The 111,334-nt window shown below is 43.4% G+C and overlaps 7 protein-coding genes and 3 non-coding genes across 11 annotated transcripts; 6 read left to right on the top strand and 4 right to left on the bottom strand.

Moving 5' to 3' along the window:
* Positions 1-6,540: 6,540 nt before the first annotated feature.
* On the bottom strand, positions 6,541-15,744 carry fbxl19 (F-box and leucine rich repeat protein 19). Its single transcript, XM_030793801.1, has 10 exons — positions 15,574-15,744; positions 13,455-13,598; positions 12,867-12,953; positions 12,365-12,547; positions 11,846-11,878; positions 10,565-11,739; positions 9,967-10,130; positions 7,822-7,986; positions 7,191-7,412; positions 6,541-6,698 (listed from the first exon to the last, which is right to left on the bottom strand). Exons 1-10 carry the CDS (start codon positions 15,742-15,744, stop codon positions 6,541-6,543), a joined length of 2,502 nt encoding a protein of 833 aa, XP_030649661.1.
* A 6,093-nt stretch (positions 15,745-21,837) lies between these two features.
* On the top strand, positions 21,838-28,929 carry ube2m (ubiquitin conjugating enzyme E2 M). The gene is made up of 6 exons (XM_030793737.1): positions 21,838-22,088; positions 24,093-24,187; positions 24,885-24,923; positions 25,888-25,991; positions 28,007-28,070; positions 28,612-28,929. Exons 1-6 carry the CDS (start codon positions 21,974-21,976, stop codon positions 28,750-28,752), a joined length of 558 nt encoding a protein of 185 aa, XP_030649597.1. The 5' UTR covers positions 21,838-21,973; the 3' UTR covers positions 28,753-28,929.
* Positions 28,930-31,297: 2,368 nt separating this feature from the next.
* Positions 31,298-51,382, top strand: kpnb1 (karyopherin (importin) beta 1). Of its 2 annotated transcripts, XM_030793550.1 has the most exons (23): positions 31,298-31,372; positions 31,462-31,596; positions 32,753-32,811; positions 34,596-34,778; positions 35,161-35,361; positions 36,926-37,078; positions 37,755-37,814; positions 38,134-38,223; positions 38,421-38,531; positions 38,787-38,888; positions 40,781-41,005; positions 41,811-42,002; positions 42,442-42,572; positions 43,810-43,957; positions 44,830-44,901; positions 46,441-46,585; positions 47,501-47,583; positions 48,300-48,407; positions 49,096-49,239; positions 49,660-49,765; positions 50,247-50,361; positions 50,496-50,657; positions 50,900-51,382. In XM_030793550.1, coding segments are annotated over exons 2-23 (2,631 nt in total). In that variant the 5' UTR covers positions 31,298-31,372; positions 31,462-31,556; the 3' UTR covers positions 50,901-51,382. The 2 variants fall into 2 exon arrangements, with proteins under 2 accessions (XP_030649410.1, XP_030649409.1); XM_030793549.1 differs by having other exon boundaries at positions 31,298-31,596.
* Positions 47,702-47,847, top strand: LOC115829944 (small nucleolar RNA SNORA79). The gene has a single exon (XR_004026017.1). It is a non-coding gene; the product is annotated as a small nucleolar RNA SNORA79 (small nucleolar RNA).
* On the top strand, positions 49,416-49,562 carry LOC115829945 (small nucleolar RNA SNORA79). Its single transcript, XR_004026018.1, has one exon. It is a non-coding gene; the product is annotated as a small nucleolar RNA SNORA79 (small nucleolar RNA).
* Positions 51,383-57,560: 6,178 nt separating the features above from the next.
* Positions 57,561-70,646, top strand: LOC115829677 (suppressor of cytokine signaling 7-like). Its single transcript, XM_030793843.1, has 8 exons — positions 57,561-58,762; positions 60,043-60,107; positions 64,748-64,893; positions 65,561-65,729; positions 67,371-67,499; positions 68,504-68,639; positions 69,185-69,324; positions 70,534-70,646. Exons 1-7 carry the CDS (start codon positions 57,561-57,563, stop codon positions 69,303-69,305), a joined length of 1,968 nt encoding a protein of 655 aa, XP_030649703.1. The 3' UTR covers positions 69,306-69,324; positions 70,534-70,646.
* Positions 70,647-73,113: 2,467 nt separating this feature from the next.
* trnal-cag (transfer RNA leucine (anticodon CAG)) lies at positions 73,114-73,196 on the bottom strand. The gene has a single exon. It is a non-coding gene; the product is annotated as a tRNA-Leu (tRNA).
* A 7,391-nt stretch (positions 73,197-80,587) lies between these two features.
* LOC115829843 (sterile alpha motif domain-containing protein 14-like) lies at positions 80,588-93,920 on the top strand. Its single transcript, XM_030794010.1, has 9 exons — positions 80,588-80,627; positions 85,468-85,625; positions 85,901-86,225; positions 86,593-86,692; positions 87,109-87,177; positions 87,486-87,642; positions 92,251-92,364; positions 93,202-93,357; positions 93,765-93,920. The coding sequence occupies exons 1-9, from the start codon at positions 80,588-80,590 to the stop codon at positions 93,918-93,920; spliced, it is 1,275 nt and encodes a 424-aa protein (XP_030649870.1).
* Positions 93,921-97,976: 4,056 nt separating this feature from the next.
* Positions 97,977-100,714, bottom strand: csf3b (colony stimulating factor 3 (granulocyte) b). Its single transcript, XM_030793253.1, has 5 exons — positions 100,700-100,714; positions 100,305-100,475; positions 99,759-99,869; positions 98,682-98,822; positions 97,977-98,168 (listed from the first exon to the last, which is right to left on the bottom strand). The coding sequence occupies exons 1-5, from the start codon at positions 100,712-100,714 to the stop codon at positions 97,977-97,979; spliced, it is 630 nt and encodes a 209-aa protein (XP_030649113.1).
* A 2,646-nt stretch (positions 100,715-103,360) lies between these two features.
* Positions 103,361-110,692, bottom strand: psmd3 (proteasome 26S subunit, non-ATPase 3). Its single transcript, XM_030793483.1, has 13 exons — positions 110,659-110,692; positions 110,379-110,545; positions 109,368-109,558; positions 108,980-109,117; positions 108,620-108,756; positions 107,591-107,781; positions 107,295-107,398; positions 106,884-106,998; positions 106,528-106,647; positions 106,235-106,338; positions 105,768-105,923; positions 105,240-105,290; positions 103,361-104,113 (listed from the first exon to the last, which is right to left on the bottom strand). The coding sequence occupies exons 2-13, from the start codon at positions 110,536-110,538 to the stop codon at positions 104,036-104,038; spliced, it is 1,545 nt and encodes a 514-aa protein (XP_030649343.1). The 5' UTR covers positions 110,539-110,545; positions 110,659-110,692; the 3' UTR covers positions 103,361-104,035.
* Between the last annotated feature and the right edge of the window lie 642 nt (positions 110,693-111,334).

Below are 111,334 nucleotides of genomic sequence, written 5' to 3'. Positions count from 1 at the left end.
TCAGAGACTATGGAACATACACAAGTCATTCGGGACGGAGCCTGTGGTTGCACTGTGGTTATTGGAAATCGGTGAAAACTGATATCACTGAAAATATCTCCTATCTTGCAACTCACACTTAATGGTGAATGTTAAGGAGATGGAGAATGTAGAAGTTAGAGGGAAAAAAAAGTGTTTTGGAATGATCAACCACTGTTTTTTTTTGTTGTTTGTTTTGTTTTTTTATTATTATTGACACACATCTCACTCAAACTCTTCAGGTGTCTCTTCTGGAACAAAAATCAAGTTACCATTGGATGACACGACTCATCTGATTTTGGTTAAATCTTCTATTTATCGTTTTGCTCCTTGTGCAGAAACTTTAAAACCCGAATGATCTATTTATGCTGTCAAAATGTGTCAGAACCAAACAAAATACTTTTTATTTACATGTTTTTGAATGCTGACTGACTTACTGAGAGGTATTACGTCATTTAGCATTACAACTGCAATGTTTTGTCATTGTTTTTTTTAAAATATAAAATTGTTATTAAACTTATGAATTTTAAAAATAAAAGTGATTCAATGTCATTTGATGGTTGTTATACTGTTTTCTTAAGCTCAGACTCCCGAATGTGTTCACTTGGTGGCAGTAATAATTCTGATAGTACATTTTACAAATATAACTATATGGGAAAAAAATTGATTATTTTGCAGTACATAGTGTATATGTAATGTAAAATGTGTACTGCAAATATGCCATATAAGACATAGAAGTGTTGCATGATGGATGTTTACAGATCAGAGAGTACTTCAGTATGGATTTATTTAAATATTCATCAGTGTTTGTGCTTCAGTGTATAGTCCTTTTTAGATATTTACACTGAGTTTTATCTTTTAAATAAGAATGTATAAAAAAAAAAAAGTGAAGATTAACTCTGAAGATTGATGCATAGCATGACAATTCCATCCACTAGGGGGCACTATAGGAAATAAACTCCGATTCTGTCAGCCACTTGCTAACATGCAGATGTAATTCAGAGTCAGCTATGTCTGACATACTCCAAGTCCTTGCTGTCATCAGCAAAAACCAAAAGGTTTAATGTCTGTCAGCGAACCTTAAAATGTCAGTGGTCCTCCTACCCTCTAGATGGCTCTCTTTTGACCACTCATCCTATTAACCTGCTGAACTGCTATTTCCATAGTCAGTCTCATAAATTTCCAGCTGTTTTCTGGTGACATTGCCTTGAATTTTACACAATTATCATAGAGTAAAAGAAACATTAATATACTCATCAGAATGTTGCTTTTTGTGTAAGCATTCTTTTGCTGAGCTGAGCATAACCCAGGAGATCTGTGTATGTTTTTTTTTTAATTGGTGTGCTAAAAAACAATCAGGTTTTTAATTTACTTGGCCTGGCTTGGGATTTGAACGGTCTTGACTGTCGTCCTGTAAAAGAAATCCTTTGAAATGACTGATCTGTTAGACCCGGTGTACACTTCAAATCTCAAACATGACTATTTAATACACCTAACACCTGCTCTGACCTCAGATCAGCACTTAAGAGACTCAGAGTAAATGATTACTCTGCAAATCAGTTGTTACTTTGCAGCAGTGGAAAAAAACTGTGGGTTCATGATCCGTTTTCCCTTCCTAAATTACTAAATCATTTTTAAAATAACACGACACCATCACACCTCAGACGGCTAAACATGTGGCGTTACATAGATGTGGTTTTTGTAACACTGACTGAAACACATTTCAGAGGCCACCGATTGGGCAAAAAACTGATCCTAAATCAGCTGGCACACCTACCGCATTTCACACATATTTGGCACGTTTTTCATCCTTGTCATAGCATTGAGATACGCGGCTGTATGAGTGAGCACACATATATGTGTGTATATATATATATATATATATATATATATATATATATATATATATATATGACACTCACGCTTTGCTAGAATTGTTAAGTTTGCAAAGATCAATTCTATTTTATTTCTTATTCTGAACAACAAGCAAACTGGTTCTAAGGTCACATAACACTGATGTTTGATAGAGTATCATTACTCTAGAAAAACAAGAACATGGACCGAGTCTTCATGTTTTATGGCTCTGTGTATGTTTTGTGTGTGTGTGTGTGTGTGTGTGTGTGTGTGTGAGTGAGAAAGAAGAATCAGGAAATCATGAAAACAGAAGCCAGAGCAAATAAAAACGAACCCCATTGACTTTATTTAGTTAGTCATTTTACAGTAGTCACTCTTAAAGTAGCTGCCTTGAGTTTTTTTTTCTCTTTTTTTTTTCTCTCTCTCTTTTTCTCACTGTTTTGCTTTTCCTCATTGTTTTGATCAACACAATGGAAGAAACCATGACAACAGAATGAGAAAATTATTTAAAAAAAAAAAAAAGACAAAAAAAAAAGAAAGAAAAGAAAATGCCCCTGAACAAAGATTAAAAAAAAAAAACAAAAAACCAAAACAAAACAAAGGAATTTTGGCAAGAGATGATTATGACGTCTGTGATTCCAGCCCAGCGAATTTCTCTGGGTAAAATACAGTTTGGTTTAGACAACGCTATACACTTTTAACAATGAAGGGGGTTACTACACCAAAGCAGGGACAAGGGGTTCGGGCCCAAGTATCGGATGCCATTTTTGACAACGATGTCAGGAATACCTTTTCATTCCGCTAAATTCTGACATGTCATCACCCATAATCTCTCCAAACTATAGTGGTTGACGGTCTTATATCTGATATGTCGAATAATGCTAGATCGTAGATGACTGGACATTGACAAGAAAAAAAAACAAAAAAACCCGACGCTCCTCCAGATACTAGCAGGGGAGGTTGAGAACATGAATGTAGCCGGTTATTTATTTATTTATTTTTTGTGAACTAACCAAACCGCGCAAAAGGTCCTTTACTACTGTTTAATTCCGAAGTTGCTAATCAATTCTAATTCAATGATTATCAATTAAAAAAAACAAAAGAAAAAAAACAAAACAAAACAAAACCCTAATACTCCTTTTGGCCGATCAAGTCAATTGGTGTTTCTCCGAGATATAGAATAAACAGAGAATGAATCATTTACCCAAACCCAATCTGAAACAGAGTCTCTGTCTTGATTCTTCTGTGGTCAGTCAACCCAGACAGTAAGACAATCCCTACTGCGTCTGTTTTTTTTAAGTGTTGCATCCATATATATATATGAGACAATGCTTTATGGGTATTGTAGTCAGTGCACGCTGTGGGCATACAAATAACACGTTTAAGAAAAAAAGTCTGCCGTTTTTTGTTGTTGTTGTTGTTTTTTTGGCATCAAAAGATTAAAGAGCTTTCACATCAACGTCTGGACACTGGTCGGTACGTTTTCACGCTCGCGTTGAGCTTGAACAGAGGAAAATTAAAATTAAAAAGAAAAAAAAAAAAGTTTTGAAAGGTAATCGGATGAAACGGGACATGAAATCAGAAAAGGCGACAAAGACTGCCGAACCCAACCTGGATAAGTGTAAACTCAAACAAAAGAAAGACGACATAAACTCTGGCCCTGATAACAACTGTCAAAATACTAATGGTCTTAAACTTTGCATGATTGAGAGCAAGCTCATACACTCTATATAAATACGTCAAACTAGCAACCAGTCTGTGAGGGGACGGGAGTTACTAGAACAAGAATCTATTATTAAAGTAATAAATTTCACTCTGGGTAGCAAAGACAACTCTGACAACACAGGAGCTCTGACCAATACCTTGCGACCTGGATTTCAACCTTATGCTTATAGACCCAACCCAATCGCGCTCCCCCCACTGAAGTGTTGCTCATTTCGTGAGCCTTAGCGATAAAAGCATAAGTGTGAGGTTGGGTCGACTTAGGTCGGGGGGGGTGTACAACCACCACGACCTGCGGGAAACCCCAGCCTCTGAATGAGGCTTGAATGAAACACTGTTCTGAGTAATCCCCTCACGTCGATCTATCTTCTCTCCCCCGCCCCCCCCCCCCCCCCCACCCTCGCTTTTAAATTCCGTCAAACACACCGTCTCTAGAGCCATTCCAGTTCCACGATGTTTACTACCGTGAATTGTCCCAATACTGTCTATGAGGACAGAATCGAAGTCGTTTCCAGCTGGGCGCTGATTCAAATGAACAAGGGTTGGGATAAATCAGGAAAAAAACAAAAAAAACAAACAAACAAACAGGGAAACAAGCAGCAAGAAGAGGGACGTACATCCCAAATGCAACGTTTTTTTTTTTTTTCTCTCTGTGTCTCGGCGAACCGTCGGAGTACGATAATTGCTAATTCGTCTGAGCTGTTGATATAATACTGAACCGGAACTGGACACGATCCCACAGAATATCCTAATCCACACGAGACGGGCGCGTGCGGAAACCATAATCTGAGGGTTAAGCTGTAATCTGAATGCTATTTTTCACTGCATTTGGGAGACTCTTGTGAAACGACAGGAGCTCCCCCTGGTGGTGTGGTCCAATCCAAAAAAAAAAAAACAGGCCAAGAAGGCACCTTTTCAAGAGTGCTACCGTTTGACAGAGGCTAAGGGCCATACTAATCGCCTGTTAGCAGCTAGGACCGTCCTGATTCCATTTTGTGAGCAGCTCGATTCGGACTCTTGAATTCGCCTGAATCAACGTATTTAGCGAGTTTTAACCACGGGGCTTTCGAAAAGATTCGAAACCCACAGAAACCCTGGTTACTGTGGACGGATGTATCTGGAAAAGGAGGCGTGGTGACGAACCGTCCCCTGCGCTCAGTGCAGTGCTGTCAAGAAGCTCGACTGACCAGACTTTAAGAGGGAGTCCACAGTAAGGGCTAAGAGCCCTGTATAGCCATGCACAACAGAGTGGAGCGTAGCTAGGCATAGCTTGCCACCTATACACTTAGGTGCAACAAGGCCCAAAGTCTTCAAGCTGAACAATACAAGTTACGTACGCCGGTATAAGTAACCACAATGTGTTGTTCTGGGGGAAAACAAAAACAAAAACAAAAAAAGCGATCTAGTATGGTGAAGAACAACAGGGCATAGCATCGTTTAGCCTGACGACTATGCGGGCTACTGGTCTTTGGGGGGGTGGGGGTGGGAGTGGGGGTCACATTTTGGTCAATACAACACGGCTCAGGACATAGTCGTCTGGACTTATATGATACAAGAGCGTTTGGTAAAGCTGTCTGGTCTGGTACGGGAAGGGGGTTTGGTGTAACGGAGCAACGTTTTTGGCGCAGTGGCTCCAGACCAGGTTTCGTATTCGCTCTCGATGATGGTCTGTACGTACCGAGAGACGAGACAGTCGCGAAGGGCGAGGCAGCAGTGCGTTGGAGGACAGATGGAGGTGAGAAAGGAGAAGCGGCAGGAAGGTAAAGAATGGGCAGAATGGTTGGTGGTCGGGGGGGTGGGTGGGTGGGCTTTGTGTTGAATGGCACATTGGGAAGGCCAATGGGAGATACAAGGATGGCACATTATTGGCTGGACGATACAAAGGGGAGAAGGAGCACGCGAATCTCTTAAAAAAAACGCAGAGGTCGTCAGGCTTATAGTTCAATCCTCTGTTTTTTCCCCCCCTGGGGGAGTCCACAAAACAAGGAACGGGGTCAACGATGGCGACAGACGACAAGCGCCCCTCTCAGCCTCTTCCTCTTGCTCTCTCTCTCTGTTACCAGCTCTTACATTAACACTGTTTACATCTTTCACGCACACAAACTCTCACACACACACACTTACACAGAGGTCCAATAAACACACATACAACACACGCGCACGCACACACACACACACACACACACACTCCATATCCCAAGCCCAAATGCCTTTAAATGAAAAAACTGGCTCGGTTTGAAACAGCCTCCAGCGATGGGTACATTCGATATAGTCTTGCGGGCGAGAGGTTGGGAGAGATGGGGGGGGAGAGAGAGAGAGAGAGAGAGGGATAAAGAGAGGGGGATAGAGAGAGAGAGAGAGAGAGAGAGAGAGAGAGGGATAGAGAGAGAGAGGGGGAGGTCTGTCAGGAGCGTTTTCACTTTATGGAGTGCAAATATGCGAAGTCAAGACAGCATCGCGGTGGGTGCCCGTACGATGGAGCCATTGTTGTCTTTTGCAAAAGGAGGGCTTGAATGTTCAGTGGCGGCAGGAACCAGGAAGGGCTATCAGGGCAGACAAAGTGGGTCATTTACAGTAAACTACATTTATATACACACACCCACTGTACAGGTACTAAATATGTACATGCTTTTTTTTTCTCTTTTTTTTTACTCATCAGTCCATTCACAAATAGTTGATCCAGAAAGAAAATAATAATAATGCAGCAAAAAAAAAAACCAACAACAAAAAAAAGATTTGATGGTTTCTTTTTCACGCTTCCCCTCTCTCTCTCTCTCTCTCTCTCTCTCTCTCTCTCTCGCGTGTCTTCTCGTCTCTTTTTCTCTCCCCCTTTCCTTTAGCTTTCTTCATCTCTTCCTCCGTTGCAGTACATTTCTTTATTCTATCTTTCGTTCGTTCTCTTTTGTAGTGTGATTTTGGCAGGCGGGGGTGAGGAGGGGGGGGTCCTTAGCTGTTTTTGAGGAGCAGTCTGTCTTCGGAGCAGGGGAAGGAGTGAAGCTGGCAAACGTCGGGGGCGAGCAGACCGCAGGAGCGCAGGTCTACGCTCTGCAGCGAGGCACAGCGGCGCAACAGGGGCAGGCATTGCTCTGTTACTTTCACACAACCTGCAACACACACACACGCACACGCACACGCACGCGCGCACACACACACACACGCGCACGCACACACACACGCACGCACGCACACGCGCACGCACACACGCACGCGCGCACGCACACACGCACGCGCACGCGCGCACACACACACGCACGCGCGCACACACACACGCACGCGCGCACACATATGCATGCATGCATGCGCGCATACATACACACATATGCATGCATGCATGCGCACACACACACACACACACACACACAGACACACAGACACACCGACAGAAAAATATTTGTTCCACAATGAGAACAGTTTGAGTTAGCAACAAAAAAACAACTAAAACTGATTAAATGTTCAATATTATGAAAAAATGAATGATAATGTATCCGAGGCCATAAATGTGCCCTAAAATTAGAAGAGGGAGGATATGCGTGTGTGTGTCTGCGTGTGTGTGTGCGTGTGTGTGTGTGCGTGCGTGTGCGTGTGCGTGTCCGTACCTGCCAAGTTGACGTGGATGAGGCTGTCTCTGAGCGGGGAGATGGGAGACGTCAGTGTGTGTATAGTCTGATCTGTGATATTGCCGCACTGACTGAGGTCCAGCTTGGTCAGATGGGGCAGGTAGCGAACCAGCAGTCGCGACGCCGCGTCAGTCACGTCCAGGCCGGCCAATCGCAGCTCCGTCACGTTCTGGAAACGCCCCACTCTGCTCTCTCCGTGAGCTGAGACCGTGAGAGGTCAGTGAACAGACACATCAGCGTAAGCGGTTCACCGAACACTACACACCTCAAGCTCATTAAATATTACATAACTAACGCATATGTAATTATCTAATAAATATTACATATCAAATACTCCAAGAGTACATTGTGCAGACATGTGATAGTAACCACACGCACAGATGAGGACAACAAGTATTAGAAACAGAATTAGCTGCATTTCTGGTGTATGGGGTGTGTCGACAAAAGTGCAAAAACACACACGACAGCTCTAAGTCACGCAGAATAAGTCACTTGTATATCCAAATGAAATACCATACCACATCAACACAGTTATTAACTGCATCTGTTAGTATGACTTGCGACGTAATGTATGAGAAGAGGGAAGAGGTCATGTGACCCTGACAGAGACCTGAGCGGGTGTCGGCAGGGGGCGGGGCCAGCAGCTCTCTCAGGTTGGAGTCTTTGAGGTCCTCCACTCTGCTGAGATCCAGCAGACGTAGGCACGGGCACGTGGTCTGGCACAGCGCCGAAACCGACGACCATGGACAACCCGACACATTCAACTCCAACAGACCTGTGAGACCCACAGCGTGAGAGAGTAAGACAGAGAGACAGAGAGGCAGAGAGAGAGAGAGAGAGAGAGAGAGAGAGAGAGAGAGAGAGAGAGAGAGAGAGAGACAGAGAAGATGAATAAGAAACGTCATTATACTGACAACTTTACACCTGACATAAAACACTTCTAAACCTAACTGAAAGACTGCAAATAATTCATACTGAAAACTGAGATGTTTTTGAAGCTCTTTTGTACAGACTAGGGGTGTAACGGTACACGCGTTTGTACCGTACCATTCGGTACGGGACGTTCGGTTCGGTGCGCGTTGTGATCCGAGCGAATATAGCCTAGCTTCAACCACGTGCGTTATGTGCATAACCCCTTGATGCCCTGATGGTCAGTCAACCAAAACGTCAGCGAATAAAGTGATACTTGACAAGATACAGTGCGGACTCTCCTCTACATTTCTGTGTGCGGAACTAAAATTAAAAACTCAGTTTCCCCTCCGATTCCACAGCGGAGCCGTAACCTAGCAACTGAATTAGCACACGTTCAGTGAAGAACCCTCGTAACCATGGCGACCTCAAAGCCAGAGCTTTATTGTTATTTATTTGATAAACTTTAAGTTCTGTTAGTGGGTTGCAGCACTACTAACTGACATTTTTTTTTAAATAATGCCCAGATGTAGATATGTTTATTAAGAAAAAAGGTATATGCTAAAGGCATGCCTTATGTCTTCAGGAAATTATAGTCATTATAGTCACAGTTATATGTTTATATGTTTACAAGTTAAATTCATAAGAAATGAAAAGAAATGTCATGTTTTGCGTGTCTTTTTTTTCTTCTTCCTCCACTGCACTGAAAACGTACCGAATCGTAACTTCAAAACCGAGGTACGTACCGAACCGTGACTTTTGCGTACCGTTTACACCCTTGGTTTCACCCCATCAGCCGCGCTGAGCTCCATAACCTCCTAAGCACAATACATACGTACGTCTGGAACGTGACCTCAACACAGACTATGTTTTCTCTGTTTAAAGAAACACTTGCCGAGTCATGACCCTCGTGACCTCTGTCCAAAACACTCATCACCGCTAAAAGCCCGTAAAACGTTGTCCCTCCACCAACAGCAAAACCCCATTACAGAGGTACCCAAGCCTGATGAGTCAGGAAAAACACCATCTGCTTTTGTCACATCCTTCAGATGATGTAACAATATGTGTCGGAGAAGCCTAATCACGTTATTGTTACTTAAATAGACTTAGAAAAACCGACCCCGTCTTTGAAGGTCTTAAAAAAAAGGAGCCAAGTTTAATGAACTGTTGCTCCGTAAAATAAAACATTTGTCTGTAAAGATTTTCAAAATCTTTCTTTCAGACATTCCAGTCATGGAACAGAAATCAAAGACGCGATTTATTTCGACGACAGATATGGAAACCGAGCGGGCGAGCGGTTCTTTCTAGAGAAACTCTGGAAGACAGCCATCTTTTCTGAGAGATTTATTGGACTGTCAAGAACTAAAGCATTCTCCAATTCCCCTGCTGAAAGTAGGAGAACAGCAGGGAGCTTCCATCCTCTTGCTGCATTGTTGGCAGCTCAACGCTTAAAGAGAAATCTATTACTTCTTGGGTCAGCAGGGAAATCTGACACAAATAAGAACAACATTGTCTGGAGATTTCTCCATTCCGACGAGGGTAAGCATTTTCTCAGTCTTTAAAAAAAAAAAAAAAAAAGAGGCCTAGACAGAATTACTCACCTCTAAACAAATCAGCTACTGCAGTTGTGTGGGGTTGAAAAGAAATACCAGAGGATAACAACAATTTAATCTTCATAAAACACACTCGTAAATTACACATGGAAAAACGAACGAGGTACTTCTGAGAGGGTCTGTGTATGGTGCTACGGGGTTTGTCGACGTGTGTACGTTACGTTACTCCTTTGAAGTTTGGCTCTGGGGGGGGGGGGGGGGGAGTGGAGCGGCGGAGATGGAGAGTGACCTACCTTGCAAACGATTGATGAGCCACATAAGTTGCTTTTTGGAGATGTTGGTATAGCCCAGGTTAAGGGAGACCGGTTGCCTTCGGATTATACCACTGAGCATTGGAGGGGTGATGGAACGTTGTCTGCTGAGGTCAATCTGAGTCCATAGTCTTTTATCGCAACACCTGAAGAAACGAAATTTGAACGATGATGAGAATTATAAAGAGACTCATTACCGTAAAGCGACAACACTCAACTGACTAACGCGACGTGAAATTATTAAAAAAAAAAAAATTGCAGTCTCTTTATGAGCAGCAGGGAGAGTATTGGCATGACACCAGGTGGGGGCTCAGTGACAGACATTTGTCTTAGCCTATCATCACTTCTCAGACAGACGATGCCAAAAACATTACTGAGCAGTTGTAAGGGAAGCTCTTGGGTGATTTATGAATTTAGCAATAAAAGTAATTCCGTGTCTTATTCCTGCTGCAACATCATGATTTACGACCTTGTTTTGTTAGACATTATAACACGCTCCACGTGGAAAATTACTCGTCCTAATTCATGTGCCTGAAAAACGACTCGGTATCCTTCCCTCTGTGAAACGTAGGAGGCTTACCATCGACTCCAGGTACGGCAGACACGCATGCACACGCACAGCTGTCGATGGCTGAGGTGTTGGAAGACGCGAAGCCAGACATCTCGCGGTAGCACGTGCGAGGCTCCGCCGTCCAAAGGCAGGCAGTGGGGTTCAGGACAGGCGGGCGGCGGCCGGACGAGGTGTCGTTCCATCTGGACTGGCCGCGGCGGCGAGGGGACGGCCGCAGGGCTTCGTTTCATCAGCTGCGACCGCGTCGGCGCTATGCGGGAAGCCTGAGAGCGAGGGGAAGCCGCCAGGCCGGCCGCCGGACTGGCCAGGAGAGCTCCGCCTCCGTTGGCGGTGCCGGGGGTTACGGCCGCGCCCCCTCCGCTTTTGGCCGACAGCCCCGTCTGACCCTGTTTCCCGCCCCCGCGGATCTTGCTCCCGCGGTTGGCTTTTCCGCCGCCGCCGCTATGTCGGTGGTTGGCCACCGAGCTGCTGTTGGCGTTTTCCTTCTCCTGCGTCTCCCGCCCGCCGGCACGCGTACGCCCGTTGCGCGCCTCCTGTCCATTGCTGCGTTTGGAGGAGGAGAGTCCCTCTGAACCCAGGGTGTGTCCGTGGCTGGAAGGCAGGGGCTGCGTGGAGGACAGAGGCGAGGGTGGGGGTAGCGTTGAGGGCTTGCGTCCCCTGTCTCCTGACCCCTCGTCATCATCCGCCTCCGCCGCCATGGCCGCCTTGCGGCTTCGCTGCGGGGCGTCTCCTCTCCGACGCTGCTGCGTCTCCTCGGGGGCGTCCCGCTCCTGTTCGGCCGGCCCCTCCCCGTCTGAGTCGTCACTGGCGCTGAAGCCCAGCTCGGCCAGCCTCCGGTTCCGCTCGCGCTCCCGCTCCCTGTCCCGTGCGCTGTTGTTGCCGTAGGCAACCGGTGGAGAAGAGGGCTCGGACCCGGCTGCCGGAGAGGGCGAGTCGGAGTCGGATTCGGAGTCCGACTCAGAGCTGGAGGAGGAAGAAGAGGTGGAGTCCCGCGCTCGCTCCAGGAGCTGACACATGCGCTTGAAACGTTCTAGCTTCTCGCGGTGGTGCGAACGCTGGTCCTGGCTGCTGGCCGAGGTGGGGGTCTGGGTCGCGTTGGAACCGCCGCCAGATCCCTGGCCTCCTCCGGACGAGGAGTTGGGTCCGTTGGTTTCCACAGAATCCGAGGAGTTGGGTTTCTGTTTCTGGGGAAAAAGGACAGGCGGCGTTAATACGAGGCTTAATTCCCACCTGACCCAGAAAAATGCTCTGCGTTACATTCACATCTGTCAAACCTGTCAGCCGTCATACCTTTTTCAGGTGTTTTTCTCTGGCACCTTTCAACTGAAGGAGGAAGAAAAATAGAGAGAAAACCGATTCAGTATTTACTCGGATGTGCTGCAACTTGCATGAAGAACACTTACTTATATGAAATACACACTGGAAGACCTTACTGTCCAAAATGCCCGTGCACTTAACCTTTAAAATACATCATAATGGGTGTTGTCAATTCCGGTCCCGGAGGTACCGAGTCCTGTTGGCCTTCACATTAACAAACTCTAATGTCTAATGATGAGGTGAGGGCAAAAATCAGCGGGATTTCGGACCTCTGCGACCGGATTAGGACAAGCCCAGATTAAACGGTTACGGCTTAGGCCGCAGTGCAGCGATTCCGGAGGGACTGGGGTACAGTCAGAGAGGGCCAAGGCCTTTCGAATGTTTTCATCGGCGTACCTCTGGTTTGTGGCTAAAATCACTTGGGGTTGAGCTAATCTGACGAACACAGACGAGTGCAGATTTGAGTGTGTTAATCCTTTCTTTCTCATTCACCTTTTTCTTTGGACCGCTGTCTTGGGGGATGTCCTTTTCTTTTTTCCTCTTGTGCCCGTCTTGTCGCCCTCCGTCCTCCAGCGAGGGAGGTTTCTTTTTGCTCGGGGGCGGGTCGTCTGTTAGCTTCCATCGGCCGACCTCGCCATTGTCCATACGTCTCTTCCCCAAACCGTCTCCTTGGTCCTGTAGCGTTCGCAAAATACCCGATTATCACATTCATTTGGGTAAACAACAACAAAAGTAACAGTAAATTTTGCTTAAGTACTGTCTTTCACTTGGAGTGTTTTGGTCTGAAGCGCATATAATGATTAAAAAAGCAGAAAAAAGATATCCAACATGAAACTAGTACAGTGTGTACATTATATGGTAACAGGGATTTCTTACATCATGCAATGCAATGCAACCAATGCAAGCCTGATCTCCTAAGTCATACAACGCAATGCAGAACCACTCACAGAACATGTGTCTTTTTCCCAAAACGGCAACATTTCCCCAGTCCTACCTTGCTGGTCTTGCCTTCCTTGTGGCACTTTGGACATTCCCAGCAGTTTGGGATCTCGTCGTTTATAATACCTTCTGCTTTACCCATCTACAGAGAGAGGACAGACACACACTGTGTCACAATGTACCTGACCAGGGGCCAGGAGACCAGGGTCACCAGCTGAACTGGACAATGGAGTTTTTTATTAAGGAAGAGAAAGGTGTGAGGATTGTCAGAACTGAGGTGAACGCCAAGTAGAATTCTGGGTAATCTTAGTCCTAAAAGGTTATCACAGTTTGCCTGAAAAAAAAACAAAACATTGGCGTTTCCCAAAACTATGACTCAAAACAGAACAGCCCAGGTTATAAGATTATATGATACAACTGGAACTCCATCTGTGTTGAGACAACACCGCCTGAACTGGTCACTAGCAAAAGATGCGAATAAACTTGAGGATTTTTGAAGTCTTCCTCACTCAGACACGCCACCTCATTTCCCCCAGTACCACCTTTCATGAACCCGCATAAGCACATATTGAGGAACACTCCCGTCGACTTCCACCGAACACCACCTCCACCCGCCCTCTCCTCACCTCCACCTCAGACCCACCTTGAGGCAGCTGGGGTGAATGATTTCGTTACAGATGGTGCACTCCATCAGTGAGAGGCTAAACTTCTCCTCCTCTGTATCCACTGTGTCTTCTTTCCCTGCTTCTCCGCACGCAAAACACACTGCTGTGTGAGGCAGCACAGGCTGCAGAGAGAGAGAGAGAGAGAGAGAGAGAGAGAGAGAGAGAGAGAGACAGAGAGAGAGAGAGCGAGAGACAGAGAGAGAGAGAGCGAGAGAGAGAGACAGAGAGAGAGAGACAGAGAAATTAAAACACATGCAAACAAGTGACTAATAGATTCCATCTAAAGAAACATAAAAATCTTGCTGGCTCCTAACACATTGGCATCTTTTTTTGTGGTTTTTTTTTTTTGTTGTTGTTGTTTAACCGAAATGAAGCGGTGTATCTGCGCGAATCCGTCCGCACCGTACTGAACGCGCCGGGCCACGGGCCACGGGCCACGGCCGAGAACGCTGTACCTCTCTTACGTGAAAACCGTCTCTGGAACAGATACATATTAATCATAATAATCCTTAGCCGGCCATGGGGAGAGCGTCGTCGGGAAGGTCTTTTGCAGCAGACGTCGGGGTGAGGTGCTTGCTGAGGAACAGTGTGAGTTTCTCAGTGACGCCCCCCCCCCCCCACTTCCTTCCCCAGCGCTTCGCCATTTCACACACTGCCTCTGGCCAAAATGGTGTATTATTACCCAAGTCAGAGAGAGAGACAACACTCTGAGTACAAAAAAAAAAAGATAGGAACTAATGGTCATGTGGCCTACAATATGAACAAAAAAAAAACAACAACTCCATCTTAGAAGCTGCTGGAATATACTGCATCATCAAAAAAAAAAAAAAAGGGGGGGGGGGTGTCATCAAAATTGCCACATTCCCTCACTAAATACTGACAAAGACAAGGCCATGGTGAAGAGATTAATGAGCTTTTGTTTAACGTTGAAATATGTATAATTTGTGCACTGCTTCCTAGCAACACATGCATCCTGTAAACACATAAGCAAACAAACAAAAAGGGCGATATTTTTTATGCAGCTTCAAGGAGATGCGAACTTTAGTCCGTCGTTTCGCTTCACATCAACCGCTTTTCAAAACCGGACTCCGCGATATCGATGAATCGCCAATACAATGAAGTTAATCTGGAATTTTGTGACAATTTTTGAGCGATTTCATGGGAACAGCCTGACACGTGTGAAATGTATGGCGTTCTTTCAAATCCACTGTGTTGCGCTGGGTAGTTCACGCAGGTCGAGACATGTCATCAGTAATTTTTTTGGGGGGGGGAAACGCCCATTTCTCCCCTCTCGTCTCCGTATCGTTTTACAAAACAACGTTGGCACAACAGGTCAGACAAGCTGCCATCTATCATGCCGTTGTGCTCAGCCACAACATGAGTTGGCAAAAAAAAACAAAAAAAACCCCTGCATCTCCTGGACTTCAGATCAAAACTCTCTCTCTATGCTAATGACTACACTGACTTTATTTTAGATTCCGGTTCTGTGAGCAATCAGCTTTGAAAGCATCCGGTGAGATGGGAACAGTTCAGTACAGAGCCTTGTTTTATGAATGCATTTTCAAATCGAAAAGCACTTAGCTAAAAGTTTCAGGTGTGGGGCAGTTTACGTTCAGTAAATTCTCTTCCAGTTCCACCAGTTCAAAACGAAAGGCCTTTTTTTTTTGCGCAGTAAATAATCAAACAGAAGACAGGCTATGCACAGCTAAGCTTTAACAAATTTAAAAAAAAAGAAAATTCTATCGCAGCTACTGGACTGAATAACTTTTTGGATAAAACAAACAATACACGAGGAAGAAGTAGCCACTCAGACCTAAATCTGTTAAACAATAACAAAAAGGTAAGAAAAGCAACTGGTGAGTTTTCTCTGAATTAAAAAAAAAAGGGCTCCATCGGTCCTTGAACACACCGTAGCTTAAACCCATTTTGTTGTCAGTGGAGGAGGGAAAAATAATAAAAAAAACCCCTTCGAGAGATGGCCAAGGATACGCGCTACACACGCATGACTCATTTTAAACTCCGATGTGTTTAAACGCAAGACGTGATGGGAGTTGTTGTGTGTCGGTTCGTTGGTGTCAAGAGTGGGAGCCCTCTCACCGCCGTGCACTGTCGAAGCAAGCAGGACTGCTTCATCCGCCCCGGCCCGCCGAACTTCTTCATGTCCTTACAGAAGTGGCACTCCCCGCACTCGGTCCGCATGCAGGCCTGACAGCGCCGGCAACGCGTCCGCCGCCGTCGAGCCCCTCCCAGAGCCTTACTGCCTGACATCCCCTCTGCAGTCAACTAGAGATGAGGGGAGGAGGACACACACACACACACACACACAATAAAACAGATCCACAGTTATTATCATTCACATATAGCACAGTATGTTGCAGCAGACACCACAGTTTTTTTGTAATCATTCTTGAACTTTGTTAGCCCTCATGGAGCTTTGTTTGGAGTAACACCATCAGATATTGCGTCTCTGAGTGAGGAAGGGGGGGGGGGGGGGTTTAATCTGAAACAAGGAGACAATGACAGGGGGACACCTGCAGGTTAGGAAGATGCAAATGTACAGGTGAACACACAGCTAACAGCTAAAGGGTAAGCATATACATGGGAAAACAGCTGACAGCCCAGACTAGACTGAATTGGGCTGAGTGCCAATCAGCATATAGTCACCGCCAACACGCCCAATCACTGAGCTGCTTGTCAAACCATCAAACCTCACAGATAATCTTATTGGTCGACTGGAATTCCATTTAAAAAAAGGAAAAAAACAGTTGCTCTTTGCCTTAGGCCAATGTGACAAGTATAAAGCCTTACTGACTAACAGATACACAGATTTTTCCTACCTTCAGTTTACATAGCAGACAACTCTTACATTTGAGTGAGATCCATGTGCAAAAGCTCCAAGCAAACAAGACTGATCTCCAGTGAAGTAGTACAATTTGTTTCACATGTAAATGGTTTACCTTTCACCTTCTCATGAGTGTTGCTTAATTACCCTGCTAATGTAATGCAGTTTTGCTACACCCTGTTTGTAAAAGGCCAAAGAACTATGCAGTAATAAACCCATATTACCATGGGGGGTGTGTGAGCGTTCAAATGAAAGAGTTAAATTTTTACCTGACGTGAACGTTGTTAAGTGCTACAGTGACTTCATTGGCCAACGTGATGAAACGCCTTTTTTTTTTTTTCCGGGATTTTCCATTGCCGTGGCCTTTACCAAGAACCTCAGCGTTCCTGAGACGTTCTCATGGTGTACAAATACCCGAGAGAGGAGTGGCACCAAATGAGATCTGACAGGGTGAAACTATGAATATTCATGCTGTCCTTCCAAACAACAGTGTTCTTTTTCCCTTACAGTCACACAAATAAGCCTCCCGTTCAAAGCGGCCGTGATCAGGGTCTGTCAGACGGATACCTGAACGGTCGGCGAGAGCAGGCAAAAGCAACACCGCCGTGCGTTTTGTGCGGCGAGGTTTTCTCCGACTCGAAATGGCACGAGTTACATTTGCGCGTGACCAGAACAGAAAAACCCGCTGTGGTTTATCGAGACCTTTAATTACTTTGCAGGTAACCACTTGAGCGGCATCGAGAAACAGACCGGGTGGCGGGTTCTTTAAATTCAGAGTGATGTAGTGGTTTGGCCCACTGACACACAATACCTGTGAAGCACTTTAGTATCTCCAACCAATTTCACTGACGTTGGGATTTCAGTAAATGCAGTTCATTTAACACGAAGAGAAGAAGCATATGCAAAAAAAAAAAAAAAAACCCAAAAAAACAACAACAAAAAATGAAAACAAAAACTAGACCTCAAGTGTCAAGCTATTTAGCCTGATTACCCACAGCAATCAAATCTTAAAGTAAGACAATTAAGATACGGGCTCTAGACACCGATTGAAAAGCAAAGGAGATAGGATTTGATATTTTAGATTAGATTAGTAGTGATATGTGCCACATAAATGCCTTCTTCATCGCAAAGCGGACCAATGGGATTTACCCTGTGCCCACACGCTTTTTAAAAGTGGCCAAAACACAGGAAACCCCAGCGTAAAGTGTCTCAACACTTCAGGAGGGTGTTTGGGGGCGGGCGGGAGGGCTACGAACCCGAACGAATGGCTTCGAACAAGCCTTAGCCTCCTCAAGTGTCTAGGACTCTCTTGGAAAGATGTCACAACGTTCTTTCACGAGAAATTCCCTCGTTTTGGGGTTTTGTCAGCGGTGATGGGTGACTGTAAATGAGAGTGCAGCTACAGAACGTCCCGTAAAAGGTTCAGCTGGGTTAACATCTGGTGACTGAGCCAGCCGTGGCATATGGTTCGTGTTGATTTCGTGCTCATCAAAAGCACTGGGCGACCCAACGTTTTCCTTGTGGATTGTCGTCCTGGAAGGGACCACTCCCATTTTGGATGCAGATGCGTCACCTCGGGATGAAACCAAAAATGGCTTTTGTATTTTATTAGGCATTTAACTAGCTCTCTTATAATGGGTTTGACTGGACCTAAACCATGCCAGGAAAATGCCTACCACGCCAGTACAGAGTCACACTAGAACCCTTCATTTTGGGGCGGTGGGGGGAGGACAAGCATTTGGGCCTGTTGAATGCTATCAGCTCGTATCGTAAATTTGTTCACAAAACACAATGCAGGAGGACTCATTTGATTCCTGTGATTTCCTCCTATTGCCCAGCGGGCCCTTCTGTCTGTGTTCTTTACACCCCTTCTCTCTCTCTCTCTCTCAAAAAAAAAAAAGCCCAACATGCATCTGAGATGTAATAAGGGGTTTATGCATGGCAGCTCAACCGTGGGATCTTCCTTTGTGAGGACACTTGATGATCTATTCTTGATGAAACTGCCTGTTCACGCCCTAGAGTGATATTTGGAGTCAGCTGATTTCAGAGTTGCTCATATCTCAAAACAGTGCACGAACGTCGCGCTTCGAGGAGTAGGCATACACATTTTTTCATGACAGCTGGCCCTGGTCCACGCTGCCTTTCCTTCAGACATCCTGACCGTCACCTTAGCTTCTATTTTTTTTTTTTTTTTTTTTTCAAATTATATCATCAGCTGCAAGAATCACTAATGCTCCTGTCAAACTGGCTCATCCTACCTCACGTTCACTCCTCCTATGGCCATGATAAACAAAGTGCTGGGGAAACAGGCCTGCCCAGTATCTTCATACATTGCCTAAAAGCCTAATGGGATGTTAATTGCCTAATTGAACCAGATCTGTGTTGGAGGCACCTGTTTCAGATTTACTCTGTGTCCCTTATTTATTCAAGAGCTTCTATTATTTAGTCTTTTACCTGTGCATGGAATGTATAAGACAAACAGTGTGATGTATGTCCTGCATATTTTAAGCAGGAGATGAGAAGATAATGGAATCAATGTTTGCTTTGAGAAAGCATTCTGGAAATGATGAGGAGGGCGGAAAAATACGAGACTGAAAGGACTATTTTAGAAGATGGAATCCAATCACTCAAGGCCGTGCAAAAACATCATATAAAAAAAAAATCAGGACTCGTTTCAATTCACTGAGAGCACCTTTGATCTATTTGAGCACCATACCAAACTGGGTGCGTTTAAGTGCTGCAACCTTGTTTCCTATATTCAGCACCATGTTTCCTAAAATAATAATATAATTAAATGTTCTGCAGTGATTCGTGAGATAATAGCAGCTATCCATATAATTTGGAGGTACGCCGTGCAACCTCGTTTGCTAGCTAGCCTGCTACTACTTCATCTAGCTCTCCTGGTTACCCTCTACACAAGGTAGTCAATGTTAGGTCATACTGGTGAACATGTGTACAGCTCACTGACCTACAAATAGTGAACGCTGTTCACGGAGAGCGACTGTTATCTAATCCACTTAATTGTGATTATTAGCTGCATATTATGAATAATGAATTATTTCAGGCCTGTAGCGCTAAAACAATTCTAAGCGAGCTGGCTAACAAGCTAACTTAACACTGGCTACAATGATGATGCGCAGCAAGTAGCTAGTTAGCCAACAGAGAGTAGGAACTACTTTAAGCTTAACGATGGACAGCGCTGGTTATGTATAGTACAGTATAAGTAGTCGCCATTGGGAAGAAAACGCTAATCACAGTGACAGTATAAGTGTCGTGAATGTGATAATTATTTTCCATTTTAGTCTACACGTAACGCATGAGTCAACTGTCCTTCCCTTCCTGCAATATACTTTTCCTCTTTCATTAGCGTGCTACTAGCTAGCTAGCAACTGTTCAGCATCTTCCAAAAACAATATAACGTTAACACGACCGCTAGCTGGTTAGCTTGCTGATGACTAGATTCGGTTAGACACAAGAAACAATCAGAGAGCAAATTAAACGATATGTTTACTCACCTCTTTGTGCCGAGTCGCATACTCCTTGGTCGCGCATTAGAAATAATATTCGCTAACACTTAGCTTTGATAGAGCCAGCTATATTGTGGAATCGCTTCCTTGTTTCTTTCTCCAGAAGCTAGCCCTTTCTTGTCGTTTCTGGGTCCTGTTTGGCACGTTTAGATGCGTCCCATGCTGATACAAGTCTAGCGTGCAAGCTAGCAATATCTTCTGGCGACGTTATTACGCTATACAAATATATCGATTACCGAAATGCCTAGATAACAATTATCCACCAAGTCGCACAGAGTGTGATTTTGTGCCATTCATTGGATTCTATGCTCCTCTCCCTCTACTCTAACCCAGTCTCCCACGTCTTTCAACGTGCTCTTAAGAGATATTTAAATCATGAAAAATGCATCAGATTTTAAAAGAGCATGTCGAGGTAAAATATCTTTTTCTATCAATTAAATGTCTATTACAGGTTCGTTACAGTTTTGAGAGAAACGTCCAAAATGAACCAAAAACTTAACAGACGAATAAACGTGGCTATTGTTCTCGCATTCTATTGTGTGATTCTTGTTTTAGTGTTTTCTTTTCAATTGCCCTGTAAGTTCCCCTGACACTTCCGTTGGAAAGCCTGCATAATCATCCGTGTGCTCTTCCTAACACACAAGAAGCCATCGCTCTCCATTTTAGTCTTGAAAAAAAATGAAATAAATAAATAAATATAGTAAATAAAATATGGAGAGAAAAATACGGATGCTCCGCCCCTTCAAGTCGTAGAGAGGATATGAGCACTATGGGAAATGTAGTATGCGACGCAATCATTGACATAATCTTTGAACTTCAAGAAAAGGATGATGTCACTTCTCGTTGTCGAATCTTGGCAGACTTATTTCTTAACGCATGTTTAAAAACTAAAACAAAAGCTCAGAAGATGCTAATTTTAAACGTAATACGCATAAATAAGAAAAATCCGGAGACGGATAAAAGGCTGAACACTTTTTTTTTGTTTGTTTTAATTTTGAGCTGGTTTTAAAAGTTTTGAGGTCTATAGATTGGCACAGAACAGTACAAGACAAAATTAAAGTTCGCTGAGGAATGCCTTGAGGAATGAAAAACTGGAAAGATGGAGAATAACTCTGCTTATCGATAGAGAATGGTATTAATGTATGCTGTTTAGGGATGGTGTCAAACAGACTGATCGAATTTCAGTTGTGGAAAATTAAACGCTTTTCAAATGATACAAGGAAAAAAGCTTGCAGAATGACGGGTGTTTGTACTTATTTTCGGCCATTATTCGATAGTTTTCCTTATATAGGGATGAAATGTACAGCTGGACCTTTGGCTTTTGCGTTAACCCGTCCAGTCTGTCAGGATTTTCAATGGCATGAAAAATACATTAATTTAACCTGACTGCAACAAGCAAGTATTAAGGAACTAAAAACGAGAAGTGGTACTATCAGCATAAATTTGAGTAGTTATGTTTTCAGTGAGTCCTTTTTGCATATAAGTTATATAAACTTATATGTTTATCTGGTGTGTAAAACTGACTGAGCGGATCTGTGACACATGCGGAACAGAAACATCGTGTTCAACATGTCAACATACAGACACAGAAATAAAAAGAATTTGTATCCTGAAATATTGGAGTGGTTATTTGAATTCTTTAAATAACTGTTATAAGTATATGCCAATATTAATCCATTCAGTTCTTTTGACAAAAGTGTACTAATGTTCCTCTGTTTTGGTTGCTTGGATGTTTTCAGCCATTCTCACGTCTTTGTAAAGTTATTCAGCGTAAATGTCTTACCAAGAATTAATGGTTTTGGTTTTGGTCGCTACAAGCACACACAAGAGAAAAAAGCAATGGGCCAACCGAACCTTGTAGTTATGTGGAGAACTCAGTATTTAGGGCTTGTAATTCCCTTCGTCAGACTACTCTCCTCTTTGCGTCGCCTTCACGCTATCTCAAGCAGTGCTAGGAACCTAGCTAGGCTACATATTTAGTTAGACTTTCAATATCGTAGTTGAAGAGGCACCGGCTCCCCTACATTACGGTGCCAAACTGAGTGTTTACGTTACTCCTAAACTGAAGACGAGAGATATATTTTATCAAAGGAACTAAGATTTGCCTAGAAGTACAAAATCATTGAAGATGATTAAGCTTTTTTCTTTAAAACAGCAAAAGAAAGACGAGGAATCTGCAGGAGGAAACAGAACAGGAGCCGGGGGTAAAAAAGCAAGCGCGGCCCAGCTTCGAATACAGAAAGGTAGGCTAGTAAGGTTGCTAGCTGTATGTATCTGGCTTTTATAATCCTTAGCTACCCAACTTAAATATTACAAAACTATTACAGTGGAATGGGTAGAGCCAATTATGTTATCTTCTACCACTGCAAACTACTGTACACTAAGAATTATTTTCTTTTCTTCAAACATTTGTACTCGTTACTCTTGAAAACAAAACATAGCTAGCTAGCTAGAAGAAGATGGTAAAACCTCGGGCTCAATTCAACCTGTCTCGTCTGGTTGTTGCTAAATATTAATGTCAGTCTTGTCAAACTAATTACTTATATTTCATATTTGATTCTGAGGCTTCTTACTAAATAGCCCATTTGAGTTACATCAGTATGATAAAAGTGCGTTGAGCAATAAAGGCACCACCACCATTGCCTACGTCGTTAATGCTAGCTAGCTTTTCATTACCTAGCTTCCTAGCTGGCCAAAGTAAGTTCGCCAGATTGAAGTCTGTGATAAATGTTTGTCTGCTTCATAACTCGAAATACCCGCACTTGTGATTGCTTTTAATATAGTTGTCTAAGTTCCTCTTAAACATGTCAACCACGGTAGCTGTCTAGTTCAACTAGTTAACTAGCTGCTGACTAGTCCTTGGTTTTGGGCAAGCTGATCTTAACTGCCCGTAGTTGGCTAAATCTGATACGGGCTGGCATGTAACGAGAGAGTGTGCAGCACAAGTTGCCATCAAGGGTGTGAAGCTTAACCTATATTGTAAACTGAATTATCTTATGGAGAAGGATGTGTACACGTTCCTGAACTCACATCAAGCTGTACAAGAAACATAATATACATATTTTAGTCCTTACGTAGCATCCTGTAAGGAGACATAACGGAATGGCTTCTCGAACAAATACTGTAATCAAGACGTATATTGATATTAGAAATATCTTAGATCTGAAACTCAAAGGTCTGGTATATCTGAAATCAAATCTTTAAGATTATCCGTTCCAGGCCAAGGCGTATGTCTGACTTTGCCACAGCAGTTTACATAGTTTTTCCCGTTTGACTACACTGTAGTCATTACAGGAAGATTTTCGTCCTTTACGTTTCTTATGATGATGGTGGTGTCGGTGGTTCAGGATTTTCTTTGGTTGAAACCATGTGTTATCAAAATGTAGGCCAGTCGAGTAAATGACACACTTAAGAATTATCACTGACTAATTGTTTCATTCAAATAGAAACAAGTTCTTCAAGTTCAAGCTCTCAACTCTCAAACATACAAGTTTGAAACATACAGTGCTTCTGTATAAATTCTGAGTGGATCCTATGCTTAAACAGAGAGAGCAGCCTTGAAAATACAGCGTCAAATAAACTTTCTGACCTGGCTTGCACCCTTGGTATACCCAGCCCATTGGTCCTATCTTGCACAACATCTTTATTCAGACTTGTATGTTTTCGATTATCCATAACAGTAACAAATATAAGTACAAACTTTGTGGAAAGACAAAAGCCTTTGAAGACAAGAGCCATGAGAGATGTGGTATCATTGCTCTCTCTCTTTGACATTCCCTCTCTGTCAAACCCAATATAGGCGAGGTATCGGTCATTTCAAAGCCTATTTCGTTGAGGGAGTGTTGTTTCCTTGGTTCCCTGAGAGAACTGAGTAGTTCTTTCTTGGTTTTTCTGTAAGATGCTTTGGTAACATGCCTTGCCACCCACTTTCGTTTATCATTTCACTCATACAATCTGATGTTAATATAGATCATTATGCATTGTTCACTGTTATATGGGTGGATGATGCGCTTCCACTTTACAAAGTTCATTTAGGAGAGGATTTGACAGCTGACAGACCACTGAACTGGTCAAAGACCCGAAAATTAACGACAACATTTCCTCAAGGTGCATCATAACCATGGACTATGTCTTTTAAACACTTGTGGCGTATGGTTTTGACTGAACAGGATTAAAGTTTGGAATCTGATTTGTCACAGTAAAAAAAAAAATCAGTGTTGTCACTTTTTCATCACTCTTTCCTTTAGACATCAATGAACTGAATCTCCCAAAGACCTGTGAGATTGTCTTCCCAGACCAGGATGACCTTCTGAACTTCAAACTCATCATCTCACCAGACGAGGTTTGGATTCCTTCTTCCACTCGAAATTTCCAGTTTGTTTTTCTTCGGAGTTTGTTCTATTCTGCCCCACCCAAGGTCCATCTACACCTTCAACCAAGGGATGCTAGGTCAACCAAGGGATGCTTTTTAGGACCAAGCTAACCTGTATTTCACACTTGCCATTAGAACCTAGGTCTCACCCATGTTTAAATCAGAGACTAGAATTCAACAGAAACTAGAATGCAAGAGTGGATACAGGGTTCAAAAAGACCTCACCAATAGCATGGGCTAAGTTTGCCACTGAGTCACAAAATGCACATCTGAAAAATGTGTTAGGGCTTGTTGTTAAATAGTTGACATGCTCTTTTAGGTTTAGTCCAAATCAAAGCGCTGAAGCAAATATTTAGCTCATCACAATCTGATAACAGCCGTGACCAGCGTGACGATGACATAATGACAGTCTGTTTTGATGTGTGTGCGGCATCTTGGTCAAGTTAGCTGATCATACTTTGTTTTCTTTCTTTTTTTTTTTTTTTCTTAAAGCTTTAACTGCAGTGTACCACTAGTTTTTACCTTTTGTGGTGTGTGTTATTGTGTGGTCACATGACTCTGACTCTAGTAGAATCAAATTTGTGCAATTATTTAACTGAATCTCATGCAAAGAAAGTGGGCTGCTGAATGTCTGTTAACAGATGTTTGTTTGTTTGTTTTTTCCTAGGGTTTTTATAAAGGGGGAAAGTTTGTCTTCAGCTTTAAGGTAAGATCTTTGAGTAGGTAGCACGAAAAACATGTTTTATTGAAGTGACTGACACAACGCAGCAGGTCTTATGGAGGTGCGATGTTTACACGGCCACAAATAGAAGTGTTAAACGCTCGGTTGGGGTAACGTTGTCGAAAGTAATCTTTATGAAAGTGTCCACTACAGAATTTGTTTTGTGTGAGCAGAATTAGTTTTGTTGAAACAGGGGATTAATTGTAAGAATGGCCAGGCTGACAGTATGGTGATATGGCCAGTAACACATTTCACTCTGTGACCTAGTTTCACCTTTTACGTTTCCATAGAACAGTTGAAGGTAAAATGTAGAACTAATTTGCTATGAAAATCCACAGCATTAGCATCATTTGACATAAACTAAATGATTGGGTCCTGAACAGTGTTTTACCTGTTTTTGATAGAAGCAGCCTTTTGTTCCTGTTTGCTGTTTATTTTGCATTTACTGAAGGGTTGAGTCTTGTTCATGTAGTTATATGATTGTGAACTTTTGACAAGTTTAGGCAATGTAAATAGAGGATTATTAATTATTGCAAAGAGTCTTCTAAATATGCTTCAGCTAGATTTTTCTGAAACTCAGAGTTTGATGTTACGTAAAGAACTAAAAGCTTCCGTTATCTTGCGTCTGGTGGCGTTAAAGTAAATGCAGTGAGATTGAATGAAAGCTGCTCAAACTGTCTCTGTTTCTCTGTCTCTCTCTCTCTCTCTCTCTCTGTTTCTCTGTCTCTTGTCCTTAACTCCCTTCACTCTTTACGCCCTGGTTGCTTTTAGCGGGTAACTAAACTTGTGCCCTGTGATCTCCAAAAACACCACAGAAGCGAAAGAGACTGATACTTGTCAAGAGCGAGAGCGAACAGTTCGCTGGGCAAACCGTTTTTTTACCCTCAGTCTGTTCCTTTTTCCCCCTCTCATTCTCACTTTTTTTTTTCTTTTTTCTTCACCATCGCAGGTAGGACAGGGTTACCCTCATGATCCACCAAAAGTGAAATGTGAAACAATGGTGTATCATCCCAACATTGACCTGGAGGGCAACGTCTGTCTAAATATATTGAGGTACATACAGAGAAGTTGAAATGAATTCCTTTACATTAGAGTGTCATAGAGGATATCTTCTGGCTACATGATCAAAACTAGATACCCAGTCACAATGATGTGCAAGTTAAAGATAAACCAAAGTTATTAACTTCAAAATTGTACTTCTACGAAGTGGAAAGTTTTTATTATATTTATTGACACTCCCTTGTATGTGTACATGTGGACTAGGTCGGGCAGAAACAATTTGTAATGTTTCTTATAACCTTTAAAATTTTGTATCTGTATGCAAAGTATGACAAATTGATCAGTTGTTGCAGTAGGAATGTATTTGCACAGTCAAATGTCGTTCTTTGATCTTGGTTACAAATGCGTAGTTGTTTGAATTTGTTTGTTTCTCGTTTGGCATATCATATGTACAGATATCCCCGCACAGCGCTTTAAAATGTTATTGGTACCCGTCATAAATATGAGAGAAAAAGACTTCATTAAATTTACACCTTTGGAAAAATAGCTAAAAGTTTGTGCTCAGGTATGAATGTATTTATATATATATATATATATATCCTTTCAATCGTATTATGTTGCTCAAAAGCATATTTTTTAGCTTTTTTCTCTGCAGAATGATAGGTGTCACAATTATTGGTACCCCTAAAGATTTTTTTTGAGAGCGTTAATGTTCTGCTCTTTTGAGCCAGTCGCAGTCTTGAGGTTATGACTTGTGGTCTTCCATGGCTTCTCTTTCACTGTACTTGGGTGATGAAGAATGTCATAAAAAAAAAACTTCTTTACCATGGATCACCATGAAGGAAGGCAAAGAACACACATAAAAGAAGACAAATAGACATTGACCTTCCAAGGTCTGGCACCAATAAAGAAGCTTAGCTATCACAACAGCGACGAATTAGCCCGAGAGAGAGGATCCAGATACCTCGACCCATGTACAACGAAAGAAAGATGGTTTGAAAGGTGAACGTCGATGAACAGCAGAAATCGCTTGTATCTCGGGGTCACCACGTCTCCAAATCAACAGTTAAACACCCCCCCCCCCCCCCCCTCCACAACAACAGGCTATTTGGAAGGCTCTGGAGCGTTTTACGCCTTAGAGTAACTAAGAAATGAGAGTGTGTGGAGTTGGCTTGACACCATTGGCATTTGGGTGGGAGCAGGTCGTTATGAACGGGCACGACGAAAAGGAACTTTCCGGACATGAACGCTAGGGCTGGATCCGGGATTTAAATATGGAGGGATGTGCAGAAAAGACCGCGCTGTACCGTAGATTATAGGTGCAGATCTTTGATCTGTTTTTTTTTTTTTTTTTTTTTTTTTTTTAATGGCGCTCTTTTCCTTCGACTGGTTGCAAGGCCCTTGTTATGATTCGTGACACCATGAACGACACCGAGTGCAAAGAACCTCCCAGCCAAAAGCATGTATTGGACCGCCCCTGCTTTTATCTACCTCCACACAGAGGCGGTAAATTGAAAGGGCAGTTTTGCACTTTGGTAAAGTTGCTCTCCCTGGTTGGGAGACAGCTGAAGGCCTTTGGCTTGACGTGAAGATAATACGCTGTGTACATAGGGCCGAGGATGTGAAGAATCTGGAGAGATTTCGCGAGAAGGAGCGGTCAAAGGTCAACCCAGCGTGTCTTCAAATCTCGCAGAATAGTACAGGAAAAAAAAAGAATCAGCGTGGTTGTTCTTGCCAGAGAAAGGTGTACGAACTACAGAAAACAGGGGCCCTGACAATTGTGATGCTTCAGTTTTTATGAAAAAAATTATTTATCTTTATTTATTTTTTTTATGAATGAATTTAAGAATGTGTAATTTGGTTGATTACTAAATCATAAGTGAAGTCAACTATAGTCCAGATGATAATATTGAAATGACAGCATAACTATGTGTAGCTGATAAGTATTTTACAGTAGTAGATATGTTTGTAGTAGATATGTTAGTGTCTATCTGGTTTTTCCCTTTTTTGTTGTTTTTTTGCACTGCACACTGCCTGTGCTGATAACCACGGTTTTTTTTTCCCCACAGGGAGGACTGGAAGCCCGTCTTGACAATAAACTCCATCATATATGGACTACAGTATCTATTTCTAGTGAGTTAAGAATTTGATTTGAATTTTTCTGCCTGTTGTCCTGTCCTTTTTTTAGTTATCTCTGTTTTCAGCTGGTATCAGCCTCTTGGGAAAACCAGTATGTCAGTGACTGAATAAACCATTGTTTATGTAGGAAATAGTCGTAGCATGTCAACTAAAGTGTCATTAAGCCGTCGTGAGGTGGACGATTCCGGTCCAGTGATATATTTCATGTAAGTCGTTCAGTGGTAAATATAGGACAAAACGAATGGGCTTGTCCATATAGAGTCAGTGACTTAAGTGTCCTGTATTTCTCAGAGGAAGTGTTGAAGGCCGAACCCGACGGTCTTCATAGAGAATCACATTTGTGTAAATGAGCAAGTGACAAAGTCTGAAAGTGGAAGCAATCGAGCAAAATCATTATTTTCCCATGTTAATATCAATGTCTCACTCAGGTATTACAGGAATCTCATTACAACAGTTTTTTTTTTTTTTTGGTTTGTTTTTTTTTTTAAATGTTGTCTTTTCCGTCATCTCTTGTCTCGCGCGTCACGTCTCACAGGAGCCAAATCCCGAAGACCCCTTGAACAAAGAGGCGGCGGAGGTCCTGCAGACGAACCGGCGGCTCTTCGAGCAGAACGTCCAGCGATCCCTGAGGGGCGGCTACGTGGGCGCCACCTACTTCGAGCGATGTCTGAAATAGTCCCGCCTCCTATTCACCCCCGAAAAAAAAGAAAAAAAACAGAAAACAACAACAACAAAAAAACAAAAAAACAAAAACAAAAAAACAAAAACCGGCCACTTCTTCCCAAGACGCATTTTACCGTTTACACGCGCTGAGAATACTGACTGACACACTGATGGGAGAGAGGAGATGGGGGAGGGGAGGGGGGGGGGGAGGTGCTGTAGGGAAGGCAAAGGGGGGGGGGGATTTTCTCCAGGGGTTAAAGGGGGAGTCAGCGCGGGTGGACGGATCCAATGGGGGGGGGGGGGGTTTTGAGAGAAGAAAGTCTGACCAGTCAGTCATTGTTGCTCGGAGAATCCAGAGTCGGTAATATGCCACTAAGCTGGTGTCCGCTGTTGTTCTTTTTTTTTTTTTTTTTTTTTTTTTTTTTTTTTGCTAAGATTGACAAGCCAACTGATCCTTCCACTCACAGACAAGGACAGACAAATACAGACCCAAACACGCATTTAAAAACACAAAGCACCTCTCCATTTTAAACTTGAAAAACAAACAAGAACAACACAAACAAAAATAAAGGAGACGGAAGTATGTTACGAGGGCTCAGTGAGGCTAGCTTAAGACAAAGGTTTAGAATGATCCACAGTGAGGCTAAACCCAACTGACTCAGCACACACACACATTCTTATCTACCAACACAAACACTGGACGCACGCTTCAAATATTTCACTTAAATCCCTATAAGAGATTTTAAATAGCACCGTGACCTGAGACGAAACAGTGCACACAGACCAACAGTCAAATCAATCAATAAATAAAAGAAACACAGCACACACAATGATAACGCTTAAACCCACTGACTGACGGACAGACACCTTTGACAGGATCAGTAAACGCAGGTGGGGCTGTTGTGGGCTTGGGAGAGTTTTTTTTTGTTTTGTTTTGTTATGGTTAAATTGGGGCAGAGGGGCTTTGGCCAGTGGGGTGGGGTGGGTGGGGGGGTTGGGGTTGTTGGATTTTCAGGAGGGGGAGGGGGGGCTTAAAATGTTACAATTCTATTGTGTATATTGAAATCCCAGCTGATCACAATGACTGCAATATTAATTATGTTAAATAAAATATGGACTTGAATGCTTATAATCATAGTCAAATCTGTACAGACATCACCTATACCATAGGACTTGTTACCACGGTAACATAAAGATGCAGGCGAAGAGTACAAACGGTGCTTTGAATGTTTCTAAAACATTACGTTAAGAGGCATTGTGCCGCTGAACAGTGATTTTGCACCGAGAAGAACACGTGAGCACTACCTTAGAAATAGCAGTACACCAGGAGGAAATGCAGACATGATCAAATCAGTACCTCTGTTTTAAGTCCGACGAGCACGCGTGCTGCTCTGGATGTTTCTGCCAATGCATGGATTCAGCAAATAGCGCACAAAAGCTGTTAACTTACCCGACCACTATTAAGGTAAGGACACAATGGTGAAAAATTAGGCTTTTTAGCAGCGGTTGAGCACAGTGGTTAATGCAAAGCGCTTGTGTCCCCCTTTAATCGTTAATGCTGTTGATGCCAAGGGCAGAAAAAGATAACACAGTGTACACAGCAAACCTAATTTAGTATGACTTTTCCACTTTGATAGTCTCTTAACTGACTGAACCTGCACATGAGACACCAGAATCCCCATGTGAAGGCTAACATACTTAAAGAGTTTTTAATCTTGTCCCACTTCATATTAATCATCTCTAATACCTGGGTACTTACATAATAACTGCAAGGCTAAGAGCATTAGATGTTCCGTGTATACATTGTGGCATTTTATTCCATGGTCATTTTAATGCCATGTTACAGGTACAGAAGTATCTCACTTCCAATTTAATGGCATTACAGTCAAGTAAATACAAGTCTACGAATGAGGTTCAGCTCCTTGTCAAGCACAGTTTTAACATGTGCTTCAAAACAAGTTGACCCTGTTGCCACATATATGTCTTTATGTAGAAACAGGCAACAGTCTATAAAGCAGGGAATCCAAAAACTATGCAAGGCATTCACCATATCATTGTAGTCTCATGTTTCAAGCATGACATTTAAGTGGTTGTTAATTTAAATGAAGCATTGAAAGGAATATTTTTTGACTTTTAAAATTAGTCTTTTCAGACGCTGAGCATAAGACTAATTTAAGCTGCACAGATGTGAAGAGAGTCCTGTTATTAAAAAAAGAATAGCCTACTGGAGCAAAGTTTAATGCAATATATTGCCTGGTACAGCTGTACAGTATAGGACAATGGTTTTCATTGTTATAATGGCCATTGTGATAAATAATGCATAATAAGCGAATTCGTGAATGGAACGGACACCTGTGTCACTGTACACCTGTGACACAGTCCCGAGGACCGTAAATACAATCGGCCCCTTGGTTCTCGTGGTGCTTGCGCGCGCGCGAGATAGACTTCAGGGGCGGTGGCGCGCGGGAGGGAGGAGGATTTTTTTTTTTTTTTTTTTGCCATTGCGGCGGCGCGTGATATCCTTCCGCGGGAGTCTAGCGCGGCCCTTTCCCTCCCGACAACACAGGATGAGAACGAGCGGCATTGCTCCTTAGAGATCCTCTCCTACGTTAAGTAATTCTAGAAAGAAAATAGTACGTGGAAACTCATCAGCTGGGAAATATCGGGCTTTTGTGTTTTTCCTCGCGCGTTTCCTCATCTGCTTTATTCTTCTGGTACATAGGCTCAACACTGAAGAAATACAATCCGGTTTGACTTGTGCGCGGCAATCTAACTAGCCAGCTAGCGACTACTTCAGTGAAGAGTGGCTGGGACAGAATGGAGCTAATAACAATCCTCGAAAAAACTGTGTCTCCAGGTGATTGTTCTACGTTTTATATTTGTTTGTGTTGTGTAGGATCTAAACAGTACACACTTGTAACTTGTCACACTTGAATTGGATTTTGCTAACAGGAAAAAAGTTGTGTCGGATAAAGAGGGAGGGGAATGTGTTGCTAGCAAGGCGGCTAACGTTTCGGCCTGCTCACAACGCGGATGCGGCTTCACTATTCAGTTTACACACTCGTCAGCTAAATCGACTAGCTAACTTAGCAAGGTTGCAGTAGCACACGGGGGTATAGCATTTACTGTTACTCCTAGCCCATGATTTCCACGCTGTTGCTTACACGTCCATAAAGTTGTTTCTTGGGGTCGGCGTGGGCATTTATACGAGCTATAGAAATACACTGGTAAGCTAATTTCAGATAAACAGTCATTTCCGTCACGGTGGGTATGAATTTAGATCTGGTTGGTTTTTACCAACATGTTGTAGCATGCTTATGTTAGATGGGCTAACTAGCTTGAAGCGTTAGCTAAGGTGGTACAGCAGCGATGGTGGGAGAAATCTGAACTGGCCCACGTTTTGGTCTCAAGATGAAACATACATTGAGAATTTTTCATCTATAACAAGTAAATTGTAGGTTGCACATTTTATTCAGAGCTTAGTGACCTCACGTGAACCCAGAGACGTATCGGTTGAGTGTCAGTTTGCCTAGAACTAGCTTATTAGCTGAACATGAAAGTTGTCAGGGTTTCGTGCTTTACGGTTGGCAGGTTGCATAGCTAGCATAGTTGCTAACTTTGGTTCGATGCTTAACGCAATGAAACTTAATGTGACACCATGTAGTAAGTTAGCTTGTGTCGAATCAATAGCGAAACTATAGGCAGTTGAAAGCCATCAACTTTGTACTAGTGAGAACTTAGCGAGCTAGCAATTCAAATGGAGTGTATTCGAAAGCATTTTGGGGACGCGGCGCTCCGGCTTTTCTCAAACCTTCAATGCAGCTAGGACAAATGGACAGAAACTCAAATTATGCACTGTCTGACAAACGAATTTACCGTTCATTGGTGAGAGGAATTAGAACTGAGTTGCATTGGATTCTGACTAGCTAACTGGCCGGCTAGCCAACTTTGTAGTTTTCGTGCTTGCTGTGCACACTGCAACTAACATTTTTTCCCCCTCGCGCTCTGTTCAGATCGGAATGAGCTGGAGGCGGCGCAGAAGTTTTTGGAGCAGGCGGCGATTGAAAATTTGGTAAGTAGATTTTGCCTTATTTATGTCCTTGTGTTGATGTGGCTGCCGGTCACATCGGAGTCTGGCGCCAGAATAAGCTACAGTCGATGAGAACGCGTGGAACTGCCGGCGTCTAGGACAGGGCCCTTCCTGCCTCCACATTATGGCAGTGTCATGCCGCAGCTTTTGGGAATGAATGGATTCCGAACGCTGGGCGACCACGCTAGCCTGCTACACCCATAACTATAACCATCTGTCTACTGTCCCCCAGACATTTAGATGTTTGTTTTACGCAAATAACGCATCCGTATGGGGAATAGCACTTTTTTTGCCTCTATATGCTAACTATTTGACAAATCGATTGGCAGAAATCAGGAACGGTTTTCTGTTCGGCTCGAATGCCGGGGTGGATCTAGCCCCCCCCCTCTCCCACCCACCAGAAAAAAAAAACTGGGTCGTATGAAAAGAATGTGTTAGCCTCCTTATACCTCTAAATGATGGGACATTAATGACACACACTCACCACTGCAGATGAACCTTTTAAAGGCTCATTTTGAGAAAATTTTGTAGTGGTTGTAATGTGGGGCGAAGATATTTTGCTGACAAGTACTTTTTGTGCTGTACTTGATGCTCTAGCTCTAACTGGATATAGTTGGTGTGTAGGTAGGTTCCCTAGGCAAAATGATTTCTTGATGTGCATGATACCGCAGATGATTCTGAAACCAAGGTGAACATGTGGGAGGTACTCAACACACCAGTCTGTTCAGGAATGCTAGGAACAGGGTTGCCTGTAGAATTATGAAATACCCAGATTCATTTGGTTTCTCATCAGTCCCTGTTTTCGACCAACGGGGCAGCCTGGTTACCAGAACATACACCAGCACTGGTGTTTTATGGTATCTTCAGGTGGTGCAGAAATATGACTCATTTTCAGTTTGAATGATTACGAAGGTATCATATTTGGCATAAATGATATTTGATGCATATCGTACTGAAAAAGTAAAAAGAACAGATGAGGTAAAGGTTGGAGGATGTGCTGCAGTTGAAATTCAGCCTGTTTGAGGCTCAGGCTTATGTATCTTGTGTTGTCATGTTTATCTGTATAATTAGTCACCATCAAAAGTTGATTCGTCTTCGTAATCCAATCACTACTCAGCGTTATTTGGCTCATTTGCACGTAGGTATAAAATCTTGAGTCTTGAGGTTGAGACGGTTTGACCCAGCATGATCGGTTTCCTGTGATACATTTCCTGTTGGCTTTTACGATCTTAAACTGGATTGACAGAGCATTGCAAGTCTTGCTCGTTCTCTATCACTGTTCTATCATGAAGAGGAAGTTGTGTTTTTATTAAACCACGTTGTCACAGAAATGAAAGAAATGCCTGTCCGATCACCTCAGATTTTTGTCGGGGGTTTCCATCAGAGCGTTATTGCCACCTGCAGTTTTGAGTCAAGAGTGCAGTTCTATACCTGCTATATGTTTTTAGTTTTACAGTGCATGTACCGAAAGAAAGCAGTGTGTGAGGTGGCTCCCTCACAGATGCACGGAAAGTGTTGTTTGATGAACTTTCTTGTGGAGTCTTATTTAAGGAGAGGTTTGAATGTGTGGTGCATAATCCAGTCTTATTCTTGTGGATGTTTCATATGCTGCTTTAAAGCCCAGATAAAATATACACACCCACAGCTGATGCCATCTCTCGCTCTCTGTCTCTGTCTCTCTCACTCTCTCTTTCTGTCTCTGTCTCTCTCTTTCTCTTTCTCTCTCTCTCTCTCTCCCTCTCTCTCTCTCTCTCTCTCTCCCACAGCCCACTTTCCTGGTGGAGCTATCCAAGGTGTTGGCTAACCCAGGGAACACACAGGTAGCGCGCGTGGCTGCCGGCCTCCAGGTGAAGAACTCTCTGACCTCCAAGGACCCAGATGTGAAGACACGGTACCAACAGAGATGGCTGGCCATCGACGCCAACGCACGCAGGGAAATCAAGAACTATGTAGGCATTTCCCTTAGCTCTGACAACCCAGTGTCCTCCTCTTTCACCTGTATGTCCGTTTAATCCCCCCCCCCCACTCTCTGTCACGCACTTCAATGACCATTTCTGACCACTCAATGTCATTGGCGCTTTTCTGTTTTCTGCATTTTTATGTATTTATTTATTTATTTTTATTATTATTATTATGGTTAATGTATAAATTTAGCCAAATGTCACAGGGCCTTTGACTAACAGCTGGGACTTTTCTTACTGTGTGAAAATTCACTTGTCCAGACAGAAGCCTTCTTTCCCTCCCTATTCACAGAAATGCCAGGATTGAAAACAAGGCCTTCATGCATCTTTCTCCCCCCCCCCCCCCCCCCCCCCCCCCCACCCCCGGCAGGTTCTCCAAACCCTGGGCACAGAGACGTACCGGCCCAGTTCGGCCTCCCAGTGTGTGGCCGGAATCGCCTGCGCAGAGATCCCAGTCTCCCAGTGGCCAGAGCTCATCCCCCAGCTGGTGGCCAACGTGACAGACCCCAGCAGCACGGAGCACATGAAGGAGTCCACCCTGGAGGCCATCGGATACATCTGTCAGGACATCGTGAGTCTCTTTGGTCTCTCTCTCTCGGCACGACTGCCTCTGGTCTGATTTTTAAACCCACCTCTCGCTTTTTATCACAACAGGGCCAGCCCGACTCTTTTCCCCAAAGCCAAATTATTGTTATTATTATTGTTTTTATCAGCTTTTTAAGATTTTGGGTATCATTCAATGAAATGTTGTGTAAATGTCGTGGTTAATATTGGCGCACGAGCAAATGTGGGGAAAATGCATATGCGCTGGAAAAAAAAAGCCGCCCAGTGTTAAGAACAGCGAAGCCCCAGCCCCCTGAGAAGCCACTGGTGCTTCAAACAACTTTTGTTGATTTCACATAAATCTAGACAAATTCGTCTGTCGCGGTCATCTATCCAGTGGCCAGTGGCCATCTATCCTTGCCAACAGTCACAAGGATGTGAAAATAATCTTGGTATTTGTTTTTTTGCATAAAGTGCCCTGACATGACCTTTCAGGACTTTTGACACAGTACTTGATGCAACATTTTTATTCGCTCTGTCTACATGTTCACATCAGTGTCTGAATATGTAAGAGTCACAACTGTAAATTACACCGTTGCAGAGCTTACTGCTAACATGTTGACTCGCTAGCTAACCCTTATCGATGTATGCAGTCCCGTCACTGGACCCGAGTATGGGTAATCATATGGATACTTCTCCTCTCTGTTAATCCGTGCAAACTCTTATTTATGAAAGTATTAAAGCCCATTGCTGACACACACACACATGCGTCCGTGTGAGTAGGAGGCTGTTTTTAACAGACAGTCTCTGACATAACACCCTGACTCAGCCGGTACAGTGACACACAATTGCTCCCTGTGCTAATTATTTTCTCCCCTTTTTTTTTTACGTCTATTTTTGCGCCGTCCTGTAAATGCCAGCGTATATGGCTGGCGTAGGCTCGGCGTCACGGTACGGCGCGGGTTTCAGACGTTGACGCGGCTTGTAAATTAGCCTGCCGTCATCGAGATTCAGACACCGCTGCGGATTACGACTGGAACAGGAGAGAGGATTCTGTAAGGGCAAGGTTTGGCGACCACTGTCTCAGGTCTCAGTCCTCAGAACCAAGTGTGAGCCTCCAGAGGGCTGAGTGTTGTTATTGGCTGTGATCAGCGCCACTGGGCCTTGTCTGAAAACTCCAATAGCACGTGTCCTTTTTGTGCCCCCCCCCCCCCCCCCCCTTTTTCGGGGCTAGTCGGTCTCCTCCTTTAAAGACCTGCCAAACAGGCGTCACCACAGCGACTGCATCTTTTCCCCCAAAAGCTGCACACCAGTACAATCAGTATCTGCACATTACATTGGTGTTATATTAATAGTCCCTGAGCAGTAATTGTTTGTTCAGCGTCATCGGCTGGTTTAACCGGTATAAGAATTCAGTTACATATTGCCCAGAGTGTCACATTTTCAATCTTAGCTTCCTGTTAAGCTGCTTAACCACAGCCTATAGCTCAGAGGTAGAGGGGTGTGTGCCTGTGTGTGTGCGTGTGTGTGTGTGCGCGCGTAGGAGAAGCAGCAATAGATTTGTCATATAAACCTGTGGTTTGTCCTTGCAGGAACCTGAGCACCTCCAGGACAGCGCCAACCAGATCCTCACCGCCATCATCCAGGGAATGAGGAAGGAGGAACCCAGTAACAACGTCAAACTGGCCGCCACTAACGCACTGCTCAACTCACTGGAGTTCACCAAAGCTAACTTTGACAAGGAGGTACAACCTTCTCGAACTTTCTCAAGCGTGCGCGAACCGAAGAGGGAGTAGAAGATATTCAGCGTGTACATCAGGGACCCCGCTGTTTCGTCTTCGCTAGAGGAAAACGTTTTCCCAGTTAGAGTATTCTTGTTAGAGGTCGTGTCTGGTCTGTGAGGAGAAATCATGCACCACTCTGACAGTGCTGAAGTATAACCCTACCACAGTATCTGAGACCTGCCAAGACACGGTTCTAGAGAGATGTGTGGATATGTTTATGTAATACGTAGGCACGCAACGACGATTAAGAGTGCTGATCTTGGATCAGTAGATCATTTCCGCCAGTTATAGTATTTGTAAGGATTACAAAAGGAAAAAAAAAAAACAAAACGTTCCTACACGGACATTCTTACGCTAAGAAATTTTCTGTGTACAACCAAGAGCTCTCCTACCTTATAAGGGCACGTGGAAAGGCCAGCGCTCTGTTAATCAACCGGGCTTTTTTGGAAACCTGTTAAGTCACGCTCCCAAATTCACACACACACACGGGGGGGTTTTTCACCTAAGAAATACATTTAACACCTCTTTGATCATATACAAAGTTCTCTTTTTAAATGTCAGTTGTCACGGTGCCCACCAGAATAAAAACGTTGCGGCGTTTGTTTTTTGTTTTGTCTATTTTTTTGTCCCCTTCCAGACGGAGAGACACTTTATAATGCAGGTCGTTTGTGAGGCCACGCAGTGTCCAGACACCAGGGTGAGTATCTCGGCCCTCTCGGGTTTCATTCACCGTTAATAATCTGGAAAGAGATTACAGCTAAATGGCACGAACCGAAAACCGGTCCTCTGAACTCTGTCACACTGTCCGCCCAGGCCGTTTCTTTTGTGTATCAATTTACCCCCTTTTTTTTTTTTTTGGAATCCGTGACCACGGTAATCACAGTGTATTCTGATTCCGTTACGTTACTGAAACACCAGAGACAGGACCTCATGCGTTTTTTATTTTTTAATGTCCTCATTTCTCTGTTTAGTACTGGTCTGACAGTAAAAGGTTTCTGTGACCTGTCCCGCTGTAGGTACGAGTGGCTGCCTTACAGAATCTGGTGAAAATCATGTCCCTGTATTATCAGTACATGGAGACGTATATGGGTCCTGCCCTGTTTGCGGTGAGTCTAAAGACCATGAGAGCACACACACACACACACACCCCCCTTTGCTTTGTGTTCACAGCTTTAACTTCAAATTGTCATGAGTGTTCGTGGTCTTGATTATTCTGGGAGAATGTGGTTGCTCTTCTCAAATCCCGAGCTTTATTTTGTAAGCGTTTTGTTTGTTTGTTTATTAGTTTTAATCCTTCTTACAGATCACAATAGAAGCTATGAAAAGCGACATCGATGAAGTTGCCTTACAAGGAATCGAGTTCTGGTCCAACGTGTGCGACGAGGAGATGGATCTAGCCATCGAGGCGTCCGAGGTGAGCCAACGCTAAACCGGGCCTGTCCCTTTTCCCTCTCCCGCAGCTCAGCGCCTCCATGAGGCTCTCCGGGGCCCGGAACCCGGGACGCGCCGCCAGGACGGAATCCCCGGGAGCATTCTAGCTCCCGGCCTTTCCGGAATCGGAACCCGCAAAGACGCTTAATAATAACTCCATTCCAAACAGCCCGCTCGTCCTCAGCGTTAAGACCTTGTCTGTCTCACGGCCTGTCTTTTCTCTTTGTTTCTGTCCCAGGCGTCAGAACAAGGCCGCCCCCCGGAACACACGAGCAAGTTTTACGCCAAAGGAGCCTTGCAGTACCTTGTACCCATTCTCACTCAGACGCTTACCAAGCAGGTAAAATGGACTCTTTTTTTTTTTTTTTTTTTCCGTCCTCCTATCTTATTAAATCTCTGAGCTATCTAATAGAGCATCATCTCCTTGTCGTTTCATCTGCGAGCACTGAACTATTTTTGGACTAGATCAGTGAAAAGCGAATTGGCAGTGAGAGTCACAGAGACTGCTCATAGCTATCTGCTTTATCGTTGACTGTCAGCGTGAACAAAAAAGTGAATTTAAAGATTGTCTTTGGTGTTCAAGACACATTATGTAACAAACAGGAGCTTTTTGGGGTTTTTTTTGTTTTTTTCTTTTTTTGAGGGTGGGATCTGATGGTTGACTAAGCCAGAACAGGTCCGTCTCTCACAAGGTGACCTCTGTAATCAGTTCCATCGTTCACGTCGATGGGAAACGTGCGGCAAAACCTTTCAAGCTCCGCGTGCCTTTAAATCTGAAAGCGTCTCGTGCCTGACAGGGCTCCAGGCTATGACTAAAATAGTCGTACAGAACAGTGTTTTCCCCAATCCTGCTCCTGGAGGCCCACATCTCGGCGCATTCTAGATCTTTCTCCCTACTCCCGCCTCCTCCTTGCTTCAGCCAATCAAAGGCTCGATAATTAGCTGATGAGTTGAATCAGGAAGAGCGCAGCAGGGAGACATTTTAAAATGCGCAGCGCTTTGGAACGCCGGGAGAAGGGCCAAGAACTGACACGCGTGACTTAAAAACGACAGAAGGACAGACGGTTAAATAGCATCGATATAGCATCGTTTCCAACCGATACTCAAACCTGGACCGGCCTCCCAAAACCCTTCGGCAGGGTAAATTTTTACCTGTCCCTAATGATCTGATGTCGTTTTGAACATGGTGGGGGGTGGTATTTCATAGTTCGGTTGTGTCACCTTTAGGTTTGATTGAGATCTGGGTGGTTCTGATTTGACCGTCCGCTTCGGGGTCGTATCTTTTCCCCTCATATACGACAACCGCTTCTGGTATCAAACCCTGGCCTGGCTCTGCAGAGGGAAACCTCCCTCACCCAAACCCAGGAACACACTCACACGTGACTCAAAGTCTACTGTTAATTTGCGAACAGGAGCAAAAATAATCCAAATCCTTTACAGTTGCAACGCACGTACTAAAATCCTTTTGGGTCGGGGGCAGGTTTCAAATGCGTTCATTGTCCTCAAGTTGACTACTTTTCGTTGGCGCACAACAGGTTTAGTATGGAATCAGTGCTTCAAACAACCTAGAGAATGCCTTGACCTAGTTCTTTTTTTTTTTTTTTTTCCTCTCTCTTTTCTTTGGGAAAACATAGGTTTAAAACAACCGTGTCTGGTCTATGAGGAGAAATCATGCACCACTCTGACAGTGCTGAAGTATAACCCTACCACAGTATCTGAGACCTGCCAAGACACAGTTCTAGAGAGACACATTAAGCCCGTCGTATAAAGGCACAAAAAAACATCTGTTTTGTGGGGTTTTTATGTTTTTTTTTTTCCCTTAGACTTCTCCAAAAGTAGTACAGACTGACCTCTAGAGAGTTAAGAAGCGTGGACCGCTTGGTTCTTTTCCAGAACCCACATCGCCCCTTCTGTCTCTGAATGTCTCCATCGAGAGAAGTGACGAGCTGAGAGTTTTTATTTTCCTGCAATTATTACAACGTGTGTTTTGTGTGTGTGTTTGCGTGCGTGTGTTTGCGTGCGTGTTTGCGTGCGTGCGTGCGTGTGTTTGCGTGCGTGCGTGCGTGTGTTTGCGTGCGTGCGTGTGTTTGCGTGCGTGCGTGCGTGTTTTGTGTGCGTGCGTGTTTGTGTGCGTTTGCGTGCGCGTGTGTGGTGTGCGTGCGTGTGTGTTTTGTGTGCTCGTGTGCGTGTTTGCGTGTGTGTGTGTTTGCGTGTGCGTGCGTTTCGGGGCAGGATGAGAACGATGACGATGACGACTGGAACCCCTGTAAGGCGGCGGGCGTGTGCCTGATGCTGCTGGCCACCTGCTGCGAGGATGACGTGGTTCCCCACGTCCTGCCCTTCATCAAAGAGAACATCAAACACCCCGACTGGCGGTACCGCGACGCCTCCGTCATGGCCTTCGGCTCCATCCTGGAAGGACCCGAACTCAACCAACTCAAACCCCTTGTCATCCAGGTAACCCTGTGTGTGTGTGTGGGAAAGGGGGTGGTGGGGTTGGGTGGTTTTTTTTTTGTTTGTTTGTTTGGATTTTATTTATTTATTTATTTTTTACTTGGATGAGGTCTGACCGCATTTTAGTATTCGGCGCGGTACACGAATTCGTCGGTGTTCTTCCAAAATGCAGCAGACGTGAGGCATGTCCAAACAGATGCGGTCACTCAAACACTTTGTAATTGATTTAAAAAAAAAAAAAAAGAATGGGAGTTTTTTTTGTTTTTTTTTAACGCGTTGTTTCCACAGGTGCGGTGCTCAACTGTCTGGCCTCACGCTGAGTTGAAATTGAACTGGTAATAATAACATGGTGCTAAGTGAGAGAGTTTGGCTCGTAGAGGATTTGTCTGGTCTGTGAGGAGAAATCATGCACCACGCTGACGAGTGCTGATGCATAACCCTACCACAGTATCTGAGACCTGCTAAAACACTGAGACTCACCCCAGAGCCAAACCCACTCACCTCTTTAGTCAGTAAACTGATACAAAGCCCCAAAAAACAATGGGATAAGATGACACTTTGACATCCAGAACACAGGAGTCCGTTTTTGAGGGATGTATTAAAATGTACGTGTTATGTTTTTTGTGGCTTTGTTGTAGGGTTTGTCACTAAAGGAAAGGAACGTTTCGGTCACGAATATCTGAATATTTGCTGTGGACTATGAAGTCAAATTGTCAGTATGTCCAGAGCAGGTTTATTTTCCCCCTTATTAAACAGGCATCTCCGTTTGTGTGTGTGTGTGTGTGTGTGTGTGTGTGTGATTGGACAGGCCATGCCCACCCTCATCGAGCTAATGAAAGACCCCAGCGTGGTGGTGAGGGACACCACGGCCTGGACGGTGGGCCGGATCTGTGAGCTGCTGCCGGAGGCGGCCATAAACGAGGTGTACCTGGCCCCTCTCCTGCAGTGCCTGATCGAGGGCCTGGGGGCCGAGCCCCGCGTGGCATCCAACGTCTGCTGGGTAAGACACGCCCCAACCACAGACCCACTACCACTCTCTCCGTGACCCGGTCAAATTCATCACCTTTTCTGTTCCTAGGTGTTCTCTCCCCTGATTTATCGCATGATTTCATTTAAGCATTTTTTTTTAAAATTAATAATAGTGTTTGATTGTGTTTATGTATATGTGGAAGCTTTCAGCCACTAGTGGGAGTAGATGGGCTTTGAGCTCCGTCAGATAAGTACTTGAAGTGTATTAGGGAGAATATCACAGTACACAAGGTCGCTGTAATACGGCCGTCAATATCACGCTGAACCTGCCGAGGAGGAAGGAAGTGGCAGAGGAGAGCGTTCTGTGCTCTCGTCTTCTCGTAGCGGGAGTGGAAATGTGACGTAATGCGTTTTGACGCGTGCTCCGTGAAAAACGGTTTGTTTTTGTTCCCCCCCCGTTGTTCCCTCAGGCTTTCTCCAGCCTGGCCGAGGCCGCGTACGAAGCCACCGACGCTGCAGAAGACCAAGAAGAGCCCAGCACCTACTGCCTCTCCTCCTCCTTCGAGCTCATCGTACAGAAACTTCTGGAAACCACAGACAGGTACGTCCCTGTCTCGCGGCGGTCTCGTAAAAAACCCCGTTCAGAGCGTCCGTGAAAGTGTGTCCCGTCGAGCTGAGATTATGCAACATCAGTTTTGAGATGTACGAGTAACGTCAATCATGTCGTCCTCGTTAAATCAGTTCAGTTTACGTTGTCTGACTTCAAAAGCAGGAAAAATCAAAGGTTTCAAATACTTAAGCGTACAGCGTCGGGTCACCAGTGCGCTTAACCTTTGCTTAAAAGGTGATCCGACGAGCCGTATGTTTGGCCACAGCCAGTTACGGATGAGGAGGAGATGATGTTTTGGATCTGTCAGAACGTGTCTGGTCTATGAGGAGAAATCATGCACCACTCTGACAGTGCTGATGCATAACCCTACCACAGTATCTGAGACCTGCCAAGACACGGTTCTTAAGAGTCAAACGTCAGCACAGGAGGGGAAAAAAAAAAAAAAACGATCCCACATTAACACTCTCACGCTGAGAAGATCTCTAGTCAAAGCTCCTGTGTGAAACTGCTAACAGAGCCACTCTCAACTTTCCTCCTTTTACTCTCCCTCTCTCTCTCTCCCCCCACTCCCTCAGCCTGTCACTGAGGTATATCAGCAACAGAAAAAGCACCAAAGTTTCTTTTTTTCCTTTTTTTTCCCCCCATACATTTTATATTCAGTGCAGTAACTGCTATATTTGGACAAAGTGCATGGCTGATATCCATTGTTGGATTCGTTTGAATACGCGACCGCGAAGTCCGATTCCAGCAACGGCGCTCGGAAAGGCATCTGTGGAACAGTTTGCCAGCGCGCATAAGTTTGCCGTCCAGTTGCTTAGCAACCTCTTGGAGCGGCGCAGTACGGCCGGGCGCGGCGGAATCCGTAACGGCCTTTATCCTAAGCGTTCCTCTGCCCCCTCTCGTATTTTAACCACGGCCGAGAAAATGCACGGTTCAGCCACCACAAATTAAGATGACCAGCACCGCAAGAGATTTGGCCCGCTCTCCGGGCATCTTTCTCTGACGGTTCTCTCTCTGAGCTCTTTAGAACTGGGTTATGAATGAACCAAAAGACTCCTTTCAGAAAAGGCACAAGCAGTAAAGATCCTGAGGTGTTTGGTTTTTTTTTTTCTGCGTTCGTAGAACGTTTCTCGTTTGCCGTCCCTACGCGATAAAAGCCCGTTAGTTGGGACGCCGGCGTCCGGTAGCGCGCTGTATTGTAAAACCTGACTACCTTCCCTGCCGGCAGGCCGGACGGGCACCAGAACAACCTGCGCAGCGCGGCGTACGAAGCCCTGATGGAGATCGTCAAGAACAGCGCCAAAGACTGCTACCCAGCCGTGCAGAAGACCACCCTGGTCATTATGGAGCGCCTGCAGCAGGTCCTGCAGATGGAGGTGAGTCACACCGAGCCCTGGGCCCGAGAGCGCCCCCCCCGAAGCACCTGGGCCGTCGGGTCGCAATGGGACGTGCGCTTTGGGTGCAGGCTGTAGCAAACACACGTAGCAAACACAGCAACGATGTTTTTTTTCTACCCCTAGCTGTAGCTGTTTGCTGTTAATATGGCGGAATATCGAGTTGGTCATGGGTTTGCGGCAAGAACTCTGTTAGTGCCTGAGACCTGAAATATCTCCATTTTTAAAACAGGATGGTTGGTTGTCTTGTCATTGAATGTTGTAGTCCAGCAAGATTCTGTTGTACACCTGAATACTCTTCAGTCTGATGGTTTAGAGCAGGGGTCTCAAACTCTGGTCCTGGAGGGCCGGGGTCCTGCTGTTTTTCTTGTAGATCAACTAAATAGAATCTCTGATTGGCTGAAGAGTGTCCACACCTGTTTTCAAGGTGAAAATCAACAGGTAACTAAGAGGTGAAAACAAAAAGCAGCAGGACCCCGGCCCTCCAGGACCGGAGTTTGAGACCCCTGGTTTAGAGGCACTTTGAGACCTTCTCCAGTCGACTGAATCAACAACCTAAAGCATGTTTTACCTCTGCCTTACTTAGGAGTGTGACCCCTTCTCTATGAGAAGAGATTTTTTGTTTGTTTAAGAAAAGGGCGTAAAAGACTAGACTGGTTTAGCTGTAGAGCAGTACCTTTAGTGATGGTGGGCAGTAAAGAAAAGACGGTAGTGAAGACATGTAGATTTTGGTTTGTCACAGGTTCAGGTTGTCCCCACAGGGATGGTAGATGATTTTTACCCTGTGCCTCTATGTTTGAGGAGCACCCCTGTCTAACGAACGACTTTTTTTTTTTTTCTCCCCCTCCGTCCAGTCTCACATCCAGAGCACGTCAGACAGAATCCAGTTCAACGACCTGCAGTCCCTTCTCTGTGCAACCCTTCAGGTACCCATTTAACCACACCCCTACCCACATTATCATTTATACCAGATCTATATATACCTATACAAATAACCCTTCAGGTACCCGTTTAACCACACCCCTACCCACATTATCATTTATACCAGATCTATATATATACCTATACAAATAACCCTTCAGGTACCCATTTAACCACACCCCACCCACATTATCATTTATACCAGATCTATATATACCTATACAAATAACCCTTCAGGTACCCATTTAACCACACCCCTACCCACATTATCATTTATACCAGATCTATATATACCTATACAAATAACCCTTCAGGTACCCATTTAACCACACCCCACCCACATTATCATTTATACCAGATCTATATATACCTATACAAATGACCCTTCAGGTACCCATTTAACCACACCCCACCCACATGATCATTTATACCAGATATATATATATATATATATATACAAATAACCCCTCAGGTACCCATTTAACCACACCCCACCCACATTATCATTTATACCAGATCTATATATACCTATACAAATGACCCTTCAGGTACCCATTTAACCACACCCCTACCCACATTATCATTTATACCAGATCTATATATATACCTATACAAATAACCCCTCAGGTACCCATTTAACCACACCCCTACCCACATTATCATTTATACCAGATCTATATATATATACCTATACAAATAACCCTTCAGGTACCCATTTAACCACACCCCTACCCACATTATCATTTATACCAGATCTATATATACCTATACAAATGACCCTTCAGGTACCCATTTAACCACACCCCACCCACATGATCATTTATACCAGATATATATATATATATATATATACAAATAACCCCTCAGGTACCCATTTAACCACACCCCACCCACATTATCATTTATACCAGATCTATATATACCTATACAAATGACCCTTCAGGTACCCATTTAACCACACCCCTACCCACATTATCATTTATACCAGATCTATATATATACCTATACAAATAACCCCTCAGGTACCCATTTAACCACACCCCTACCCACATTATCATTTATACCAGATCTATATATATACCTATACAAATAACCCTTCAGGTACCCGTTTAACCACACCCCTACCCACATTATCATTTATACCAGATCTATATATATACCTATACAAATAACCCCTCAGGTACCCATTTAACCACACCCCTACCCACATTATCATTTATACCAGATCTATATATACCTATACAAATGACCCTTCAGGTACCCATTTAACCACACCCCTACCCACATTATCATTTATACCAGATCTATATATATACCTATACAAATGACCCTTCAGGTATATATATATATATATATATAAATAAATAAATAACCCTTCAGGAACCCCTTAAACACAGCCTTTCCCACATTATCATTCTAAGCATGTCTAAATATTTCTATCTCTAATGTAGTAAACCCAACACGTATGGACATCCTTATTTTAAACGCTGGTCAAACCAGACGGCTCAGCGTCTCTTATCCCGTGTCCGCCGCTCTTCCCACAGAACGTTTTGCGGAAGGTGCAGCACCAGGACGCCCTGCAGATCTCGGACGTGGTGATGGCGTCTCTGCTGCGGATGTTCCAGAGCACGGCGGGCTCGGGGGGCGTGCAGGAGGACGCGCTCATGGCCGTCAGCACCCTAGTGGAAGGTGAGGAACCGCTCGCTCATTCAGGATTTTTTTTCCTTTTTTTTTTTTTTTTAAATCTAGCCTGATGTAGTCGTCTTCCTCATTCAGTCGGTTCACTTCGAGGTTATACTGAGTAGTCATCATCTCCTGGTGTTATTGTCTTTCAGATATCTGTCTTACCTTGAACATTTTTTTTTTTTTTTTTGCATTCGAGGAAATGAGATTGCGCTGTCACTGATAGTCACTCGTTCAGATGTGTGGACTACAAAAACGAGCTGTTTTAAATTGATTTGGTTTTAGTTAAACAAAAGAGTTTCTTGTTCTTTTTTTTTTTGAGCAGACAAAAGCTGTGTTTGGATTGTCCACTCTCTCACTCACTGTGTAGTGTTTGCTGCATAGAAGACTCATTAGGGCATAAGGGCAGACAGCTGTCGATACATTTCAGACACTATTTGGGTGTTACGCTGCTATATAATTATACGCCGGATAGGCGTAATTATTTTCTCTGTCGCATAAACAAACGCCAGAGCATCAGACAGGTCGTAATGCTCGATGGTCTAAGTCGATGGATGTAGGGTACTGCTTTTGTACGCTACATTTTGCCTCGCGATGCTATATAGCGTTGTCAATTTACAGTTACAGAGAATTCGAACAGCGTTACAAAATGGCGGACTCACCATATAGCGGTCTGCGCAGCGGCTGAATGGACGTGCCGAACACAGCTAGGCTGACCTAAAAAAGGAGTCGCGTGTTATTCTGAGGACAGACAAACAACTTCCTGTCCAGTCGTTTGTAGGAGTCAAATTTAGACGTTGTCATCGCTGCCTTCTAACACAGGAAGTGATCGCGCGGCTTTTCTGTTCTCCCTCGGGCGCTAACTCACTGTCATTTTTCTCTTCTTTTTTTTTTTTTTTTTTGTCTTTTTAATCTCTACAGTACTGGGCAGTGACTTCTTGAAATACATGGATGCCTTCAAACCTTTCCTCGCTATCGGACTCAAAAACTACGCTGAATATCAGGTTTGGTTTCTTTCACATCTCACGTTTTTGAACAGTTCCAGCCCAAGAATTCTTTTTGTTCTCCGCTAAACATCAAGACCCAAACCTCAGAGGGGTGAATAACTCCATTGTCTCTCACTGACGACAGTTCCTCCTGCTGCCCGTAGCTTTGGCACGTCAGGATTTTATGTCGTCACAGACTAAACCAGAGTCTGTTTCACCCAGGGTGGGCCAGGTAGCGGGGACTGCCTCCCTCCACCCTGGTTTTTGCGGGACTCTACATACAGTTAGCTCAAATGTAATGTTTTGACGGCAAGACCGTATCTGGAAATGAAATTAAATGAGTCCCCCTCATTACTAGAGCATCAAACATTGTCTTTGTGCTGATGTAAATGTTTTAATACTTGCTCTGTTTGGAGCTTAAGTTTAGTCAGAGTTTTCTCTCTTTAAAGAAGTTCTCCAGGGCTTTGTGGCTCTCAGGTAGTGAGGTCACAAAGCAGACAAGTTTCTCAAGCGGATGTGACTCCCGTCACAGAAGCGCATCATCCGAACATCCAGATAACGAACTTGGCACGGAGGAGGCCGACTTTATCCTCTCGTTAATATTTAAACGGCACGTTATCTGAGTCGACCAAGTACGAGAGTAAGAGAGAAGGACGTCTGGTGTTTTGTGGAATGCAGCCCTGATTGCGTGTGTGTGTCTGCGTGCGTGCGTGCGTGTGTGTGTGTGTCCACAGGTGTGCCTGGCTGCTGTGGGCCTGGTGTGCGACCTGTGTCGGGCTCTGATGGCCAACATTTTGCCTTACTGCGATGAGATCATGCAGCTGCTGCTGGAGAACCTCGGAGTAAGTCCTCCCGGAGGATCCGTGCGAACCCCCGGGTCAAAAGTTTCCCTCCTCCCCCCGCTTTGGTTCGGTCGGGGCCCGGAACCCCGGTAACCAGGTTCTGCTCAGTGCCGCCGATACTGTAGGAAGGGCGCGCCGTGGCCTTTTCTGACTTTTGGCACTGAGTCGGCACCGACGTATCGGGTATTTGTGAAGTCCTTGAACTCCACACTTCAGAGCCAAATCCCAGCCTTAAATCCATTTCTCTACATTCTCATAAGCCTGTCTTAAATCCCCTTACTCGAACACCCTGGGTAAACGTTGAGGATTTTATGTCAGAAATACGCGTTGCAGTTTAAACAAGGCTGTCTCTTACCAGTCTCACTGATTCAGTCAGAATCTCCTCCATTATGGGTGATAACCTGTACTTCGGTTCTAAACGTACTGTCATTTATGTGAGCGTTGTCACAGTTTACTGTATGTTGTTGTGGAGGAAACGCATTTCTGTGACACACTGAAACTGATCTTTAACTGAAATGACATTCGTTTTCATGCGGGCTCTTTCTCTGTCGTTCCATGTCGTAACCCTCTGCATTGTGAGACACTCTGATCCAACAGGACTGAGACGTGTTCCCAAGTCTTTTAACGTGTGTGTGTGTGTGTGTGTGTGTGTGTGTGTGTGTGTGTGTGTGTTTCTGTGTGATTGCAGAATGAGAATGTACACAGGTCAGTGAAACCTCAGATCCTGTCTGCATTTGGTGATATCGCCCTTGCTATCGGAGGAGAGTTTAAGAAGTACTTGGAGATTGTTCTAGATACTCTGCAGCAGGCCTCTCAGGCACAAGTGGACAAGGTAATACACACACACACACACACACATTCACTCACTCGTTCTCTCACTCTCTTCACTTTCTTTAATTCTTAATTTGGTCATATGCATGCAGCAACACACACACACACACACACATTTTCACTGTCTCTGTTATGCGTCCTCACCTTCTGCAGGCTGCTTTTTTTTCCCCCTTCCCCTGACGACAGTTCCTCCTGCTGCTCGTAGTTTTGGCATGTCAGGATTTTATGTCGTCACAGACTAAACCCAGAGTCTGTTTCACCCAGGGTGGGCCAGGTAGCGGGGACTGCCTCCCTCCACCCTGGTTTTTGCGGGACTCTACAGTTTACAAAAAAAACCCCCCCAAAGCAGCTGTCCGTCCTCACGCTGCGCTGGTTCAGTCCTCGGGTTAACCATGTGTATTGTGTGGTCCTTGCCCAACAGACAGACTATGACATGGTGGACTACTTGAATGAGCTGAGAGAGGGCTGTTTAGAGGCTTACACAGGGATCATCCAGGGCCTGAAAGGAGACCAGGAAAACGTGCACCGTGAGTGGACATGCAGACACATCCATTTTAACTCCATGACCCCACACGCACACGCACGCACCTGTAACAGCGCACCCACCCACACACACGTCTACAGCAGCAGACCTGACCGCGCCTCAACTTTGTGTGGCTTTCCGTTCAGCCCTCCGTGGGCTGATTTGGACTCTCACACACACATAAGCGCTGTCCCACATTCATGTTTTTGTTCTGGCACAGCACCTCCTCCTTCAGAACGGTAGTTTCTGACAGTGCGTGATCTTTAAAACGTACTGTAATTTTCTGCTACGTTCTGTCATTGTATCGGTCTAACAACAACGAAAAAAGCTTGTCTGCCTGTTTATATGGCCGTGTAGTTTGTGGGTTAAAACATGTGTGGAAAATTGCGTCTATAGTGTCTGAGTCAGCGAAGGGGATTTTTGACACCCCCCCCCCTTCTCTCTCTCTCTCTCTCTCTCTCTCTCTCTCTCTCTCTCTCTCTCAGCTGACGTAATGCTGGTTCAGCCTCGCGTGGAGTTCATCCTCTCTTTTATCCACCATATCGCTGAGGACGAGGATCACTCTGACGGCGTGGTGGCCAACGCCGCCGGACTCATCGGGTAAATTCTTTTTTTCGAGCAGGTCCACAGCCTTTTTAAAAACCTGCCAAACGTACGAGACATCTGACAAGCCACCACAAGTCTCACTCACTGTCTCTGCGCGTGTGTGTGTTTGTCTCTTTCCCCACCTGTAGCGACCTTTGTACAGTCTTCGGCAAAGACGTGATGAAGCTGGTGGAGGTGAGGCCTCAGATCAACGACCTGCTGACGGAGGGTCGGAGGTCCAAGACCAGCAAAACCAAGACCTTGGCCACATGGGCCACCAAGGAGCTTCGCAAACTTAAGAGCCAAGCCTGGTAGGTACCACCGTCCCCCGAGATCCAGCCTTGCCTACCTCCTAACTCAGGCTGCGACTGAGAGATTAGCATGGGGGGGGGGGGGGGGGTGTGTGTGTGATGTGACTATAAAGGGGAGGGATGGGTTTTTCGAGCACCTCTCCAAAAAATATTCACTTGCCTTAATTTGAAGAGCTTGTGCCTGTGTCTTTCTTTTTTTCTTCTTTTACAGCAATTTTTTTTTCTCTCTCTCTCTCTTCCAGATTTCGAGCTGGTTGGGGAAACAGAAAAAATCCAACAATGAACAATGAAAAAAAAAAAAAACACCCCACTGGAATTTCTTCTGTCTTTTGCGCATACAAGTTAAAGCAGAAGTGAAGCGTGCGCTGAGATGAGTGTCTGAGAATATGAGCGAGTGAGAGCGAGCGAGCGAGAGAGAGAGAGAGAGCGAGCGAGAGAGAGAGAAAGAGTGAGAGAGAGAGAGAGAGAGAGCGAGCGAGGATTGACATCACACCACCTTCTGAGTACAATTCCAGCAGTCGCCGGCAGTCAAGCAGTCGCCCCCCCCTCCAAATAAACCTTTATTGCCCCTTTCCAGTTGCCCCCCCCCCCCCAAACCCCCTTTTCCTCCTGCCTCCTATGGACCGAACCTGACGTAACTTGGGACACCTCAAACCTGGATTGCTGTAACTGGCTAGTTGTATAGAAACTCTTTACAAACTTAAAAAAAAAAAAAAAAAATTAGTCAACCGCAGGATCTTAAGTAGGCGGGGGGGGGGGGGGGGGGGACTGCCAAAATGTGATTCCTTCTTTTTTTTTTTTTTGTTCTTTCTTTCTTTTTTTTTCCCCGCAAAAAGAAAAGAATGGACTTGACACGTTTTGCTCTTAAACGGATCTGTGGAAGAACCATTTCCGTTCGGTTTCTATTTTTTATTTTCTTTTTTTTTCCCCCCCTCCTTCTTTTGCGTTCATACAAAGCACTATATATAGATGGTTTGTGGACTCTGAACAGAAACGATACCCCTGTTTAACGCAACAATTACGCCCCCCCCCCCCCCCCAAAAAAAAAAAAATTACACAAAGTGTTGTTCGGCAATGGAAAAAAACAAAAGGTGAAGATTGCTGCTGGAGTTGATGATGGCTGTAAACGTGGGGGAATATTGGACGAACGAGTGTGTCTGCGTGAGTGAGGGAGAGGGGGGTTTTCTTTTTTTTTTTTTCTTTTCTTTTTTTTTTTGCTGTCTCTCTTATTCACCCCCCTCCCCTACCCCCCCCCCCCCCTTTATTTCAAAACTAAACGAATAATAACTAAGCGATTTAGTAAATAGCTTTGACACAACTTCAGTGAGACGCGTTTTTTTCGTAGCCTACGTGTGTGGGAGAGACTGGGGGCAAGCCGTCAGTCGGTGACCTTTGAGAAGCACTTGAGTGAATTTAGCAAAGAGGGGGGTAGTCCTTCTTTTGCTGCGGGCGAAATCACTGGCAAATGTTAAAACACCTATTTCTCTTTTTTTTTTCTTCTTTTTTTTTTTTTCCTTTTTGTTTTTTGTTTTGTTTTTTTGTTTTTGTTTGTTTGTTTTCTTCAAAAGGCATCGAAGTTGTTATCGGCTTCAGTGTGGTGGCTCTTAAGGTTATATCGACCCTCTCTTGCCGGTTTCCGGTAAAGAGAGAAGAAAACTAAGCATTTGGTGAGGCAAAAGACTACATGTTCCTATCTCGTAGCGCTGCGTTAGGAATATACACAAGGGAACCTTGCCTGCGCACAGAGTTTAAAAAAAAAAAAAAAAAAAAAGCACTAGATTTGACATAAAATACTGTCTCCTCGACTTTTAATTCAGGAAAGAGTGCCAAATCGATCCAAAACGGGCAAATAAAATGTTAACTTTTTTTTTTTTTTTGGACAGATGCAATATAGGACAAACCATGATGCAGTTGCTGTAAAGATGCAAATAAATAATAATAATAATAATAATAAAAAAAAACAGCTGTAATTGATCTCTGAGCTAGTTGATTGGGCTTTCATGTGCTTAGGTTTGGTTTTTTTCCATTTGTTGGTTTTTCGCTGCACTTAGTTGGAAAAGGGTCACTCACCAAGCTTGTTTAAAAAATAAAAAATTAAAAAAAGAAAAAAAAAAGGAGTGTGGATCGGAGACGTTTGTATAAGGTTATATTTTTCCATTGCTATGAAAGAGAAAAAAAAACAATAAAATGAAATAAAATGATATCAAACATTCCCCTAGCAGTTGTGGTACTTTGGTCTTTTTTTTTTTTTTCTTTTCCCTATTATCTGCAACGGTAGCCGAAGAATGTTCTAGAAGTGGCTTCCGTTTCCATAGCAACTCATTTGCGAAGGAGGATTTCAGCTGAGCCAGTCTAAAATGGGATGAGGTCGTTTTTTTTTTCTTTTTCTTTCTTTTTTCTTGTTTTTTTTTCTTTTTTTTTTTTTTTTGGTTTTCCCCATTCTGTCTTTACTCGGAGATATCAACTCTCCACCGCTCCATACGGTTTACCCTTCCTGTTTAGAAAATATTGCTTCTTTTACTTGCTCAAAAGAAATTTGGAAACAAACTGTTTTATGGAGGGGCCTTTTATGGCACAGGTTGTATTACCAAGTTGTGAAGCACGAGTTGCAGCCATGCAAGCCAACTTGTGTTTGTGTCAGTCATTCTGAAACTTAATAAATCAAGAATGAAGCCAATAAGACTCTTGTGTCTTATCTCCTGCGTCGGACTGTTTTATCAACACCAGTTTGACTTTATTCAGTTTTCTAAATTATGCTTCATTTCTCTGATTTTGCTCCCCCGTAATGCTAAAATCCCTTTGATGAGGGAACGGCGAGACCTAACGGTTAAGTAGGAATCGTTTAATTGTAAGAGTAATCCTGGTGGGAGGTACAGTCAGAACACTGGGGTCTTAAATACTTCAGTAACACGACTAATTGATTGACTGAACTGTTGAAGCTCCACTGTTTTATAAGCTATTGTTTCCTCAGTGTACCACTCACGCCTGCTAATGGGCCTTCTGAAGTGTAGAACGGAAGAGTTTTAATATGGCTAATCTTTCGCCGCATTCTCCAAAAGCCTTCTGGTGAATTTCATATCGAAGTAATTATGGGCAATAACCTTTTGGTTCTGAATAACCTGAAAGCCAGGTAGGGTTTACAGTGTGATGTCTTCAAGCTGTGACAAATGAATGTTATGTTGCTATGTAGAAGATACTTTAGTGGGTCTTTACCAGTTGTTGTTTTTTTTGTTGTTGTTGTGAAATCAGGACCACTTTCTCCTTATTTTTCTTTCTTTCTTTTTTTTTTTTTTAATCTCAGACAAAAAGTAATTAGCAAACAGAGGAGATTATAGTTGCTGAAGGGTGCAAAGTCTGAATGTCAAACACTGGGCTGGGAAAGTGTTGTATGCTATCCTGAAAAACAAACCTGGAGATAAAAAAAAAGAGCGTATTGGAATAGATACCCTGGATGATGTTGAGTCTGGATAATATCAAGGTAAATTGAAGGGGTCAACTCATTTTCAAAACTCATTTTCACTCAATAAAGGGAAGTCAAAGTACCCCAAAACAGTTTAAGTTTTTCAACCGTTATATATATATATATATATATATATATATATATATATATATTTCTCAGTAAAATGAAAGCCTGGTGAAAACATTCAGCCATGAGAGAAATGGGCTTTTGGGGAACAAGCACAGACTTCAATGTATCCTTTAAGTGTTGGTCTTTTTTGTTTGTTTTTGTTGGTTTTTTTATGTCCTTAAGTATTTGGTGTGGGAATAGTACATGTTACAGTTGAAGAATTATGTTTGTGTGCGGTTCTACAGCGTCTCCAAAGAGGTCAAGGGTCATTCTGTATTAATCTCAACCACAACGTTCTGGAAACGTTCTGGAACGTTAAGTAGTACTTCTTAAGTAATGATTTACTTGTAGTATGAGACATAATAAAACCAAACGGTCTTCACGGAGTCTTTTACGAAGAAGTGTCAAAATCCCTGTAAGAGTTTCATAGACTCTTGTTTTTGAAGCAGCACCTGTCAAATGGAACAAATGTAAGCATAAAAAAAACCACATAAAGAAACAAACAGCAATCGCATTACCATCAGTATCACCGTTAGAAATTTATCTCGAACTCTAGACACTCATCCGTCGAATGGCAAAGCAAGACGTTATAACTTGTAGGCATGGTCGACCGTTCCCGGTAGGTTCTTTCGCGTTTGTAGACTGTGGACGTCCTCTGTCCAAACAAAATAGGGGAAATCAGTCACTGCTGACAATGATGAATGTGACCACCGGGTTTCCAGGAGCTGTTTTATTGAAAATGTAATGGTTGAGAAACTTAATTGTTTTGAGGGTATGTTGGTGAAACCTTACATTTAGTGTAACTTCCCTAAGGAAGTATCCCAGATCTTTACAGGCTGCAAACTTTGTGGCAAGAAAATAGCTGTTTTTACCAATACCTTCGACCGTTGTTGGACGAACAAATCTTTGAAGTTTTATCGATATGTTTGGAACGACTCAAATGAATAACTCAGTCACAATTTGAATGCGTGAATGTATCCATGGTAACCATCAAAGATGCTGATAACATCGTCTTCCTCTGAGAGACAAATATCACACACGAACAGGTCTGCTTTGATAATGCTTTTATGGTCCACCACTGGTGGAAGACAAGTCAGCTTGAAATGAAAAAGGGTTAAACAAAAGAACTCCGCGTTCAAACCAAACCTAAAGAAATCAGCACCTATCACCCAATCGCATTCATAAGTCAACATGTGGAAACTGGAAAATATCTGAGGGGCAACTGACCACTACCTACGTATTATGTAGCCTACGCCAAAAGAATGTTTTTTTTGTTTTTAAAGTAGACAGTCATCGTTTTTAACAATGAAAGCGAAGGGAATTTTGGAATGAACCCACACACGTTAGACATGACTAAATCTTGTAGAATGTGTCGTGTTTCCTGAGTGTCGTAGAATGGCATAGCCGTATCTCTATCAGCGTAAAGGAGGAAAACAAGTTCTCCGCTGCAAGCAAGGAAATAAGCAAGCCGCAAAAACGACTCAAAGAGATTTTTTTGATAGCTGCTGTGCACAGGAAGGCAAAAAAAAAGTATTTTAAAGACGTTTTCCGTCTTCTGCATTTACGGTCGAGCATGTTCGCCTCAGGGTGTCATTTTAGGATGCTGAGAGCCAATAGACCCCTGTACAAAAGGTCATTTATTCCATATGCTGTACACGAGTGCAGAATAACAGCTGCAAGAGACAGACTGTGAGCTGCTTGCACTAACGTGACTTTTGCACTATTTGCACTTGTCTTCTCTGCTGCTGCACGTCCATAGTTACACGATGTGTGTGAATTTTATGTGGTGTAATTCGTGTACTTCAATGTTTATAGTCCTTCAGGAGGAAGCAGCAGAGACAATTTTCCACATAGAAATACCGTCTCTAAACAAAAAAATCTCGCTTGCTAAAGGAATTATTGTTGCTGCTGTTGTTGTTGTTGTTGTTGTTGTGACTTGTTGCGGTACTCCTGTCAATTGATTTTAGTGTTTATTTATTCGTTCATTTCGTGGTGTGTGAATTTTATGTGGTGTAATTCGTGTACTTCAATGTTTATAGTCCTTCAGGAGGAAGCAGCAGAGACAATTTTCCACATAGAAATACCGTCTCTAAACAAAAAAATCTCGCTTGCTAAAGGAATTATTGTTGCTGCTGTTGTTGTTGTTGTTGTGACTTGTTGCGGTACTCCTGTCAATTGATTTTAGTGTTTATTTATTCGTTCATTTCGTGGTTGTCGGGTAGGATGACAAAAGAGAGAGAAGGGATAAAAAAAGGGACAAAGTGAGGAGAGTGCCATTAAAAGTCAGGTATGTAATGACTGTTGGTGTAATCGGAATAGAGAAGCCTGTTAGGGGGCATTCATGACGTTTTCGCTTTTCCTTCGACTGTCTACACTGCTGACTGCTATTGCTGGAGGGTCATGATCATAAAAGCACACACACGAGGCCTACATTCCGTAAAAATAGCGCTGTTGACATCTCTATCTTAAAGTGGTAGCTTCATGCTTTGTTCTGTAGAGTCGAGAGAGGGAGAGCGAGAGAGAGAGAGAGAGAGAGCGCACGGAATTCGCGGAAGTTAAACGACGAAGCGGGTGGGGTTTCTGAGCGAAACAGACACGAAAAGGGGGCTTCGGGGCTAATTCTACAGCAGGAAGTGTTTGGTACACGGGCCTCTCTTAGTATTAAAGAAACAGATTATCGATGTCGCCGTTGCGCAGCCGCCCCACGAGCCACCCATTACATCCATGTTGTCTATGAAGAGAGATTCGGCATCGGCGACAAAGAACGGTTCAACATAGTTTTTGTTTATCATTAAACATGATTTTCGGAATTTCCTGAGGAGAAACCAGGCGCGTGAAGTGACCCCCGTGCATCCAAGATGATGTGTTTACTGTGAGTTGGATTTATTTTTATTAATGTTATGTAAGAACGCCGCACGTGAACGAAACAAGCACTGAATTGGGGAGTAATAATGAGTAACGCGCAAGAAATGTCTCCTGATTTTGTCTTGATGCGCTTGGTTTCGGCTGCGGAGTACGACCGCTTGGATGAAGAGAATTTGTTGTCGAGCAACGGAGTGGTCCCCGGGTTCGGAAAAGCGGTCTTGGGTCATCATGGCAACAACATCAGCAGTGGGTTTGAATTTGAACCGAACAACTCAGCCGCAGGCCCGGCACTCCAGACGAATCCCTCTCCGCACTGTAGTTCACAGCAAGACGGCGGCACCGGAGTGCTTGATGGCGGTGAAATGGCAACTCGATCCCCGGTGTCTGATACGCCTCCACCGCCTGACTTCTCGGTGTCCCAGCGCCTCGAGTTCCCTCACAGCGCGAGCAGAGGCTCACGGGCGCAGCTCATGGTATTCCAGAACCTCCTCCGGCCCGGTGACGGCATTTTAGAGTGCGGGTTGGAACAGTCCGGCTTCCAGGTAGGTGAACCAGATAAACAAGACGTTTGCAGTGCCGGTTTACCGAGTAGTGGTATTGGTGACAGCACAATTTGTACCGCCGACACACATCAGAAACAGCCGTTACCGAGGTTTCAGTGGCATCCTGTCATGAAATTAACAAAGGTGGCAGTGGATGCAAATAAAGGGGGAGAGAGACTTTGTCATCGACATCAGCTAGTCACAGATAGTATGGACTGGCCACCCTTATTGGACAAATCTCTTCATTTTGGCATTTTGGACCCCAGAAAAACTTGTCCACTGGGGAGTCCAGACCCTCACATGGAAGATCCTGTGCTTAACTTAGCAAGGAGGCTTGGGGAGCTAGGACAGGCGTCAAACAAACTACTAAAGGAAGGTGAGATGCCCAGGTGTTCCTGTCAGAGCATCCTGGCGTCAGCCACAGGGGGAATAGGGCCTGGAGAGGATCCAAGTGAAACCAGCGATGCCCTGTTGGTACTGGAGGGCTTGGGCAGTGAGGAGGTGAGTGAACTCGGAATGGTCGCCTGTCCAGGTGACGGGTATAAAGGCGACGTCGGCGCTCGACCTTTCACCCAGGAGGGAAATAAGGAAACGGGGCTGGAGAGCGACGTGACGGGGAGCCCGGCGACCGCGTTCTCCAGCAGCTCTCTCAGCGGACTCATGCATCAGGTGCGCAGGTTAGCTGGGGAGGCCTGCTGTGACCCCCAGGCGTGTCGCCCGCTTTGGGAACCGCTGGGCCTCCAAGTGCCTCCCTCCGACGGCACGGCGGGAGACCCCTCCGCGGAAGCCGCTGCCCTCCCTCCCTCGCCGCTCCGGGGCCAGGAGGCCTCGGCTCCCGCCCCTGCCCCGGCTCCTCTGAGCAGGCCTCCGACGCCCAAGCACGTGGGGTCTCCGCTGGCCGTGGCCGCCCAGAGCCCCGCGGCCGGGGGGGACGGAGACAGGGCCGGCCGGGGCAAATCGCGAAAGGGCTCCCTGAAGGTCCGTCTCAGCAAACTGTTCCGGACGAAAAGCAACAGTGGAGGTAACAGCCACCTGACGGACAAGAGGCCTTCACTGGCCTCGTCCACTTCATCCGGAGGAAGCCTGATGGACGTCTGGGGTTCCAGCAGCTCTGAGCCAGACACGGGGAGGTGAGCGGCCGTTTTTATTTATTTTTTTTTATTATTATTAATATCAGTTATGAATGTGCTCGTCTTAAGGTGTTTTGGAAATTCACATATAAAAGTGACTGTTCATTCCCCCCCCCCCCCCAGTTATTGTTTTACTGATATAAATTTTAAAGCACTATGAAATATAGAAAAAAAAAATGTCAAAAAGAAAAAAATAAGCATAAAAGTCAGACATAAAAGTGCATTTGGAAAGGAACCTGATCATAGATGGGGCACATCTGGCATTTGGGGGTATAGAGGAAGGATAAAGTAGAGCCAGCCGGTACACTGAGTGGCTTTTTTTGAAGAGCATATCCGAAAGAAAGAAAAAAAAACAACGACAAGTAATTCGGAACGCTGTCTAGACGAGCATCCAATCTTCAAAGACTTTTCCTCACCTCTAAAACTAATACTGCAGATACCTGGGGGAAGAGCTAGGCAGGTTGCCAGAAATTTGCCAAGTTTTGGTTCCACAACAAAAAGACATAAATAAATAAAAATAAACCAACAGAAAAACAGAAACATATATATATATATATATATATATATATATGCACTTTTTTAATGTACATTGCAGAGTATATTAGCATTTTAGGTACTGATCTATGTTGATGTGTTTGATGGTTATGTTATTAATAGGCATTTGTTGAGCACGTTCCTGCAAAAAGTTGATTTTTTTTTTTTGGTTTTGTACTTAAAAAGGGATGCAAAGCAGAACTGAACGTACCAAAATGAACGTTGGGTAAATGAATCTACACCTGCCGTGAATTAAATAGCAACATGGAAATCTGCTGTGTGCAGAAGTTTGTGTTTGAACTCTCTGAAAGCTTTTTGATGTTAGTAAACAGTAGCACGGGCTGTTAAAAGGTTCAGTAAATGTACAAAGCCATGTGCACACTTTAGCTCCCCTTGACTAAACAGACCCACTCATTCTCCACGGGCAAAATTATATTCGATTTTCACAACCCTTGGCTTGTTTTAATTTTTTTTTTATTTTTTTTTTTTTATCGGTTAGCGCTGGACGTAGCGGAGCTAATTAGAAAAACATGATCTCGGTTTCACTCACGTCTCACTTTAACCGTGGGTTTAGGATGAGCTGTCTTGGAGCATTAGCTGTTGCAAAAGCTGGCGTAGCCCCAAAGCAACAGTTAAGGGAAAGATTTCCCTCTCCCTGACTTCCTTTTCACTGTAGCGTTCTGTTTTATATCCTTTCTTTTTTCTCTCTCTCTTTTTTTTTTTTTTTTTTGCAGCAACAACAGCAGCAGACCACAGCTTCCCAGGCCTCAAAGTGCCTTTTCTCCTGTTTCATACAGTCCTGCTTTTACAGGTAAGACCAAAACAGCTGTGAGTTACTGTTTACCTATTTATCTGTATACGACCTTGTTTATGTGATTTGTTTTTTGTTTGTTTGTTTAGTTGAAGTTGATCATTATTTAAGCAAGTTTTTCAAAATGCTCATGCGCTAGGTGCACCTAGAGTCTTGAGTATGAACTCATGTCTGGCGCTTATTTTTAATCGTTTCAACAGTTGTTAGCACCTCATGAGTTAACAGACATGCGCTGGTACTTTCCTTATGTTGTGACATAAAAAAAAATAGCACTTTGTAGCCCTTGTTCTTCCACTTTTACTCTGGAGAGGAATTACTCAAACCCAGTCCAGTAGGTTCCATGTCTTATAGTTTTCCGCTAATTTTTAAATTTTTTTTTTTTTTTTTACTTGGGAAGCAGGTGCGCGCATTCATCGGCCAATCCAAGGCTGCAGTATTCCGCCGATTTAAAAAAAAAAACAAAATAAAAAAAAAAAACAGCGATGCTCCGAATGTCTGAGAATGGATTTGAGAAACTCTTTTCTGGGCTGTGCTTGACTCTGGTGCTTCTGTTGGTGTTTGTGAAGAAATGACAGATTGCTGGTGGATATTGTGTATTTGTGTGTGCGTGTGTGTGTGTGTTTTATAGGTCAGTGCTTGAATAGTTGTGTTTGATTGTGAGCGAGAGCGTGTGTGGCATTTCTACTCAATCATCTTTGTCCTGTTTTTCTCTCTCTCTCTCCCTCTCTCTCTCTCTCTCTCGCTCTCTCTCTCTCTCTTTTCCCTGTGAACCACTCCCTCCAGGTGAGACTGTGTCCTTGGTAGATGTGGACATTTCTCGCAGGGGGGGGGGTCTCCTTCACCCTCCCACTCCTCCTCCTCCTCCTCGACGAAGCCTCAGTCTGCTCGGTACCTTTTTTTTTCTCCCTCGCTTTCTCTTCCTCTTTCGCTTCCTTACTTTTCCTTCTTCCCTGTTTGTCCGTTTTGTTTCCTCTCCTCTCGTGTTCTGCTTTTTTTTTTTTTCCCTCTCCTCAGATTTTAACGCCCTCCCTCTCAGAAATGAGTATTTTTTTTTTTTGTCTCAGAAATATGTTTCAGTGTCGTAAACCTTTCTGCATCATAAGCTGTCAGATGTATCAGTGAAGTTACATTGTTTTTCTTAGGTCGTGGTGTTTTTTTTTATCTTTTTTTTTTTTTTGGTCAAATGTATTTAAGTATAATTTAGATTATTTTTTTTGGTAGTATTTGCGCAGTTTCTGACTAATTGAAGTTAATGTTGAGCACCGCTGAATGTTTGCAGTTGAAGAACAAAAAATGTTCAGGCCTAACGCTCTGGTGACCATTACGACTTCTTGGCAGTATAAACCATGAGTACTGAAACAGTAGGAAAGTTTCAATGTTCTTTTGGTGTCCCTTTGATGGGTAGTAGTCCAGGTTAATACAGACCGGCTCCCAAAAAACGAGCTGACGCCTTTTCTTTGACACGCGAAACGCCGGATCTCGTGTGAGACTTGTGTGGACTTAACCATTTGTGAGGATGTGGCCAAAGATGCAAAGGCAGAAGGAACGGAATAAAAGTGAAATGACCTTTGTCTTATTGCTCTCATTTCAACTGGCGTCACTTTAACTGCACAACACAGCGTCTGCAGAGCGATTCCTGCACACGCTGACTTCAGTTTCTGTCAGCTTTTCATTCTTACCCGCTTGACGCATCTGAACAATGCATAGTGGGAGGACACACTGACCACAAAACTGAACTGAGTGAGAGAGGAGTAGAGAGAGAAAGAGAGAGAGGAAGAAAAAAAAACCCTCTTGACTGATTGTAATCTTGCCGTTTTTACTCAGCGCTATTGAATTAAGTTGTTTGTCACCTTGTCATCTTGTGTTGAAATAAGCATTTGGTAAATTGCTAGTGATGACATAAAATGATTCTCACGAACATAACCTTTTTTGTTTTTTGTTTTTTTTTAAGAGATGGAACGTAGTTCTGTTGTAGCGTAAGACGTTAGGCAGAGTTTCCAGAGGTGACCGGAAAGGCGTTAAGCAGTTATGTATGTGTCAGAGTGGTGTTGATGCGGTTAAGTCAGTGACATTACATGCAATTTTTTGTGTGTGTGTCTGATTCTCCTGTTTTCTTCAAATAACGTTCAAGAGACACATTTAAATGATTATGCTACTGAATTATTCTTAAAAAATTATACTATACCTCCTCTATGAAAAAAAAAAAATCCTAATTTGTCATGTTTGTGTCGAAACTTGTGAATGTCACGGTGGTGTAACCAACCAGACATACAGTCAAAGAACAAGCCTTACATAGTTTAGTTGCATTGGTGACATGATTTTTTTTGAGATCTTTGTGTTTGACATTTGCAAGCAAACAAAAATGACCATTCGTGATGAAGGGCATAAAAAGAATTTAAAACGATACCTCTACATGAGGGCGGCATTGGTGGTGCAGCGGTTAGCGCTGTCGCCTCACAGCAAGAAAGGTCCTGGGTTTGTTTCCCAGCCTGTCGGACAGGTTCCTCTCTGTGTGGAGTTTGCATGTTCTCACTGCGTCTGCATGGGTTTCCGCCGAGAGCTCCGGTTTCCAACGATAAGTAAGTCAGGTGAATTGGAGATACTAAATTGCCCCTTGAGTGTCTGCCCTGTGATGGACTGGCGACCTGTCCAGGGTGTCTCCCTCTCCCTTCACCATATGAGCACTGGAATAGACTCCAGCACCCTGCAACTCTAATTAGGATAAGCAGCTTGGAAAGCGAATGAACCTCTATGTGACTTTTTTTAGGTGCAAAAATACTCATTTAAAACGCTTCTTACAAACATAACCTTTTTTTTTTTTTTAGAGATGGCTCTCTTGTAGCGTAAGACATTAGGCAGAGTTTCCAAAGGTGACTGGAAAGGCGTGAAGCAGTTCCATATGTGTCAGAGTGGTGTTGATGTGGTGAAGTCAGTGACATTGCATGCAGTTTTATGTGTCTGATTCTCCTGTTTTCTTAAAAAATTATACTGTATCTCACTTTGTGGGTGTAACATTCATTTGTCATGTTTGTGTCAGAGGTTGTATGTCAAGGTGGTGTAACCAACCAGACAACCAGTCAAAGAACATGCCTTACATAGTTTAGTTGCATTGGTGACATGATTTTCTTTGAGAGCTTTGTGTTAGACGTTTGCAAGCAAACAAAAGTGACCATAAGTAATAAATGACATGAAAGGAATTTAAAACTGTGTGATTGCTTTTTTAAGAAACAAAAAAATAATTTTTCAGCTTATGGGACACATGTGCGTTAATTTGAATGATACCCTGCTTTGCCGTTTTCTTGGTGGTAAAACCGAACATCTTGTTTAAAAGTTCACGAATGCTATTTTAAAGGCTCTCAAAATCAAAATGAGTACATAGAGTACATTCTTGCAGACTTAAAAAATGCATTGTAAATCCATCTTTTTTTTTTAGTTTCTTTCTCTGAACCATTTACACTTGTTCTGTTTGCAGAGCTGTGCAAATCACGGGCAAATGTTACATTTTTTTTAACCGTTACGACTCTTTCGGAACTCAAGAGTTTAATTATCGGCTAGCGTGCGGATTTAAAGAGGCTGGTGCGGGAGTCAGTGTTTTTTGTGCTGCTGCGTGTTGGTCGGGTGAAATTTGAACATTTCTGTCTTCTTCTTTTTTTTCTTTCTTTCTCTCTCTTTTTTTTTTTTTTTGCCGCTGCTCTCATTGCAGATGATTTTGGTGGACCGCAGCCTGGACCTTTTCTAGCGAACGTTGTTGGGGCATCCATGCAGTCTCTGCCGCTACGCCCTCCTCCCCTCCACACCAACATGCAGCACAGTCTGAGCCTCAATGGTAGGTGCATAGACCACTTAAAGAGGAAGTTCACCTTTTTTTTTTTTTTTTTTTTGACCGCTAACGGTTCGCAATGCAAATGTCCTTTTTCTCAGCACCTCAACATTCTTTCGACTCTCATTTTAGATTAAGCCAAGTTTCACGAGAATAACTATTACATATATTTAGTGTTCTGAATGTGCTTTACAATCATGAGTTGAAATAATAGTATATTCTGTCTAGAAGCTGTAAAAGCTCTGTTTAACAAACATGAATTCTCATATTCAAATATGCAAAATATATATATATATATTCCAAGCAGAGGGCGTATTTCGTATTGCAAGAGGTTATATCCTGTACTCTGCTTCAGATGTAAAAGACAGTAAATTTCTCTGTGAAAGGGGTCTGTGACATTGTGAAAAAAGCAAGAGAACTGATGTCTTAATAGCCCGGCTCCAAACCACAGACTTTTTTTGAGCCAAACCCCCCCCTCCCAAAAACAAACATTTAACCAATTGACACAATTTGAGTTTTTTTTGTTACACAAAATGACCTCATTTATCTTTCACTGACGATGGACATGTTTATGCTTTTCCTAACTGGTATACAAATGTATGCTTCTTTTTTTTTCCTATACATAATGCACCCCCCCCCCCCCCCACCCCCCGCCACCCCAATAAAGAACACATTTAACGTCTCTTAATGTGACTGAGATTTGAGGCGAACGGAGCGTGAAGGTTTGCACGCAGGCAGTGTTCTCGGCGTTCTTCCCCCGACGAACAGACCAACGGAGAAGAGACAGAAACAGATTGAACATATGCTCTTTACGCTTCAGACACGCTCCTCAGGGGAGTTCCGCGGCCGACTCGGCTCCAACAGGACAGCCAAGTCACGGCGCGCGGAGGACAGCCGCCCCTGCTTTGCCCTTTGAGCCGCGCTGATGCCAGCAGCTTTGCCACCAGCCTGCGAGAACTGGAGAAGGTAAGACAAACACCTGGCACCTCAGTGGTGAGGGGAATTTAAACAAACAAGCGTCCTGTCGCAAGTGATTCGGAACCCTGGAAGTCTGCGTCCTTCGCTTGGATTTGTGTGAATGCGTTTGTCTGTGTTGTGACAAAGTAAACGTGTTTTTTTTTTTTAATGCTAAAATTGTGTTGTTTCAGTGAAGTAACGGATTTTTTTTTTTTTTTTTTTTGCAACTTCATGTCCTTTTGTGTAACCTCTGTTTCTTTTAATCTAGGTTCAGTCAGAGTTTGTGCTCTAATGTTGTCTTAGTGTTGATATACTTTAATTACGCAGGTCTCATCTTTATCAGCCCTTTTGTCCTTTTGTGTAACCATGGTTTCCGTTTCTGTTTGATGTGTACAGATAGACAGGATATGTCTTTGCACTCCAGCGATGTGTTAGTTTTGTTATACAACAAGTACAGAAGTTTCATTTTTGAAACTGTGTCCTTTAGTGTAACTACTGTGACATACCAGTGTAATTACTATGCACTTTGCGTGTGACAATTTAACTTGATCTCTTTTTGCTGCAGCCGGTAACTGTATCAGTGTTAGTTGTGCAATGGCGAGTGTGTTAATTTACTGGGTCAAATTCTGCTCTGAATAAAGCGCATGTTGTGATGCGTGTGTTATCTTGCCGGCAGTGTGGCTGGTACTGGGGTCCTATGAACTGGGAGGACGCAGAGATGAAGCTGAAAGGGAAACCAGACGGATCGTTTCTGGTGCGAGACAGTTCAGATCCACGTTATATCCTCAGCCTCAGCTTTCGCTCCCAAGGAGTCACGCACCACACACGCATGGAGCACTATAGAGGTAAACACATACAGTATATGCACACACTCACACTCACAACACACAACTCTCACACACACTCACAACACACACTCTCACACATACACGCACCACACACGCATGGAGCACTATAGAGGTAAACACATACAGTATATCCACACACTCACACTCACAACACACAACTCTCACACACACTCACAACACACACTCTCACACATACACGCACCACACACGCATGGAGCACTATAGAGGTAAACACATACAGTATATGCACACACTCACACTCACAACACACAACTCTCACACACACTCACAACACACACTCTCACACACACTCACAACACACACTCTCACACATACACGCACCACACACGCATGGAGCACTATAGAGGTAAACACATACAGTATATGCACACACTCACACTCACAACACACATCACACGCACACGCACACACACTACCACATACACACATGCACATTCGCAACACTCACACACACTCACACACACACTCACACATGCACACACTTACACGCACACTCACAACACACAACTCTCACACACACTCACAACACACACTCTCACACATACACGCACACGCACACGCACACTCACAACTCTCACACACACACACACACACACACTTATATGGATAAACAGAGAGCTTTAGAGGAAAAGAATATGACTACTCAGTTCACTCATTTACAGAGACACTGAAAACGCATGGAACAGTGCTAAAATAAAACACACGCCGTTACTTTGAGTGATCTCATACAGGAAGCACAGCTGGCATAAGGTACATGCGAGCTTGTTCGGCGTAGACAAATTGACATATTTCACTGAAATAGACTCGTACACAACCCCTTTGAAACAGGAAGCTATTTTAAGGTGCTAGTTTTTGCTTCCTATCGAGTTGCTGTATAAACAGAACGGAGGACCCGTGTCCCATCTTGTTTTTGACCTACTTAAACGCGTGTCACCAGTCTGAAATGTATTCCAACGGAAAACAGCTTTCAAGTAGGATACCTTAATCATCTTCAGTGTCCTTTTCAATATTCTATGAAGCTAATTTGAATTCAAGTGGGTCTTAGAATAGGTTGTGTACTCTTGATACAAGGACTAGTTCTCTTCAGTAGCTCTGTGTGTACAAACTCTTATGAATGTAGTGAATGTAAGACTTACCGCTTTCTTATTTGTGTGTTTCCATGTACACGGACAGACACGATTCTCATGATTCTTTAAGTCGCTGGCATGCTCATATTTATCCGAGCATATGTGTGTATCTATCTGCTGTATATCTATATCTATCACAATGTTCTAAGAATGTAAAACCACACTCTCTCTATCTCTCTCTCACTCTCTCTGCCTGTCTGTCTGTCTCTCTCTCTCTGTCACTTCCACTCTCTCTCTCTCCCTCTGTCACTCTCTCTCTCTCTGCCTCTCTGTCTCTCTCTTTCTCTTTTTCTCACACACACACACATACACAAAATATACACGCACATAAAGTTTAGGACACACACTGATACCCGTCTCATTTCTCTCACAAAAACAACTTGCTACAGTGCTAACCAGTCAAATATTTCTTTGACAGGTACACAGTTTCCTGTTTATGTCCAAGCTATTGATGTGTGCAATGTGTGTGTGTGTGTGTGTGTGTTTGCAGGGACCTTCAGCCTTTGGTGTCACCCTAAGTTCGAGGATCGCTGCCATTCTGTGGTGGAATTCATCGAACGTGCCATCATGCACTCGAAGAACGGCAAATTCCTCTACTTCCTGCGTTCCCGCGTTCCCGGTGAGCTCTACAGAAGACCCCGTAGCACAACGGGAGTCACACCCCCCCCCCCCCTCTATCTCTCTCTCTCTCTCTCTCCCTCCCTTTCTTTAATGTGGTCACTGTATACACCTCATGTACTCGTCCAGTTTCGCATCTGCAGCTTGTCAGTGCGGGGGTGCACAGCCGGTCTCAGAGGGCTTAGACACAAAAGGCTTTGTGTTTGTGAAGGGGTTTGTGTCTTTTCCCTTCGTGAGGTTACTCAGACCTGGGTGACATCTTGCCTTGGTAGCATGGGCAACACTGTACTTGAATGAGAGAAGAAGACAAAGTGGACTTTGTTTAAAATAAAAAAAAAAAAAAAAAAAAAAAGAAAGAAAAAAAGGAAAAGTCTGACTGGAATAAGATCAGTAAATCATGAATACGGTCAATAACTGCCAAATTTTGAACCTCCTCTAAAAAACGATCTCATGTAATTTGGAGAAATTGCAGCTCTCTTAACCATTTTTCTCTTAATGAATTCCAACTGCACTCCAACTGAGTGTTTCTGGTAATGCTGACTCACCAGATACAATCAGTCATCTGGTTATTGTATTGCTCAGTTAGATGTCGAGGACTGGGCTATGATTTGGGGAGGGGGAAGGGAGGGGGGGGTTTGGAATAGTGACAGCCATAGATTCAGAAACACTGTTCTTATTATTTAACGAAAAGCTGAAATTAAAATAAAACTTTTTTTTTTTTTTTTTACTAAAGTTAAAATAAAGCTTTATTGTTTATTCAGTCTCAAAACGGAAAAAAAGAGTAAAGAACCTTGTTCAGATCTTATCTGATATCTATTTCTGCCAACATATTTGACTAAGCATGTAAGTTAGATTTAACAGTGTTTAGATTTGAGTATACAGAGGTGGTGTCTGCCTTGCGAAGCTTTTATTTATTTATTTTTTTCCCCCTGTATGAAATTGTTCTGTGTCTTTCTCTCTAATGGTGAATTTCTCCTCCTCCTCCTCCTCCTCCTCCTCCTGTAGGGTTACCCCCCACGCCCGTGCAGCTCCTGTACCCCGTGTCTCGATTCAGCAGCGTCAAATCCCTGCAGCACCTCTGCCGTTTCTGCATCCGTCAGCTGGTCCGCATCGACCACATCCAAGATCTCCCGCTTCCCACGTGTGTATACTCACACATGCACACGCGCACGCACACATGTACACACACACACACGCACACGTACACACATGCACACACACACACACACGCACACGTACACACATGCACACACGCACGCACACACATACACGCGCGCGCTGGTTCAGACATGCAGTAGCTAAAGGGCTGTGGAGAGACTTTCTGTATTTTCACTCTGTCTCAACATGAACAGATACTTGAACAGAACCACATTTATTTTCAAAATGTCCAAATTTTATTGCTTGTAGTAAACTGGTTACTGTGTCGTTCTTTAAAATCTCTGATAAAATGCTCGTACTTGTTCTCATTCTCTCTCCCTCCCTCCCTCTCTCCGTCTCCCTCTCTCTTTTCTCGTTTTCTCTCTCTCTCTGTCTCCTCCTTCCTTTCTCTCTGTTTTCACTTTTTCTCTCTCTCTCTGTCTCTCTCTTGCCTTTTCTCTTTTTCTGTCTCTCTGTCTCCCTGTCTCCCTCTCTCTCTCTTTCTGTCTCTTTCTCCCTCTCTCTCTTTTTTCTCTCTCTCTCTCTCAGGCCTTTGATAATGTACTTGAGCAAGTTTTATTACTATGATCCCGAGGAAGAAATGTACTTGTCAATCAAGGAGACAGGAAGAGACACTGGTGCTGCACAGGGGGTGGAGTCCCAGACGTAGCAGACGGAGCTCAGATGAAGTAAGCATCCGCTGGGCACAGCTCCCATACGTAGCGGTAGAATGATTAATGGGCTAAAATAACAACCGCCTGTATCGCGATCATTTTACAAAATGCGTCAAAAACCTCTTTTTTGGTCAGCGAGTCACGTTTCTATTTTGGGCAACCCTTTCGGTAAATGTAAAGATGTAAAACATGCTTCCCACGAACGAATGAGGCAGTAAATAATAGACCTGTTACTTTTAAATCTTACTGCGGCATTTTTCCTTGAATATGACATTGCTTTTTTAATGGCATATGACGTAATCTGTTTGACTGGTCTGTTCTCAAACAGTCATGTGAGGTTTATCTGTCAGTAATGGAAAGGCTTTTTTTTTTTTTTTTTTGCATCCTACCAAGTTCCAATTTGCGGAAAATGTTTACCAGAACGTTATGTAATACATTGCTGAATATGACAGTTTCCATTTACAGGCTCTGTTTGTCGACTTACTGTTTGGTCTTCAAACTCACATCTAAAACTCTGCAAAGGTATATGTATGGGTTTTCTGAACCTGTGGGATTGCATTGACTTTTAAAATGACTTTTTACAAAAATCTCCAATGCTTAAAGGAAAGTCAAGCAGATTACAAAAAAGTTGTACAAGGAGCTCCTTCAGGGAAACTGATACCTTTTGATGAAATCGCTCACGCTTATAACTGCAAACTTTCAACCGTGTCTACGTTTTCAGCTGTTTTATACACCTCTGTAATATTTCATACATCTCTTTAACGCTAGAACACCCAGTGCTGTGAAACAGTTCTTCCTCTTGAGCCACACTCTTGACTGCCCTCTGGTGGCAGGAGAATGTAATGCAAATAGCTGAAGTGGAGAGTAGACTGTACAGAATTACAGCCCTGAAAATAAAAGATTGTTATGTTAGTATAGTCGGCAGCACAGGAACGTGAAAAATGTTACGCTGTAAAGATTTTACTCTTACAGAGTAAACTGTCAAATTACTTAAACAGAAATACTCAATGTAAGTATATGTAGGATCAGATCACCCATATCACAGCTGTATAAACTGAGAATATGAGTTTGACCTCCTTTTTGTACTCAAGCAGAAATACTTGTACAATGTTACGAAACTGGCTCTTCTACAAAGCCGGCTGTAGTCGCAGATCAAACCTTTTTTTCGTTTCTAAATTTATTCTCTTCCTGATGTCTGTTAATTGTCTCCTGTCTCTTTTCCAGATCTTTATTTTTCTAACGTGGACGTCCCTCAAGACTGCAGCTAAGATTGGAGGGGTGCCAGTCAGATGCCTGAGTGACAGCTTGCTGATCCAATCAATCGATGGGGCCACGTCCAATGCCACGGCAGGGATTCGGATGATCCGCCCGCCTCACGTTGTCTCGCTCTCTCTCTCTCTCTGTGCAGGAAAGAGGATGTGGAAACCAGCCTGGCAAAGAGTTAAGACCTCTCTCCCATCGCCCCCCCCCCCCCCCCCCACGAGGGGTCGAGGCAGCTCGGAAGAGCTTTCTGACTGGTACTGTTAGTGTCTCCCTCCTCAACCAAGACTGTGTTAGTGCATTGTCGTGATAATATTAATATATCAGCTGGGGATTTGAGACTGGAAATGCAGAAACTCGACGCAGAACTGAAGGATGAACGTGGAGCAAGATGAAGCTTGAGACCACAATGCACTTGTCTTCTTCTTCTTTATTTTTTTTTTTCTTTTTTCTTTTTTTTTGTCTTTCCAGTTTGCGAAGAGTCATCTCCTTTGAAGGTGGAAGGGATTTGCCAGTTAGCCAGCGGCGGAATTGCGTTTTTTTGGGGGGGGTTTTTTTTTTGGTTGTTGTTGTCGTTGTCATCGTTGCTCCAACGTGAAGAGATCATTTTCAGCTGCCTCAAGAGACACAAGTTTCCTCAGAAATGCAGAGAGATATCCTCTCGTTCTTGATCGGCACCTTCTAGAAAGACTGTTTGAACTGTAATGATGAGTGTTTGCGTCTGCGTCTGCGTGTGCGTGTGCGTGTGAGTGTGCGTGTGTGTGTGGGTGGGTGAGTGCGTGTATATACTGTATGCTGTATTCAGTTGGGGTTGCTTGAAGGTGCCCCACTGTTTTGCAAAGAGTCGTCATCTGTCCTAAATTCAGCTCAGAAACTACATTTTCATGACTGGAAACAGAAAAAAACAAAAGAATTCTGTGAAAGACAAGTGTCACCACTGGCCAAAGCATAACAAAACAAAACAACAAAACAGTAATAAAAAAAAACTGGGTTGAAAAGAGCTTTTGTGGCACGTCTGTTTTTACTTTCTGAAACGACTCGGGACTTCTGTCAGGGGACCGGCGTAGAGTTTTGCAAACTGCTAAATTTAAGGGTTTTTTCCTCAGAGGAAAAAAAGTTCACATGACCATCGCATTTACACAGTTCATTATCACCGCACGTCGCCAAAAGAAAGAAAAAAAAAAAAGAAAAGAAAAGAAAAAGAACAATGAACGGAAACATATTCCTGGATTGCAGTATTTATGCAAGGTAAGCTGCCACATTCAGTCACGGAAGATCAGTGAATATATCAAATCATCCTGGGACTAGTGTAATTATTTGCATCATATTTTGTAATACATTGGTACTGTCCAATTTTTCCAAGTCTCTCTCCAGGAGTGTAGATTCAAAGGAATGAAACTGTTAGGTTGGCCTTTCTACATCTGTTACTGCTGCCTACCTGTTTATTTCTTTCTTATATTTAGATTTGTTTTGTTATTATTGCCTTAACTATTACGAACAAAAATTAGTTATTATTTATGATTTGTTTTGTTATTATTACCTTAACTATCATTAACAAAAGGTAGTTATTATTTATGATTTGTTATTATTACCTTAACTATCATTAACAAAAAGTAGTAACGAAGATAATCATGTATCGTCTTCAAACCTAGTCCCGGCTAAATTTCCCCTGGGCTCAATAAAGTATCTATCTATCTATCTATCTATCTATCTATCTATCTATCTATCTATCTATCTATCTATCCAGCTATCATAGGAGCGAAAGCATCAATAACCACTTACAAGAAGTTGTAACTTGCTTGCAGTTTTTAAGTAAAACTGGAGGTGTACAAGTGCCCCAGATACAAGCCACAGGAAATAACATCTTCCTTTGACATCATGGGTACCAGACCTGAGTGTAGCATACTGTGACCAACAGACAGGCGAAGGAGGGCAGCGGCAGAGGGAGCGAGAGACGTTAAAAAGCCTTCAGGGTACAGTTTCAACGGTTAACGTGTCTGAATTTGAACAAACGTCAAAGTGAGGGATCATTCTAATCATTCTTTTGACATAATTTCATTATTATAACTGACAAATATTTTTTGGATTTGCATTAATTAATAAAAGACTGATTACTGACACAGATTGCTTGTTAAAGTGAGTCAGATGTGAAGGCTTACCTACTTTTCTTGACCACACAAAAAAAAAAAAAGGCGAATGCTTTGTTTCTAGATCTGTCACAGTTTTCAAATAGTTATGTTATTTGGCTGCATATCTAGCCCCATATCTAATCCTCTCTCTCTCTCATTTTTTTTTTTTTTTTCATTTTAGTTTTGGATACTTTATTAACCTCCATGGGGAAATTAGGTCTCTGCATTTTAACCCATCCAGAGCAGTGAACACACACAAACACACACCCAGAGCAGTGGGCAGCCATACAGTCGGGGGGAGCAGTTGGGGGGGTTAAGCTACCTTGCTTAAGGGCACCTGAGCCATGCATACTGAGGGAGGGGAAAGTACTGTTCATTCACACACACAGCCCTGGCTACCCCAAAAAACATTTCTTGTCAGAAGTGGGATTCGAACCCACGCCTCCAGGGGAGACTGCGACCTGAACGCAGCGCCTTAGACCGCTCGGCCATCCTGACTGCGCAAAGTGCATCTGTGTGTTTCTGCCCAGTTTCGGGTCGGAGACCTTTCGCATGTTGGGCAAACACGATGACCACTACATTACGGAAGCCTACTGCACAAAAAAGTCTGGCTGTGTGCATTCAGAGTTACATAAAATTCACACCAAGAGCTGAGAGTGAACTGAATAAGCTTGAACAGTGAAGTGAAAGCACACACATAGGGATAGATTTATGTGTTATCATAAACAAACGGTTTACAACAATGTTTCAGGGTTTGCTTGGGTTTTTTATGCATCTGAAGTTTTTTTCTTTTATCTTCTCCACCGTTTTTGACATTGTAAGACATACCCCTTCTGGGATCTGTGGATGACAAAAACAGCTCACCGCAAATGCCGTGGCATGGACAACCTTGATACTAAAAAATCTGGTGTTTCCTGATTGGCTGTCTTCCTGGTTTAGACCTTGGAGATTCAAACTGGGCAGAAGCCTGTTGTTCAAGGATGGCACTGGCTAGCAGTGCTCCGTATCAGGACATGAGTTTTTTTCCAAATGTTTTTTTAATGGCTTGAAACAAAGGTCTACCCAGTGGTATACTCCACAAGAAGAAATCTGCTGTCTCAGCTCATCTGTCTGACAAGATAAGCATTATAGAATGTCTTATGCAATCAGTTACATATATAGTTTTATTGCATAACTGTGGGTAGGTCAGGTCCCTCCGTGGGAACTGAACCCGAGTCGGGACGGCGAGAATACACAACTACCACGTCAAGACCACTTGGGAAGCAGAGGGGTGCCCGACTGCAGATACCACACAGGAGACAGAGGTTGGGGGGAGAAAAAAAGAAGGTACAAAAAACTCCCCTCAAAACCTTTACTTGCTATCTTGGTATCAAGGTCCAAAATGAAACGAAAACAGGTTAAAACACACACACACACACACACACACACACACACATAGACACACTCAAGATTGAGGCAAAAAGCACTAACAGCACTATGAAGATTGTGCCACAACATGGATACAGCAGATCTCCTCAGTGCCCAGGCTGATCAGGATGCCATGCTAGGCTGGCATGAGCCACTATAACGGCAGCTCTTCCTCAGCGTGCAGGTCCTCAGCGTGCGGTTCTGGTCCTTCAGCGCTGACAAATACAGCTTTACCCGTGCAGTGTCCTGGGAACTCTCGAGATGTCTCCAACCTGCTCTTGATTGGCTCCCGGACCCCCCGCCCCACCCCTCCAGGTGCTCCCTGGCTTCCCATCAAGGCAGCTTCAATCCTGCCCAAACCAAGCCTGGCATCTCCCAAGGATCCAGACGAGAGCCCCGGTGCCTCTCGTCCTCAGAGGAAGATTCTCCCTCCCCTGTGCCCACGCTGGCAAGTGGAAGAGCGGCTTGGACCCTTTCAGGATTTGGGAATGATGCTGTAGTTACAGGGGGACTTCTCACGGCACCGGAAACCAGCTCGGGAACTGAACCCCGGTCTTGGCAGTGCAAAAGCTAATTACCAACCGCCAGACAACTTGGGTTGACCCAGTTGCAGATACAACTCAGAGTCTCAAGACTGGAACGACTCAATGAAAACTTTACTTGAATTCTCCCAGGCGAAAAACACAGGCAGTACGTTCAGTGAAAAGAACTCAGAACTCCAAACAAACAGACACAGAGGACTGTAGACACCCTCTGGAGAAAGGAGCGCAAAAACGTGATTCGTTCAAAAGCTTCCTGCAGGACTGAGCAAAAAAAAACCAAACTGTGGGGAAGAACTTAGAGTGCCAGGTGCAAACCCTAGCTATTACACAGGTGAAGCATATAAATCGAAACAAGGCACTAAAACCCCAAAGGTAAAGTCGCCCTCTGGCGATTAATGGGGGGAGCAACAGCCAAACTCCTAATGAGAACCGTTCCCAAGTCATTTGATGTCGCCACAAGAGACCTAACACCCCCCATCGCTCCCCTCACCCCCCGCCTCCCAACTGGTTTCTACATATCCACTGGGGGGCAGGGCATTCCCTCTATGAATTCCCTTAAGTATGAAAGGTGTTATATGGTGTCCCATACCACAGCAGCCATACGCCCCCCCCCCCAACCACACACACACACACTGACTACATCACAAACTCTAGACAGCACATTTCAGAGGACAACTTAAACCCGAGTCTGTCTTAAACCGATGCGTGCATCTTTCTTAAGGTAGACCAAATAAAGGCCCACTTCTGTGTTCTTCTTCTGTATTTAACAGTCGTATCTTCTGCCCGAATCCTCTTTGAGACAGACAATATGTATGTATGTATCTATCATTCTGTCTGTCTGTCTGTCTATCTTTCTGTGGTTATAATTACTCGTTTATTCCTTCATTGTCTTGTTTACCTCACTCATTTGAGACGTGAGACTTATTACAGAAGGTCTCAGGTGACCTGTTTTAACCTATTGACTTTTTTTTTTTTTTTAATAAGGGAATTCATACCAAAATACCATACAGCTAAAAAAAGAAAAAAAAGAAAGATAAACTTAATGTCATGGGTATGTTAGCTCCTTAATACCGTCCTAATTTTGTTTCGGTCTACCTAAAGTCTAATACTGACCTGTCTTTTTTTTTTCCCCTACAGAGCAATCATGTCATCTTCCTGACCCCCCCCCAACCCAAGCCATCTAACCCAACCCAACCCCCCCCCCCCCCAACCCCCACCCACCCCCTCCCCATTCTCCACCAGCAGAGTGGCCCCTATGCTTCTCTAGGTTCCTGATAATCAGAGGGTTTCTATTATAGCTCTTCCTTCACCCCTCCCCCCCCCATTCCCTCCCATCTCTCTGTTTCTCCACACATCATACTACTCTCAGCTGAGTGTCTGCTGCAGTGGTCCTCACACACACACACGCGCACGCGCACGCACACACACACACACGCGCGCGCGCATCTGTTCTGATTCGAGTGTCCATGCGAGTGCTTCTTAGAGGTCGCCGTCATATTCTTTTTCTCTCGCCGCTTAGCTTCCCCTTCATCCGTCTCCTTCTGCCTCTTCTGCTCTTTCGCTGTTTCCCTCTATCACTCCCTTCTGCTCTGTTTCTTCCCTCCTCCTCCTCTCTCTCTCTCTCTCTGTCTCTCTCTCTCCACCCCCCCCCCCTCCTTTCTTCACTGTCCTTGGTTGTGCTCGCTGGCAGAGCTAGTGTGACTGTGAAGGGGGTTAGCTGGGAGCGAAGCCTGTTCTGATGCCAGACCTGCCGTGTACGAGACTGCTCTGACGTTGCATGTTGTCCAGGAACAGTCTGGGACAGGGGAGGAAAATGCAGGCAGACTAGAACATCAGACTGTCATCTCGGAGTAACCGCGTCATACGGTAAGTCAGTCCACACCTCTCTTTCCTGCAGCTTGTGCATGTTCTCTCTCTCTCCCTCTCTCTTTCTCTCTCTCTATCTACATCGGCTTCCTTTTTTTTTTTTAATGAACCACTTGCCTTATATCCGTTTGTTTTTCTCTCTCTCTCTCTCTCTTGCTCTCCTTCCTTTATTACATCTCTTTCTTTCTCTCTCTCTCTCTCTCTGTCTCTCTCTCTCTCTCTCTCCCTCTCTCTTCTCATTCTGACAGCTCTGTCCACTGACAAAGATGCCTGTTGTCTGTTGTTTGCCTTTGTGTTTGTTTTGTGTGTTCGGCCTTGTTTGTTCCAGCTGACCTATCCCCACCCTGCAGAGTTTGGATGCTTTACAAAAATTTAAAGTCATCTCGTTAGTAAAAAAAAACCCCCGTCGTCTTTTTTTTTTTTTTTGTACGCTGAGGTGAGAGAAACGCGAAACGCAGAAGTTCACCGATTTTCACATGTTTATTTCTCTGACTCTTCTCGTCTATTTTCCTATCATGTTTCATCCTTTTACATCCCACCCCCCCTTTTCTCTTCTATCTCTGCTATCAACTAATACATTTTATATACACTCAGAGCACTGAGACTGGCTTTGATCTTTCTCATCTGTCTCTTTGATTCTTTTATTCAATAAGATCGTTCTAAATGTCTCTCTTGAAATTCTTCATCATTTACCATCTTTTCCTCCCCATCTCCTCTTAACTCCTCCATTTTCGCTCTCTCTCTCTCTCTCTTGTATTTGTGTACTCTTATTCTTCATTAGATTGATCTTTTTCACTGCTACTTTTTTCTACTTTTGTTTTTCAGCTCTTTTCTGAACCTCTCTCTCTCTCTCTCTTTTTCTGTCATGTGAGACTCTTGGGTGTTGCACCTTCAAGCTGTCTGTTGTGATCCTTTTTTGCATTTTGAACTTGCGGTTCTAGCTGTGCAATGGGTAGTTTTATGACTTTTCCACATGACATGGTAATTATAATAGGTACTGACACAGCTGTGGACCTCCAGACAGAATGAAAGCTAGTTTCATACCTGTGAATGGTTCTCATAAGACTCTAGTTTAAACCGTCTGTTGTTTTGTCGACGTAAACGCGTATGTCACCGTATGTTTGTGAAATGTGTATTTACAATTCAGCACTCTTTGAAAAAGGATCCAAAACATTTGGAGAGCTAACAGCTATCTATGCTAACGCATCTTAAACCCAACTGTCTGCTCTGGAAAAGACTGCCACCCCCCGCTCTTTTATTTCCACTTCTCTTCACCTCTATCCATCACTCCCTCCATCCTCTCCCATAATGAGCCGAAGGCCCAAATGACTTAATCATGCTGTTTTTCCACACCTGCTTTCAGTTTATCACACAGGCTTGGCTACTATTAAACTGCATGTGTATTAAATGCATTATATGTGTGTATATATGAGTGTGTGCGTGTGTGTGTGTGTGACTGAGAGCAGCATTGTTCGTTGTTGTGTATATTGAATTTGTCCCCCAGAGGGTAGATCCATGATATTGCTTCCACCCCCACCCTCCAAACCCCCCCCCCCACCTCCCCCCTTTATGCCCCAATAACTCATGTGTGGTGGCGTCAACCCAGCTGTCCCATTATCACCTACAATTCAAGGCTACATGTGTGAAAACTGGAGCACTTGATTTCCCTGTAAAAAGAAAAGAAAAGAAAAAAAACCTGCAACCGCTATCCTTCAGCGTGTTGTACTGACAAAGACGTCTTTAGTCGGTCAAATGTGCGTCAAACATATGTTTGGAGGAACTTGGTTTCTCCTTCCAGCAACGTGGGTTCATTTAGCAGCAATAAGCCTGCAACACAGCGTGTACCCAATGCATTTCACAGCTCAGACAGATTGTCCCCCACACATCCTATCTATCTATCTATCTATCTATCTATCTATCTGTCTGTCTATCTGTCTACCTATCTATCTATTGCTTATATGATGTAGCAGCATTTTTACCCTCCCCTTTTCAGTCAGCTTGGTGTTAACATCGTTTACAACCCCTTGGACAGAAAGTCTATTATGCTAACGCTGATTCGGCACCATTAATAACGCTACCGTCCCTCCCAACATGATGAAATATTCCAACGAGCTGTCGGGTGGTAGGTCCTCTCTGTATGATGGTCAAACGGACATTTCTAATGCTTATGCATAGTTTCCTGTGCGGTACCCACCGTCTCCTCTCTTCCACTGCCGTGTGGAGAGGACCAGATGACTCCGCTGCCCCTGGCCGCTTGCCCGTCGGAATCCATGTGGTTTTAGCGCCATATCTCACTTCATCATAACTCCTTTTTCAACACACCCGCTTACGCTTTAGCTTCTATTGGGATAACATACCGAGCGAGTAGCTCTCTTCCGCTTTTAAGTTCGTTAGTGGTTAAAATGCGGTGAGAGCAAAGGAAATTTGTCGTCAGCGAGCATGAAAATGTGAACTGGCGTGGGATGATGTTTCTAGGGGTAAAACAGAGTTCATCACCCATTCACTCAAATCCTCCCCTCCATCAGTCACTCTTTGTCCCAGTCACTCTTTTGACCACTCATTCTCTTCTCATGACTTACGTTAACAGCGTTAGTGTCAAAATAATCATTTGACAGACGTTTATTGATTTAGTTTTTAGAACCATAGTCATGCGAGGTGGCCAGCTGCCCAGGCAATCCGCACAATTAACCTTACACAATTAACCTTAATGCAAGAAAATTAGTATAGGCCTTTATGTCTCATTTTCAAGGCTCAACTATTGATTTTAGCATTACAGAGTATGTGTTAGAGAGACGTCGTCTAGTTTTTATTTATTTATTTTTATATTTACCTTTCTTATATTTATATTATCTTAATATCAGACATATTAGACATCAGTTATTTTCTTTGGATTTCGGATCGGTGCAATTCACGTCAGTTGTTCAGTAGACTACAGACATTTTGAAGAGGAAAAAAAAATCGCTCGGACAGAAAATGTAGTTTATGGCCCTTAATGGAAGGGCATTCATGGGAGTTTAGCAGAGCTTTGAAAGACAGAGCTTGGAAAGCTGGAATCCGTTTTTCGTGTTATTTTATGCCCACTAACAGGTCATTAAAGCTGCCTGTAGACATAAAGAAATCCTCATCCTCCAGAGATACAGGCTTTAGTTTTGAAACACACACACACATATATATGGTATACGTGTGTGTGTGTGGGTGTGTTTGTGGCATTAAATCCGCTTTAGCATAATAGACTTCCTGTCCAGGTGGTTGTAAACAATGTTAAAACCAAACTGACAAAAAAGGAAGAATAAAATTGCTACATCCTCATCATCACAAACACACCAAACACACACACACACACACACGTATGTATGTATTAATACTGACATACAACAATGTTTAAGGAAATTACACTAATATTCAGATGGACATTTTTGTTGATTAATTTCATTGACTGATTTCATCCCTAGTTATTATGACATAGGTAAATCTGAAATCTGAAGGTGGGGTGTGTGTGTTTGGCTGTGATGGTATAACCTTTAGGAGTCACTCATATGACCCCTGTGTGTGTTCCTTTCATGTGCCTGCTCTTCTGTCTGCCCCCCTCCCCACCCCCCGCCATGTTTAATTCACCAGTGCCCAGCGGCGGGTGGGAAGTGGTGGGGGGGGGGGGGGGGGGGTCGTCGGCGTGACGATCAGCTGAGCCCTGACGATCAATCACGCTGATGGCTGCGGTAGCTTTGAGGCAGATGCTTGCCATTAGGGTCGGCCTTTCCCGAAAAGCCGCGGGAGATCTGCTCCGCTCCTTCTGTTAACGCAGGAGGCGCATAGTTAACGTAGCTCTTCCTCCACAGACGTGGAGGCGGGCAGCTTTTTCGGACCAGACGAGGGGTGGGGGGTGCAGTGAGGTGGGAAAAATGTGATGGCAAGAGAAAACCTGGTGTTAGCCAAATGCTAAACATTTTGAGGTTTGGAGGTAAAGCCTGATTTTGTTGGAGAAGGAGGTATGTCTAGTTGTTATCTTATATTTAGTTATTGGTGACTCATTCTCTTTTCTCTCTCTCTCTCTCTCTGAAGAGTACTCACTGCACCATGTCTGCCACACAGCTTGAAGACACAGAGAATGTGTTTGGTGAGTCAGCCTTGTTTCTATGACACTGTAACAGTCTGTTTAATGTGTCACCTGCCTTGTACTCTGACATTTTGTACTGTGGGAAGCGTTAAGCTCATTTCTTAACTGTTGTGCCCCAATCTCTTGTCAATATAACAATCTCAGCTTCACTGTTTGGTGCTTATTTGAAGGTTAGTTGTCCAGACTACAAAAAAAAAGAAAGTGTGTGTGTGTGTGTTTGGGAGTGTATGCACGTGTGTGTGTGTGTGTGTGTCTGTTTGTGTTTGGGAGTATATGTAAGTATATGCACGTGTGTGTGTGTGTGTGTTTATACCTATGTGTGCAAGAAGGTGTATAAACCTTTACCAAAGCTATGTTTGTCCTCACATTCCCTGTACCCAGATATATATTGCAGAGTCTTAGCAATAGCTGTGTTTGTCCTCAGTGCCTGGTCCCAGATGAATGGTTTACAGTGGTTGGCTGACTCAGGGGATATCCCATGACTGCTATCACATGCTCAGAGGTCACCCACATCAGTCTTTTAAAAAGGAATAGGCCTGTGAACTAAGCAAATTCCCATGTACACATATTCACTACACATACACATCTGCGGCATAACCACACACACATGCTCGCACGCGCGCGTACACACACACACACACACACCTCATGTCCACCAAAATAAGCGGGTTACCCAGCACTTTTCGGGTTTATTGATCATTCTCAGTGGTGTCTACTGGTAAAGTACGTTGAAAAGATACCAGTAGTAGTTTACTGTCTATTTTTGGAACAAAGCCCGTGTTTCCTCCCCTTTAGTAAGACACTTTAGCACTAATGTGGAAAAATCCGTTTTCGTGAAGTCAGCTCTTGGCGCTGCGGCGGTGTCAGGTTGAATTCCCTCGAGCGCCGACTCGGACAAACCCACGCTCCTCACCCACTGGCACTCCTCCTATTGGTCCAGGTGTTGGAACGTGTTCGACCTATTAGAGAGAACAACAACAACAAAAAAAAAGCGCTGTCCGCTGACAAAACGAACGTTACGTTACGGATCCGAGTCGGGCGAATGGTGACTCGCACGCGAGACCACTTTATCAGAAACGAAGCTTTTTTTTTTTTTTTTTGGAAGGAACAAGTGGTGGTTAACCGGACCCATTTGTTTCCTCAGTATACTGACCCCTACATAGTTCACCTTTCCCAAATACAGTCTCCCATGGACACCCATCATTCATTATAGAATGGGACTGTTTTGTCCTAGACTTGTCTCTCAGATGTGATAACAAGAAACAGGGTCACTCCGGTATCATTAATTACCGGTGAGTGGACAGACACTCTTAAAGGAGACATTGGGGAGGGAGAGGAATGAAAGGATACTCTCTCTCTCTCTCCCTCTTTCTCGCCTAGGTGTCTGCTCCACTCCTATGTATACATTGCATTTTAAAACTGGGTGGGTTTTGGAGGACTGGTGGAGAACCAGTCTGTTACTGCTAAGACATTTTGGATCTGGATGTAGCTAACTGACCACTGACCGCTGACCTAGGCGTCAGTGGCCTAATATAGCAAGATAATACAGTACGGATTAATGTATTTGTCAAGTGATCAATACAGACTCCAACTGCTGTTCGTCTTACTCGAAGGGGTTAAAGGTTCACGGGGATCCCTCCCTCGTCAAGACGGTAAGGAGATCGTCACCCAACGCACCATATCACTGCCGACCCGGGAAGAAAAAAAAAATCAATACGAGAATATTTTACTTGGGAAAAACCCGATCTATATTGAGTGGTGTGCGAAGGCGAACGTGGTTCAAAGCCCGTTAAACCAGTTGTATTCCGAGTGGATAGCTACACAGTTCCTCTACAGAGCGACTTTAAACTAGTGCTTTGTGGGCACGAATAACTGGTCTTGCGTGCTGCTTCGCTCCGTTATGCCTCACTTAAGCATTGATTGGATATTTCCCTCATTGCCCTCAGAGGAAATATGTACAACATAAACAGCTCGCAACGCTAAATGGTGTACTTCGGTTGGAAATGGCCAGGGAAAAAAAAATTGAAGAAAACATAATGGAGAAACCGTCGTGAGGAATACGATCACGTTGTTCATCAGTTCAAGAGATTGGATTCTGTGGTTATGGATTCGAATTTGCATTTAAACATTTAAAGAGTGTCAGGGAACGTGTAGGTCTCCGTTGGAGGGGCTCACTTATTTTCCGAATAACCTGCGCTGACACCCGTTACCGCAGTCATATACAGAGATCATGTAGCGTAACTGTATTAGGCCTTTTGGTGGTTGGTCGGCCGCCTGGTCACGGGTGGCTAGAGGCCGAATTATCGCTACTAAAGCTCCTCTCCTGTGTCTCTATAGCTTTCACTGGTGCCTCTTAAAATAGGAGGCTAGTCAATTTAAATTGAGTTTTGAACTCCCTATCTGTACCCAGTGGTTTGTTATGACCACCAACAGTCAGTTTTAATCCTGTGAAATACCCTCCTCCGTCTTCTCCTATTCGATACAGAGAGGAGTCACATAGAGCATGTTCAAACATCAGATTAGCCAAGACTAATCAGAAATAAGCGCAGCAGGCTATGTTTAAAGCCGTTTATGACCCCCCCCCCCCCCCAACCCATAAGTTGGGAATATCATACATTGCGGATCAGAGATAACATCTAATGTGAGACCCTAGTGTCATTTTTTTTGAGATCGATCGGGTTCTTTATCGAGGTTTGTGAAAACAGCTGCACGGGGCCAAAGCGACATCATCTATCTCCCGCCAGGCTGAGGGTCGGATGTGACATACGTGAAGATTCTTGCTGAGACAAGCTGGGGGGAAAGGTGACCTCTAAAGGCCACATGAAAACAGCATTAGACGTCTCTTGCATTGGTTTCGCGGCTGAGCCAATGCAGCCGGGCGAGGGCCTATTGAACACCGATGGCTTTGAGTAACTACAGCTGATGTGAACAGAGTCAATGAACCGAATAAGTGTCGGACCACAGTAGGCGCAAATCATTTGAGAGGAGACGATATCGTCCGCTTGTGTATGCTTTTTCTCTGAATATCCGCTTGTTCCCTTTTATCCTGTCCTTTGAGAAACAGAGGGGAGCAAAATGTTTCTGTTCAAAGACTGCTTAGCTTTATTGTCAGTGCCTCAATTTATGCTATTTTTGTTCTTGCCTTCTCTCAAATTGGTGCATACAGACTGTTGAAGAGAGTATCATATTTCAAACTCATACTGAGTATAATGAATTCCACTGCGCATTGAACGTGTCGCATTTATGAAGCACATTCAAGAAGACTGAGCTTAAAATAGCACAAATAACGGCAGTAAGGGGCACAGTCTGACGGGGAGTCATGTTTAATGTGGGAAAACTTGTGTTGCACACAGTGTATGGTGTATAGTAATACTGTGGTACACTGTGCGTAATGCCTCATGCACTTTGCTAGCAAAAGCAATGATAGCTGCCGTGCCGTAAAAAACAAACTAAAAATACCGCCGCCTGCTACTGCACTTTTCATTACACGCGTTTAATTCACGTTACGTTTTGTAGCGTCAGTCGAAAACCCGTGGAAACAGAATCCGGTGAGCATTAGCATCAAAGAAACGTGTTTCCCGACCACTAGCTCTTTCTTTAAAAAGTTCTCTGTGTGTGTGTGTGTGTGTGTATGTGTGTGTTCCTTACTTTCTGGGAGACAGGGGAGGGTGAAACTTCGTCAAAGATGAGTCATACTGGCGCAGTTCGAGAAATGGCTCCAATTTAAATGAAGAGAGGGAGGTTGTAGATGAAAGGAGGAAGTGAGAGCGTGAGACAGGAAGGTGTAATTGTATGGACAGATTGCTAAATCAAGGTCCAGGGTCTGAGATAGAGAGAGATTGAGGTGAAGGAAGAGCAAATTTGAAATATATTAGCAGCAATGATAAGTGGATCGACAGCTGTGGGAATTTGTGATTGGGGTCATGGTGTTATAAATATAAGAAACAGTCTAAACATGGGCTCTTCAACTCTGGCTCTCCAGTCCAAAAGTCCTGCTGGTTCTGAACTTTAGAAAATTCTAATATTTTCACAGTGAAAATCCATTTTCGTTTTTTTTTTTTAGCCGGGAAGAGGTTTTGTGGTCTTCCCAGTTGATGAGCGACTAATGTCCAGATGTCCAACTGGTTCAAACTTTCGAAAATTCCAGAAAGTTCACAGAGAAGTCCCCATTTCTTTTACCCAGGAGGAAGTTTTGTGGTTTTCCCAGTTGATAAGTGAGCAATGTCCAAATGTCTGGCTGGTTTAAACTTTGGAAGATTCCAGAAAATTCACAGAAAAGTCCTTTTTTTTGTTGTTTTTTACCTAGGAAGTTAATGTTAGTGAGCGACCTATGGTGGTGTCAGAAATAAAAATATGCTGGTAATCCTAATTTGATTTAATATCACCTTTATGCATGAATAGATTCCCAAGAGATAAACCAGGTGAGAGCACTCTCTCACACTGCAAGGGTGTGTCCTACATTTAAGACTCACGAATCGAATCGTACTTGTCTGCTGAGGCCATGGGATCGTATCTACTGCTCATTACGACTCCCAGTCCACCCAGTAGCACTGAACAGTCTGTGACAGGGTCCTAATTATACACATTTTTTTTTTAAGCTTCAAGATAACTTGCTTTGTAATCCTGGAAGGTAGCTATTATCACAGCCGCTGCAGAGCGAAATGATTCCTTCGTCTGATCAAGAGATGAATATAACTTAGTATTTTCTTTTTTTTTTTCTTTCTTCTTCTTTTTTTTTTTGAAAGATCTGTTATCATCTGTCAGTTAGAGTGACAGCTGTTGTGTGGGTGATTTATTTTTCTTAGTCCAAATTGTCATCAGTGGTGTAATCTGTAAACAGATCTGAACGAGGCCATTCCAGAGACAGAGCTTCTGGACAACAGCATACAGAAGGGACGGGCTCAGCTGCCAGTCAAAACCAGGAGGAACCGCCCATCACGCTCCCGGTTACGTGACAGCATCAGCTCCACCGAAGGAGACGAGAGTTTGGAGAGGAGAGTGAGTGACGGCCCTCCCAGCCAATCAGTGTAGTGAATTTACATTAAAAAAAAAATGCACATGTTGCATGGTCTGTACAGTAGGAGACCTTGGAATAGACTGAACGGTATGGTTTGCAATGGTTTGCTGTCAAGTTGTGTATGTGCTGTATGTAGATTTGCATGGTGGCATTTGCCCTTGTTCTGTTTTTATGCATCTGATTGACTGTGTGTCTCACAAGTGTAGTTAAATCAGTCATTCATGTGTTCTCTCTCTCTCTCTCTCTCTCTGTGTAGTCTCTTGACAGCCCTCTGTGTTCTGTTCGTTCTCCGCTCCACTCAGCCCTGCGTGGTTCCTCCCCCTCTCCCGATTCGCTGCTGTCCTCTTCCTCGCCCACCTTACGGAGCCCCGCCTTCTCCTTCGACACCTCCCTGGTGCGGCGCTCACCCGAGGACACCAGCACGGTATCCCCTGCTCCTAGAAGTCGCTACCGGCAGCTCACCAATGCTACGTCTCAAGAAGCGCTAGTGCCCACGCCCTCTAGCTCTCCCTCAAGGTCATGCCCCAGTTCAGATAGCTCGCCCATATATCTGCGCCGGACTCGTCGACCTGAGAGCGAGGGTATGGACAATTGTCAGCTGCAGCTGCTGAGAATAAGCAAATCGCATCCGATCATACGCAAAGCCTGTTTTGTAAAAGGAAACATTTTTCAACGTGCAAGTAGCACCCAGGGCTCCAACATACGAAATTTCAAATAAAAGTTTTTGCAGCTGTCAAATTTTGCTGGTCCTTGGTTCGATATTACGAGTGAACTTCAAAGGGATAAGGTCTAAGACAGGAAAAGTATAGTGTTTGATTCTGCAGTCTGTGTTTTAAGCAGTTCTGTGACTTGGAGGATAGAAACTTGACTTTTGTGACTGGTGCTCAGACAGTAATGGGTTTCTGTCGTCTAAAAGTTTGATAACTGGAGCTGTCCCTCTTTTAACAGTGCTGGTTTCAGATGATAGTCAGGACATAAATTTGACAGATCCAGGCAGTCCGACAGTTATCTTTGATAAGAAGACAAAGAGGAGATTCCTAGATCTGGGGTGAGTGGAAATGTCAGAATTATCTGACAGAAGATGTCTCCATCTCTCTTTTTCTCTCTAATTGTCTGTCCCTTTTTTTTTTTTTTACAGTTATCCTAAGTCTATCAGCTGCTCTGTCTGTCTGTCTCTCTGTCTGTCTGTCCATCTGTCACAGATTAATCTCTTGTCCTATCTATCTGTCTATCTGTTTTCATAAATTCATGTACAAAGCTTTCTGTCTCCTGAAATTGCTACATCATGTGTAAATCCCTGCTCCCAGACATTTGGGAAGAATCGGTTGGGGACGCAATCAGTTCCAGCATGTGCCCGGATTTAGTTAGAACTCCTCATGACACCAGGGAATGTTCTAATTGTGCTTTCTCTCTCTCTGTCTCTCTCTCTCTGTCTCTCTCTCTCTCTCTCTGTCTCTCTCTCAGTGTCACGCTACGTCGCTCCTATGTGAGAGTGCGGAAGGAAAAAGCCAATCGGCTATCTGTGGGAAATCGGTGGGTCGATTATTCAGCCATGCAAAAACAGACACTGCACTTTTACCATTAGCATCCCCGATACAGGAGCTAGTCTGAGCTACGACTGGTTAACAGAGAAGATGAGGGGCAAAACACACATATGTAAAAATTCATACGTTTATAATAAATATAAAGCTAAAATGTAATGTAGCTGAGTATTTCTGATACTTCAGACCTGAATGAATTAATGGAGGTCATTTTGCTCAGAGAGAAATGTAGAGTTCACGTAGCATTAGCAATGACTGTTTACTTAAAGTGTATTGACTCGGAGCGATGTTGCCACACAGAGATCCATCTGAGAGTCCGTCACGCTCTTCGGGCTCCTTTGTGCCTTTCACATGGTTCACTGATAGTCATCGTGGCTCCGCCTCCTCCGGTAGCCCCGCCTCCTGCTCGCCCAAGTTAGCCTCTCACAACTGCAGCCCTCGCAAGTCCAACTCCCAGGTGAAAACTTTTTTTTTTTTTTACTCCACACAAAATACACCACCCCTCCAAAACCACTGCCCCCCCCCCCGCCAGTGTCCACAGAGTCTTCTGTTGCTACCTGACAACTGCAGTCCCTGTATAGTTTCTCGAGTTTGGGCTTGCTTGCCAACTGTCACGAAAATTCATTAAATTTGAGCCTGTTCATGAATCTGTAGGACAGTTTCACTGCCTGTACAAACATTCCATCAATATTCGCAGATGCAGTCAGAGCATCAAATTTAGCATCAAATCTCTCATTTTCCTTTCAGTGAATAGGTCTATGAAAAAGCTCAATATCAGTGAGACAATATCACACGTAGACATGCACAAACATGCACACGCACACTCTCTCTCTCTCACACACACACACACACAATTGCGTATTTCCACTCGTATGCACTCACTATCAAGAACATACCGTATCTGCCTGTCAAAAAAAAACCAACCAAATTTAGAAATATCAGCAAATTATATGGCCAGAGTGAGTGGGAATGTTGTTGTGTTATGAGAGTCAATAAAAAATCCAGACATGTCATTAAAAATGCCCAAACACTAAAAGTCTCATAATAACATACAAACAAACAAAAAAAAAACCCCAAAAGAGCAATGTTTGCCACCCTGTGTAGGCGTCGACATGTATTGAATGAAGCGAATGAAAGGTTCACCCATAAAAACTCAGATTGTTTTTACTTTTGTTATATTCGTCCCGAGGGCGTCCGAGTCATCATCCAACTGAATCTTTTCTTTTATATCTGCCTAGAGGCTGTTTTGTGTACAGTATTGAAAAATCTTGCTCATAGGCCTCAAGGAAAGCGTTATTTTCTTCATAATGTGAAATGGCTTTTGTTATAGTTTAAATGCTTAGAGGTACACAAAAAATCCTATTATGGTGTGAATGTATTATTTTAGTCTTGTGTGTTTATCTGTGTAAATCTCGTCTCATTCATATGTATTACCCTCACTGTGAGTCATTTTCATGCTCCCATGTAGCTGTTACCAAATTTCAGGTATTACTTTCTTAATCGCCGCCTACGTGGAAAGTACAAAGTCGGTATATCCAAAAAAGCGATTTCAAATTCTCTCTCTCTCTCACTCTCTCTCTCTCTCTCTCTCTCTCTCTCTCTCTCTCTCTATCTATCTCTCACTCTCGCTCTCTCTCTCTCTCTCTCTCTCTCTCTCTCTCTCTCTCTCTCTCTCTCTCTCTAATTGATCGAGAGGTGAGTCTGTGGTTGCCTCTCAGCTGTTTGCAGGGGCCTAGAGGGACTGAAGCTCATTTAGGAAACACAGCACATTTTTTTCCCCCTAATCCACTAATAGGCTAACCAGTAGAAAAAAAAAAAAAACCATCAATTAAGCCAGACGATCAAGGGCAGTTAGTGATAGACTGTATTGTATTGTTCTGTTCTGAAAGAAAAACCTCAATTGGATTAGCTTAATTTCCGTTTATTCCATTTTTTTCCATCCCCTTTAAACCGAACCTTCGCAATCGGCCCTGAGACGCCATTCATTGACTTTTCCTGTGGTTCAAAGCCAGTGCTCATTCTCTACATCCTTTTTGGGCACATTTGTACTAATAACATTGTGGAGATGTTAGCTCAACTGCTCTGTTCTCATAATACCCCGTACCCCCATGTCTGGATGCTTTTAGCTCAGCTATTAAATACTATTAAAGATAATCATTTACTGTTGAAGTCCGTCCGGAATCGATATCGCAATGACATTTTGAAATCTTCCAGAAGCTGCTATTAAGCTGGCACTGACATAGGAGTGAAGATTACACACAAAGATTACACACGGAACGATGAATAGGTTTGGATACCGACTCGGTGAAGTGTTACTATGGGATAAAAATGAAGAGAAAACATCCCCAGTGAGTCAGAGTTTAAAACGAGGGGAGTTTGTCCAGATTTCTGCTCGCACCGTGACTCAGCACTTCAGAGGTGCACTGACTCGTCTCCATCCCTGACCCACTTTATCCCGGGAATTTTACTCCGTCACCGTGGTTACCGCCATCCGCTGACTGTTGCGTGCGGTTACCGTAACACTATAATGGCAGGGTTTTTTTTTTCGGTTATATTATCTAATAAAATGAAGACGCTAGAAGACAGTAAGGAAGGCAGGAATGTATCTTTAAAATGAATTTCTTTATGTACTAATGACATGGCCTGGCTGATTGTTGTGCTCTTTATGAGGGAATTTTTAATCATAAAATGAAAAAAAAAAATCAAATGTAATTTTTATTTTTAATTTTTAATTTCTAATTTTTTTTTTTCTTTCTCGCTTTCTTTTTTTTTTTTTTACCAATGGGGTCAAGCCGTTGTCCTGTGTGAGAATAGGGTTGATGCTGATGTATATAAGCTATGTAAGGATGCTTGTGCTGTCATCAACACGTGATTCTACAGCGGCTTTCATAACAGCGTTATGTATGTATGCATGTATGTATGTATATACGTATTTGAAATAACTTTTTTTTTCGATATGACATCACACCGTCGCATGATACAGAGGACTATTAACTGAAATGCTCAGGAGACCATCTCTGAGTCACATGCTCTCTCTCTCCCTCACACACACACACACACAGGCTTTTTCTTACATGTTCTCTCTCCCTCTCTTTCTCACTGTCCCTCTCCATCTGCTATTAGATCGTCATTTCTCAAAAATACCACCTCAAAAAACAAACCGTGCTCAGAATTTGAAACCCGTAGCTCCTTTGGCGTGACTCAGTACTGTTCTATACCGTGGCACTTGCACCAGTGCAGATTTCCATAATGACGTGAAAGCATATAAGGGGAATACATTGTGCTGTGGTCTCTGTGCAGCAGTTAAACGGCTCCATTAAAGCTCCCCAGACCCTGGGGCGCGGAGGATAATGGTCCAATAACAGGATTAGTATCTGGCCAAAATGCAGCTTCATCCTTTCCTGCAGATGCTCACATAGTGAAATAGTAGGTGTTGTGTCTGTGTGAAAACTGTGTGTGTAAAGAGTGAGAAGATGGATATGTTAATGTGTGTGTGTGTGTGTGTGTGCGTGAGAGAGAGAGAGAGAGAGAGAGAGAGAGGGAGAGAAAGAGAGAGAGAGGGAGAGAGATTTGTTGAGTGTCTCTTCCAGCTTAAAGCCAGAATTAGCATGAAATCTGCCAATGCATACTGCTCTGCCTTTAGCTGCTAGAATGATTCATTTTACAGAATTCTGTGTGTGTGTGTGTGTGTGTGTGTGTGTGTGTGTGTGCGTGTGCTCACGCATCTGTGTGTATGTGTGCATTCATTTATGTTTGTGTATGTGTGTTCCTTTCATATCACACCAAATACGAAGTCACGCCACATGACATTCCTCAGTGAGATTAGAGAGTATTATGTGTGGTATGACAGAAATCATTTAGAATCACTACTGCATTTTTAAACAAGTAACAGTAATAAACCATGTGAGTTAATGATTGTTTAGAAATGCCAGTCATTTGAAGAGGTCTGGATGATTTAATGTAATCCTGCTTAGCCTCTGTCGGTACAATGCCTAAACGCTTCTGATTTTCCACCAGGGAGTCATCTGAGATTCTCATTGATCTGAACCAGATGACGCTGGTCTGCCACAGCACGTCACATCAAATGAAAACAACACTCTTGTTCTCTCTGTGTGTTTGCGGTCATTTAGTAGCATACTACCGCAACGACAGTTAAGCATTTGGTTAGTGTTTAAAAATAAGTGTCATCTCTTGCTCTACAAACGCTGTCTGTAAAATGTCCTAAAGCAAACTCCTGATGCTATGTTGCTGATATAATAGCAACCGACCCCCCCACACACACTCACACCCACCCTCAATACTCCAATACTGGACTCATGGAGACCCACCTTATAAATCAAATATTGATCATTTCCTAGTTTTTCAAACACTCAAAGAATTATGATAAGATATGATAAGATATGGTGTTGAGACGTACAGGTTTGTTCTCATCTCTGTTACGGACAGCTGAGATGTTTCCCTGTTGTTACCTTTTTCCCTGGGCGGTCCAGATGGACACTGTCTGATTTGGTTTTGTACGACGCACAAGACCGCCAAGACACGTGATATTGGTAGAAAAGGGTATTTTGAGGACATAGAGAATACAAAAAGCTAGGGGTTTGGGGTTCGACATGGTAAATTGTGATTTCATGATGGACCCATCCACACTTGACAGCTGATTGATTTTTTTTTTTTTATGATTTTTAAATAAGAGCAGAAACTGAATGAGATTCCTTTGCATGTTATTTCATCTCTGCGTTGTGATTGGCTGGTAAGGTGTCTGTCTCCACCTCTTGGTGAAGCTGAGTAGTGTCATTGAAGATCGAAAAGGGAATGTTTTGGAATGAGGTTGTAACACCAATTTAAAACACAAAAGAAGGGATGTGACTGTTTTGACGACCGCCAGGGTACACAGCGTCTCTCATAACGTCATCGGACGAGACATTAAAAAGACGTTTTAAAGTTTAACCGCGGTATTACAAGACGACAACAAAGAAGTAATTTTGTCCACAACACGTTTTATTCCCGGCTCATTGTCCCATCTGGCGGAACTTCACATCTTTCTCCTTCTTTTTTGGTTCTCCAGGAATCGGCACTGAGCGATGAGTTTTCTCCCAGAAGTCCTCCTGCATCCAGCAGCTCGACGTCCAACTCACGCTCCTCCCATCCGTACCAGACCCTGTCCCAATCCTCAGACGAGGTAAGTCATAGAGACCCATTACCGACGGAGACCTATTCGGTTATGTGTCGTTTTGAAGGGTGAGTCTATACAGGGTAGAATGGTAAAGCTGAGCAAGGCACGGTGGAGTCAAAGCGTTGAGTCTGAATTTAACACGTAAAGGACCACATTGTCGTGTCCCTCTGTCTACATTCTCGCCGCTTTATTTTTGTCAAAAACGTCCGTCGAAAGATAGCCACTGAAAGTTTTCGCTCTGATGCGTCAACAGCTGCTAGAAAATGGAACGTGTTTAGTGTGATGAGAGGCATGTTTAAAGAAGGAGAAAAAAACACAGACATGGAATATAGCGTGGACATTTTAAGAAAGAGTGAAATAAGGTTTTCAAACATTAACAGCTTTTTTGAAAACCTTCATATTGCCATTAATTAGAGTTACATTCTCAAAGCACATTTATAGAGTATAATATAAAAATGATAGCTAGAATACTTTTCAGTATCTGTGTCGTTGTGTCGTTGGTGACCATACTGAAGATGTAGACTTTTATTAAAACAAAGGAATCTGCTTTTAGTCTGCATTCCCCAGTATCTTTGCATCCTCTGGAGCAGAGATAATCTTCTTACCTTTTGAAAGCATGGAACAGCTTCATGCACTGCTGTTTTAAAAACATCACCCTCTTTTTTTTCCCTCTCCCTTTTCCCCATCCATATGTCAACCTTCATCTCTCTGTCTCTCTCTGTCTCTCTCTATATCTCTGTCTTTTCTTCTCTTTCTCTCTCTCTCTCTCCCCCGTCTCTCTCGCTCCCTCTCTCTCTCCCTCTCTCCCTCTCTCTCTCTCCTTCTCTCTCTCTCTCTGTGCAGCCGTCAGATGAGCCTCTGTGCCTTGTGTCGTCGTGGAGCACACAGCAGGTTTGTCAGTGGCTGAGAGGCCTGAACATGGAGCAGTATGTCCCAGAGTTCACTGCCAAGGACATCGACGGGGAGCAGCTCCTACAGATGGATGGAACCAAACTGAAGGCAAGCCAGAGTGGGAGGAGAGACACACACACACACGCACATATACACGCGCACACACACACACACACATATACACGCATGCACACACGCATACACGCATGCACACACACATACACGCACACACGCATGCACGCACACACACATGCATACACGCATGCACACACACATACACATACACACACGCATACACACACGCACGCACACACTTATTCACGCGCGCACACACAGTGAGAGCGAGAGTGAGTAAAATCCATAGTCATTAATACAAGCAAACTTATCACAAATGATCAGATACAAATCCTTTACTTCCGTCTAAAATCTGGGAATCAGGTTTTCATAACAAGTCCAAGTTTTGTCTCGCATTATTTCATATCAAACTATCCCCCTGAATTTGATCGTGTCTCCAGGGCCTGGGTGTGATCAATTCATCCGATCGGAGCGCGCTGAAGCGACGGATAAAGGACATCCACGCCGCTGCAGAGAAGGAGCGTAAGGCTCTGGACAAGCTGGAGAGGCAGAAGGAAAAGCAACGAAAGAAAGACCTAGAACAACGCAAGAGCTGAACCACCCACCTACCCGCAATTAAAACCACACCCACAGCACAGATCTTGCCCCGCCCCCTGCATCTGTTATCAGTAATACTCACAATATTGCTCTTATTACAGTCTAATGACCTTGTGCTGAATAAGCAGTTACACAGAACCTGATCATTTTTCTGACATTACACCTGTTTGTTGGAGTCCTATTATAACCAGAGGAAATGACCACAAAACACTAGAGTATTCACACACAAGCTGTTGCATTGAAACCATTTACAAAAAAGACACAGAGTCCTGTAAAATGATTGGTTTTTCAGCTGAATAAATGCATTATTACTACTACGGGTGTAGTAGAACCTTGAGGGGGTACAACACACACTGATGGGTTTGTGTTAGTATTATTACTATAATTATAATAATAATTATTATTATGATGATAGCGATTAACTGGATTTATTCATAATCTCTGCTCGTGATAAATACTGATCTGAGGACAATTATAAATGTTTTTTTTTTTTTTTTCACTTTTTTTTCACCTTTTCACATTAGTCTCAACAGGACAGAAACGGGATGAATTCTTTCTTTTTGTGTGCCGCCCCCCCCACCATCCGCCCCCCCCCCCCCCCGCCCCCCGCCCCCCAAACAGGGGATGTTTCGCAATCCTCCTCAAATATCTTTTGAAATTCTTTGAGAGTGTTTTGGTTTCAGTTCCTTTGTCATGTGGGGGACTTCCTGTTCGACTGTATTCTAAATCTATCTGTACCACTTCCTTAGTCAAACAAAATGACACCCACAAAACAAATTAAAACACAGCCCTGAAAAACCACCTCTGAATCATGTCTTTACAAGTTCATGACCAGTCACAGAAACTACACTTTTATTTTGTTTTTGTCAACTCTAGTTTAAGATGCACACTGGATTGAATTTTCTTTCAAAACAACCAACCAACCAACCAAACAAACAAACAAATACTTAATGACAGCTCACATAACATAACCGAGACCAGACAATGTGATGTAATTAATTTGTGTGTTTTTGAGAGACACACGTCTGTAGAATTGTATGGTATGTGATGTCATATCTTCAAGACACTAGCTCACCCCGCAAATAAATTAGTAATAACATTATATGATTAAGTACAATTTATAAAATTGTCCACCTTAATGACCATCAGATATTTTGAATAATGTTGTCTGCATGGGTGTGTATTAGATTAGTCTTTTGGACCGCGAAATACTATAAAATGACATGACTGCAGAAAACCAACACTACTTACCATCAAAGAAACTTCTTCTCACTTGTCAGCATGTTTTTGCTTTCCTTTCTATAGACCTGTTTGTGTTGCCAAGAGTTTAACCCAAATTCACAGGATGTGACTATCAGGCCCCCTGTTGAAGAAAAAATGGTACTGCAATGACGCAGTGACCCTAAAAATATTCCGGCAAATCTTCCAAAAATAGGATACAAAGAAGAAGAAATATGACTGAAAAAAAAACAAAACAAAAAGCATGACTCAATCAGCTAGAGGGGTTATGGGAAGATCATCATTCAAAAACTTCAACAAATGACGCAGTCTTATGATGAATGAGAGAGAAAAAAAAAAAATTTCCCAAATCATGTGAGAGAAACTGACTGTTCATTTAAAAAAGACATTTGGCTGCAGTCATCGTTTAAACTCATCAAAAGTCACCAGTCAGAAGTCGCCAGAGTTGAAAGATGTGTCATAATTTTTGGTTTTTTAAATAAAGAAAATCCAGAAGGTTCCAGCTCCCTTCTGTCAGCGCTCACTGAGTTTGAACTTGTTAAGCTTAATTATAGGTTGTCATACGTAATGTAAATGTCAACTAAACAGGTTCAAGCACTAAGATTGCATGGTTCACTTAGCTCTTTGGGGATTCTTTTCTCTTTTTTTTGTCTAAGATTGATAAAAGATAAGAGTTTGTGCACACTTTTTTTTCACTCTATGTCCTGTTTTATTAGACGTTTGACCTTAGTCAATAAATACTGACCTGAGATCAGCATTTCAGACCATATTTCTGTCTATTCTGTTCTTTCATGAGGTCTGGAATTGCTCTGAGGTCTGAGGGTCCAAGGAAGAGACCATAATGCAGGAATAAACAAGTGATATCCTCAAATCCCATTGGATTTTGTTTCTACATTCCCCTACATGCTTATGATTAGATGAGGAATGCGTACAGCCAATCAGGTAGAGATCAGATGCTAATTATTATTATGGTGAGACTGATTAACAACAGAGCATACAGTTACTGTTATTTACTGTCCCTAAAACACACACACACAAACAAAAGAATAAAGTCAGGTGCTTGATATGAATATTTTAATTACAAAATTGTATTCATGTAAGAATATACTTGACCACTTGCAATGTACAATTTTAATTCAACAAAAAGGTGTACTCCTTCTTCTGACATTAAAAATGTGAAGTGCAAATGTTTGTGAATAAATATTACAATAAATAACATAAAAAATCTTACACACACACACACACATATATATATATATATGCAGCCAATGTGGCACTGGATGTAGACAGCTTTACCCATCTCTGGGACAACACCACATCAAGTGTCAAACCAACAACGGCAATGCAAATAATTATGAAAATGCACAATGCAAATTTCATCGCTCAGCATTGCGATATGATATTGTAATAACCCAGAAATTAATCTTGTCAGCAACAATTACAAAGTAACAATGAAACCTCAGTATACAATCAAAACATTCCTTTAACAGAGTAAGCGATAGCCGTCTGACTGATATCTGATTGGATTTGTATCAATGCTCCTCAGTTTTCCTTTTCCTTCAAACTTATTTTTTCTTTTGTTTTCATGTCATAATTATGTTTGTCATATTTGCATAATACAGTCTTTGCCCTGAGTGTACACAAGTGCTTTTTTTTCTTTTTTTTTTTCCTGACAACAATTCAGGAATTTCCCTCTTTTGGGTAAACACCAGGGAGCAGAGATTGAATCAAATAAAACCATCTGGCAGTTCTGACTTTAAAAGCACAGGACACTGGGCACTGCAGCTGAAAGTCTGAATACACCACCCGATCTGAGCAACCATAGAAAGTACTAAATGGCCCAAGACCTGTGATGACTAAGGCCTAAAATGAGCTGAACGCTGTTTATAAGAGTTTCTCAAGGGCTAATGACCTCTTATGAAATGGATGACAAAATGCCAGGATATGATCTGGGTTTGAATGATCCAGGAAGTTCACATTCATTGCTGACTCAATTAAAAATAAATAAATAGATTAAAAAAAAAAAAATAAAAAAAAAAAATCTGATCAACAGACAATCAACTCCTATTCAACATTGATTACCTCACCTTAAATAAATCAATAAAACAAATAAATAGCTCAATAAATATTCAAATAAATAAATAAATAAATACTTAAATAGCAAACATAAAATATGGTAAACACAAAATGCGTACAAGTAAGAAAAGTAAGTACATTTCCCGAGGGCGTGGGTGGGTGTGACAGCGAAAAACCCTGAAAGAAAGAAGGGGGCAGAATCCGTTCTAACCCGGGGTAAGTTTCTTCCGTCACTGTGACATGTTTATTCGTTCTTTTCTCTCTCCGACTACACACCTGGCTTTTTTGAAAGACGACACTACCAATGCTGTCTGACTAAGCAAGCTAGGACATGACGCGGTAATCTACCAAGCGTAATAATTTCGTAGCCTGAGTCCTAGCGGTTCCTCAACAGTCTTTTCCAGAAAGACTTCAAACGCTTTCCAGTTGGCTAAAAAAAACGAGCTGACACAGATGCCGTACGACTCATCAGGCGGTTTTTCTAATAGCTACATTTTCGAACATGTGATCAATGAGGATCTTGTGGGTATAAGACAAAAAAAGAGGCGGCTGGCAGAGAGGAACCTCTCCGTGAGAATTTCTCCCTGGTTGGCGTGTGTGGTGGATAAAGATTAATTAAAAAAAAAAGGCAAAACACTTCCAACAAGTCATGCATAATCCTTGGCGTTCTTAAAAAATGCTTGCTGAGAGTTCAGTCCAGGATAACGGACTGGTAATAGTATCCTGAGTGATTGATTCGCTTAGCTGCTGGATGACGGTTTTGACAAAACTATGTGACGTAAAGTGCGGAAGATGTCTTGTCCAAAGCTCTGTAGTTGTTTTAGAGTAAGATGGGTCGCCACCTGAACCTCATAATCCCCCGTGAGACGCGATGAGATGTCTGTAGCTGTTTGCGGCTGACTGGCAGCGGGGACTTTGGCTAGTTTCTGCATCTGTAGACAAAAGAATATAAATGCGCTTAGAAACTCGTGGGATATTCAGGTATATAATACAAAATCTGATAAATTACAGTAACAATCACAAAGATAAATGCAACTCTATATCTGTCCCCTTAGGCCACTGTCATCTCTGATCAAGTATGGTCATTTTAATTCAATTCAGTTTTATTTGTACAATGAATGTATTGGTATTTTACAATGAACATAGTCACAAAGCAGCTGAACAGGATGCCAGCCCTGATGCTCCCTGTGAACAAGCCCAGGGTGACAGTGACACGGGATAAACTCCCTTAGATTGAGTTAACACACACACACGCACACTTTCTTCGATTTGAACAGCCAAAATTACTCAGAAAGCAACAGATGAGTCACTTCTTATTTCATAAATCCGTGGAATTTTTTTTAAGTTATTCTCTTACATTATTTTATGACTGAATTACAAAACGTTGCTGCTACTGCCACTAAATCATGACTAAATGTGAGCAAATGAATCACAGATGTAGCTACCTGTTGGACCTGAGCCAAGAGGTCCCTGACGTCGGCTAGAAGGTTGGTTAACTTGTCCGATGGAGAGACGCGTTTTTTCACAGCTGTGAGAAGGCGCTGATGGAGCGACACCCCGTCGGATATGCGGTTCAAGCTCATCTCCTGTGAAACAATGATCGTTAAGACTGGTGTATAAACGCTCAATGCAAGCAAACATATATATTTTAATGTGACGTGCAAACGCAATGCAGCAAATGTGCAAACACGAAAGTCTCGATATACTGCATATTCGTCTGTAAACGGATCTTGAACGCATAGGCCTACACCGAGCACCTGACCACACAAGTGCAATATGGGTAGGCAATGACAGAGACGTGAGGGCAAATCCTATTCTCTACAACACATCTCATTGTTCTTATATGTACACATAAACGTATCTAATGCATCTCTAATACCCAATGCATGGTTTGTAACGCCAGAAAGCTGTGGCACTTTCTTGTTGTTTTTTGCTCTTTTTTGTTCTCTTGTAATCCTGTACAAGTGTGGTATCTACAACATTCCTGTAGGACCAGCCCTTGGATCAGGGGTTGTAGTTGTTGGTTGCAAAACAAACAATCAAACTTGAGAGTACGCGGCACTCCATTGGAATGACTATCATTGCCTTGAAGTGTGAATTAATCTCATGAAAAGGATCGTGTGGTGTCCTAGTATCCTCCCATGTTACCTAGTTACATCTGAGAAAATCCTTATAAAAACATTTAAAAAAGAACCAGTTATAACAACGAAAGGTCTCCTTGCTTAAGTGAACTAAAAGTATTTACACTTTAGATCACTGTTGTTCGTCTGGGCTATGCCTCAACAGGGTAGCCTTGATGAGTTTTTAACATCAGGCACATGACTGAACGTGACTTCATTCGTTATCTGATGTACCTCTGGATCTGGATCTACACAAATCCGCGCAATCATGGCTTTCATGTGGCCACACACACACACACACACACACATATATATATATATATATATATATATATATATATATATATATATATATATGGACACATGAAACGCGCCCGCGCACAGACACACAGTAATGCTCACCAGTGTGAAGTCCTCTGACAGAGCCTTGAGTGTCGGGGCTCGAGGAATATTTAGCAGGGTTACCATGTACTCCAGATTCTTCGCCTCTTTGGCGGTGTCAAGAGTTAGGTCCTGGGCGGGAAGAAAAATATTATCACTAAGCGTTTTTTAAAAACGACCTTTATTAAAGTAATCATTATTGTTTTATTTTTTTAAACAAATACCTAAAAGCAACTTTAGCCATGTAAACTTCATTTCTGTAAGCCTATTTTTGAGGCTTTAAATCAGACCTCTCCAAAGTGAAAGTTGGCGAGTACCCTTTTAAACTAACTTCATAACAAGAACAACCGTAGATCGTTTTCAGTAGTTGCGCAGTCGTGGTGGTAGTCCTAAATTAATTAAGACAGTTTTCTGGACTGCGATGCCACCGAAAACGGTCTTTACCCTTGTTACAAATACGCTTTAAGTAAAACAACGACAAAAACAAGTGTATTGTTGCAGGCAGTCTCCTAAGAGGTGACACTGAATTTGCCTCTTAAAGCCGTTTGAAAAGCCTAGAGCTCTAACCTCAATGGTGACGCACGAGTCATGAACTCCAGGGATGTCGTTTAGAATCTTCTTGATCAGGCTCGTGCCGCGCTCTACAGCTTGTTTTAACTCCATGCTGTTACCTTGGAGCGGTGCAGTGAAGGCTAAAGTTGCAAAGCAACAATGCAAACTCAACACTGCAAGATAAAAAAGAAGACACCGTTACGCAGAGATTATAAAACTGCAGCAAATTATAACTGTCTTGCTGTGAAAAAGTGAATGATCTTGAATAAAAAGTGCGTCAGACGTGAATGAAAAAATTAGACTTGAGAGCTATGCGAGGCGCCTCCTCCTGAAGGATTTTAAAGCGAAATCAGCCTAAAGTCATACGAAATGTGGCGCCAAGCTGTTAAAGTGCTCTGTTATTAACTCACCTGTGGTGCACTCATCTCTTAAATAAGTCATTTACAAAGATATTATGAAGTTCTGTGATTGCTTGTCAGTACAGCTATGTCCATTCAGTCTAAGAAAAAAAAAGATAACTTTAAATAATCTTTCACAGCATCATAGTAACAAATCTTACTTACTGAGTAGGGAATTCATTCTGTCACTGTCTCTGGAACTGAGTGCTGTAGGCTACAGTGGAGTGTCTGTCTTATTTAATTGGTCCCGACTTAGAGGTATTTATCTCCCTCGGGATTGATACAACAAGGAAATTTTGCATGCGTAGTCTTGTTAATTAAGCGGACATTAAGTGTTACGAGAGTTGTGGCGTGGATGTCTGAATCATGAAAAAAAAGTCGTGAGACATAGATTACGGGTCACAAAGGAATCTATAGAAATCATTTCCTCTTCCTTTAGTGTTTTACCGGTCTTTCGAAATGAAAAGGAATAGGCTGGTATCCTGGGTTTTACAAGCAACATGGAACACAAATTTACAAATGCGCACACACACACACTTGAAAAATGCTTTTCTTTCGCAGTAACGAAGAGAATTTTAGTAGGACGAAGTTGGATATAAATTACATACACAAACAGATAACAGATCTAACCTGACCTAACAAAATGTCATATGGATTTATTGATTTACTAGATGTAGTTAAGGGACAACGCAAAGGTTTTATTAGACGATTGCGCCGAGAGGGCAGACAAGTCTTCTGCTTTACGCTGTGGTTGCGGGCATTGTAACGAGTGTGCACTTATTAGTTCAGCTTTAACCAGCCGCACACATGTAGCCCCAAGCATCGCGACTTGCAAGATCAAGTGTGACTGGACTTTCCTAAATAATGAAGTCGTGCGGTTTTTATAAAAATATGAATGGGATAATATCCGATTGCATCAAACCTGCGGAACAACCACTTGAGAAACTACAACAATTCATCAGTCCCTTTTCTTCCCCACGTCATTATTTGACGTTCTTGCTGATGCCAAAAAACTTTATGTAACCCAGAGAGCTCCCTTCCCGAAATTTCAACACAATTCCTAGATGGACAGTGTCGACCGAGTTCGTGTACAAGTGACTGACACCGTCGTAAAGTTTAGGAAAAAGAATGACAACGTAAAAAGAAATACCAAAACTTCTGGATCGAGTCCCAGACCTCTGAAACATCATCTTGACATATAATTTTTCCCATCTCTGTCCCTCCATATATAATATAATATAATATAATATAATATAATATAATGCAATATAATATAAAAGGGCCAACATTTTAATTTGATTTAGATTACATTTATGGATTTAAAGGAAGTTTTCAGTATTTCTCCAAACAGAGATCTGCTCTCATAATTCATCTCACATATTGTGTGACATACCATGCCTCCCTTGTCTAATGAAAGCTTTAAAGTAGCTGCAAAAGAAAATAAACTCAAACAAAACAAGTACAAAGACATGATAATATGGGGGGGAAATGTAGTATTGGATGCTCTCTAGAAAAACAAAACAAAACATAAAAACACTATAAACAAAACGCAACATCCAAAAAATGATCTACAGTGAAGTTATGTGAACGTTCGCGAAAACGGTAACATTTTTTACTCTTTTTTTTTTTTAAATATCACTTGGCATCCACTACCTTAGATAAGATGAAACAATGCACAATCAGAGAGAAACTGGCTTCTCATGTACACGTCTACTAGACAGGATTCAGTGTTCGGATTTATATTGTGAAACTGTCATCTGGCACATGCATCCACCTCCTCAACGCTAGACACATCATCTTCTGTCATGGCACATTTTAGGACAGAGCTACTCGTCGGAAAATTGAAGTATGCGGGTGATTTTGTGGTCATCGATTTTGGCGGAAATCTTGTGAGCGTGGTCTGGTCATGCTGATCAGGTATGGGGTTTTTTTTAATGTGAAATCATTACTAACATTGACTTAAATTGCATCTCACTCTCTCTCTCTCTCGCACACACACACACACACACACACACACACGTGCACACACACACATACGTTATTGTTTGTCGTTTGCTGAAAGCCACACATCTTCCAGTGGGGGGGGGGGGGGGGGGGAGTGGTGACAGGTTGGAAATGTATTGGAAATGCTGTGTTTTGAGGGAGAAGTCAGCTATTCCAACTTGGGAGAAAAAAAAAACCCTCCCGTTTTAAACTGATAACAGCTTAAAACAGTTTTTTTTGGTTTTTTTTTTTAAACTGATAGGCAGAAATCACAAGAAGGCAAGAGTTACCATGTATAGAAAATCGTTTTAATTACACACTGCATCATCCTTACCAGGAAAAGGAACCCCACACATGCAATCACACTACAGATCCCGGAGACCTTTCACTGATAGAGTGGTCAGTACAATCCACTTAAGCCCATACGCTTTTGAAAAACACAAATCATTATAAGGTGGTTTGTGGGCTGATGGTTGGAAATGTCAAATAACAGTGTAACTGTTGACCAGGGCCCTGTTTCAGAAAGCGGGTTTAGTGAAAACTAAGAGTTCGTTAACTCAGACCAAGTTGTAAACCTCCTAACAGAAGAGCCCTATGGCTTCATTCTCCTAGCGAAACAAAGGTATGGGGCTCTTCTATTAGGAGGTTTTACTACTTGCTCTGAGTTGACGAGCTCTGAGTTTTCACTAAACCCGCTTTCTGAAACAGGGCCCTGCTGTCAAACTTTGAGGAAGATTAAACTGTGAGACCAGTATCGAGAGACAAAACAGTGAGGCAAGTTTAATGGGCTCTTTAGTGTTTGTAGAACATTTCACTGAAAAGAAAAACCTCTTCTTTTTTTTTTTTTAATGTGTTGTTTCATTTCACAAGTGCCCATAAGAAACTCCTTTTCTTATTGGACCAGGCTTCGTACATTATGGAGCTGGCCTAATCTGCCATTTGTTGTTTTTTTTTAGTGGAAATACTCTTTGTCCCTTTTCTTTGAAAACCTTTTTTTTTATTACTATTATTTAAGTGTGATACCAGTAAACATGACAGTGGGTATGGTTCCAAACGCTTTGAAAGAACGACTTTGACCATTTTTTGTTGTTGTTGTTTACACCAGCTATAGCGTCAAAGACTATATGTAAATTTAAATATAAACAAGCAGCTGATATATTGACTTTTCTGTTGCAGGGGTTGGGAGAAGGGGTCTCATGAAATATGTCTCTACAAAATAAAAAAAAAAAAAAAAAAAAGAAAAAAAGGAAAAAGAGAAGGAAAAAAAAAAGACATTGACTAGCCATGTGAGAAACGAAAAAAAAAAAAAAACCACTAAAGGAGGAGAGAGAGAGAAAAGCTTGAGTTCTTCGTTGTTCCGTGGCATCATGGGAAACTGTCGTCGTCATCTTCTGCCATTTCTTTGGCGAACTCCAGATCCTGCTGCTCCCTCTCTCTTCGCTCCTGTGGACGACAAAGCTCCGTTTATTTCGTGCATCGTTAACGGTAGCCGTCGTTTAGTTCATACAGTCTTTCTACGCCGTTTTCATTAACCCTCCCTGTTATTTTGGAGGTACTCGAAATGCCAGCGCTGTGCGTACTGAGGTGATCGCTCATAAAAGCTACGCTAGTGCTTATTTTAGACTTCATTAAACAGGACTAAGCCGAAGGGAGAAGTCGGCCGTGGACGGGGCAGTGCCGTGGGCTTTGTGACCTAAAGGTCGCCGGTTCGATTCCCGGTGCCGGCAGGAAAACATCCGCGGCTGAGGCACCTTGGGCAAGGCACTTAAGACTCAACTGGGAATTGTGAACAATCATTATTTTTTTTTCGCGCATTAATATTAAGGGCATGTCTGATGAGCTGGATGTCATTCCCTCTCTCATTATCACGCGTAACATTACGCATGCGCGTGGCCACCAAGGGCTCTAAGCTCCAGCAACAACACTGTGACCATGACAATCACACCTGCAGCTGCTGTGTCATTTGTGATAACCTTTGGCCTTCACACAAGGCCCAAACAAAACAATGTCTAAATGCAAGGTGTGCGGTATCAAAATAAAGGGTGCTGGATCGACCACATCAAATTTTATCATCAGGCACCTCAAAACGCACCCGGATAGGTCAGTCAGTCAGTCAGTCAGTCACTTGGTAATGTGAAAGACAAGTTTACGGTAGCGCCTATGGACAGTTAGCAAACATGTTAGCTCAGCGTCAGCTATCTAACATTAGCTTGTTACTAGTTTTGTAGCTCACAATACGCTTAATAAGACTGTCAGATAAAGCTACAGGCTATACTTGCCTACTCTGCTGGAAAATGAGTGTATGCTTGAATTTGATTGGTGGAATCCAGACATAAGTCTAAACCGTCTGCTGAACCAGCTCGCCCCCTGGTGGTCAAATCTGGTACAGACGGTTATGCGAAATTACACTCTATGGGGGAGACTATGTAAAAAGCTATGCGCTCAGACATGCGACACAGATCTGACACTTTGAACTGAGACTGACAGTCCTAACCCTAGAACGTGCTGGAGCGGCGAGAGGCGCGGGTGCAGTGAGCGAGAGAGCTAGTTTTGGAAAGAAGCAGCGTACCTCTGCAGACTCAAGGTCCTTGTTGTAAGCCTTAGGTGGGAACCTCATTGCCTGTGGACATACAAAGGGTTACATTTTACATTTATTTATTTTACAATGAACCATACCTACATTTTTATCTCTCAATGAGCTCTGGCTCTGCTTCTGACACTCTTAAATAACAGCCCAGTATATCAGTGGACTACACTGCTCTCTGGCTTTACTTACGCATATTACAGTGGTACAATGTAAACCTTAAAAAGCAGAAGTAAGACGTATTGCCTCACACATGCTTGTTAAGACCCTTAACACGTCAAGTATCGTCGGCGGTCTTTAATTTGGAGGAAACAGCCGTCCCTTAAAAATAACACATTTCTGCATTTGTGGAGTTTGTACATTTGAGGACTAATCTCTGACTTTTTTTTTTTCCTGATGCGGGACTTTTATTGACAGTCTCCTCGGAAGATCTGAGTAAAGGTCAGCGATCCGTGTTCTGGGAGCTCTCTGAGTGAGAGCGCGGGCCTCGGCTGTGAGGGTGGGCGGGCTCACCTTGACGGACATGTTGTGGATGTCCAGGCAGAAGGAGATTCTCTGGTGGAAGGCCAGCTGGGGCTCGCGCGTGCCGTAAATGTCCATGGTCTCTTTGGACTGGACGTAACCCTTCTCGTGGTTAATGCTCGCCTCGATCACGCCGTCACGGATCGCCTAGGGGGAGACAGGCAGACGAAAGCGAGAGAGAGCGAGAGAGAAAGAGAGAGAGAGCAAGAGAGAGAGAGAGAGAGAGAGAGAGCGAGAGCGAGAGTGAGCGAGAGAAAGAGAGAGAGAGCGAGAGAGAGAGCGAGCGAGAGAGCGAGCGAGAGAGAGAGCGAGAGAGAGAGAGACAGAATGTGAATTCCTTTTTTGCTCGGCCGTGGACTTAGCTTTTTTTTTTAAACTCTTGTTCTACTGATGCTGCGTTGCCGTGGTTACCGCATCCCGAGCGCTGCGGGGAGGAAGAGGGAGCCGTGCGAGGTTACCTTGGCTACGATAAACTCTGCGTCCTCTGGGCTGTCCAGCTGCAGTTTCTGGGCGATGTCGGCCAGAGAGATGCGGGAGTATGACAGGCTGATCATACGCACACCTGAACACACAGACACCAACAAACGCAACACAGTCAAGCCAGGAGTGTCCATTCTACTGCCATAATCCACTTTAAAAAAGGTAGTTTTCTTTCCCGCCATCTAAGACCTTTAACACCCAAACACCCGACACGTGATAAATCTCTCGCTTAAAACAGGCTTAAGCTGAGTGTTGAACTGAGGTCTCTCACCGGTTTTGATGACATTGTGTCTCAGGCGGATGATGAGCGTGTAGGTGCCGTCGGCTTGAAACTTCTCCCCAAACTGATCCAGGGCCTGGTTAAACTTGGCAAGGTTACCAGTCCTCACAGCTATACGCCACAGGAGAGACCAAAAAAAAAAAAAAATCAGGAATGCGTTTAGTATGAGGTGAAAAAAGTCAGTTGCAAAAGAACATCTTCAATGACAAGATCTACAACGACTTGCTTAGTGATGGGACTGCACTGAGTGAGAGGTGAGTGCAGCTGACTGTGGAGCTGGGGGAGTTATTAATAATAATAATAATAATAATAATATTGGGGATTATTATTGGAAGGTAGAAATGCACCCTGTGTGAGGAGGAAGTATGGCATTAGAGATCGCTTCAGAGAAGGCTGGCGGAACTGCAAACGGTCAGGGATCTCCCCTAGCAACAACTCCACTACAATCAGCAGTTTATGGACCTGAAAGAGAGAAACGATGAGAGAGAGAGGGAGAGAGAGAGAGAGAGAGGGAGGAATGCAGAGGACATATGGAGAGGAACACGTACGGCAGGAAAGATAAGAGAAAGAAACGACAGACAGATGAAGAGAGAGAAAAAAAAAAACAGGACAAAGTCAACTTCTGTGACCATCAGCGACTTGAGTGCAACACGATGGATTTGACAAAGTATTTTTTTTTCCTGAGAACAGCACTTAAGATTTGATGAGGGTAAGGTAGCAGTAAGTGATTCAGTGGAGCTACGGGGTAAGGGACTTACCGTCTGTTTGAAGCCCACAGCTGTGTGTTGTGGAGCCTTTCTCAGGGCGTTAGTTAGAGTCCTCCTGGCCTCTGAATACTCCAGCTGAATGGCCTTAATACGTCCTGAGAGGATAAACCAAAGGCCATTAGGGCAGCAACCAAAGACAAATTCATGTACCTGTACACTCTGTATCTGACAGCCTAACACCCCCCCCCCCCCCCCCCCCCCCTTCGCTGTCCGCCCGGCCAGAGCGTGAAGAACCGCGTACAAACGCTTTAAGCGCTGTGAGAGGTGTAGTTTCGCTGCGGACAGACCTGTGTAATAGAGGTAACGAGCCCACTCGTTGTTGTTGGCCAGCTCGGGAAAGACGGACTTGGACACCAGTTTCTCGGCCTGGTCGTACAGGTTGTACTGCAGGTAGTTCCTCAGCAGGAGGTTGAGCAGCGTGGCCTGGCCGTCAGCGTCGTGACGCAACGTGGCCGTGCGCAGACGCGTGTGCAGGAAGCTGAGAGCGGGAAACACACACGCGCTGAACGATTTACATCTCCTGACACACACACACGTCGGGCTTCAGACAGTCCACACCGCTCTCTCGGATTTGTGCTCCGTTACTGGATACATCCGACTATACAACTACTGAACCACTGATTACTCACTACTGAAACTAGTGAGCTGCTTTGCTGCAAATGACAGAACTCTAACTGGAATGTAGAATCATAACTGAGTAATGAAGTATCTGAGCCAACACAAATTACTCTTGAAGGATTGTGAACTGTTGCTTAAGTTTAATTTTCCTATACATGTTTGCAGATAGAACCTTGAATTAAAAGATAGTAATGGTTAGTTTAATTCCCTAATTTTTTTTGAATAGCTTTGTTTCTGATTATATTAATTTTCTGCTTTTCTGTTGAACTGGTATATGTTTCAATTAAACAGGAAGAAAAGTTTCAGTTCTGCATTGGTTCAATTTTCTTTCAAGACAAGGCATGATACACACGAACTATGCTCCAGAAACCAAGGTACAAACCGAACTGTGAATAGAACATACCTTCACTGAACCTTTTCAAACACAAAAAAATGGAACTTTCTACATTTAGCTGAGGCTCTTACCTAGAGGATTCCACAACTATTGCTGTCTACATCAAAAGTATGTCTACAACTGCCTTACTCAGGGGTGCATAAGCAGCGATAAGTCACGTTCGGGATTTGAACCTGCGACCCTCTGGTTACCAGTCCAGTTACTTCATCACTACTGCCCATCGTCATACGTAGATAAGTCACATCCACGGCCGTTTCCGCGCGGTTCTTGTGTTTGTGCGGGAGCACGAGCGTGAGATGTTTACCTGCGTATGGCGTCTAACTGGTTGAGGAACTCATAGACGCGGGAGTGGTAGTAGTAACATTTGGCTGCCACCAGGTCCAGAGCTCGGCGGTTCTGTGAGCTGATCTTCTGCAGGAGGTCATCTGACACCTTCTGGGCCTGAGACGGAGAGAGTCCAGTCAGCGGTCTGAATCAGCACCGACACGCTCCGAAACAAAGCCTGCCTCTAACCGAGCAAACTGCTGAATCACCCTTTTCAGGTCCAAAAGAACACTCTGTTCATAACACTCTACTGAAGAGAACTCACTTTTAGTAACCTGATGTTCTTGTTTCGGACGGAACTGTACTTAATTACATGAAATGAAAACCTCCTGGCACCCACCTCTGGGTAGCGCTTGTTGTTGGTGAGGTAGACGACCATGAGCAGCTGAAGGTAAGCTTCCACCTCGGGGATGAGTGGAGTGGCGGCTGCCTTCCCTGTGCGGGGCCTGAACTGCACGTCCCCCTCTGTGTCCATGGGCTGAGAGAAGAAAGAGTGACAGAGGGGGAAAAAACCCCCCAAAACAATGACAATGATGAGACTCAGAGGACATCTGATGTCATTATTTGCTGACCGATTAGTCTCCGGTTGTGGTGTTCAGATTACATACTGAATATAACACGCTAAATAAAACACTGCTTCATTAAACAACTGCTTTATCACGTCAACACTACAGCGAACGTTCAAAACGTCACGGGGAAAGAGGTGACGGCGACAGGAGAACGCGTACCTCCTCCAGGAAACTGAGCAGGAACTCCTTGCTGGCGGCGTTGGAGGTGTAGAAGCCAGAGATGGTCTTGTGGAGGACATTGGGGTTGAGGCGACGGCTGGTGGAGGGCAGAGCCCTCAGGGCCCGCAGGACAAAACGAGGCTCCTTCCCTGACACCGCCTTTTCAATCTGCTTCACGTGCTCCTTAATGTCTGAGGGGTTCAAATGTGGGGAGTGACATGATCAGCACATCAGCACATAGGAGAACCAATGTGATAAGACACCAAAACACAGTCGCTGGCAAACAGGTCATGTGACCTGACATGACCAAAGAAACCCACAAAACACTTATTGGCATTCTTTCTTTGATAGTACAATATCAAGTATTCTCTGTAATTGCCTGATTAATTTAAATGACTTTAATCCAAATCTAAGCACAATGGTAACTTATAGGATAATTTACTTACGTTTAAGTAAAGACCGTACATATTCTGAGAGGCGAAACATTGCAGAGAAGCCCTAAAGCACCCGTTATATACGGCCTTGCAATTTTTAATCGAAAATAAAGACATCTGCTATGTGTAAAAGCTCGCAGATCAATTTCATGCTACCTGTTGATATTGTGACTAGACTAGCCTAATTGCACGAGGCTATTCATAACATTAGCGAAGCAGTTCACGAATGACACTAGGCTGCATAATGACATTCACCTACACTTAGCCGGTTTAATTCACTGTGCACAAACTTTGAGCTTATTAGTGACGAGCTAATGAAGTCACAAAGTACTGTTAAATAGAAACGATTATCATTGCTCGTTATACAAGCACATCGTCATCTAGGAGTCTGTTTATGAAGTCTGTTTATTTAACACGGAATCACGCTAGTACGCTACCCGTTGGAGATAGCGTTTTATGCTAACTATCTAGCTAACTAGCTTGCTAGCCAAATGAATCTGCACATCTCAACGATTCTCAATATCACACTTAATAAACACAACACCTCAAAAAATATGAAACAAATGTCTCTCTTAACCTTCGAGAGTAAGGGAGTCGAGTTCCTTCGGCGGTTTCTCAGAGTCAGCCGCATCTTCCTCGGGCATCTCTACATCCTGAGGTTCGGGGCCCGTCTCTTTCTGCTTTTCGCCTTTTGAGTCTTTAGGCTTCTCGCGTCTCTTTGAGGTCAGTTCTTTCATGTTGCCTCTGAAATAAAATATAACAATTGAAAAAAGCGTGCTGACAATTACACTGGAGCATAACAAATCCAAATTTGACAAAAAAAATAGACTGTAAGCTAGCTTAGCTTGTCACCTCACCTCTATTCGTATTCTTTCAGTCTATGAAGCGGCAGAATGACTGGCAAGTATTGTGGCGTGCAAAGGATTCTGGGATACAGACTGTAGAAAATGACAGCAGCACAGTCGAACAGACATTACCAAAAGACAGCAGAACCAACATCAGCAGAGGAGCTGAGGTCAGGAGAGTGAGAGCACAATGTTAGTTTAGTTTTTTCGATTTGGTACGATATGAATGAACACATTAAATCATAAACATAACAGCAGACAGAAAAAGCATAAAGAGAACTGATAGACATCAAAGGGAAATTAGAATACAATGACAACAAAGCACACAGCATAGCCTATTAAAATCTGTCAGTATAGGCAAAAACTGTCATAGAAGTATCGAGTGGGAGTTATTGCCACATTTCAGCTCATGAATGGGCCAAAAGGGCTCCTGAGCCATTAACTTTACGACCCACTAACCGACAGAAACAGAGTATGTTTACTTTATAAAGACTCAGCTCATTTGGAGTCGTTTGTTTCAAAAGATGTCCTTTACCTTATTTGTACTGAGGTATTTTGGGGGTGGGGGGTTGTTCATATTGTTTCCCCTCTCAGACCCTTGACAAAGGAGAACAAAAATTTTCATGTCTCTTGGTTGTTGAAGAAATGGAAAAAAAGTTTGCTGAAATAATGTGTCAGTGTAAGAACT

The sequence above is a fragment of the Chanos chanos genome, chromosome 16, assembly GCF_902362185.1.
Source record: "Chanos chanos chromosome 16, fChaCha1.1, whole genome shotgun sequence".
Taxonomy (NCBI): Eukaryota; Metazoa; Chordata; class Actinopteri; order Gonorynchiformes; family Chanidae; genus Chanos; species Chanos chanos.
This window is presented reverse-complemented; position numbering and strand designations above follow the sequence as displayed.

What these genes read in the sequence shown, in the direction of transcription:
- fbxl19 (XM_030793801.1), bottom strand. Translation starts at nt 15,744, where the DNA reads ATGTCAGGCAGTAAGGCTCTGGGAGGGGCTCGACGGCGGCGGACGCGT. An exon ending in AGGAAGGCAAGACCAGCAAG is followed by an intron (nt 12,548 to 12,866) that starts GTAGGACTGGGG and finishes CGAACGCTACAG; the next exon opens with GACCAAGGAGACGGTTTGGG. An exon ending in TGCCGTACCTGGAGTCGATG is followed by an intron (nt 10,131 to 10,564) that starts GTAAGCCTCCTA and finishes TCGTTTCTTCAG; the next exon opens with GTGTTGCGATAAAAGACTAT.
- csf3b (XM_030793253.1), bottom strand. An exon ending in ACTCGTGCGTCACCATTGAG is followed by an intron (nt 99,870 to 100,304) that starts GTTAGAGCTCTA and finishes CTTCCCGCCCAG; the next exon opens with GACCTAACTCTTGACACCGC. An exon ending in TGTCAGAGGACTTCACACTG is followed by an intron (nt 98,823 to 99,758) that starts GTGAGCATTACT and finishes ATTGTTTCACAG; the next exon opens with GAGATGAGCTTGAACCGCAT.
- ube2m (XM_030793737.1), top strand. Translation starts at nt 21,974, where the DNA reads ATGATTAAGCTTTTTTCTTTAAAACAGCAAAAGAAAGACGAGGAATCT. An exon ending in AGTTTGTCTTCAGCTTTAAG is followed by an intron (nt 24,924 to 25,887) that starts GTAAGATCTTTG and finishes TCACCATCGCAG; the next exon opens with GTAGGACAGGGTTACCCTCA. An exon ending in GACTACAGTATCTATTTCTA is followed by an intron (nt 28,071 to 28,611) that starts GTGAGTTAAGAA and finishes CACGTCTCACAG; the next exon opens with GAGCCAAATCCCGAAGACCC.
- kpnb1 (XM_030793550.1), top strand. Translation starts at nt 31,557, where the DNA reads ATGGAGCTAATAACAATCCTCGAAAAAACTGTGTCTCCAG. An exon ending in GATACATCTGTCAGGACATC is followed by an intron (nt 35,362 to 36,925) that starts GTGAGTCTCTTT and finishes TTGTCCTTGCAG; the next exon opens with GAACCTGAGCACCTCCAGGA. An exon ending in TGGCATCCAACGTCTGCTGG is followed by an intron (nt 42,003 to 42,441) that starts GTAAGACACGCC and finishes TTGTTCCCTCAG; the next exon opens with GCTTTCTCCAGCCTGGCCGA.
- psmd3 (XM_030793483.1), bottom strand. Translation starts at nt 110,538, where the DNA reads ATGAAAGAACTGACCTCAAAGAGACGCGAGAAGCCTAAAGACTCAAAA. An exon ending in CAGAGTTTATCGTAGCCAAG is followed by an intron (nt 105,924 to 106,234) that starts GTAACCTCGCAC and finishes GTCTCCCCCTAG; the next exon opens with GCGATCCGTGACGGCGTGAT. An exon ending in TCCACAACATGTCCGTCAAG is followed by an intron (nt 105,291 to 105,767) that starts GTGAGCCCGCCC and finishes GTATGTCCACAG; the next exon opens with GCAATGAGGTTCCCACCTAA.
- LOC115829677 (XM_030793843.1), top strand. Translation starts at nt 57,561, where the DNA reads ATGGTATTCCAGAACCTCCTCCGGCCCGGTGACGGCATTTTAGAGTGC. An exon ending in CCTGCGTTCCCGCGTTCCCG is followed by an intron (nt 67,500 to 68,503) that starts GTGAGCTCTACA and finishes CTCCTCCTGTAG; the next exon opens with GGTTACCCCCCACGCCCGTG. An exon ending in CAAGATCTCCCGCTTCCCAC is followed by an intron (nt 68,640 to 69,184) that starts GTGTGTATACTC and finishes TCTCTCTCTCAG; the next exon opens with GCCTTTGATAATGTACTTGA.
- LOC115829843 (XM_030794010.1), top strand. Translation starts at nt 80,588, where the DNA reads ATGTCTGCCACACAGCTTGAAGACACAGAGAATGTGTTTG. An exon ending in TCGTCGACCTGAGAGCGAGG is followed by an intron (nt 86,226 to 86,592) that starts GTATGGACAATT and finishes CTCTTTTAACAG; the next exon opens with TGCTGGTTTCAGATGATAGT. An exon ending in TGGATGGAACCAAACTGAAG is followed by an intron (nt 93,358 to 93,764) that starts GCAAGCCAGAGT and finishes TCGTGTCTCCAG; the next exon opens with GGCCTGGGTGTGATCAATTC.